Source organism: Aedes aegypti, chromosome 2 (genome assembly GCF_002204515.2).
Source record: "Aedes aegypti strain LVP_AGWG chromosome 2, AaegL5.0 Primary Assembly, whole genome shotgun sequence".
Taxonomy (NCBI): domain Eukaryota; kingdom Metazoa; phylum Arthropoda; class Insecta; order Diptera; family Culicidae; genus Aedes; species Aedes aegypti.
The window spans coordinates 225164227-225294466 of NC_035108.1; the positions used below are offsets into that span (position 1 = coordinate 225164227).

A 130240-nucleotide genomic window follows, 5' to 3' on the forward strand; every position below is an offset into this window, starting at 1 on the left:
GTACACGTGAAGGACTTTGGGTATGGATCCATTTGCATGGAAATATATTTGGAACCATTGTTTGGTGAACTTCGAAGTGCGATACACAACTTTCCCAATAATCCATCTATCAAATCGAAATGTTACGCCAAAAACATGATTCTCGATATTTTATGAATTTGTATAAGTTGTTTATATTGCTCAAAGGAACGTATAGGTATGCGAAACATAATCGCCAAAGAGAGTTCTTTCTATTCGTTAATAACTGGGCGAATAGTAATGGTTAAGACACACAGTAGCATCGTTTATAAGGAACTTTTATCCTACCTTATCACAACAGCAGCTTTAGCATAGGACACCAACGCGCCAGGCATCTAGCACACCATCATCCTAGTTGTGGGTTCGAATCCTGATTCCAATAAAAAAATAAATCATTGAGATGGTAAAGAAAACCATTGAAAGGTAGCCAATGGACTCATTATTTTGTTTACTTTTAACGCATGCCCTAAATATACATAATTTTAAGCTAATATACATCATGGACCCTAAAAATACAACCATAAATGCTTCAGTAGGGTTTGTGCATTAAAACTGCTTTACCAAGTATTGCATTAATTTGGTTGTTGTGGGGCCCTTTCCCACTTTAATTATGCTTTATAAAGCTCTTAAAGATTATGTCACTTTAAAACAAAATCTGATAGCACACTATAGAGCAAATATAAAGTATTCATATACAGCTTCGTGGTTACTTGGGAATAGTTTGTCTATACCCTAATGAAATAAAACAAATAAATTATGCAATCAAATAATCTGTTTGTAAAACAGATTAAGATACAAAATTAATCATTATTAAAAAATTACCATTTGGCTGCTCAAAATACAGCTTTTACGTGTGAAATGCATAGTCTCTTGAACTGTGACAGAGTCGTTGTACGCTCCAACTAACCAAATCAATAGATTGGTTGATCGATGAAACGCTATCGACAAAATAAATTATTAAAATTACATGCAATTACTTGTTCTGATTGTTCTAATGTGCCTTCGAAAGTTATGGATCGCGGATTACAATTATTAGGTTTCAATAGAGACTTTAAAAATTGAATGAATCTCAATGAAAAATAAGTTATTTTTATAAATAAATACAGATATATTGTACATGGCACACTTGCCCCTACTTTTTAATGGGGTGGGGTAAGTGGATCAAGTATTATTATTATTTTTTATTGGCAGACTGCTTACGGGAATTTTAATATCCGCAAATGTTGTTTTCCTTAAACTTTTTTCATTCCTAGCTTAAATTTGTCAAATTGACCATAGAAAATTTGAATCAATCCACCTAAATGTTTTTTAACCTTTCTGGTATAAAAAATATATAAAAGAAATACCAAAAGTTTTATTTTCGATCTAAATATTATTTTTCGTTATTTTAAATCGATCTAAACACGTTTTGGGGAATGATTTATTTTTATTCGATATTATTTTTATTATTAATATTTTATTTATTATATTTTTGAAGTTTGGTTTTTGATTTTTATAATTTTTATTTTTGAGCATCACTATCCTTTTTCATTTTTTCTTGAAGTTTTTTCTGGTTGTTCATTTTTGGCAATAAAAAAAATTTAAATTTTTGCGATACTTTTGAAAATATTAATTTTTTCGGAACATATTTTATTTTTCGTGTTACTAACGGAAAAAAACAGGTTTGAAAAATATAAAAGGTATATTTTTTATATTACACGTTAAGAGTCCCAGACATTTGTAGGTTACAAAAAAAAAAAAAAAATTTAACATTTTTTTAGAAATACAAAAAAGTTTCGAAAGTCATAAAAAACTTTCCTTATAGGTATACGGGTTATGCGCCAAGACTTGAGCCAAAAAAAAAATCATTTTGACTTCCGAGCTACGGAAAAACATACAAAATTCCAAAGCGTACCTCGTCTAAAGGCGGGGTTGGGTATTAGAGGGTTAAAGTGTTTATTATCTGCTTCAATTTTCTACGCTTTGAAATAATACTTCAACGTTATCTTCAACGAACACTACGCTGAGTAGCCGGCTCTGTCCCAGTGGGGACGTTAGTGCCAAGAAGAAGAAGAAGAAGAAGAAGAAGAACAATGATCAAGTGCTTGTTTTAAAGGATTCAATTTAAAACAAGCACTTGATCATTCATGGAGACACCCTTTCGTAAAAAAAACGCCACACAATTATAATAAAATCTCTGGTTATTTATTATGTCTTACAATAAACCGATCTTTATAACATATGACTTTATGACTGCTAATCAAAATGAAAATAGTCATGTTGTCCTAACAAAACAATTTTTATAAACTTTTTAGGTTTTTTTTAATATATATATTCTCATTACGATTTGTTCGGTTAAAATTATTCTCTTCGGTCCCGCAGTTGTGCCTGCGCCATTGTGATGTACTGTCGCACTAGTCTGGAAATTTCGTGTGCTTGCTCTGTCTGCACTCGGATGACCCGTTGTTGCAAAAGGTTGCCTACTTTCATGTCAAGAAATAGCGCTCCGTCCTCTGATCGAACCTAAATGATATAAATAACGCGTTTTAGGAAAAGGATTTGGTATTTCTAAAACTTTGTCGTTTATATTTGTTTGCTTTTTATGTTCATCTCATCTACAAATCGTTTGTTCTGCAATTCAGAACTTTTCACTTCGATGAACAAAAAAGCGTATTTCCAGTGCAATGTTTAGACTTACCTTTCTAGTAGAAATCACTTCGTTGAATGGCCAATGTTGCATTGTTTCGTGAGTATTTGGATCGAGGAATAGCACACCTCGTCTGTTCAACGCAAGTATTAGCTCTCGCCACATCGGACTGACTTCCTCAGCTGGTGATTCTTCTGACCAAACGCGTTTAACAGCAAAGAAACTGCTTCCAAACAATGGCCATGATGACAAAACGTTCAAGAATTGCGCCTTGACTTGTATGGGACTGAGACCGGCTATGGATGGCCACGCTGATTGCACCAAGGCAACCCACTGTGCTGGCCGAAGTTCTCGTAGCGAAAGGGCGGGTTTCGGTAATAAAAATTTGATTTCTTTCATTGCCGGTAAATGATTAAGGTCTGCTGCTCTGTGGAGTATTGCGGCTATTCTTGCCATATCACGAACGTAATCTGGAGTTGGGGCTCCTCCATTTGGTAATTCTAAAAGCAGTCCTTCTAGGTAATCCGGTGCCACCTGATTGAACAGCACTTCGATGTAGAGAGGGGTCGGGGCAGGATCTCGTTTCAGTGGAAAATGCCACACTGAGCGGCAGAATATGAGATAGAATGGTTGTCCGGATTTCAGAAGCTCGGTAGTTACATCTAGAATGTACTCATCTGCGGCAAGTGGCATCGTGAACGCATCTCCTTGTACAATGCAGTACAGTGAGAATTCTTGTTGTTCTGCTGGTATCTCTATACCCAATAGTGAGCACAATTCTGTGATTACATCTCCTACAACTGTGGAGCATCGAGTATTAACGATACGTTCTGCTCCACCTGGTAACCGATATATTTGTCTTCGTGCAGACCTGCGAAAGGAAGAAAAAATAATTAACGTAATAATTAGATCTAAGAAAACGTTTTTATGTCATGAAGGAATTAAATTGATAACAATATCAAGTTTAAGCATTACTTTTGTAATAGTATTATTAACAATTTGTATACATTGACACGTATATTGAGATGTTCGGCAATACAATTCACATGGTTTTTAAATTAATTAACTCGAGCGGCATCATGAAAAAATTCCACGTGCTCAGGTGGGAATCGAACCCACGATTCTTGTATGCTAAACGAGTGCTATACTAACTAAGCTACCGAGCCACTTGGTGACATTTTTTTTTCAGAAGGTTACAAGTTTTAGAATCAAGTCTCAAAAGTTCACGTAAATCGTAGGCTTCGCAGTGCAGTATTTACCGTAGAATTTCAGATTCATTATTATGTGACAAATCAAGCTGTTCGAAACTTGGAGACAGGATGTGCTAGACCAAAATTTTAGTTCAAATTTGGTACAAAATACATACATACGTTCTAATTATGATTGTATTCCATTATGCCTGCGTGATCCAAATTATTTTTTTTATATTCAAATTCATTATTAAAAATGTTCGAATTTAAAACTATTACGCTAACTTTTTGTCGGTTTTCAAAAATCTCAAATACACCATCTTGATTAAACCATGATTTCTCAATTTTTCGACGATATCCGGTATTGGGTTCAGTCTTGTATTGGGGAATCTCCCCATACCCCATAGTCTATATTTGCATACATACCGTCCAGCTGATACCGCTGTGACCTCCTCAACGCTTGGTACATTCTTCCTGCCTCCGCAACGCGCAGTTTTCCTCAAGTTGGTTAGACAGACCGCAGCAGTTCCGTGGCAAGCTCGGCGACGATCTGACGCCGCTGACGTTAGGTGCTCAATCAAGTACGGACGAAGTGCATCAGAACAGCCGAAATATGCCGCCAGGATGCTGAGTAACCGCCAAGCACGTTGAGCAGATTCTGGACACGCTGAACGGTTGGCCGTTGTTTGTTTGATGAGTTGGCAGTAGACCTCATCCCTCAAGGTCAAGTGTTTGTGGCAATGCTGTGGAGTTGAAAAAATGGAAATGTAATCTAATAATCCTGTAACAGTCGAAATATTAGCTATTTGATGTAACACGTGACCCGTCCTTCCACTACCTATAAAAATCCAAATTTATTTATATTGCTTACCATCAACACGGTGTATACACATTTGACTTCTGTGAGCTCCGGATCTGGTACAAGGTCTCCACAGTAGCGAAGGATGCAATCGAAACATTCGATTGCAAGCGGTGCTAAATCAGGCGGTAGACGCAGAAGTGGTAAGCGTAGCGGATGGCCTTGCCATTTCACCATATCTGCCAGAGGATTGCGTGTGCTCGATCGGTTATCGTTTCTTTTGAATTCTTCACCGCTGAAAATTAGATAGTTAAAGATATTTTGTGTGAGACTGTGCTCTATACGTATGTGTTATCGAGATAACTATTTTATTAATAGTAAAACTGTGTTACTTTTCAGAGCTGATTGATTTGAAGTCAGAGTGGATCAAGTACAAAACATGGAGAAATTTGATTATTTTGTAATTAGATCCAAAACTACATCACTTCCATTTCACTTTGATCAGATTTGATGAATGTTGTAAACTGCGAGGGATATGTAACAAATTCACTTTGGATGATCAATAAAAATACATAGAAGTATGCAGATCAAGTACTTATTACCATAATAGCGGAAATGATCAGCGCGCTGAGGAATTCGTGGAAATAAAAGATATTTCAAGTGATTTGCCAGATTTTTTACATCTAATGATTCATCTTCTCATCCAGCAATAGAAATTCATCAATATTACTCGATGCATTTGATTTTGATTTTTGACCGTTTACCATATTTGGATGGGTGATCAGAAATTGCAACAATTTCCGTGCAGACAAGGCGGACCAAGTGTCAAAAAGCAATAAACTGATTGATTATTGCATTTTTAGTCGTTTTCAGAGTCCGATTGAAGTTTTTGGTAGTTCTATGGTGTCTGTATGAAATGTCCAAGAACCCAAGCTCTCGTAATGTCACTGATGTTGGGATTGAAGATATCGATTATTGAAGAATTTACGATACTGATGTCGAAGGATGTTGATAATCTGTTTATCTTAGAGATATGCACCCAGTTTGACCAAGCAAGCATTTAATGAATGTTATTTTCCTAGAAATTGTTCAGCCAGAGTATTTTTTTTTTTTTTGAAATTGGCAGCCTGTTCACGAAAAGAACTTTTTTTTCTCTGGAAATGATTTTTTATCCTCAATGCAAATTTGAAACGGTTCAGAAAACAAAATCTCGGTATTTTCTCGGATCTTTGCAAAATATATAGATTGGCGCAAATTTGTGAATTTTGATTTTTTTTCGCGGATTTATCGCGATTTAAGTTTTAACTATTGAAAATATTTTTCAGTTAGAGCACCGTTTGTGAATAAATTAAGCCATCACCAAAAATCCCTAGACGTTTTCTAACGTCTTCAACGTTTTTTAAACTTGTAACATTTTTAAAAAAATATCCATAGTCATATCCTTACAAACCTTCATATTTTGTGGATCTTTAAATCTCCACCGAAAAAGCTAAAAAAAAATACAGAACACTACTTTTAACGTAAGGATGGTAAAAAAATATGAGAGATTCGATTTTCAAACTTTTTTAAATTTGTATCCGCATTACTCATGAGCTAAATTTTTACAATACAAGCGCACTAGTATAGGGGTATTCACGGTACCCCGATAGACCGTTATTATGCAATAAAATCAGGGGTCGATTCCTGAGGTCATTCTGCACCTCTGGGCCAATTTTTAAAAAATCCCTAGGAGGAATCTCGAGAAATATTGATTTGAAGTTTTTTACTTAAAAATTCAATATTATCCATATTAAAATTTTGCAATAGCATTGACAAAAAACCTACAAAAACGCTCAAAAAGTTGGCCAAACTGTTCTCAACTGGTATATAATTGATACTGTTGTTATAATTTGAAATATTTACAACTGACTGAAATTACCAAAGTGGCTTAAATATGTTTTTACATGGCTTAAACCAGTAAGCTTAGATAAATAAAACTAAATCTAAAAAATAAATTTCTATATAATTGTAAGTGTTTGGTTTGTTGATTGATAGTGTTGAGGAGATTTTGTAGTTTTGTTGGTCCGTAAAAATGTATGACAGGTAATGTCACAAGTGTTCGAAGATTAACAAATTATATAACAATTAAAAAAAATCCCCAATAAGTAGTACTTAACTATCAACATCACTAAGACTTCCGTTCATTATACTTGCAACCATTCACTTCGCTAATAAAAGAATTCATCGTCAGTCTGTCATAGGTCTAGTTCTAGTCAGTAACGAAAATCTAGCTGTGGCATGTAATAGCATAGACTTAAATAGAAGATGGTAATATCTTAACATGAACTGGGATAGATGATTAAGCTGAAACATACAATCAATTGTGAGAATTGTAGACGAGGTGCCTACTTTTTTTTTTGGAAAATTACATGGAATGAAAAGGAGATGAGTTTCCGAATTAACTGTTCAATATTGCGTTTTGTCGCATATACTCCTTGATTTTGCAGACAATGACTTTCTTTGTATTGATCGCAGTGCTATAGGGCAGGGTTTCACAGAGAGGACAACTGAGATAAGCTTGTAATGTCATTTACTCTGCCCAAACGTATATGGTTGCATGTAGAGGAAGAAGCAGTTTCAGTTGTGTTGGTGCTTGATTGCAGTGCTTGATGGGAATGTAGTTGAAGAGCCATAGGACACTTGTGACGTGTGAAAAAGATGTTTCCCGTATAGTAAAAACACGTGTTCTTGCTGCAAATATTTCCTTTTACGGATCACGTAACCAGCTTATGGTACCGTAACTTACAAAGGGAAACGAAATGTCTACACTATTGTTTGATAAAGGCTCATCTGACTTCATAGATTCATTCATTCATTAATAAGTTCGCCAAAACACCTCGCGATCCTTTATCGTACAACATTGAAAAGTTTTTCGAAAAGTAAATCAGTTTTCAATAATAATGCAAAGATAGCAACGATGAATGCAAGTGTGCCCAAATGAAACATCATTGTCAATTTGCCCTGTATAAAACGCTGATGATTGGCTCTCTAACCACATTTTTTAAGACCTATTATGCAAATAAAATACGGCAAACTTCAGTTGGCTGGTCATTTAGTGTGAATGCCGGAATAAAAAGTTGCATCAATCAGATGTATGGAAGATATCCGCGTATGTTCATTATGATACTGACGTGAGCGTACCAGAACAACCAAATCATTCCAGATTTGAAACAAGCGTTTGGTCCATGCTCTAATCTATCTACTATAACCGTTACCACATAGTTCATCTTCTAATCATTATTGTGGTGCATTTATACTAAGTTCCTTTTTCTCGAAATAACAACATTGCGAATCGTTAATTTATTTGTTTGACTTTTCAATCGGTTCAATATAGAGAACAACAATCAGTTAAACTTAAACCAGTAAATTATGGAAAAAAACATACTTAAGCCACTCCGGTAAGTTAAGTCAGTCGTAAAACAATTAATTATAACAACGGTAACAATTGTATACGAAGTTGGCCAACCTTTTTGTGCATTTTTGTTGATTTTTTCAGCGCTTTTACGTAATTTTAATATGAATTATATTGAATTTTTAGGTCAAAAACTTCAAATCAAGATTTCTTGAGATTCCTCCTAGGGATTTTTTAAAAATTGGCCCAGAGGTGCAGAATGACCTCAGGAATCGACCCATGAGCTCAGATTTGATGAACATTTTTTTTGCATAATAACGGTCTGTCGGGGCACCGTGGTATTATCATCACACTATCGTAAAGACTGATAGTTTTTTGTGGATGATATCGATATGATCGAAAGCTGCTGGAAGTCTAGTGGTGCTAAGTGATAAGTTGGAAATAGTTGAAGGCTTTGTGCCGCCGTTGGAGGTGGAATTGAGCCAAAAATGCGTATGTCCTGATTTAATTTTAAACAACTTTCACTATTTCACTTGAAATGTTCTCCTCGATATGTATTTGCAAAGGCTGAACAAACAATTGTCTTTTTTTATTTTTGAATAGGAAGCGTATAGAAATTGGCCCAATATCACCCCTTCAAGCGGGTCACTTTATTCCAAAAAGCTAGAATACGCAATAAGAACAAACTTAGAAATCGTTTTCCGCTAAAGTTTTCTAGAGCTGTCCATAAACATAGAATGTGAGATATCATAATAGTATTTATACACCTAAAAGTTCAATGAAACCTTAAAAAAGACTTATCTACAAGCATCTACCTGCTCCATGAATCTACTGATGATAGCTGTAGATAACTGCAAGGAATACCACATTAAAATTTTATAATAATATTCCCAGTACTTGATGAGATATTTCAGATTATGCCTTGGCCTAATGTCACCCCCAACGACGGTGCTTTAGAACTGTAGGACTTTTAATGAGCCTTGTAACCTGCTAAAGACCTGTACTGCCCATAAAGGTATAACTGTCCCATATGGAAAAAGTAGGCATTGAGAAAATAACGCTCAAAGTTTGAAGTTTACTCTTTCATACAAATGTTCATAATTTTCCAGTAAATTCCCGCATGCCATATACATTTGCACGGTGCTTCATTTACCGTTATTATCGAATATAAATAGGCATCAAAACTTTAAACGCTAGATAATTTATCTACCTATTCTTTACCTCTAAGCAGATTAAAAAAAAAATCCTTAGTCGAAATTGTGAGTCAAAAACATTGATTTTCAAATAATTGACGATATGTTCCAATATCGGAAGCCGGTTTGGAATGTTTTGAATTTTATAAAATCATTTGATTTAACAAGAACTTACTATAAATAACTTATTTTGTGCAGGCTCAAGTGTCAATAAGGCATTACGGAGCCGATTTGATTTTGTAATTACTTACAAGTACCATTAATCAAAAGTTTTGCCTAGGGCTGAAAATCTCCTTAATAAAGCTATAATAATAATAATAAATCAAAATAACATTATCAACAGTGCAGATATCTCATGTTCTGGGTTCAAAATACTGCAGCGTTGAACACGTAGCTCTCCAGCAAGACTATGCTATGGATCGTGGGTTTGAATCCCGCGGATCAAAAATCTTTTAGTAATGGAATTATTTTTCGACTTTACATGGCCTATAGTATATTCATGCTTTATACCGTCAAGCTACCATTCACCGTGCATTTAAGAAAAATTTGCATTTCAAAAAATTATATAACTTTTCCAAATAATTTGAAGCGTATTAGAATACCACTACGTAGCATACAATTATATACTAATACAGGCAAAAATCTAAAACTATTGATGCATAACTAAAAATTACTCAAAAATTATGTTTGAAAATCTCATGTAAAGGTCGCCTCGTACCGTTCTATGTCACCATTTACCGTGTACACTAGTGCACCATTCACCGTGCGTATAGATTTCGTCATGATTTAATTTTGTTTCTTGAAGAAACGTTGTTGATGGAGCAACTATGTTGCTAATAGTGAGCGCACTCATTTTAAAGACTGTTCAAATTTTCATTTGCAATAAAATCCATAAAAAGTTTAAAAATTGGCTAAATAATTATTTTTTCATTTCAATCGTTATAGTAGGTAGTATTGTATTGCATAGTATTGTCAAAATCATTCCATATTCACTCAAAAACTAAATATGAAGTAGTTTAATGACGATATAACAATACATCTAATATTACCGAAAAATTTCATGCCTTTTACACTAATGCACGGTAATAGGAACCATACATACTGAGAGGGATCCATTCACCGTGCATTTGGGTTTCGACTGAAACACAATATAAAATTCTAATTTGCATACAATCTCATTGCTCATACGATAAAATATATCTTACTTATAGTATCCACAATGAAAACTTGTTGCAATTTTGAAAAAAAATCATACTCTATCGTTAAAATGAAAAATGTGAATTTTTGGTTTTTCTACTAAGAGTGTTGAAAAATCTTATTATCAAACAGAATTCACATGATTTTTACTACATAAACTAGGTTTTTCAGAATGCTTTGTGACAAAATCTACTTCATTTCATCAGTTTTATCTTATTTTGTCGACAAAAAAAAATTTATGAAAATTGTATGAATATTCTGTAGGAATTTGTATACGTGCACGGTGAATGGAGGTCGCACGGTGACTGGTGACTTAACGGTATATGACTTATGAAGGCAAAAGTGGCAAACAAAGCTCTCAATAATGTTGGAAGTGCTTATAAACAGCTTCTTCTTCTTCTTCTTGGCATTAACGTCCTGTTCTTATGATATCTTCTTCTTTCTTGGCATTACGTCCCTAGGGACAGAGCTTACTTCTCAGCTTAATGTTCTTCCACAGTTATTAACTGAGAGCTTTGTTTACCAAAGTTGCCATTTTTGCAATCGTATATCGTATGGCAGGTACAATGATACTCTATGCCTAGGGAAGTCAAGGAAATTTCCATAACAAAAAGACCTGGACCGACCGTGAATCGAACCCATACACCTTCAGCATGACTTTGCTTTGTAACCGCGTACTGTAACCACTCGGCTAAGGAAGGCCCCTCATATATAAAATAGCTTATCAATAGCTAATTTTTATAGGCTTGCTATTTTCGTCTGAACGGATTAAAACTTTTAGCCTATAAGTTTACCATAAATTACAGCTTACTGATCAATTTTATTTGTTTATCCATAATAATGGTTTAGATTTGGCTACTTACTCGTTTCGGAAATGTTGCATTGCAAACTGCAGAAGCGAATGTTTGGTGAGTGATGTTTGTGTAGGTGATGATTCTTCGTGTTGCATGATGTTTCCTCCTTGAGGGTAGTTGTTACCCATTGACCCTACCGAAACTTTGTAGTGGCCTTGGTGACCAAAGCTGTTCTGGTTATTCGGAGACGATGGAATGTCCTGCTGAGTTTGTGGCATGCCATTTTCGATGTGCATATTGTCGTAGTCGATGGTTGAAGAGCGGTGAGACTTTTCAGCAGGCGAAAGTTGATTTGGTGAACTGGGACTATTGTTTGATATTTCTAGGCGTTCCAATGGAACATTGAGAGTTGCAGCAGCCGCTCGAACTCCTGAGGAAATTGTGGGTCCTTTTGATTGAGTCTGAAAATATAAATGAAATTTGAAAGTATTAGTATATGAGATTTTATTGATTTCAGCTTTATGCGGCTGTAGATTGAAGATTTGCAGTACTACACAAAGCTAATTTATGTTCACACCAACAACTTCTAAATTCTTTTTATCGCTCTTATTATGAAAATTTCTTTGTCATTGAACCAAACAGTAAGTATAGATAACACTTGAAAGTGGCGCACATGTGCGCAAAATTAAAGCTTTATCCAGTAAGTTAAAAAAAAAACTTGGACCAAGGATATGAAGAACCAAACAAGGAATCCATATAAAAATTGGCCGTAGCGCCAATTCAAGCCATAGTGGACTATTTACAAATAATATTATCATGAAACATTTCGTATTATGTAGAACACATTCAAACGTTAGAGCAACATTTATTTATTCGTCCAAAACGGCACAAAAGATAAAAGAAACAAATGGTTTTACTTATAATTTTACCTTCCATACACCTAATTTTACTAGGGTATTCCTTATTTGGCCACTCTCAGGAGAAATCATTGTGATTGGCCAATTTGGGAAGCAAAGTCAAATATATGGCTGAAATTGGTTCTGGTGGCCCATATTGACCAACGTGATTTTCAATGCGAACAGAAGGTTTCTGCTTAGTTCCGATATTTTTCTACATAATATGGATTGAGAGCTTCCATTTGACGTATTTACAGTACATGTAGCGCTTTTCGTTTATTTTTTATAAATATTTTCTCTTAGGCTGGTCAAAATCGGTGCTAGTACCTTACTATAATAGCTTTATGTTAGACATCCACACGACTGTTTGTGGATCCAGAGGATTCCACTAGAAATCTTGGGGATCCACTAGAAATATTTGAAACCCACAGGATTCCGGTAAGAATTCACAGGAATTAGATGTATCTGAAGATTTCTAGCAGGTTCCCAAGAATCTTGCTCGTTTACCGCTAAGACTACCTTCAGACCTTAAAAAAAAGTTTTAAACAGTTTGGCCAGGGTACTCCTTATTGGGCCACTCTCACAAGAAATCAATGCGATTGGCCAATTTAAAAACCGAAATTAAATCTCTGTTCGTAACTGGTTCTGGTGGCATATATTAGCCAACGAGATTTTCAAAGCGGCTTTGGTTTTGGTTTTGGCTCAGTTCAATATTTTACATACATTAAAAGCTTACATTTGACACATTTGTAGTACACATTCAGCTTCTCATATTATTTTTATTGACATTTTCTCTTAGGCTGGCCAAAGCTGGTGCATTTACACTATTTTTTGTGACTAACAAATTAGGAGGTTAAAAAGAAAGTAACTGTACAATGTGGGCATACATTCTTTAACAATCGTCGAATTCACAAATGTTGTAAGTTAACGATGAAAATACATAAATATTGGGTCAAAATTGTTACCCAATAAGCTCAAGCTGGTAAGCTGCAAAATATACATCAATAATCACTTCTCTAGAAACATTTTAATTAATTAAGTGAAATGCGGAGCGTTTCGAGAAGGAAAAACTGAAAAAAATGGCATGAAGTTGACCACTTGTGTTATAAAAAATGTAATAAGACTACGTTTCCAAGGATCCAAAATATTCTTAAAGTATTTTGAACAGGAATGTTCGTTTATTTTATTTTATTTTCAATACATCTACAGTCGTTCAACAGCCCGAATTATGTCTTTCTTATTCTAGTATTAATACTAATAAAATTAGGACAAAATTTAAGCTAAAAAGAACACAAGTCAATACTACACAAAACATTAAACTACCACCAGCGGCGTTTGCAAAAAAAAACTTGAAAAACGTCGGTGGAATTGGGAAGTGTCAAAGTCAAATTCTGGGGCAATTCGATTGAAAGTGCTTTGCAGACCATTGATAGCTCCGTGCATGCTATAATTGGTTCGTCTCAACAGTGGGCGGAGCATGAGGTTGTTGCACATTATACAACGTTTATGTTAATTTGCTCCAAAATATTAGAGCAACCAATTCGACCTTGAAGAGAGTCAGCGATAAACAAAGCTCTGGCAGTATTGCGCCTAATATGCAAGAATTCAAAATCGATCAATCGGCAACGATTCTAATTTCTGGGGAAACGGAAAGTGTCTCTCCACGGTAGCCTAAGGAGGACGAAGCGTAAAAATCGCCGTTGCACAGACTCAATACGCTTGACTCTATTGGAGTAGTTTGGACTCCAGCAGTATTGTAGGATAGAACATGACAAGCAACAGTACAGTGATTTGAGACAGTAAAGACTGGAACGCGCGAAAATTGGTCGACAGAATATCGTATCCTTCAGTCAAAATTTCTTAATACAAAAACCTCCTTTTTGTCTTTTGGTAGCTCAATTTATATATTCAAAGGAAACATATTCGTTTATTATTTTGGTTTGCCAAATGCAAACTGTCGTGCCTTCAGGGTAACCCCTTACATAAAATTTTGCACTGTGGTCACATCGACCTTTGGTCTTTGGGTACCAAAATCATGTTGGTCGCATCGATTGCCTTTTTCCCATAGTGGCAGCTCGCCAAGTCTGGCCAGACCAGCACAGGTCTACTATGTTGTTTCAGGAATAGACCAATCCAGTTGCCTGCGTAGTAGTGCAATGTTGACAAAATTTTCTTTGTTTGCTGTGAGAACTGTCACAACATTGCTTTTGTTTGCTGTGAGAATCCAAATATAAACAGAATTGCTGCAAAACAACGACTTTCTTGTTGGCCTGCCGTTGACCGAAAGCTCAATGACGTCAAACAAACATCGATACGTTTTCATTCTGAGGAAGTCGACTTGTGTAAGATTGATTGTGCATTGGTGTTCGTGGCAGTTTGCTTGGGGACCTCTATGGTAAAAGCCGCTTTTCGACGTATATCTCTTGAATGACAGTTCCCGTAGTGATGAAAATGTCACTTTTCAGACCATACGTTCATATGGGATGCCGTACGAGGTATTGTTTCAAGAATTTCGATAGTGTGATAGTTTTGAAAAAAATAGCCTTCTGCCATTTCCTGATATAAAACTTCTTTCCCAGATAGAGCTTTCCGATATAAAACTTCTTTCCTGGAAGCTGCTTTTAAATCTACCTTCACATAAGTTTCGTGCGAGAAGAGAACTTCGGATTCTTTTGCTGCGCGAGCAAAGTTTTGACACGCTGTTCCTCGTAGGTACTTGGACGTCGTTTTGAAATCTGGATAGCAAAAGTTGAAAACTGATCATAAAAACCATTGTATACACACTCAACTTTAAAATGCAGCATTTCAGTTTTTTAATGCATTTTCAAGAGAAATATATCAATTCAAAATTGACCAATTAAGACACATGTTGATTGAAAGATAAGATCGTGTAAACGCCCACTAAGATCATACTTTACGTGACCAACACGTTGAATGGTAAAAAGAACGACTGTTTATTTTTTTAACAGAACATTGCAAAATGACTCACCATTGCGGTAGTCCCTATTGTTGAGGAATAGAAATTTAATCCTCATTATTAATCATAATTTTATTTTCCATAAATATTATTGGTGATGATGAAAAGTTATTATATTTCCAAACTGAACCTACTAAATGCCTACAAAATTAAACGATTTTGTTCATTCAAAGAACAATTTTAAATTGTAAATAACCAGTACCAGTACCGCGAATTTCACGAGCTTGAATTTTTAAGTATAGGGTGCCGGTAGCAATGGTTGTAATGTACAAGTAGATTGGACTAAGGAATAAAACGTACGTTTTTCGACGCAAACGACATGCGCTATATTTGGTGGATAGATCGCCTCTAGTTTAGTCGATTTGCCAAATTTCAGCTTTTTATTTTATCAAAAAGTCATATAGGGAAAGTGTACCAGTTATGGCCATAGTGGTTCCCTATTTGGCCATATGTGAAATTTAGTTTTAGTTTTCACATTTTTAATCTTTTTGATTGTTTTAACATCAACATATATCTTACATTTTTCTACTACAACACACAAAACTTTTAAAAATGTGAAGGCATTCCAGAAATCACGTGTGGTGAAATAGGGAACCACTATGTCCATAACTGGTACACCTACCCGAAATAATTAGGTTTTCACAAAAATAATTGCTCCCTTGCACCAGTAGTTGCCGTCGTGTTCCAGTAGTGGATCAACGGATGGAAACAATTTTTAAAATGGATGTATAAAAATGAAGAAAAGTCCCAGAGATGATCTTATTCGAAGATTCTATATTCGAAAGATATTAGTTGCTGTTTCGAGAGAAAAATGTTAAACCTTTGTAAAAATTAACTATTTTGTTCAAAATTCCTTGTATCATTCCCGAACGTCTACTACTGGACAACTAGCGCAACTACTGGAACACGTGCATCAGTAGCGGCTCAAGCGATTTTATGCTTAAAAAAAATTATCATTCTTTTTATATTTTCCCTAGAGGTTGACATCTTTCTGTTGACGCCAAAAGATCTTTGTTAAGGCTTTTCGTTATTATGTTATGATTTGTTATAGCTTAGGTAGTCCACTAATGGCACCGGCACCCAAATCAATTGAATGTAGCAGATATTTCAGATCATGATGGATGAAGTTAAACGATAGACGTTGAATTTCGATATTTTTTCACTATCTGTATATCACATTTAAAAATTTGAAATTTTAACAGTAATTCTAAATGTAATTGTTTGAAATATTAAGATGCTATTTTGTGGCATTATTTAGTGTCATTCATACACTTTTTTATTCCCACAAATGATTTCTGTTTATCTTTACTGTCTATGTAAAAATGTCTATCGAGGTATTTATGCGTTTTGAATTTTTATAGAGCTCAATAGACAACCTCTGGCGATTTTTTGTTTGCAAAAGTAAGTTTTCCCATAGTAAATCCCATACAAACTTTGAACGGCTGGTGCTAAATATAGTTTCACCGATCGAGCTGAAGTTTGGCACAGTTGTTATGGGACCAAAATGCACCCCAAGAAGCAGTGGCCCAGATAGCCGTAGCGGTAAACGCGCAGCTATTCAGCAAGACCAAGCTGAGAGTCGTGGGTTCGAATCCCACCGGTCGAGGATCTTTTCAGGTTGGAAATTTTCTCGACTTCCCAGGGCATAGAGTATCTTCGTATCTGCCACACGATATACGCATGCAAAAATGGTCATTGGCATAGTAAGCTCTCAGTAAATAACTGTGGAAGTGCTCATAAGAACACTAAGCTGAGAAGCAGGCTCTGTCCCAGTGGGGACGTAACGCCAGAAAGAAGAAGAAGAAGCAGTGGCGTAGCTAGAGTTTTTGGGGCCCGGTGCGGTGGTAGATTTGGGGGCCCCTCAAATAGAGGTTCGCAAAATATTTCTTTCATTACCGAACTCACACGAAACTTAAAAATGTTTTCATAAACTTTTACCAATTGGGAGAAAGTTTCGTTATTTAAGGGTAAAAAAATATTCTGCCAAAAAATTCCACCCAAACGAGAGCGTAGCCAGAACTTCGAGTTTTTGATGCAACGTTTTATGGAACCGAAAAATATAAATGGAGCAATTGCTTCAGAAGATTCTAAATGTTTCTGTTTAATGGATCTTTTTGGATCTTCGTATTCTTGAATAATTTTCTGTATTGTAAGAGCCGAACCAGCTGGCAGCTGCGGTAGCTGAAAACCTATATAAAATAGAGACCCACAAAACTTTCTATATGTTGTACAATATCTAGTAGTATAGTTACGATTATTCCTAGTATAACTCTTTAAAGACTCGGGAAAAATGTCATGGAACGATTCATTAGATATTTTGGTGAATTCGCAGGACATATTCTTGAAATTTATATATTGCGCAAATCCATGAAATTTTGTTGTTGTGGTTTTCGATGTGAATCAAGGAGACAATCATGATAAAATGTTTGATTTTAATAAATATTATTTTATGAGGACTTCCCAGCGAAACTCATAAAGGTAACCTTAGAGAAAGGTATATTCTACCTTAGAAGAATTCTTTAAAAAAAAAACTAAGGAGTTTCTGGGGAAATCAATGCTTTTATTACTTGAAGATTTTTTTTGTAATAATGGACGAATCCCTGCACAAAAAAAGAAGGAAATGAATGAATGAATCTGAAGGATTTCCTATTATATGAGGAATTAAAATTTCTAAGATGAATTCCAGAAAAAAAAAAATCATCAGATAAATCTCAAGAGCTATATTTGGGATAAGTTAAATAATTCGTGGAAGAATCTCTGGAGTTATTGGTAAAGGAATACTTGAGAAAACTACGGGATTTCTTGGTCAAGAGTACGCCAAGAAATCCCTTCAGTGGTTTTCAGGGGAAAATGCTCAGAGGTGTCCTCAGTGGAATCCTTAGTTAAAAGCTTGATAAATTCATCGTTCTAGGATTTTTGAAAAATTCTTGAAAGAATGTGAACCCATGCGACAGTTCCTCTAAAAATCCCTTATCTATATAAGAACGTTACATAGTTTTTTAATAAATTACTATAAAATCTTGGTGCATTGCTCTGCATCTTTTGTACTGTTTCTACGTGAAATTGCTGAAAACAGTTCCTTGGTTTTTTTTTGTTAATGTTGGTTCTGAAGAAATCCAGTTAGATTTTCTGCAAAAGTTCCCGAAAGAAATCTAAAACGAGTTCTTGGAAATATAGTCTCGTTTTTTTTCAATGAAATCTTAGCTGGAGCTCTGGATACGTTTAATAAAAAACATGTTGGAGCCGTCCATAAAAGACGTAGCATTTTTGGTAAAATCCACGGCATAATTTCATATGAATTACCAGGAGAATTTTTTAACGAAATATCCTAATGAATTATTTAAAGTCATCCGAAAATAAATTTGGATGTTTTTTGATAGGTACCGTAATCCGGGGTATCATTGATCAGCGGGGTAACATTGATCGGACTCATCTCGTCATAAGTTGGTTTCATCATTTATTGATGAAACATTTCCAAAGCATGAATGTTGCTTCTCTTTCTTATATTTATGAGCTGATAAAAATTATTTTTTGCAAAAATTGCGTTAACTTTATGCGTAAATTTGTCAAGTTTGCGAAACAATGATTTCAATGGTTAAGGATAACACTACCGAAGATTCATGTCTCATATAAGTTCTGCAAGCGATATGAGCAAGCAAAAGGCGGTCGCTAAAAATGGCATCGCCAAAACGATTCTGCTGCCAAAACTTTTATAAGTACCGTAAAACGGGGTAACTTTGATAATGCGGGTAACTTTGATAGTGCGGGACCCCCAACATATTAAACGAAATAACGATGTTTCTGTCAATCAGTTAAGAAAAACGAATGCAAAACTAAAGAATATTAGTATGACATTTCAGGTCAAAGCTATTTTCGTTGGAATCAAGTGCATTTGACGATTTTTATGCAAATATTAAAAAATTACATGATTTTAGCATTTTTGCAACGCTTACAAACAATCTGATCTACGACCACTATTCGATAAAGTCATAATGAGTTCGTCACTTATCCATGACAGCCTAGTTATAGTAGAACATGAATTCGGACTCAAATCTCTTAGCGAACACTATTTTTATAAACTGGGACCATTTTTGTAATCTAAGTCAGGAATTTCCATATAGCGTTAAACGCCTAGAGGTATGCAACGCCCTATAAATATTCCGTAGTTCATTCAATCTTGTTCGATTAATACTCCATTATCAAAGTTACCCCAAAACAGAAAACCGACTTTCGATTATATGAAAAATTATATATCCGTTCAGAACAAATCTTTTGGCAATCTATCAAGTGCAATCGATAGCTAGGATGTCAGTACTTGTTTTAAAAATATAAATTGTAATTCTTTGAAACAGGATGCAGAAATATTCAAGTTTTCTTCGAAAAAACTATCAAAGTTACCCCGTTTTACGGTATGTTCAATTGGGCAAGATTAACGAATTACTGTTAAGATTGTAGAATTCCCGTAGGAAATTGCCTACCTTTAGGCGTATGCCGCTGTTCAAGGTGTTTTTAATTTTAAAATAACTCAAAAAGTAAATGAGACGTAAGCGTTTGAACATCATATTTGGCTTCAGGAGCAATGATTTAAGTAAGTAACGACATTTTCAATTTTACCGAACGTTGTTTACATGGATGATCAATGTTACCCCATATCAGCTAAATGAAAAAATCACATAAAACATTTTTGTAAACATGCTTACATCTTTCAAAAAACATATTACAGTATATAGTCACGAGCTATGGGTGGCAGTACTTGTTTTAAAAATATTAAACTCAGAACATTTGCATTTTTGAATTAAATATTTAAGAAATATCTTAAAAACTGATCAATGTTACCCCGGATTACGGTATAATAAATGATTTGAAAAGTAATACCTGCAGGAATTTCAATTTTAATAAAAACATAAAATTGAAATTCGCAAAATTTACTTATTTTTTTGTACCTTTAATAATTATCTTCGCCTCGAGCCTCCCAAGTGCTCTCGGACATTAAAAAAAACTAATATTTGCATCAGTCTGAAAAGTAGATGAAAAATTAAATTCTTTAGCTTACTCATTCTTCAAAACTCATGATCTCAAACGTTGTAATCTAACAAAAATGTACACCTTTGGTCTTTAACTCACGTAAATACTATTGAGAAGGTCTCTGTATCATTTCTAATGGCAATAAGAATGGTTCAAAAAACTCACCAATGCTTTAGATTTTTGGAGGCCTACAAACTTGGGTTGATTTGAAAAGAAATCAGCCTGAGCCTACTTAAGTATCTACATAAGGGCCGCGTTTAGCTATTAGAAGGCTCAGTTCTCTCATGCGTGCAATCGATTGAACAACAAAAAGGGCAATAACTTACAAATCAAATATTTATGAAGGCCCCTGAAATGTGGGGGCCCAAAGCCACAGTTCACTCGGGGCCCTTGGCTCACTCTCACTCTAAACCTAGGGATAATCAAGGGGCCCCTATACACTAATATAAAGAGATAATCAAGGGGCCCTCGTACATCGCTTATCCAAGTCTCCTCCAAAACTTATGCTTGCCATACTCATTTTCTTTTTGAGATCTTTCAAATTGTCAATTTCCTACAAGCTATGTCGATCTTTTAATGCTATGAGATGCGATTTTGGGGCCCCTAGAAGCTCGGGGCCCGGTGCGGACCGCACCCACCGCACCCCCCTAGCTACGCTACTGCCAAGAAGTGGGCTGGAGCGAGAATTTATATTTTTCATACAACCGTGTCTCAGGATAATGATCATGTATGCATTCTATTAGATTTCATTGAGAAGAATAGCTCCAAGTTGATCAACTATGCCCTATTTTATGGTACTCGTGTGTTTCTGGAGACCAAATCATAGAAACAGGATAGTATATCGTAAATAGGTGGAACCTGATTGAATATTTTTCACTGGTGACATATATAGGGAAAAAGATTCCGGTTTCATTGCATATTTCAACAAAGTGAGTCGACGCACAGTGATGCCAAGGCGAAGAAAAGTTGTAAATTTAACTTTCACTATCAATTTCAAAAGTATTTAAAACCCAGAATTTCATGTTTTTTTATTCAATTTTTTACAGTAGTTTAAAGAACAGGACTAATGCTTGATATTTTTGCTCCCATGTACGCTGTCAATGCATGTACTGTACCATAGCACACTCCACTTAGTTTTTTTATGTGAGCGCACATATCAAACAAATAACTGTGGAAGTGCTCATTGTACATCAAGCTGAGAAACAGGCTCTGTCCCAGTGATGTCGTAATGCCAGGAAGAAGAATATAAAGAAGTTGACCAAAGATGCGTTAATCTTACAGTAGTGTAGAAGTGGCAATCCGAGTGACATTTAGAAGTTCGACGTCGGTAAATTAGAAGTGCTTCGCCGACGCATAAGAATTACGGCCACTCTATTCACAGTCTGGCGAATAGAAAATCCCAAGATCGCTGGCAACTGAACAAAATGTCCAAGCCATCAAGTGACTTTCTTTTTTGAACAATGACAACATAATATTTTTTCTCGATCAACAAATGAGTTTCATTAAATTTCGACGAATATTTTTAAACTGCACTTTAGTTTAATACCAATAAAGCTTCTTAAATTTTTCTAGCAATGTGAATTATGTCTTTTTTTTTTTGATTATATAACGAAGCCACACCTCAAATTGTCAAGAGCACAAGACTTGAGAAACAAACAGCGCTCCGCGTTGAAAATTTATCCCATTGGTCACCACCAGCAAGCAAGTGATTTGATTGATTTTCAACGCAAACGGTTGTCAGATTTTCCAGTTTTGTGCACTTGAAAATTCAAAGTTGGGCTTTGTTTTATAATCACCTTAATATCTCTACGGTCACCATACTGTCCACCGATTCAACTGCCCATACTCGCATAACAGTCCCATTTATATAGGAAATCCCATAGAATATGGGACTGTTATGCGAGTATGGGCAGTCAAGCACTCTCTACATGTCATGTTAAACTGGCTCCGATAGTCCTGTCCGTCAGACTGTAAATAGAATGACTGTACAAAGGATTGCCTTTGTCGGCGTAGCACTAGTTAGAATGCCGACGCCAAACTTTGTCGTATTTTATTTCTCATATGAACTTCGGTCTAAAGTTAATCCAAATGCACAATAAATTGTTCAAAACGGGCCACAATCTAGTTAATCAGGGTAAGGGATCTTCTTTTGAACATGAAAAATCAATTTCAAGACTTCTTTCAACCATTATTGTTGATTTCACTCCAAGTTGGACCGTCACAAAGGATGCACACTCCTTAAAAGTATGATAGTAGCTCAGGGGTACGTCGAATCATGATGGTCTTCGGTGCACTTATTCCTTCAAGGAACAAGTGCACCGAATACGGTGAGATGATTCGATGCAAACGTGCATTTTTATCATACTTTTTCTGCACTCTACATCTTTTGGTGATAGTCCAATTTGGGGTGAAGTGCGCAATAGTATGGAGAGAGATATTACATGGTAGGGTAAAAGCACCAATTCTCGACCCAGTACTCGTTTTCGACCCATTCATACGGTTTTGGACTACCTTGTATGAAAATCCAAAAAATGGCACAGAATTCTTGTAGGTCGAAAAATAGTGCTTCACCCCTAGTGCATCTTATCATCTCTATATTTAAACCCGTGCAAGAAAAAATGGCACAAAAGTCAGAACTGAAAAAGCAGTTTTCTCCTTTAATAACAACAAATTGATGAAAATAAAAACACACAGCCTTTTTATTTGGCAAATAAAAGAGCTGTGTGTTTTTATTTTCTTCAATTTGTCTATTTAGAAAGAGAAAACTGCTTTTTCAGTTTTTACTTTTGTACCCTTTTTACTTGGGCCTTAAACAATCCGAGAGTTGTCCATAACTTTGTGTGCTATTGGTTAGTTCTATACGGGGATATAGTTCATTGTTCAGTCAAGTGTCTCCAAAAGCTGAAATAATTAGGTTTTGTGAAGTATGTTTACATAAATTCAGGTATGATAGCAAAACCGGCGCTGGATATATCATTTAAGTTTTTTAAGTTTTAAACTTTGAAAAATGCGTAATTTGATGAGTAAAGGAACTCGCTATGATTGAAGCAAACACAAAAAAAAAATATCTTTTGATGCCACTCAATAAAACAAAATGAAGATCTATACATATTATTTAAAAAATTGCAGATGTGATTTTGTAGCTCTAATAAAATGCCGTGAGAAACAAAGAATTTTTATCAGAAAAACCTAACAATTTTCGAACTAAGATAAATACCACGCATATTTTTGTAAGAAATTTGCGTTTTATTAAGTTTTAAAAGTCATTCATAGACCACTTTGCCAAAATGTTAATAAGGACTGTTCATTTTATAAAGTGGACACTTTGTGCATGCTGTATCTTTTTAATTTATCAATGAAATTTCAATCAGTTTTCTGCACATCGTTCGACTAGTATTGTACAATGTTGTGATAATAAAAATTCTCCAATATAATTAAATTTCACACGAATATGGAACAACGATTGAAACGGTCGATTTTTGGAGGTCACCAAAATCAATGATTGTTAGAAATTGGCTGGATAATTCGACAATTAATATTTTTTATTTTCAGAAAAGGCTTGTTCTTCGAAAGCATCATCAATCAGAAGCCTGATGGAAAAAAATCAAGTTAGTTTTTAAACAACAATTTTACAGATATAATAAAATCATTTTTCCCCTATACTTTTTAGAGAAAACTATTTTAAATTTGAAGGGAACTGATATGAGTAGAATATTTTGGTTAAATTTTGTCTTGACGCAAGTCCTAATATGGTATTAATATGAAAAATAACTTACGCCTTCATAAAGTTACTTATTTAGTCCCACGTCACATTTAAATTACAATATAAACACAATTGCTTTATTCTTAGAAGACCTTCCAAAGTACATTGACAACACTTAAAATCTGAACTGCTACGGCAAATGAAATGTAATATGTTGTTAACAAAATGTTAATAAAATCTTAAATTTGTTTTACCAAATAAGGATGATAGTGTTGTCTAATAACACAGAACACCTAGATATAAGAAATGAATGTAATGTTTGGAATAATACTAAAAAAAAAAAAGAAAAAAAAAAATAAAAAAATTGGCAACACTGCTGTAATGAAATCGATTGAATTTTTCACCTATTATTTTCATAATATGTTATTCTGAGATTACCAATTGAAATATATGGGGAAAACCATTTAGGGGAAAATGGTCCAATTCGGACCTAGTAACAGTTTTTTGGCCATATCTTTTCAGCACGATAAACGGCATGAAAAGTTTTATGTTTTCGTGAAAGCGCAATTCAGCGCGCACATTTTTCTCTAAGAGAGTTTTGTGATAGCTCCTACCAGGACATGGCTAGACATGTTTGAACCAACTTCTCCAAAAGGTCCGAATTGGACCAACCCTGTTCCAATTCGGACCCCCCATGTTCTAATTCGGACCACCCTATATTTTATCGTTATTTGCAATGTTAGTAACAAAATATAACTCAGATTATTAATTATTATTAGATGGTATTCAAGCTCATTGAACTTTTTCTGCAAGCGCAAGCATAAAAAATAAACTCAATGTATGAGAAATTTCAAACTAATTAGAGTCAGAACAAGCTCAAGTGAAATATGAATTTCATTTAAAAATATATTGGAAACTTGTTCAAAATTGGGTACAGTCAACTCTTTCTGACTCGATTTTGAACAGACTATCGTGTATGGGAGCTATCGAGATAAAGTACACATATTTTCAAATTTTAGAGCTTTTTTTTATTTATTTTGACAAAATACATTCGAAAAAGTAATTTTGAAGTAGAATATTGTAAAATTTTCCACCCATTGAAACTTTGCTATGAAATATCGGGTTGAAAAGGTGAACTTGTATGGGAAACTGAAACAGACAACAAACAGACTCGAAGTCTCGGAAATTCACGTTTGAGAAGTACCTACTTATATTGAAGGGACTGCGTTTTCCTTCGAGCTTGTGAACAAAAACACAGTAAATGGGATAAGGGATAGTTGACTGTATTGTCCTTATATAGTACTCGTAAATGTTTTTTATAGCGTATTGTCAAACTATTTTGGATAAAGCTTGGCTGTGGTATTGATGGAGATGCTTTTCAAGTAGCTGATTTATTGATTCCTTTTGTTTTTGGTAATCTACCTCATTTCTTAGATTTTTTGCGAAGCCATTTTCTTGACCACAACAGAAACAAAGGCACTATTAAACAATATTACAACTTCTGTGATTTGCGATCGAGTCGGGAAGATTTTCACGGGGTGGAGCTCTTAGAATAGACTGAGTATACATTGAAAATCAAGCGGTCCGTATTGAATCATATCAAAAGGTCCGGATTGGACCAACACACATTTTGAGATTTTCAAACTCGTTGAGCACAAATGGTGCATAGACATATCAAAACCATATGGTCAGATGAAAGCTTAGGCTAGGGTGATTCGATTATAAAATAACACAGAGAGATTGGAGAATTATTGTCGTTTATAGAAGCTTGGAAATAATGCCAACCGACAGTACACCTGAGCACTTCAAAACAATAAACTAATATAAAAAGCAAACTTAATAACTGAAAGGCGTCAAATTTATTGTGTTAGACCTAAGCCAAACGGTGAGCAGAAAAACTGTACCCACGATCTTTACAGTAGCGCCAGTATTGAGAAATGCTTGATGGTCCGAATTAGAACAGGGTCCGAATTGGACCAGGTTCCCCTACAATTTGCTGTAGATCGATAAATATGCGTACACGATTTTAAAAGTATGACAGTAAAATTTGTACTTAACACTATGGTTTAACGCGCGATTTAGCTCTCGTTTGTACAAATATAGTTTCTTTAGTAAACTAAACTAGTTTTGAACACGCTTTTCACTTTTCTGTTTTGCTGAGAGTGAAAGGATGGTGTATCAGCAAATTTGGCCATAAATGGGTAAATCACTAAAGGTACCTAATGTCAGAGAATGGTAGAATATAATTGATTTTTTAAAAGCTATACCTATAGTAGAATAGTAAAAAATACAAACATACAATTTGTTCATAAAAATTAGGATTTTTGTTTTGCGAAAAATTATGTTAAACTTTGACGAACAGCTTTTTTTAGGAGTTTTTGGAAAAACTATTTAGCTCTTCAACCAAAATCATTTTCCAAGATCTTATATTTTCATAGCATTGTAGAATAATAGTTGAACGATGCACAGAAAACCGATTTCCATTTTATCAATAAACAAAAAAGATATAGCGTAAACAAAGTGTCCACTTTATAAAATGAACAGTCCTTCTTAGAAAAATTAAAGTTAAACATATTTTTCTTGAACCACCCTACGTTGATTGAGAAAAAATGCTTTAAATTGGTCAAATTTTGAGCTACAGAAAAACTTTTTTAGACAATATTGATTGAATTTCGACACAATAGTATATACCATTTTTTCGCAAATAAAAAAGTTGATTAGAATATTTATGTGAAATTTTGGACCACCCTAGTTTTAGATAACACTGAATAAAAGACTACATTTTTAGAAACAATTGGTGGGCAATGTGGCTTCTGGCTAAAGACCATAGTCCACACAAATTTTATATTTTTTTTATATGGACGAGGGGGGAGAAATCCAAAACAATGAGCACGTGGTTTATGGACAGACTCTGAAGAGTCGTCCATTAATTGCGTAAGGGATTATGGGGGAGCGGGTTTGAGATTCCTTACGCGTCATACAAATTATTTTTAATTTAAATCTTACCATGGGGGGAGGAGGGTTGAAAAATCACCAAAATTGCCTTACGTAATTAATGAACGGCCCCTAAGGGTGCATCACCTCGGGTTTTTGTAAAAAAAAAACACATTAAGGACATATCTCCAAGAGTACCAAAATGGCCTCTAATATGGCACCTTACTTCCCCCTTCACTTTCCACTCCCTCCTCCCACGCTTCTCACAGTGTTTTGGAGAGCGATCACAAAAAATGATTATTTGAAGTTACTAACCTTATTGTAGAGCGGTGGTTTCTTAACTGAAAACATTCCATAATGTGTTTTCCACAAATTACCTGTTTTTGAATGCAAACAAGTAGTTAATGCTGTGATTTGTGTTATTAAATATCACGCACTACCGAATCACTTCTTCTTCACGCACCGTGTTATTGTTTGAAGGCTTTTCGGTGCCCGTTCTAAAATTCACTTCTCATGGTATTTCTACTCACCGTGACAGTTCAAAAATCTGATGCGATACTTTTAACACTTTATGTTTTCTCGCGCCGTACTGCTGGTAGCAATAAAACACGTAAATTCACTGATTTGTGCTCGAAAAATAACACCGGAATACGAATTCACTGGGCCAACATTGTTTATGAATCGGATGCGCAGCTCTCACTGATTGGAAGTGATGTCAGTTTTTATGTTTGAAAATAAACTTGTTTGGATATTCATACACTTGCTACAACCACGTATTTTACAATTTCATAACACTCAGAAGGTGTTCAATGTCACAAGTGCTGCAAAACATTTGTAAGCATGAGAAAAACAATGTACGACGCAATTTAACAGCCAAAATGAATATTAGTATTATACAGTACAGTTGACTGTAGAATTCAAATGCATACTGATGGCAACTTTTCCGTCCGTGAGAAGCGAGAGAAGAGAGGAGAAAACTGCCAAAAAAAGTAAACAACACACGCATGGTGTGAAAAATGCTTATAATTTTGGTCAAAAAACATGTTTCTACTACCAAATGAATTCAATTGTGATTTTGAGCTTTAACGAAGTTGTTGAAGAATTCATATCGACAATAATACATTTGTATGAAACGTATGCAAGTAATACTGCCTATATAATTCTGTGGTTGGAGGTATACATGGAACATGATGATTTATGTTTGGCCGACGCACATAACATTGTGCTCTACCGTGTTGGGTGGCTCGAGAGGGTGGTTTAGCGGGTGGCTCGAGTGGGTGGCAACATTATGTTTACGTGCTCAATGGACCTTCACTTTAAGCTAAGCGAGGCATGCATGTGTAATATATTCGTTCTGATAAGAAAGCGCACTTATTGACTGACGTGATATGTTTGTGATTACTCATCGAGTGAGAAAGTGCATAAACATGGTCCAGCTCAGCTACCCGTGCACATGTATTGTAAAGTTTCACACCTAGCATTTGAAGATGCGAGCGATGATGTTCAATGAGATAAACACAACGTAAATCAAGTAGGTATCTATCCATCAAATCATCATCTCTACAGGCGCGCGCTGGTTGGTTACAAGAAGACGGGAATGGAGCGGACCGTTATCGAATTGGTTTTACTGCTGTGATTGTTTTTATGTAACTTTCGCTGCTTCAACCTAAATCAACGACAGCAAAAACAACTTACATATATTTGATTGATTTGAATAGCACGAAAGAGGCTGCAAAAAGAACAGCGTTGCAGAATGCTTAACTGTCCTTTTTCTTTGCTGTGGCGAGATGGAATAGATCATAGATTTGGGTTAAACCATTCCACACCGGTAGATGTGTTGCGTATGAGTTTATAGTTGGCCTAATGTATGTTCCGCTATTTTCCAGTAGTATGCAGTCCGTGGCCGATGTGCACGTATTTAGGTGAAACGTCTCGGAATTCAAAGACTTGCGCACCTACTCGAGGTTTCAAAGACACTAATTTCAAATTCCTAATCTTCTTATTTTAAGCTTTCTGCTAGTGCACAAAGCCAAAAGTAAAAGTACACTGTTTTTGAATACTTCTTTTGACAGATTAGTGCTTTTAAAGTTTTAGTGCAATCTGAATTTGTGTAATCCATTGGCCGGGGTACCAATGGTACACTGTACCATATATTAGACTCTGATAAGACCGGTAATCCTCTATGGGCATGAGTCGTGGACCATGCTCGAAGAGGACCCGCAAGCGCTAGGAGTTTTGAACGTCGTTTGCTTAGGACGATCTTTGGCGAAGTATGTGAGAACCATTCGCGAAGCTAGGATATTTTCTGGAGGGGGCCTAGAGAGGGCCTATCAAATTCTTATTTTACCGAAGTAATGTCGGTCGCAATAATTATGATTTTTGCAAATTTCTTAGTTTGCACAGATTTGTTTTATTTTGGTGTTTGAGTTTTTTAATACATATCGCAGCACATCAGTGATACTCGTAAATTTTAATTTTCATCACAGAAAATATTCATTCTTTGTCTAATTCAGTAAAAAATTCTTCCAAAGAACTCACGAGAAATATACCTCGTAGATCTTTCACGAACTTTTCAAGTCTTCAATCATGTGGTTTCACGGATTCCTCTGATTCTTCGGGAAAAATCTGTTGAGTAGTAATTACTAATTCTGGGAATTCAGGAAAAGCTCAGTGAAAACTGATAAAGGAGAAAGTAATGAAAAAGTGCGTTAATAATTCATGAAGAAATCACCGTGGGAGTTGATGATTTCTTCATGAATTATTTCCGTACTTTTTCAGTGCTTTCTCCTTTACCAGTTTTTACTGAGTTCATCCTGGAATTTCCACGGAAAATTATTGCCAGCAAAATTAGTTACTACTCAACATATTTTTCCTGAAGATTCTTTAAGCTTTCTGTTTTTTTTTCAGAAGATTTCTCGATCAAATTTGTTTTTATCAAATTGATCTACAAAATCTCCTGAAGAATTCCACCAGAGAATGTTTTAGAAATTCTTTTAAACATTTCTTCAGGAAAGTCCTCTACGTACTTATTACATATAAAACCCACTTGTTAGCTTTAAACATCATCCAGTTGTGCATTATTCATTTGTTTCGAATTTTCTGGAATTATTGAAAATTTCTCCAAGAAATAGTACAAGAAATTCTAGTCTCACCAAAATTGTTTTCAAGATCATCAAGCATGAAGAGTTCTTCAACAGTTTTTCCAACTTTGACTTCGAGGTTCTTCCTAAAATTTCTCCTCAAATTCCTTCAACAAATCTTTAAGAAAATCTCTCGGAAATTCTTCAAGGATTTCTTGAAAAAATCGAAATGAAAATAGCCAGGGCTTGTTGCAGAAGAACATTACATGGTTCTGCCAGGTGTTATTCTAAGGATTCCTTCTAATATTTCACAAGATTTTCTTAAGTAATTTTCCATAAATCATATGATGTAACTCCAGAATTTCTTCATACATCTATCGAACTCTCAAAAATATATTGTTAAAAAAATCCTATCAAGCTTTTAGCGGAAGTTGAACAGTTGAACACTGTTCCTTCCAAAACTCTTCAGTAAAAATGATCAAAAATTTCCCGAGAGATTTGTTCAGTTATTTGGCATGTCGTTCCAGGATTCTCCCGAAAAAATCACCAGAGATTCAGCGAAATATATTCCAGAGATTTGTTTTTAAACAGTGGATTGTTTGAACAAATTTACTTGAGGATTTTTCTATTCAATTTCGAACTTCTCAAATACGTTTTCCAGAAATTCCATCATGAATTGTTTCAGGTTCTAAAAATTATTCCATATTTTTTTCCGAATTTCAATCTCGGGATTCTTCCATTAAGAACATCGAGAAATCTACCAACCCTCCAGTTTTGGTTTAAAAAACTACTCCAGGAACACATCAACAATTGTTTTGTGAAATTCTTCTCAAATTATTTTATAAGTCATCAATCATATCCAATTTATATCAGATTTCAAGAGTTACACATACACACGAGAATTGGAAGAACTTCGCAAGAAATTTGTTGGATAATTTCAGCTTAAATTGAAATTGAAAAAAAAAACATACTGTCGAAAAATTTCAATCCACATCAGTAAGTCAACCAGTACAATAATAGAATGGGTAAATCATAGATTTTTATTTTGAGTACATTTTTGATGTACATAAGGGATCAACCATAAAATACGTAACGCTTTAGGAAGAAAACGTTTGTTCAATAGTATGTCACATCGCACTTAATAAACTTCCAATAATTGACGAAATTATTAATATGTTCTGTTATTATTTATATGCATGGCAGAAAATCACTTAACGGGTGGAACAAATAAAGCTCAATTAAAATAGAAAAGTAATCGTTCTCATGATGCATTTCAAATTTCATCTTCGTTTATGTTCAATTTCGAATTCGTATTTCAAAAATAAAAAAATGAATAAAAAAATACAGAAGAATTACACATTTCTTCTTCTTCTAATGCAATTACATAATTTGAGATTTTTTTTTTTTTGATAAAAATCATTTGTTTGAATGTTTTAATGCTACTCTATAAGAAAATGTTTGAAACGTGTAGGAAAAGTTTTGATTCTGGTGCTTATTGTGATAGGTCCCACTTACCCCGGTTATAAAAATATTTTGGGGTAAGTTAGACCTTCAAAAATTTCATATGAAATGAAAACAAAATACCGGTTTATCGTAAGCAGCTTGTAATAATACTTAAAATTGTAGCTTACTGATAGATATTCGATTTATAACACATTTATATTCTGCTAGTCAATGCAAGATGTGAAACGTGCCACAATTTATCATGCAAGTTGAAAATGGCGCTGAATTGACAACTGTTGCATGAATCACATGGTAATGAAATTAACAATATTTTTTGTACTTTATATATACCTTGTCATTGTATCTTCAACTTTCTAGAATAATAGGGTAAATAATGTATTTTGGACAGGCTAAGGATATGTCTAGAAACGATGATCGATTAAATGCATTAAATACAAATATTTTATTACGCAACTAGCTAACCCGACGTGGCTAGCCACGTTCCAACGAAATTTTAAGCGATAAGCTACATATAATCTTTCAATAATGTTGTAGTATTCTATTCTGAAATAATTAAAGTCTTATATACTGTTGTAGTGTTCCTTCTGTTGTGAAATATATCAAAAGTTCCAGAAGATTCTTGGAATTAGAGAGTAGAATCTTACCAAAAATTCTAGCATATTCTCTCGAATAGCTGCTGCAGTGTAGTATGATTCATTGTCATTTTCCAAAATCACAGTTGTGATGAAAAGATCATCGACTCAGGGAAATACCGAGCCTTGGAACAGGAATGTTTTGGAAAGCTGTTTTAAGGGATAAAATGACCCTTCAGTCGTCGCGTGGTTTATCACCGTCAGAACCACCACGCTATGTACGATAAGCGAGGTTTTTTCACCACTGTTGTACAAAATACAACAGCGCGACGACTGAAGTGATAAGCATAAAATTTTGTTTTAAGTATGCATCCATGAGTCGATATCGAGTCATTGAACATCGACTCTTGGAGTAAATTATTGAAACTCGAATATATGGCGTAGGTACATTCATCTCATTCATGTTTATACTGCTTTTACATGTGTCGAACTCGTTTTTGAACCTGAGTTGGAACTAAAGAAACCCGTTTCACATATACAACTTCAACCTGATTCAATTTCGACCAAATTACAGTTTGCTTGAAGTTGTTTTGTTCACGCTTTAGTCACCAACCAAATGCCTAAACAGACGACAATGATGAAGGGTTCGAGAATATTCCACGAATTGGAATGAACAAAGCTCCAGAGAACTCCAGAATATTCTGTCAAAGAGCTATTGTAGTGCTCTACAATTTGCAATTGTTATGTTCTTATAATAAAATTGACCGTTGTAGTGCTCTTAAATTGATGTTGTAGTGTTCAACGAAACTTTTCGATGAAACATTTCAAAGCGTTACTGACAGACAGACAACTCTGGGATTTTATATATATGATGTTACTTATATGCTTAATGTCCCATTTTACCTTGAGTTTCTGGGGAAAAAAAGCTTACAAGCTGTAGTATTAGCTTCCAAAATAGCGTTTTTTGGCAACCTGTCTGTCATACATTTCGGACACCTAATATACATTATGGACACCCTCATGTCAATATAATTTGGACAGAGGCGTTATCTCAATATCCATACAATGGTTTCTTGAAAAAACGGTCATATCGTAATACTGTAAGAGTTGACATGTGACTTATGCATTTTTTCGATCATTGGATGTGTATATTAGTAGAAATCAATAATTTCATATAATTCAAGCAAATATCATCGGAATCACGAAAAACGCCTGCAAGTATGCATGCTTGCGACATTCCAGTGTGTTTCATCAGATGGCTAAATTATATCAACTGAACAAAAACCATAATCTATTTTGGACAACACCTGATTTATGCCTTCTATACTCATGTTAAGATTTTCGATGAACTTAGCTTAAATTTTAGACATATTTCATCATGTTTCCACCTTCAAACTTTTTATAAATGCTAATTCTGAGCGCTATTGTTGCATTTAATATATGTTCTTGAAATGCACATCCTCTTGCATTCGTAGGTTTCGCAGATGTTCTGTAGATACAATTTGCATTTTTTATATTTATGAAGCCAATTTGTAATTGTTATGAAAATGGTCATCAGTAATAAGTAGCACGGTGTATTAATAATGCAATACATGAATTCCCGTATATGTATTCCTCACCATCTCATTGAAAATAAGCATAGAACGACTAGCCTGTCCAAATTATATGCATGTCCAAATTATATACGTTACCCTACCCCCATGAAAAACTTTTCCTAAGTGAGCTATGACGGAACGTCCCACCACTATGAGCGATCAGGTGGCCAATAATCGAAAAAATGACTTGTTCTGATAGGTTTTTCTTGTACATCATTCCATAGTAAACACTTCTATTAAGATATTCCTGGAATATAAGGGCAAGATCTTTTATAGTTTAATTGATGCAGTATGTCAAAGTTAGAGTTTTTAAGAAAAATCAAAAATTCAATGTAAACACAAGGTACACATTGAATACAATATACTACATAATCGTAATATTTTATACAGATCTTTATACACTGTCCGAAAGCTTATTCAAAAAGCTATCTTAGAAAAATAAGATGAAATAAAAATTCGTACCCTAGGTTGGAAAAAATGCAGGGAATGCACTGAGAAAAATATATTTGATTTTATATCGAAACTTTACACATCCCATACTTTTTGGTTCCATGTTGTCCCAGGCTAAAACTTATTTCAAAGGGTAGGATCGTGTGGAATTTAGCTGCACAAGTTTGCACTTTTTTGATTGAGGGCTTTTTGAATTTTTTCCAATATTTTAACCATTTTCTATTAAAAACAGCTAAAAAATAATTCAGAGGATTACTGAATATTGCTAAATCATTCATATCATCATTTCTTATTATTTCTCTATAGGCCCTATTCAAAAGTTAGTCTTGAAAACTTGTTTCTGAAAATAAAACATCAAAATTGTATCACAAATATTTTTGGCCGCCATTTGTATGGAAACCGCCCATAGTGCCCACTTACCCCGCATTCTAACTTGCCCCGGGGTACCTTATCAATAAATCCCTTCCCTCCCCAGTTATTTCTGGACAAACATTTGAAAAGGGCCAGAGGTCTTGAGCCTTTTTTTCAGAAACGTTGCTGTTGAGCCCTTTTTAGCCTGCCCACGCAAACTTACCCCACTATCAGGAAGATTGGTGTTAGTTCTTCCTGATAGTGGTATTGGTGAGCGTGATTGAGTTGAATTGGGCTCAACAGCGGCTTGTAAAGCCAATGTTTACCAATGTCGGTGTGCCCTTTTGAAATGTTTGTCCAGATTTTACTATGTAAATGCTTCGCCATAGAGTCCTTTACCACAATGCTAATTTCGGAAGCAAAAGCATTCCTGGGGTGCTTCAATTGAATTTTCTATAAAAATTAGAAGGCAAGGGACACATGCAAAAACAGTTTTCGTAGATAATTCTTGGATAATCCGAGGATTTGAAGCAGAATTTCTAGAAAAAAAACATGGTATAATTTCTTACTTAAAGAATTCGATCATTTATAAAGAATTTGAAACGGGATTTTAGATTAAACTTTTTGAAGGAATTTCTAGTAGAACCTTCAGCAAAATATCTCAGGCTAGGGGCAAAGCATTGTGTAATATCGTCATCCGTCTAATGCTATGTTCAGACTAGAGCTGATACGTAATATACGCTACCTTGATATCAAACGTCGTACTTCATATTTTCAATGAAAACTAGATGTAAGGTTTCTGATATCAAGAGAGCGTATATCATGTAATATCAGCTCTAGTCTGAACGTAGCATAATATTTCTAATACTTGGCAAAATCAAGCCTGAGTTTTAACAAGTATGCTATGATAAATGAATGGTATACAATATAAACAACCTGTCACAAACTAGGTTCGTTAAAGTTTTAAATTTATTTTTATATGTCCGTGTATCTTCATTGCCCGGATGCTTCATTTGGTCATACATCAAAATATAAACCGAAATCATGACTTACTCGATGGAATCCACGCTTATACAAGGATTAGTGTCACCTAATATTATGTAATTCCGCTAATATTATCAAAAGTGTCTTGCCTCAGTATATAATCTGACAGAATCAATGATGTTTTGGAAAAATTACAAAGGAAAACTGAACTTTTGAAAGGTTAAGTATTTTTAATTGGATCCGTGAACATATTCCGGATCAATTTGTGAATGAAAAGTAGACATAGAAAGAATGGTTGCCCTCCAGGAGGAACTCACGTAGAAGTGCGAACATTTATGACGTAACGCTAAAATTTTTAAATTTTCAAGGGATTAGGCCCCCCTCCGTAACGCTTTTTGTATGAAATAATTCATTTTTTTTTGTATGGGCCGTAACGCTTGAGCCTAATCCCCCCCTCTCCTTAGAGTGCTACGTAATTTGTGGACGGCGCCTATGATTTATTTTCAAGAGATTTGTAGCAAAATTTCTGAAGCCACCCTTTGATTATCCTTGAAAAATTCTCCAACAGGTTGAAATTCCTAGAACAAAAAAAAATCTGTTATGAATTAAGCATTGTTTTTGCCAAAATTTACCATTGTTTAAGAAATTCCTTTGATATTAATGCCTAATGATTCAATTCAGCAGCGCAACCAGAATTCGGTTCTGGGGGGGGGTTCGCAAATTTTAAAAAGCTTTTTTAAAACATATTTTTCGATAAAAAAAATCGAGTTGAAAAATTTAAGTAGGGTGGGTGTGCCAATTATGGCCATAGTGGTTTCCCATTTTGCCATACAACATAATTTGAATGTTTTCACATTTCTAAAGGTTTTGTATGTCTCAACAGGTAAATATTGGAAACATCTTGATTTGAAAACATTCGAAAAAAAATAAAATGTGAAAGTTATCGAAATTCCACATAATGCCCTCATAGCGAACCTCCATGGCCATAACAATTAATTAAAAAGATCACAATACATTAGCCTGAAGCAATTCAACCGCTTTTGTTCTGTGCTATTTCTTAAATATGTTTTCTAGTTTTTCATTAACGAGAATGACTTCGAGAATAATCTTCAAGTGCAGCAATTTGCAATAGAAATCATTGACACTATTGTTGCAGTCGGCCGAAGGTAGATAATTATTGCAAAACTCAACTGTAGAAAGAAGACTAATTGTCACATCTTATAGAATTGTCAATCCATAAATTCGAGTCTCAAGGTCAAAAATGTGTTCTGCATTTTTCTGCTTCAGTATTTATTTTTATTTTGTGATATTTTTTCGGAATAGGGAAAATCTGATGGGAGTGGATGGCTTTGTAAATTGTTTTTGGATGGCTTTGTAATCCGATTGATTTACTATTGTAGTAGGACTCTAATGCGTTCATTTTTCCTAAATAATAAATCCGAGACACATTTTTTCCAAAATTTTTCAAATAAACACTAGGCAATATGAGTACGAAAAGCCACTAGTAACAAAGTGATAATTAGCATAGAATTTTTGGTAAAATAATATTTAATACTGTGGATATCTTTATAACACTGCACGCTAACATAAAATTCATAACTACAAAGGGATCGTTCAAATATTACTTAACGCAATAGGGGGAGGGAGGGAGTCTTCCGTAGTGTTACGGTCCATACAAAAATTTCAAATTTTTCGTATAAAAGCCGTTATGTGGAAGAGGAAGGGAGTCTAAAATTGGCAAATTTTGCGTTACGCAATATTTGAATCCTCCCAAACAAAACAAACTTCTAGGCTGATTATAAATGCACGCAGAACAATAATTTTTCACTTTTAGAACGTTTAATTTCCGGATTTACGAAACGACGAAAGTAAGATTTTCAACTTTCGCAACCAAACCACTACTTTCGCCGCCCCGTTGTATAGAGAGACAAAGTGACTTAACCACTAATCAAAACAAAACACTACTTGAGCCGATTTTACACTGGTAGAAAAACGTCGAAAGTAACTGTGTGAAACGGCTTATCATTTTGTTATAATTATTTTTGTTGAAAATAATAGAAACTGCCTAGTTTTTGAACGCAATCTGATTGTATGCAAAATTTGAGCGATGTACACGGCGAAAAAATGTTAAGAAGGTGATTCATTTTAAAACAGTTTTAGAAGACAGGTTGTGATTCTTCTCAATTAGTTTTCTCAAAACCGTATGAAAGTTACTTACGTCGATTTGAAAAAGTAATCGAGAATTTGTTATTGGTATTTTTCGTACTCATGCTGCGTGCACTAGAACAGCGTGCTCGATTTTGCGCACGGGGTTATCTACGCCTAATACCTTCAGGGCCGTTGGGGGACCACTTAGCGTCCACGTAAAGACTTCATATTTTTACCTGATTTTTTTCTTACCAAAACGAGCACTTTACAATGATGAACGTATGACATTTCGCATTTTTGAAAAATAAAGGACGGCCCAATGAACAGCCTAATGAAAATAGAATGTATTTCATTATCCATTTCTACAAAATCGCATTTTTTGGAAATTGCATTCGAATATTTTTTGCACGTAATCTTTAAAAATCAAAGCAAAAGCATCGCTTCTTCGGGAATTCGAACTACAAGACAACTGTAAGAATTTTGATACTTCAGGTGCTGCACCAATAAAAAGGTTCCAATATATCTGAAGGTTTGACAAACTTTTGACACAATGCCTTCAGTTTGTTTTTAAGTAAGTTCAGAAAATGTTGTTATTTATTAGCTTATTATTGAAGTAACTTGGGTTGGTTCACTCCCAAAACCCCCCCTTGGTTGCACCACTGATTCAATTTAATACATGGGTTTCTTTATTGAATTCTTATAAGGAAAATCATCATCACTAGACATCTCGAGTAATACATGTTCCAAAAACATGGGAAAGTATAATGGAGGAAATTATGAATATGTTGATCTATGTTAAACTAAAACAGCATTGTTTGCATTTTTCTAAAAATACAAATTTGGAAGCCGAAATTCCAGGAGACTGACGCCTTTTTGTATCACGGATTTTTTTTGCAACGGAGATGTCGAGAATTTGCGCTTATTGCTTTCAACAACAAGCTAGTTTAAGCGGTTACCAGAATCACTATCAGAAGCACTACGCTGGCCCTGATACTATGTATGACAAGCACGGTTTTCCCACTATTGTTGTACAAAAGTGGGAATGTAACTACTGAAGAGTTTTAGTCAATGATAAATCATGTAAAATGATTCGAAAGATTTTTCTTCACGTTAGAATCATGCGAATTGTTTTTTTTAAATATTTGTTATCATCAACATTTTTGGGGGCCTGCCCCCTGGCACCTCTGTTCTTACGCCAATGCACTATGGTCCAGAAATCAGTTTTACGCGGAAAGATGCATTTTGAGGTTTAGAATGAAACATAAGACGAAAATGGTCTTCTACAATGTTGTTTGTATTAGCTAGGCCCTTTGTTTGGTGTCATTGAAAATTAGGGTGGTCCACATTTTCATAGAAATGGTATTACTAACTTTCTTATTTGAAGAAATCATAGTATACATGCTTTAGCGAAGTTGTAGGTAGACCATCCAAATTAAAGCAACTTTGCCAAAAAAGTTTTATTGTAGCTCTCAAATTGACCGATTTAGAACTATTTTCCTATGATGACATAGGGTGGACAAGAAAAACTGGTTTTCTGTCTCCAACGTTTTCAATTCTAATATCTCATCAAAGTAGTCTATGAACCACTTTTATAATTTTAAAAACTGCTTAATATGGTGAGTGAAGGAACTTATTATCTCTTTCCGTTTGGGAGTTATTGTTGTTTTTCTTGCAAAAACAAGCTCACTTTGATTGTGGATATCTCTGATTGGGGCAAACATAAAAAAATATCTTCTGATGGCATTCTATAGGCAAAATGAAATTGTATATCATAACAAAAAACCCCAGATGTGTTATTTTTAAAACTTTAATAAAATGTCTTTAAAAATAGAGGATTTTTATCACAAAAAAGTTCAAAATTTTTGCATGAAAATTTGCGTTTTCTTATGTTCTGAAAGTCGTTCATAGACTACTTCGACTATCCCCGAAGGGCGGAGCACGTTGTGAAAGTGGCGGACAACAATACCGCGGTGTTCACTTAGACTGCGGTCCGCAACGGGCTCCGTGTTTTAAGGGGCCCCGAAATTATGGTGACAATTTCGCATAGCACTATAAATTGAGTTTTTGACAAACTAAAATGTATACCGTCAAGGAAAATCAAGTTTGGAGGGTACCTCAATTGGTAATGTGTGGAGCCCCTAAAGCATCTAGTATATTGGTGAAGGTAGCGTTGATTTTAACGTTATAAAACTGTTAATTTTAACAGGACATCTGTTTTCTTTGGATTCAAAAGTTTTTTTTTCATATTTTTTTCCCAAAATTTCGAGTTTTTTCATAGATTTCTTGAATTATCTTCAAGTAAATTCTCCACAGATTTTTCAATTTAAAAATTCATTAAGGGTTCAAAACAACAAAATAGTGCATACATTATTTCTGTAATTCCTCCAAAACTTCTACTCGATATTTGCCATGGATTTCCTCTAGAAAATCCTGCGGGAAATTTTGCAGGGTTTCGTTTGGTTAATTTACCAATTATTATTTTAAGATATTCGGAGATCTTTGAAAAAACTTTTTCTTGTCTGCTTGGACAAATTTCTACAGACATCCTGTAAGAATTCCTTGAGGACTTCCTGTAAGTAGTTGCGTAAATAGTTGCGACTTACTGTAAGAGTAGCGAAATGCAAAAATGCTTTAGGAATTCATACGAATGCGAAACTGGCAAATTTTGTTGGGATTGTAGTGTCACACCCGTAGGTAGAATATACGGGTATCGTCGGTGATAGTGTTAAGAGGTATGCTATGCTGTGCTTAGTGGTAAATGCATTGTAGATATCTGGATGTAATAAAAGGAACAGCAGTTGCTAGATGAGTGATCAGTCAGTAGCTGTCTGCAGGAATGGACTAGCTTGTTTTTCTTTGTGCTTAGAACAAGCTATCCTGGAATTGAAATTGTCTCTGTGCTTTTCCAACAGGTTATGGGCCCAGGAACGGTTCATCTGCGAGTGTGCCCTACAGGATCAAATTTTAAAAGTGAGAATCTCTGTAAAACATTACAATCTACATGGATTTGAGGAAATTTTGAAGCCTCTTTGCCTAGCAAGTATACTTTTCGGCTTCAAGAAAACTTTAAAATTCGAGGAACTTTAGGGTCTTTTGATCTGTTCATAGGCTGATAAAGGCAATCATTGGAATTGAAATTGTCTCTGTGCTTTTCCAACAGGTTATGGGCCCAGGAACGGTTCATCTGCGAGTGTGCCCTACAGGATCAAATTTTAAAAGTGAGAATCTCTGTAAAACATTAAAATCTACATGGATTTGAGGAAATTTTGAAGCCTCTTTGCCTAGCAAGTATACTTTTCGGCTTCAAGAAAACTTTAAAATTCGAGGAACTTTAGGGTCTTTTGATCTGTTCATAGGCTGATAAAGGCAATCATTGAAGTAAGTCTTCGTTATTTTGTATCCGCACTTTTAACACCGTGATCAAGATGTCTGGGTTCAATGAGCCGTATAGTTTTTTTTTCTGGAATGGCAGTTTCATTTACCGTAAAAGGAAGTAACATTGATCAGCGAGGTAACATTGATCGGAATATTCCTCCTAGTCAGAAGTTTGAATCAACGATTATTGACGAAATATTTTCAATGCATGCATGATGCAGCTCTTTCTCATATTCCTTGTGTGCTATTTTAGAGCTCTCGTCAAAACTTCTGTTTGCTTGGGCAATTAATGACGTGCAAACCAAATAAGTAAATCCGGCGATTCGAAAAAAAAGTGTCACTTTTATTCGAGCCACTCTAGTTTTCCCCTCTTCTTCATATATCACAATCCCAATGTGCACCTATACTCTTCCATGAGCTAATAAAAATTAGGGTTTATGTAAAAACTAAGTTTTGTTCATGCGTAAAGTTTTTGTTTCAAAAAACATTGATTTTCAATTAATTTAGTCGAAATTCAGATAACATCTGAAATGTTCCAATTTGCCATACTATTTTAATAGGATCAAAATGCTTTAAATTGTCAACACGTTACTACTTTTGAGGTGAAAGCATGCAATGAGATAGAAATATATTAACTTCAGAACACCAGACAGCCTTAGCAGTACAATTTCAGCTACTCAGCAGGATAAAGCTGAGGGTCGTGGGTTCGAATCCCGCCAGTTGTGGTTATTTTCATAAAGAAAATTCAATCGATTTCACTAGGGATAGAGTATGTGTGTACGTGCCACACGATACACACATACAAAAATGGCCAATTAGCAAAGAAAGTAGTCAGTTAATAACTGTGGAAGTGTCCATAAGAACACCAAGCTGAAAAGCAGGCGCTGTCCCAGTTGGGACGTAACGTAACAAAGAAGAAGAAGAACACTTCAAAATTGTATCCGGTATTGGAGTGCCACCTTCTGAGATGAAATTTGAATTTATGTTTTCAAATTTATTTTTGTTTGCAACAAAAACAATGATATTCATGAATAGATAACAAAATTGCATATCGCATAAAAATAATAATTTCAGGATTATGAGTTTTGTCGCTTAGGTGTCTGGTATTTTCGCTACCTAATATTATGCTTAAATAGTAGTTTACGGAACAAGTTGCAGAATGATGATTTTTACAGCACGAGTCGTAAATTTATCCTACGAGGCTGGCCGAGTAGGATAATTACGAAGAGTGCTGTAAAAATCGAGTTCTACAACGAGTTACGTAAATTGTTGTGTTATGATTCATTACGCAACTCAAAACAGTTGCGTAATGAGAAAGCGTTGCGTAATGAATCATTACAGCACTGGTTTCAGTTAGGTAAAGGCTATTCCCGCACTGCATACTTCAGTGCAGGAAAGTAGGCCATTTCATGACAGATTAGTGTGATGAAAAACAGCCTATTACGATGAGAAATTCCAAAAAAGACTCAAACTTGTTTGTTTTGCGGTAGTACTATGCTAAGAATAAAGATTCATGTTTTCACTACACTTGGAGCGTGAGCAACATATCTCGTATGATATCGTAATGTTATGCATTTAACCAATTGCTACTTTTGATATGACAAACACAAGGTAATATAAGAAAGAAAAATGCCTGAATTCGACTGTTTGGTGAGTATAAATATACATAGAAATATAAACAAAATCAATTATGAAATAAAAACAAATCTATTTTAAACAAACATATATAAATAAATAAACATAAATAATAAACAAAAATAATTGAAAACAAAAACAATAATACAATAATAAATACTCAATGGATATACCAAATAAATAAACATAAGATTTAAAGTACAATTTGGCTTAATTACTAAAGCAATTCAAAAAATAAAAACAACTAAAAATCGCAATTTTTGTTTATAACAAACAATAAAAAATAACAACAAACAGTCTCATATCTGCGTGAAATCTTAGCCCAATATAAAATTTTCAACTTTATAATTACCTCAGCACTTTCTCTCAGTGTTTCAAACCGAGCAAGGATTTCTTTAACCGATACCTTCGGTTCCATCGGTTCCTCTATGATAGTTTCCATCCTCCCAACTGATCCAGAGCTAGCAATGCTGTTTCGCCTATTTTTAGTTGCAGATTGTACGTTGTTGTTCGATGAAGAGCCTGCACTACTACCAGCTTTGAACAGAACAGATAACTCTGAATCTTCCTGTATCACATCTATTGTGCTTTGTTGACTCGTGTTTTGATCTTTCTTAAACCCACAATTTTTGTATTCACATTGCACGTGCGATTTTTCCAAGTATGCTTTGATGACTGGTTCATCCAATGGTTGCATGTCTTGCATGTCGTCAAGATCGCTTCTTCGATGGATGTCAACTCTCGTTTCACCAGTGATTTCGCAAATTTCGGCCATGGAATCCGAATCTGATAGCCGTTCAAATTTATCATCCATATTAGTGGCTTGCTCCGATGGCAAATTTACCAAGCTATCCAAGGAGGCAGGCCTGTGCAGTGTGTCAATTTCTGATTCATGATTTATGCTACGACGACTGTGTTGGCTACTGTGATCATAATTCCTTACAAAATTGCTCCCCGCTGGCGATATTGGACTTGGTGTTGGTATGCCTTCGTAACACTTGTACGAGCTACTACTAGTGGCTCCGCTACCTTGATCGTATGTTCGTTGCGGTTTTTCAGCGGCTCTAGTATCGTCCGTTGGACCCATGGTTAGTGACGATGACGAAAGCAAGCGAAAACACTCACGCGCGACTTTCTATACCTTTTTCATGCTCTGATTATGCTGCACTTTCAGATTTAACATGCAATGATCAATGCAATATCCAATTCACACGGTTAATGACATCACAAGGGATAAAACATCTTTCAAATCGATTTTCACCGTATTTCTTCGAGTCGTGCCTTCTACGTTTGCAATTTTTCAAACTATAATAACACTTGACCACATTGGCTATTTTCAAAAAAAGTAGAAAAAAAGAAAACACAGAAGCAATATGCAATGATGTGGTGCAATCCCTGCAATGATCACTATAAGCGGCACAAGTAGGCACTAAGTTTAAAAAACGGATATAATCAATTAGCTCTCTTCAATCAACTCGATACCTAAGCAACACGCAATTGAAATAATTATCGAAATCGATGGAAAACCGCTACGTGGAATTGGGACGAACTTTTGATTGACGATTCAATACGTGTAATATCTATATCAAGATTCACAGATTTTCACAAATGATTCACTACGTCTAGGCACTTGTTGATCAATGTCTAGGGTTACACTTTAAAACTGTCCATCCAACACTTGAACAAAAAGGAAGTGGGTCTTGTATTCACAAAAGTTTACACAATAGAGAGCAGATGCGTTATTAATTTCTCAATCAACGCCATTTCTGGCCTCTCTGACTGACCACTTAGAAGCACTTGCCCGTATACACGAAATATGGGATGGAAAGGTAGCTTAGCTGCGCCAGAAAAAAAAGTAAAAAAGAGAAATTACAAATAACCACACCAGCGCTCCATCAAACGGTACCAACAGATTATAATGTGTATTGGTCGAAGTTCGGCCCGGTACTGGTGCCTGAAAAAATTGCAGCATGCGTGAAAGTGCCCGTTGTCCAACATACTTTCGTGCCGATTGATGCTGGATGGAGCCTTCTCTCAGTGCAAGTGAACGTATGAAACCGACCAATGCCACTTCATAGATACATGCACTGCGAGCACTGTTTGTGAGAGAGAGAGTGAGAGTAAATTTAATCATTTTATGATTAGCAAACCTGATTTTTAGTGGCATCAAACCATAGGCAGGATATTTTACTCAAAAGGCTGCGTAGGTAGTGGCTATGGACAGCCGAGGAAAATAAAAACATCGTGCGCTCACGGATTTCCTCATGCGCTTATATCTTATATATATACATCAGGGGAGTAAAAGATGCTTCTAGATTGGATAAATGTATCTATAAAATAAAATTGTTCGTATCTAATTCACATCAAGTAGCTTAGTGCTAATAAATGGTAAACGGTATTCAGTTAATAATAAATATATTATGTAATTGTGCTAATAAAAATTAATTTTATTTTTAAACTGAATTTTTAGGGGCGAATCCCATGAATTCTAATGTTTTTTTTACAAACTAGCTTCTCGATCAGCCTAGATAGATGTGTAGTGTCGGTAGCGGTTGCTTAAATTGGCTAATAATAACACTACAGACAACCTGCTTTTGTGATAAAAGTCCATCCCACAGGTGACCCCCCTAATTCATGGTGTGATGCGACTTCATGCTAACCGTTCCCAGCTATGAATGGCTAGGGGAGCCTAAAACCTAAAAGACAAACGGATCCTATTGAGCATTTTGGCCTCCAGACACCTTGTGGATAAATAAGGGTGGGGTTATGGATATTGTGTTAGTAAACCTTTAAAATCATCTACGGTAAAAGCACCGGTTTTGACCAGTCTAAGATAAAACATTTGGTCGAAAATTTTCAATTTTAGCGTTACGTAATAAATGGACGCTGCCTATGTACTTCTTCGCCTCTGCCGACTCATAATAGATAAGGTCGGATCCTATTCTTGGCACTTTGATCGATTGAGGTTTTTTGAAAGCTACTGAGCTCATATTTGGCCACAATATGCATCGTATTGATGTGCTTCTTGATTTCTTGTTTCAGACAATTTGGCAGAGAAAATCACCCATGCCGAAGAAAATCATGGAAGTGCCCAAGTAGCTCTGCACCCTATCCATCTGTTTTTTTTTTCACTGTTGACACGTTCCAGCGTAAAGCTAGGTATGCAGTTCCGCTCAAGAAAAGTAACAATTTCTGCGCAAGAAATGGTCAAAAAAATTTCTACAGTGAGCTCCATTTGAATTGACATTTCTTTTCAACTGCGTACGGCGATCAAAGAAAAAAGCTTTTCTTGAGCATTTCTTGCAAGAAATTTCCCACGAATCGAGATAGGCGTTTACTTTTCTGTTGAAGTGCATACTTCCCATAACGCGGCACCAAGAGGAACCAACCTTTATCAACAAATGAGGCCCTGATATATGCTTATACACGTTTTATATTTTACAAATTTAATGTACTTGATGCTGTGATAGTCATTTAGAAACTAAACATTGTAAATATGGCAAATAAAAGTTGCATTTCATAGCGCATTTCTATAATCGCGAACAGTTTTATTACCCTAATTTTCTCTCTACAACTATTTTGTTCCTTCATCTCTGCTCGGAGTTGGGTCCTAGGGTAAAGTACCCAAAACGGTAACAACGGTTCAAAAGTAATGATCTTTATAAAAATAAAAATTAAGCAAAATCGCGATTTTTCTGGTCATTCTATTTCGAAAATGGTCACCCTAATAAAAAAATCCAAAAACACGTGTATCCTCATTTCGGATAAGGAACAAAATAACAGATTTTCACAGAATTCGGTGACCCACTAGATCGGTTTTTCATGGAATGGCTGTATAAATAATATATTTTTGTATTAAACTCGATATAATTCGAAAATGCCTACTTCTACAGAAATTATCCAGATAATCATTATGGTATAGAATAATTGTATTTTGTGTACCGTAAAATGGGGTGTTAAGGGATGAACAAAAATTTCGACTCGAATTTCAAACAACTTCTAGTATGTCAATAATTGAACAAAGGACAGCCCTACCATTCTCTCGTCGTGTATATCAAAAGCCAAATACAATTATGAGGATCCTACGACAGATTTCTGAGATAATCATGAAAATGTGTGATTTTTGACGAAAATGCAAAATGGGGTGTTAAGGAATTTGAATTCCGTAAATAAAACCATATTTTGCCAACAACAAAACATAATCTTTTTGGTCAATTATTTTGATGCTTTCATTCAATTTCATAAGTTATGTTCAACCTTAATCAGATAATACATCAATATTATTGAACTTGGAACTCCTGTAACCGCAAACCTTTTTATTTTAACTGCTAAATCTTTCATAGCTATTAATTCTATTCGGAAACTATCAATACATCGTAAATTTGTCTTGAAATGATTTTTATACTTGAATGCTACAGGATCATAACCTATATTTGCAGTTTACGAATTCTATAAACTCCGCATAAATTTCATAAAAAATCTATAATATAAGCATAATTTCAACAAGCTTTTAATTTTAATAGGGGAAATGGTTAACTTGCCCTGTAAATAAAACACTACACCAAACAAAGTATTTGCATGAAACACCCAGTTTAATGGTCGAAAAAATATTGAAGAAGAAAAGTGTTACAGTATGGAGCGTAAATCTAACGCTCACTCTATAACACAATGCGTTTAGTGACCGACGAGGCCGCGAAGTTTCTCAAAATGAGTTAAGAAATGACAGAGTCTATATACAGAGAGTTGCGTGAAGAGGCTTCTTTGAATGCTTGTTCTCCTTTGTCTTCGACAATAGCCCCTATTTGTTTTGCTGATCTGTTCGATAGAAAGACGGTTTGACAGTTCGATAGGTAGATTTGGTTTCATTTAAACACTGTGAGAAATGACAAAATATTATTATTGTTTACCACTTCATAGGATTACCTCGAAAAGGATCAATGGCTTCAAACTCATTCCCAAATGAAAGAAACATTCAAACTTTCTAAACATTTTACGAGTGTGAACGAATAAGTTTTGGAAATAGTGTCAAGAAAAATCCTATATTTACTTCAATACGTTGTTATCAGGATTTTCCTACCAGTTTAACCGATTTTCGAGATATGACATTTTGGTGATATTAAGTAACAAACAAAATATACCCCTTAAATCTTACAATGTAGTTCTACTTCACGGAACAAGCCAAAAGTATATTGGAATACATTTCGGCATAAATCGAATGAGTTTAGTAACTTGGATAAAGTAGAAAAGATAATCCCTTAACACCCCACTTATTATCATAAAGTGACTTTTTCCATAAGAAATATTAAAAGTCGAAATCTAGATAAAATTTACACAAGTGTTTGTCTGCGTTGTGATCTCAAATAAATTTACTTATCTTCTAAGTTACTCACATATTTTTCTTAATATTGTTTCATTGTTTTGTAGATAAATGTATTTAGCCCCTAAAATTCGAACAAAAATGTTTTCAATCGTTTTCAATATCTAGACTCCACAATACTTTATTTTAATAGACATTCCCTATCACATAATGTAGTTTACAATCCTCCGAACAAATCTACCATTTCAGATTACTGATATATCGACTTTCGACGTTTTTGTGATTTGTCAAACTTGATGGAGAAGTTCAATCCCTTAAAACCCCACGATTCCTTAACACCCCATTTTACGGTATTTAATATTTAAGTTTCATTTTTGAATTTTTCATGAAAAAACACTAAATATTTTATTAGTATATATTTTTTCTTGAAGCCCAAACGGTTCACTACAACTCCTTCATAGAACATTTTTCTCTAAAATCAACAGTTTCGAAGTTAGACTTTTTCAAATAAGTTGCATGCAAAAATTTAAAGGACATTCTCAAAAGTTATTCTGGTGTCAAAATGATCGATTTTTGTATGGAAAACACGTATTGTACCATACCAAAAACATGTGCAAAATTTACTGCAAATCTAAGATGGTTGAGTTCTGTGACTGACCGATTTGTCATGGAACTCGTCTAGAGTAACTGTAGACTCAATGTGTATATTTAACTATTGTGGCCACTTTAGGGGCCATAGGGTGTCCTTGAGGAAACCTGTGATTGGGAACAATTGGAATTAAACTGCAATACAAATCATGCAACGGCTCATGTAATGTCATAAATAGGTTAATAGGGGCCCAGATAGCCGTAGCGGTAAACGCGCAGCTATTCAGCATGACCATGCTGAGGGTCGTGGGTTCGAATCTCACTGGTCGAGGATCTTTTCGTAAAGGAAATTTTCTCAATTCCCAGGGCATAGAGTATCTTCGTACCTGCCACACGATATACACATGCAAAAATGGTCAATCGGCAAAGAAAGCTCTCAGTTAATAACTGTGGAAGTGCTCATAAGAACACTAATCTCCCAAGTAACAATTTAGATTCTAACTGGCTTTATTTATTTTTATGATAGTTTTATCGTAGATTTGCATATTCTTCTAGGTTTTATAGTGATTTTCACCCAGTAGAAATGACCTTGAACCGTTTTTGGTTTTAAATACTTCTTCAAGAACACTTCGGATGCATCACATAAAACTTTATTTTCAATAAGAACAAGTGACCTTGGCAACAGTTTTATGAAACTCTCGTACTTATCTGTAAGAACGCGCTCGAGCGAGAGTAAGAACTCTTCGCCGAGAACATCATAAATTTCTCCCCCATCAATCAACGCACTAATATGTACATTATTGATTGTAGTATTATGAATCCTATCGTTTACGGAGTACCTTGCGTGGATTTTTGATCTGTTCTTCACGGAAGTCGTTGTTGAACTCACGGCGCACAACTTACTAATAACGAAAACAACCAGTTCCAGTGGTCTTCCTCCTCTTGGCCATGATATAGGAGCGGAACTGGACCACTGAACACCTCCTTCCACCTTCTGGATGTGGTTAAATGTCCGATTGCGTTTCCTGCTCAACATCTGGGCCTCATTAAGAAGTTATCCACAGCTGGAAATACTTACCTTTAGTCGTTTTGTAGGTTTAAATTTCATGCCGTAACAAAATATAGCATGAACGCTTTTCTCCAAAAACGAAAAGTGTAAATAAACAAACGTCAAAATATGCTTCTCTTGAATAAAACGAACGAATCTTATCACGTTCTTCAAGAAGATCAGTTTGTCTTCATCAAGATTGCCTTAAGCCTAAGAACTCTCAAGTGATATTTGTTATGCTTGTCCGAGTTCAGCAAATTTTATCATGGTTCTATGATGGTGTTGAATAAAACAACCGCCATGATTGTAATTATCGATGCTTTGGCAAGGGAGCCATGATGGAAGAATCCATGTCTGTTGGATTGTTCAACATTTTCGGGCACCAAATTGATAAAATTGTTTTTCTGAAAATGCAATATTGTTGAGGCGCATTGTGCGTTTCGGGTGTTTCATGCATGATAGTCACGATGTAATAAGCGTGACAACCGAAAACACAGGTAGGTATCGAAAAAAGCAGAAAGTTATCATCACAGATGTTTTAATTTGCCTTTTGCTTAATTATTGATGGAGAATTTTATGAAGAAGTATTTATAAATTCGTTAGCCAAACCAACATGAAAAACATATTGTGAGTTTAACTTGTCTTGAGAACTACTTGTGGAAAGTTTATGGAAGTGTTGAGGATTGTCATAAGTGATAATTATAAGTTTTAAGAGATACTTGACAGCTGCTCTCCAACACCGTCTCTAGTATGGGCCACTTTAGTCTTATGAGAGGTTTATCATTGGGTTTGTGTAGGTTTATAGAATTACTGGTTTTATTTCTAGTTTTATAGAATTGGTGTAACAGAATACTTCAAGAATAGCATAAAATTAACTTTGCTACTTGGGCTGAGAAGCAGGCTTTGTCCCAGTTGGGACGCAACGCCAGAAAGAAGAAGAAGAAGGTTAATCAAGGCCGTATTTACGGGGGGTCCAAGGGGGCCATAGCCCCCGGGCCCCCACAAAATGCGAATAAAATAATTATTGAACATTTATAAATGATTAGAAACCGATGAAATGGTGCCAACTTTTTAAATCAAATCGATAGACTTGTAAATTTAGGATTTCCAATTTAAAAATAGGTTATAATCCTTTGGCTTGAAATCTTAATGATTTTAAGGCTATTTTTAGGCTTTTCTGTAGTGTGCCCTTTTGTTTTGGATCTGGAAGTTTCAGTTTTTGTTTGTTTCTAAAAACTTCGTTTGGATCTCTTTTATATGAATCTAAAAAAGAATGAAAATAAAAAAATATAATGTTCGATCACTGCGGTGAACATATTTCTTGAATAATACCGAGATGAACCAGCCTCAGGCTGAAAGTCTCGTTAATAAAGATAATAATAATAATATTTCTTGAATTTTAAAGGACAAATTCGTTGAAAAGGAAAGACAATTTGACATTATTTTGAAATATTTTAAATAAGCTATATTGAATTGTATTAAATTGAGGGGTCCAAAGTAAGTGAATGTTACATTGTGGTAGAACTGTTTTTGTCAAAAAATTGGTTTTGTCACTTACAGCCATTGATCTCAAATTACGCTTATGAGTGGTTTAAGCCAGTTCAAATGCCTATAACTTATGCTAATTAGAACCTTTTCTTAAAAATTGTCCTTAAAAGTGAAAAGAGAAATTCCCATTGAGAGCATACTATAATATTAAAATTGTTTTCTGGGTAAAAGGCCTCCACAATACTCTGGCCCCGGGCCCCCACATTTGTAAATCCGGCCCTGAGGTTAATAATAACTATGAGCCTATAGGCATTAGTGTGGGACAAAATTTAGATTCTCGCTCCAGTCCACTTTTTGGATTACATTTAGGTCCCATAACAAAATTTCATTTTCCCATGTGCAAAATTTCAGCTCGATCAGAGAAACTATATTTTAGCGCCAGCCGTTCAAAGTTTGTATGGGATTTACTATGGAAAAACTTACTTTTGCAAAGAAAAATCGCCAGAGGTCGCCCATCGATCTCTATAAAATTTCTGAACACAGACCTCGATAGGTATTTTAACGATGAAGAATATTGCCGAAGACCGCGAAACAATCCGACACTTGTGAAACTTGTGGGACCTAAATGCAATCCAAAAAGTGGACTGGAGCGAAAATCTAAATTTTTCATATGACCGTGTCCCAGGCTAATAGGCATGCATGATATAAAACGTTTGACTTTTACTGTGGCCCCAGTTTTCAAGTTGCCCGTGAGAGAGAACGAGACAGCACCAACACACGGCGCACAGTAAAAGTCATGGGAACAAAAGAATTTAGGCGGCATCCACAAATTACGTAACGCTCCAGGGAGAGGGCCGTTACGGCTCATACAAAATTTTAAATATTTTCATACAAAAAGCGTTACGGAGGGGGGGGGGGCGAGTTGGTCAAAAATTTCCAATTTTGGCGTTACGTAATAAATGGACGCTGCCTTATGGCTCATAACTATAGACTGAAAATGAATGCCAAACCTCTTTTTACGCTCCCTTTTTTTACCCTACCTCTTTTTTCGCCCCCTCTTTTTACGCTCCAAATTCCAACGTTCGCTTCCTTTTTTACCCTCGAAATTCCAAATAACGCTCCCTCTTTTTTCACTCCAAACATTCCAACTTACGCTTCTGCTTGATAACGACCCACCAGAACAAATTTAGTAGGCGTATGAGGAGATGCGATGCCGGAAATCGATGCCTGACGCCATTTAGGAATCCAAAATGACGACATCCGGTTCGTGAACACTTTAAACCCATGAAATATGGGTATTTCTGGAACAGAACCGATGAGTGGATGACGGAAATCAATGTCTGACGCCATTTAGAAATCCAAGATGGCGACTTCCGGTTTGTAAAAATCATATAATATGAAACTCATTCAATATGGTTTTTTAACGAGACCGATGAGTCGATCGCCATTTTGGATCCAGACTTCGATTTCCGTCATCTACTCATATGTCACTTTTCAAAAATAGCCATATTGCATGGGTTTCAAGTGATTTTTACAAACTTAGAATTCAAAATGGTGTCAGATTATGGTTTACGTCGTCCCTATTGATACCATGGATTAACCCCACCTCTTCAAAAAACTTTTTGAGAACTAATGAAATGGTGCCTCTGTAAGCATATTCAGAACCATTAGATGTATAGTAGCAGTAGGTTTCAGGTTCCCTGGGGAAAGTGGCCAATTAGGAACAAGTCCGAAACCATATATCAGTATGGGTATCAAAGGAGATGCTTCTGGAAGCGAACTACCGGCTGCCATGACCGCTCTCCAATAGATCCCAGGTGTGCGCCGGGGGATGTGACTAATTCAGAACATGTTCAGAACTATATCAATATGGATATCAAACATCATGGGCATCCAGCCTCAAGATTTTTAAATGTGATGCATCTGAAAGCATTTTCAGAATCAACGGCTTCGTGGCCGTGCGGTTAGTGTTACCAAGCATTTAGTCGCATCGGAACAAGGGGTGTGGGTTCGATTCCCGCTTCAGTTCGGAAAACTTTTCGTCAGGAATGTATTTCGACTGTGCCATTGGGCGTTGCATGCTAGTCCGTTGTCTAGTGTGATGCTTCCTTCAAAGAGCAAATCGTCCACTATTAGCATCAATGTGTCGTGTCTTTTAAAAACGGCTGCCATGACCACTCTTTAACAGGTTCAAGGGGACCCTATAGAAGTGCCCAATTCGGAACATGGAGCTATATCAAAATAGGTATCGTACTTCAAGATTTTTGAAGGTGGTGCTTTCGGAAGCGTTGGCCACTTCCCCCCCAGGCCACCTGGAACTTACTATAAAGTACTCAGTGATTCTAATGTTTCTGAACAAGCTCTCGGAGGCAACATTTTGAGGTTTGATGATCACTTTGGTATCGTTTCGGATAATATATAGGGTCGATATTCACTTAGACAGTCCTCTATAGTCGCACTAGTGGCTTTCTACGGCCGTTTTGGTATAAATCGTTGCAATTTTTGAACATGAAGATTAGTAGCTATTTATTTAAGTATCATTGAATAACAGTTCGAGTTTGTTCAAAAAATGATTGAAATCAATACTGCCCATAACTGCATATTTTTAACATTCGACAAAAGTAAGCATTGAGTAAATGGAATACCAAGTTTGAATTTTACTGCAGTATGGGAGGAAACAAAAATTAAAAAAAAAAAAAAACATTAAGAATTCAAAAGAGCTTATTTGAGGCTGAAATGTTGTACAGCTCATATCGCATATTGGGTGAATAGTCAGAAAATAATTCTGATAAAAATTTCGTTGCTACTACATTATGAGGCTCATGCATAATCTCAATGTGACTGTTATGCGGTTACAAATGCCAATGTGACAAAACAACTTGGTATTTTTTTTCGAATTTTCTAGAACAATCTCACAGATTTTAGTAAGTTGATCGAAAGTATTTAACATTTGTTGACTCTCCATGGTATTAACTCCTATTTGTCAAAAATGTCGAATGTGACTGTTATGCAGTTATGGGCAGAATAGTTTCGCTTAAAATTTAAGCTCCCTTGCTCCTTGCACCTATAGTAAACCTTTTGTTCCTATAGTAGCACTACTCAAAGAAAAAAAAATTATTGAACAAAATCATAGAAGATTTAAGAACATTCTTACATCAATCGATAGCAAATCAAAGGAAAAATTTAAAAGTTTTATAGAAAAAAGTGCTACTATAGAAACAGAAACTAGAAATAGTGCTACTATAGGCACACAATAAATTTACCCGATCATGTAACATTCAAGCATCACAAGTTGAAAATTAAACATGCTGCTGTAACAATAGATGAATTTGGTTTATTTTTTCTACATTCTGCTGTTTAAACATTGGAATTTTAATATTTTTATCTGTGCACACATGTGTTCCTTTAGTGGCACAAGCGATAATAACTGCAAAAACATGAGTTTTCGTAGTTCTCATATTTTGTCCACGAAATAAAGAGAAAAAGCTTCTAGATGATGTAACAGTATTGTTGCTGGCTTTATTTTTTGATATTATATGAATATTTATTCTTAGCTATGCGATTATTGGTACACCGATCCAACATGACAAGACTGGACCATATTTTTTTTTTGAAACAGTTTTACGGAAATGACCATATTTTGGAAGATTTCCAACGAATCCTAATGCGTCCACTGGCATTCAATTTTCAATTTGTTCCATTTTCTACGAAAATGGTTAACAGTCAACTTTACGCTGGACGATAATGAACATAACCTCGGAAAATCCCGGACATCTCCGGTGTCCGGTGGTTAATATGTATGGTAAAGCAAGTTACTGGAACTAGATCAAATTTGCCTTGTGGGGCAGCAGGGACGAAAGTCCAGGGGCTTAACGGACCCCCCCCAGGACCTCTGCGAGTTGGGGAGTTGCCCAGGATGTGGTGAAGTTCGCAGTGGGCTCTGATGAACCTTCATAAAAACCACAAAAATCCGAATGCAACTCTGTCACAGCGACCGGTGCCGCTTAAAGTACCCTAGCCCAAACTAACAGGAGTGCCAACCGGCACATCAGGATTGATGCCAGTGAGATCCTGATTATGGCATACTGGTCGCGATACAAACGGACAAGGCATGGAATTACGAGTAGGAGTGCTTCGAGCACATTGGGACCAACGCCAGTACGGCCCCAATTATGTATACTGGCAGCGCACGATAAAGGACAAGTAACGGTATATGTACTGGATAATATGCTTTGAGGCTGACAGCGGCGACATTCTACTCCCTTAGTAGGGTCGGGTGACACTGGCCCGAAACGGCGAGTGGGTTAATGGCGCAGGCTGCCCCCGTCCCGTAAAACCGTGGCAGGCCTTAGAGTACGTTCCAAATCCGTCGCCTGGTTGTTCCAACTGGGCGGGAGTAGGCTCAGATGCCATTACCTGACCTGCGCCGATCTGGCTCTGAACATAGTACCTCATAAAGGACTATGTCAACCCTAGCATGGCCTCCCTGCTTGCATAGATAACCATGGGATCATAAAGGCGACTATTCCAGCGGAGATGGATAGCGGCTCTTAGGGGGACCCATAAGAGATGATCAACCAAAACAAACAACCAGTGGAATGTGAAGGAGAGGCTTCTGGACCTATCAGTAACCGGCTAAGGTTCCCGCCAAGGAAGGAGGCGACCAACTTTATTGAAAACAGTGTGGGCAAAAGCCTAGATACTGTGACGACGGCAGGCACTGGCCGCTCCAGTGCAACATGTGTGGTGACCGATGGCCCGGGACTAATCGAGGCCATGGATCGCAATAGGGAGTACCTCCCTAAAATGCAGGTAGCTGCTGAGCAACTTGATGTCATCATCGAGTATGTTAAGAGCAAAACAAATATCAGCAAAGACTTGAAAACAAGTCTACTGAAATTGCGACAATCAGTCCTAGCTGCAAAGCAGGACTACGAGAAAGCCAAGGAACAACTTGGCAAGGTAGAAGGCCAAAAAGACACTAGGTCGTGTCAGACCGAAGTGTTTTCCTTCACAGGCAACGCGAATATATCTGATGATATTATTCGATATGCGATGCGGAAGAGGGAAGCTTCCGGGGATGAATACGTGGCGAAAAGACGTATGGTTGCTAAGGGAAAAGTGACCTACGCGGCCGTCCTCCAGAGCGGAAAAGCTGGCACGAGCCAAGCACCGCGATCAAGAGGACATGGCAACAAAGGAGAGGCCAACACCAAGCCTAAGGCCAAGAAAGCCAAGAAAAAGGAGCCACGGGTTAACCGGAACCAGGCAGTGCATCCACAGGAACCACGGGCGCAAGGCAACAGCAACCCGTGGATACGAGTTGGAAATAAGAAAAAACAGAGGAAACCGAAAACGGAGCCCAAGGAGAGCGCTAAACCGAAAACAGCGAAACGTAGGAATCTAGGCGAAGCCCTCGTTATCAAAACGGAGGAAGCAAAATACGCCGAGGTTCTGAAGGCGATGCGAAGCACAGAGAAGCTATCGCCATTGGGCGCAGACGTGCGAAGCATAAGGCGAACTAGGATTGGTGAAATGATCCTAGTCTTAAAGAAAGACGCCAAGGAAAAGGGTGCAGTCTATAAGCAACTGGCACAAGAAGTACTTGGTGACGAGGTTGATGTAAGATCCCTTACTGCTGAAGCGACTCTCCAGTGTAAAAATCTGGATGAGGTCACCGATGCAGCGGAGGTCTCGGCTGCCCTCAAAGAGCAGTGTGACATCGACATAGCCAGTAAGGCCATCCACCTTAGAAAGGGCCCGCAGGGCACCCAGGTGGCGGCGATCAGGCTGCCGGTCGCAGAGGCCAACAAAGCGAAGAACTTGGGCATACTCAAGGTAGGCTGGTCGGTTTGCCGGCTGAGCATACAACAGCCTCCTGAAGTTTGCTTCAAGTGTTTCGGGAAGGGCCATAAGTCGTGGAATTGCAATGGTCCCGACAGAAGTAAGATGTGCAGAAAATGCGGCGCTGAAGGCCATAGGGCAAGCGATTGTAAGCAAATTGCTAAGTGCCTAATATGTGTCGACAGAGCAGACAACGGACACTTAACGGGCGGACCCAAATGTCCGGGCACAAGCGGAGTATCAAAGCAGCCAAAACGGAAGTAACACAGTTAAATTTAAACCACTGTGATGCAGCCCAGCAGCTGCTTTGGCAGTCAGTCTCGGAAACCAAGACTGACGTGGTGTTACTATCGGACCCATACCGCATACCAGCCAACAACGGGAACTGGGTGGCGGATAGGTCTCAACAGTTAGCAGCTATAGGGACGACAGGACGATACCCAATCCAAGAAGTAGTCTCTAGCTCAAATGACGGTTTTGCGATAGCAAAAATCAACGGCGTGTTCTATTGCAGTTGTTACGCGCCCCCAAGGTGGTCGATTGAGGAATTTTCCCACATGGTCGACAGGATGATAGCCGAACTAGCTAATCGGCAGCCAGTAGTGATAGCTGGCGACTTTAATGCATGGGCAGTGGAGTGGGGTAGCCGCTGCACCAATCAAAGAGGCCAACTATTGCTGGAATCCCTGGCCGCTTTAAATGTAGAGCTGGCAAATGTGGGTACAGTGAGTACCTTCCGCAGAAATGGTGCAGAATCGATTATCGACGTGACGTTTTGTAGTCCTAACCTTTTAGGTACCATGAACTGGCGCGTTGATGACGGTTATACTCATAGCGATCATCAATCGATTCGCTATAGTATAATACCAGGCGGGCGGAAGGCAGCGCGATGTAACTCGACCCAAGCCCGAGGATGGAAAACAGCGCGCTTCGACGGCGAAGTATTCACTGAAGCCCTGAGGCGCGAACGGAACACTCTGGACCTAAACGGTGAAGAGCTAGTTGCTGTGATATCACGAGCGTGTGATGCTTCCATGCCGAGAAAAGCCCCTCCTAGAGAGAACAGGCCGCCGGTGTATTGGTGGTGCGAATCAATTGCAAATCTTCGAGCAATCTGCCTTCGGGCTAGACGAAGAATGCAACGCGCACGCACAGAAGCACAAAGAGAGGAACGCGGTGCAGCATTCAGAGAGGCAAAGTTGGCTCTCAAAAAGGAAATCAAGAGTCGGAAACGGGCATGCTTTGAAAGCCTATGCGAGAGTGCCAATTCTAGTCCATGGGGTGACGCCTACAGAGTGGTAATGGCTAAAACCAAAGGAGCCATAGCGCCCCAAGAGAAATCGCCCGAGTTGCTGCGATCGATAATCGATGTACTTTTCCCGCACCATCCCATAAGCCCATGGCCCCCAGCGCCGTATGCGGCAGATGAAGAAGAAGAAGTGGCGAGAGTGACGAACGAAGAGCTGGCAGAAGTCGTGAAATCATTCGCGTCAAACAAGGCACCGGGACCCGATGGTATCCCGAATGTTGCCTTAAAAGCGGCAGTGAACACGGATCCGGACATGTTCAGAACCACGATGCAACGCTGCATTGATCAAGGAATCTTCCCGGATGTATGGAAGCGACAGAAATTGGTGCTACTACCAAAGGCGGGGAAACCACCAGGTGACCCGTCGGCGTATAGACCTATCTGTCTACTAGATACGACGGGCAAGTTATTGGAGAGGTTGATTCTCAACAGACTAGTACCGTATACGGAGAGTGCGGACGGCCTGTCCAACAACCAGTTTGGATTCAGAAAAGGTAAATCTACTCTGGACGCCATCCAGTCGGTCGTTCAAACAGCTGAGGTGGCAATCGAGCATAAAAGGAGCGGCATCCGTTACTGCGCGGTTGTCACTCTGGATGTGAAGAATGCGTTCAACAGCGCAAGCTGGGAAGCAATAGCACACGCGCTTCACCGCCTCAAGGTACCGGTGCAGTTGTGTAAGCTTCTAGAAAGCTATTTTGATGGTAGGATTCTACTGTATGACACAGAGGAGGGGCAGAAAAGCATTCGAATTACCGCGGGAGTACCTCAAGGTTCAATCCTGGGCCCGCTGTTATGGAATGCGATGTACGATGACGTACTGAGGCTGCCCCTTCCGACGGGTGTTAAGATTGTTGGCTTCGCCGACGATATCACCCTAGTGGTCTATGGTGAATCGATGGAGGAAGTAGAGTTGACAGCAGCGCACTCTATTTCCCTGGTTGAGGAATGGATGAAGTCTAGGAAACTAGGACTGGCCCGTCACAAGACTGAGGTGGTGGTGGTCAACAACCGCAAGTCCGAGCAACGGGCGCTTATCTCGGTAGGTGATTGCACCATAGAGTCCAAACGATCCCTTAGGCATCTTGGGGTAATGATTGATGACAAGCTGAGCTTCGCTAGCCACGTTGAATATGCCTGTAAAAGGGCATCTACGGCTATAGCGGCGCTTTCGAGGATGATGTCTAACAGCTCTGCTGTAATTGCCAGCAAACGCAAGCTGCTGGCAAGCGTGGCGCTATCCATACTAAGGTATGGAGGACCAATCTGGTCAAAAGCGCTTATAACGAGAAGAAACCTAAAGCGGTTGGAAAGCACGTACAGGATAATGTGCTTAAGAGTAGCAAGTGCATACCGGACGGTATCTAAAGAGGCCGTGTGCATCATAGCCGGGATGACGCCCATCGGGCTCATCATCAAGGAAGATGCTCAATGCTTCAACCAAAGGGGTACCAGAGGAGTCCGCGACACGTGTAAAGAGGAAACGCTCAGAAGCTGGCAGCAGGAATGGGATAACTCCACTAAGGGTAGATGGACCCATCGGCTAATACCAAATGTGTCAGATTGGTATGGTAGAAGCCATGGGGAAGTGAACTTCCACCTGACGCAGTTTCTGTCAGGACATGGTTGCTATAGACAGTACCTGCATAGGTTCGGGCACTCAGAATCTCCTGCGTGCCCCAATTGTGCTGGTGTAGAGGAAACAGCGGAGCATGTCGTGTTCGATTGCCCCCGTTTCATTGTTGTGAGAGGTCGCATGCTCACTACATGCGGAGGGGACACGTCCCCCGACAATATTATAGAGAGAATGTGTGCGGATGCCGAGTGCTGGAATGCAGTAACTACGGCTGTCACTCACATTATGTTAGAATTGCAGCGTCTATGGCGCGCCGACCAAGAGTTGGCTGCAGAGGATTAGCTCTGCCGAGGCTAGTCCCTTGTAACATTGTTTAAGTCGGCTAGGAGAAGCAGTTTGCCTAGGCTACTTCTGCTACACGTGTTGTGCTATATGCACTGGTCCCTTCCCGAAGAAATACCGTAAGGTGGTTCCGGGGAGATGAGGGTCTGAGTCCAAGGGTCATGTCGATGCACTGTTCACCACTTGAGCAATTCTAAATGAATTGCTCATGCACAGTGCATAGGCTGGTTTTAGCGGGTCGTCGTTGGTGCGTCATCCCCGCATTCCCTGAGTTATCTTCTCAGGGGATCTGTTTGCAGATTTCCCCCTTGTAAAAAAAAAAAAAAAAAAAGATCAAATTTGCCTTCGAATGCTTCCAGTTGCATTCGATTTTAGCCATTCTTCATAAGTTATAAGCATTTGAATGGAAGCAAATTTTTGCTTATCTCAATCATTTTGCCTATCTCTTGTACATAAATCTGTTATAAATGTTTGATGTTTGATGTGAAATCGTTAATCAATCATTTTGTCTTCTTTATGAACTGGCATAGATGCAGTGGCTTATCCGGTGTACTGTGAGCCAGTTTTGAAAAATGCAATATCAACCCCCCCCCCCTCATCGCGTGCAACCATAGTTACAATTTCTTTATAGATCTTTGTCCCGCGATGGAGATCACCAACGATTCAAAACGAATCGATATCGATCGCTATCGTAGATAACTGACTGGTTGACCGGGATTGGTTTGCATTCTGACGTGGCAGGCGCCATTGTTGCCTAAAAATAGAAGATCACCAGCGCTTATACCCTGAGAATATCTGTTAACCCTCTAATACCCAAATTTTTATTTTCGATCTAAATATCATTTTTTGTTATCTAAAATCGTTCTAAACACGTGTTGGGCAATGATTTATTTGACTTCGCAAATTTATGGATATTGGTTTTTTATTTTTATATTTTTCATTTTTGAATATCCCTATCATTTTTCATTTTTTCTTCTGATTACTGATTTTTTGGCAATAATAAAACATTAAGGTTTTACGATATATTTGAAAATATATTTTTTTAAATTTTTTTTTCTAAGACATATTTCATTTTCCGCGTAACTAACGGAAAAACAAGTTTGCCAATATTTTAGTACCACCAGGCTCTTCTTCTGTGATAGGATGATTGTAGAAAAAATATAAAAGGTACTATTTTTTGTATTATACGTTATATAAAAATACAATTTTCAAAACATTTTTCAAAAATACAAGAAAGTTTCAAAAGTCATAAAACATTTTCCTTATTTACGTGTTATAAGCCAAGGTTTAAGTCGAAAATAAAATCATTTTGATTTCCGAGCTACGAAAATATACACAAAATTCTAAAGTGTACCCCGTCTAAAGACGGGGTTGGGTATTAGAGGGTTAATCCCAAGCAGTCATCTGGTTGGTTCCTTGTGTAAGTGCAGCTTATCAAGCTCAAGCTCGTGTTAATGGTTTTCTGGTATTCGTTATAGAATCTTTTAATTAATTAGATAATTTATTTATTTAGGTTTACATCAACAGGCTATATAAAGTCTAAATGATATTAAAAATAAAAACAAAAATCCATGGTATATAATAAAACAAACGTGACAAAACATTGAATATAAAAAGGATAAGATCGTAAAACATTTCAAGCTTGAAATATGCCTTCAGTTCCTCCAGCCAGCGAATAACCTAGAAAATTTACAACGAAGCATATATTTTGTCAGGAAATCGAAGATCGATGCCACTCGATTAAAAACACGTTGCAAGTTTGCAAGCGTTCATAGTCATGAACAGCATTGCTCAATCCGTTATTGGTTCGAACTACTAGAATATCTTCAGTGATCTAAAAATGTTTCTTTTGTTCTTCAAAGTTCAAAATTTGAATCCAATTGTTTAAATATTATAATATTTTGCAATAATGCTCAGAAAACCTGTTAATTTAATGCAAATTGCCTCAAATGTACATATCTCCTTAAAATTTGGCAAAAATGCTTGATCGCACAAAAAAAAAAACAAAAATTTCATGTTTTACGGTTTTTGCATTCTTGCACTCGACAAGAGATGCGACGTGATAGCGCGAGGAAAAAGTTCGGGAAAGTCTCCGGAATGATCGGAAAAACGGGTAAAGACAAATGTGTCATTTTGTATGGATCAATGCACGAGTTCATTCGCATACGTTAAAGCGGTGCCGTGATATTTGCGAATTTGACGTTTGAGCGGTGCCGAATTCACTCGTCACGTAAATAACACGGCACCGCTCAAACGTCAAATTAGTAAACTCGTGCATCGGTCCATAGGGGATGGTCCATTTTAAGAGACGTTTTTAAACAGCTGATCGCTTATTTTATGAATGAAATTTTGACAGTAGGCGGTGTCGTGACGTGTTAAAGTAACAGGAATACCATCAGTGTTGCCGTTTTGTAAAATAGACTATTATATGACATTTTAAACAGCCTACTTGATGGCAAGACAAAGTTTGCTGGGACCACTACTGCCCATAACTGCATATTTGTCACATTCGTTATTTTTGACGATTTTATCTCTAATACCGGGAAGAGTCTTCCAATGATAAACGCTTTCGATCAACTTACTGAAATATGGGAGATTGTTCTAGAAAATTCGAAAAATACCAAGTTGTTTTTATACGTTGGTATTTGTAACCGCATAACACTCACATTGAGATTATATATGAACCTCATAGTGTGATAGCAATGAAATTTATATCAGATTTTTTGATTCTATATCATTACCTGGAATACCATTACCCGGAATGCAATTTACCGGAATACCACTTACCAGATGTACCAGTACCCGAAAAAAAAACATTTACCAGGATGTACCATTTACCGGAATGCACCATTACCCGGAAAGTCAAATCTTCCATTTTAGACGACCTTCTTCAGTACATTTGTATAAAATTTTTGACCCTTTTTGGGTCACTGGGAAGCCTCAAATTTGCGATAAAGTGGCATTTGTATCTTAACATCTGTGCCAAGCTTATGGAAACGCATTTTAGTAACTATTATATTTGATCTCTACATTTAGAGAATTGAAACGGTTTAGTATCCAAAATATCTATAGCCGGTTCTTCCGGGTATTAGGTACCAGTAGCCACATCCGGTACATTTTAAATGGTCCAAAATTCTTTATTTATAATGCTGAATATCAGATCTTAATGATTTATGCAAATTTTAATAGATGTCGTTGCAAATAAATAAAAATAACTTTGCATGTCCATAAAAATAGCTGTTTTTTTTACCCGACTTGACCCAGTAACCCACCGGAATAACTCCGGCCACATAAATATTCCCGAGTTACTCTGGCCACTCAAAGAAACTAGATATGTGTGTCATCATACTGACAAAAAAGCTTATTTTTAAAAGAAGGGTGAATCAACTATGAAATGCAAATATTTGAAGATGGTGCATATTGACATGATCAAGTATGAAGATATCTTAGACTCCTATTCAATGCTTATGTAATTTAAAGGAAGAACATCCTCTGTCCATTATCGTTGGTTATCATTTTCAATATTTCAAGTCAAAATACTGACCTGAATGACCGTAAAACGGTTAAAAGGACGTTAATGAAAAAGGCGAGAAAAAGAGAAATAATTTTCCGGTAAATGGTCCTTCCGGGTAATGGTTTTCCGGTAAATGGTTCATTCCGGTAAATGGTTTTCCGGTTAATGGTCCTCCGGTAAATTGCATTCCGGGTAATGTCGGAGAACAGATTTTTTTTCCGGATATTCACTCAATATATAATATTAGCTGTACAAAATTTCAGCCTCAAATAAGCAGTTTTGAATTCTTGATAATTTTTAGAAATTTTAGTTTCTTCCCATACTGCCATAAAATGCACACTTGGTACGCCATTTACTCAATGGCCAATGCCAACTTTTGTCTAATGTTTCAAATATGCAGTTATGGAAAGACTAGTTTCTTATAAAAATTAAGTGTGTATTTTCTTGAAAACATCAGTTTATGTTAGTAGAAGGAATTTGAGTGTGGTTAGTAGAAGGAATTTGACATAGAAGAGTTGTGTTTGATCCTGCGGGAGCAGGCAATGAGGGCAGGATCAAACATGTCGCGCGTCGGTCGATCAGTAGTGAAAAAAGTGCCGTGAAAGTTAGTTGTGTTTGATCCTTCGACCTTGACGCTTGCTCTTGCGGGGGCGGGCGATGGGGGCAGGATTATACAAGTCGCGCGTTGTTCGCGTAGTGAAATGAAAAAGCGCCGCGGATCGTTAGTAGTGTGTATGGATCGCGTCGCTTGCTCTTGCGTGGGCGAGTGACGAACACTTGTTCGGCGTACAATGCGATTATTGAATTATATCGCGAATCCGATTAGGCGTGATTATGTCATGGATCGTATCGCCATCTATTGGTGACTCCCAGATCTTTACCTTATCCCAATATCCCAACCATGACAACTGTGGAGATGCAGAGGTATACTCGATCTCTAGTAACAACGGTTGTCTAACTAACATTCCTTCTCTTCCCCGATGACCGTAAGGACGTGGCCGGCGCCGTTATTGACTTTTAAATTCGAGCTCTCGATTTGTGCATTGAAGAATGGTAAGCTAATCCCAAGCCCCATTCAATAATTCCCTGTGCAACTTCGATTGTTCAGGTCAATCACGTAGTAGCAACTACGAATTGTACGGTCATCTATGCTCATGCTCATGCTCATGCTCAGTAGAAGGAATTTGACATAGAAGTACCTATATTTCAGATTTTAGTCATCGAATTTTTGCACCACCCTAAATTCTGAATCTTGCCTCACCAGTGGGGCAAAAGTTTGTTCGAGACAATCAATTTTCAAACTGATAGAACTAAAAATGGGTAAATATGTTGACACAAGGTTGTCCAGTGTAGCTGTAGCTAATGTGATGGAAGTTTATTGTGTGGTATTTATTTTTTTTCTACTGTTTATGTTTCTCTGAAAATATAGATTATTCCAAAGGTCGAACATTTGCCCTACCTTATTCTAAGGGATGGTACACAAATTATGTCACGCTAAATTTCAACTTTTTCGACCCCCTCCCCCCCCTTTGTCACACTTTTTGTATGAGTCCTGCGAAAATTTTGTAAGGCTTGTCACGCTTGGCTCGACCCCCTCCCCCCCCCCCTTGGAGCGTGACGTAATTTGTGCATGATCCCTAACGGTCGTATGTAGGCCAAAATGTCGAGAAAACTTCCTCTATGAGATAAAAATGCTCACATGGTCATGTATAGTCCAAAAATACATAGAAAATAATTTAATTGTGAAACACTGTTTTTAATTATTTTGGATATCCCAATAAATTTGGCTCACAATGTGTATGTTTTGCTTTTACATTCGATATATGACAAAGCCTAACATACAGGGGAGGGGGTGGGGGGTTGTTTGGTTTGAGAGACCGTTTTTAGTTTTTTTTACTATCACTGTGATGTTTTTTTTATGATTTTCTTTGTTCTAGCTTATTTTTATTTAAAAATCACTTACATATTCTATTACATTATATTATAGTATTCAATTTTTTTTTTTCATTAAGTCAATTTTTTTCATTAGTGACATTATTTTATAAATTCCGGGAAAGGTTACATTCCCAGCTATCTACTGTGATTTCTTTATAAAGATTATTTATTATTAATATTATTTTTGGAAATATGTCATCGATGCCTTTGTTACGTCTCCACTTAGTAGCTCATATAGCTGTATTGGTTTTCAACGAAGGTTGAATGAAGTTTATTTGTAACTTTTCATTTATATATCTGGTGATGTCAATAGCCTATGGGACCCTATCCATGAAGCTGTACCACAACGGCGTGGGATGTGGTTGGCACTTGTCAACAACGAAAGTGAAACGACTGGTTCGATGAAGAGTGCCAGGGAGTGACATACGTGAATAATTTCACCAGAAGCCATATGCTTGTGGCCGGTACTCTACATAACAGAGTGCTGTTCTGGACAGTGAGGGCTGAAGAAATGGTAATCCACCGCATTAAGAAAAGGCACGAAGCAAATGTGGTAGCTGAAGCTCAACATATTGACTTCGCAGCACCAATCTGGGGTTCGCCGGTTGGACTTCCGAAGCGAAGTTTTGAACGAACTAACTGTCATTGCTCTGCCGGCTCGGCTTTTATCTCGACTGTTTTAGAAAACTGTCCAACATCACGTCGACGGAAGAAGTTTCACCACAACGGAGGATTTGTCAGTTCGAGCGCGCCAAAATCCTTCCGATTGAAAATGTGTTGGCGGTGCTTAAGGTGCAACTGTTTGCTATCCATAAATGATGATCGATTTTGTAGTTTTGGGGATGTAATATCGGTTCTACCGGACATAGATGAACTGAAAGTGTATCAACATGCCTGTTGTTAGCAAGCATATGATCCGGATAGATCACCGAATGATCGATATGATATACACCAGAAATATTTTCTTTTCAACGATAGTTTGAACATAGATTGTTCATGGATGCCACGATGAGTCTATCGTGTGTTACCTTAAGTTCGTTGATAAAGAAGAGGAAAATGAGCGAAGTTCTTTTTCTGAATTTTATCGGGATGCACAATACCATCTACTGAAATAATGTGCGGAGATTTTATGCAACGGAATGGCGCGCAGCACAATATCGCGAGCCTAAGAACAGTAAGGCTGCTGGGAAGGACGAGATTCTGGTCGTGCTCCTCAAGCACGGAAGAGAGCAGCTTTACTAATCGATCCACCGAGTACTGAAGGTATGGGATGACGCAAAATGTCTACCGGTTGTTTGGATGACCTCATACGCCCATAGACTGGAGTGCGCCAATTATAGAGAGATCGCACTGCTGAACTCGGCGTAACAGATTGATTCCACTTCGTCAGCGAATACCAGGCTGGTTGTCCTTAAGGCCGATCGACAACGGACAACGGACCTTGCGAATGCTCTTAGATACATTCCGGGAGTATACCTGCAAACCCGCCATCTGTTTATTGATTTCAAGGCAGCGTATGATTCAGTGAAATGGAATGAGCTTTGGAAGATAATGTCTGAACATGGTTTCCTACCAAAACAAATTAAGCTGATACGTGCAACGCTGGATAATTCAAAATCAAGTGTTCGGATTGCAGATGAGGTGTCCACCTCGTCTGTGACGTTAGGCGGATTGAAACAAGGAGATGCACTTTCGAATTTGTTGTTCAACATTGCACTCGAGGACGCTATTGTGAGAGGCACTATAAACACACGGCCGCATATGCTCCTTGGCTTTGCAGACGATATCGACCTTACTGGAATCGATTGCACGTCAGTGGAGGAGGCCTTCTTGCCGCTGAAGAAAGAGACAGCGAGGATAGGCCTCACCATTAATTCTACCAAAACGATGTACATGGTTGCAGATATAGTTAGAGATAGGCATAGTGGTGTTGGTGCTGAGGTTGTGTTTGATGTGGATGTGTTTGAAGTTGTTGAAGAAATTGTTTACCTCGGAACACTTGTGACATGTGACAATGACGTTTCCCGCGAAGTGAATAGACGTGTTGTGGCTGCGAATAGGGCCTTTTACGGACTACGTAATCAGCTTAGGTCCCGCAGCTTGCAAACGGAAACAAAATTCGCCCTCTATAAAACATTGATTCTTCCGGTGGCTCTCTGTGGGCACGAAGTGTGGACGTTGAAATAGGCAGACCGGAAAGCCGTCGGTGTTTTCGAGCGTAAAGTGCTGCAAACAATACTCGGTGGAAAACTAGAAAACGGTGTGTGGTGCAGATGTATGAATCACGAGTTGAATCAAGTATATAAAGATGCGAAAATTATTAAGTGTGTGAAATACGGCAGCCTTCAGTGGGCTGGTCACTTAGTGCAAATGTCTACGAAAATGCGAAAATAATATTCAGCAGGGAACCCGGTAGAGGTCGGAGACTTTTTGGAAGACCACGAATACGCTGGCTGTATGCAGTGGAAGAGGACCTGGCGTTCGGGGTAACTGGAGAAGTATCGCTCAAGACAGACGAACATGGAGCTGTGTAATACGCCCAACAATGGCGTGATGCTACGCTGTAGCCATCAGGTATCAACATAGGGTAGCCATGAAAACCAACTTTAACTATGATTCTCTAACTCGATATCAAAATACGAAATTTTGAGTTAGGGGAAATTGACTGTATATAAAAATAGTCGTCAAACATTTGACCACGCCTAACCTCAGAACAAATGACTGATTGGTACAAGGTTTATTGGTAGTTTTCACGCAAGGAAGGTTTATGAGGTAAAATACAAAGTAAAATTTAACGGGAACTCTGGTAGTTTTTGAAATTTTAGGTTTCCCATATATTCGGTTTTTAATACATTGCTACCTACTTAAAACAAAGATTGTCAGGTGACAGCTAGTTACTTATAAAAAATGCGTTACGCATTTAGAGAATTGATGTAGTTTCGTTATTTTTTGTGTGAGTTCACTGCACTGTCTATGTAGTGAATACATATAACACTACATCGTAAAAGCAATAAAAGCAAAAAAAATCAATGTTGCACTTACTTGTCGGAATTCCATCAGGAACGAATGTATCATGCTTTGTATTGCGGTAGATTTTGGAGCATGAAGCACAATTCGGTTTCCGTTCTTCATAGTTAACTGGAACGTTGAAGGTCGTGGCAAAGTTGTCACACTTTGAATTTCCGAGAAAGGCATTGATTTTTGCACGGAAATATAATCCTGTTCCTTCCTCGCCAAACACACCCCTACATGGGATACAGCAAGCAGGGTTCCGCCGGGAATAGAAGGCGACCCGTTTAGTATGAACATTCGTGAAAAGTACAGAGGCCAGCCTCGTGCCATGTCCAGCAGATGTCGCTTAACTATTGCTCTAACCTGACTCGACATATTCTCAATGGTTACACCATGACTGTTGAGTAAGTTCATAGCTGCACGTTTTTCTTGTGGATTTATACGCAAACAAGGTGTCAATCCCAATACATCGGATGTTATTTGTGAGAACATCAGATCAAGCGCAGCTGGAGCGGACACTGATTCACTAGGACGGAAAACTTCTTTTCGCACACGTAGTTTCCATGTGACCTTATTATAAGTCAAACACGCAGCAGCAGGAGCTTTTAGCGATGGCTGTGCTGGTAAAGGCATCACTGGTGCAGGTGGATCGTGTACCGATAGATCAGATTCATTCATATGATCGTTGTTCAATGAAGATACGGTAGTGGCTGAAGTTTTCCGTTCTCGTTCTTGTACACTTTTTTGGACCATATGTGTCTTGAACGTGGCTACGGACTGCCGGTTGTTGCTACTGTTAGATTTTATTTTATCTTTTGGCTGTGCTGGTTGGTAAACTTTTGTGCTTTCCTTTTCTCGTTGAATTTGAGTCATCTCGTAGTTCCGTTCACGTTTTTCTCGTTCTTTATTCTCACGATCGCTCGTGGTGGATGAAGGCCCTTCCACTTCTGATCGATCCCAAACTGACTCAGAGAAATTTTCGCGATCTCGAGATCGTGATCGAGACCGTGAGCGTTCGCGTTGAATTACAACTTCTTTTTTGAAACCTGTTCGAAAAGAAAGAGTTAAAACTACGTGAATTTAAGAAATGGGACATCAAACGTACTTGCTTCATAGACAAGTTCCAACTTGGCTGCTTCTGCACGACTCCATGAGTCGTTGAACGGATCTTTTGCGCCAAATGTATCGCGCTCCTGTCGTTGCACAAAAGACGGCACTTCTTGCAGGGACATTTGCATCTGTGGTGGTGGTGGAGCTGGAGGAGTGGTATTCGGAGGTCTGATTGGCGGTGGTGGTGCTGGTCCAGCAGGAGCAGGTGGTAAAACCTGGATGAAAAATAGAATATTATTGGTTTTCATGTCGATTTTGGTAGGTACAGTTGTGTTCAGAATAATAGTAGTGGAAGCCGATTTTCATACAAAATGCGCAATTTGCCATGCTGCAATTTTGTTACCCTATGAGCTATGGGTATACAATTTTGACAGTAAACTACAAATATACTCAATTTCATTATCACAAAATATGCAATTTTTCACACTGATGGTTAAAAAGTTAAACACCAGGTGAAATCGCTCAAAATAAGGCAGCATCCATTTATTACGTAACGCTAAATTTAGAAGTTTTCGAAATCGACCTTGAAAAACGGATTGTTAAGAAACTAACAATAGAATCATCAGTTTTTTCTTACTAAGTATACGAAGTCTTTAACACTTACCGTAGGCCATTGCGTTGGCGGAGGTCTTTTGCCAGCTTCCATTCTTTGAACTTGTGTTTTGACGGATGGAATGTCAGATTGAGAATTTGAGGCGTGCTGCAGGGACATAATTCCACCAAGTTGTTGTTCCAAAATCATTCGTCTTGTATCTTCCAGTTTTGCTGGAACCCGTTCTGCCCTATCTGATCGAGTGCTAGTCGAGCGCACAGAATGGCCAGCAGTGACTTGTTCGAGTCGTTGTCTCATTTCATTGCTTAATTTGAGCTTTCCCACACTGTTTGGCGAAGGTCTGTCCGCACCAATATCGAAACTTCGCTTTGCAACACGATTAGCCTGGTTTCCTTTCTGATTTGGATCGCCCATTGGGTGTTGACTACTAGAATTGCTTGCCATTTGTATATCAATCTCGAATTCATCCCATTCAACACCATTTGGGGATCCAATAGGTGACTCTACGTTACTATTGACTTGCGATTGTGGTGTCGTTTTACGATTGGTTTGACGCGTTAGTTTGAAGTGCATAAAGTTCTCTTCACTCTCTCCTGCTGATCCATCCTGTGGCGGAGGCCATCGCCACTTGCCAATTCGTACTGTTTTGGCTCTTCCATAGGGATCAAGAAAAGGTCGTACCTCAAGAGGATCCTTCATTTCTAGTGGAGGTGGCAATGGCGGTGGTGGAGGAGGCGGGATCAAGTTAGATGATGAGGAATCTTTTCGGTTGCGTAAAAGATCAGACATAGACGCAGTTGTGGAATCCGATCTGGTTTTGACACTAGTTTTTCGATTAGCCGATTGAGGCGTTGATGGTGATAGCGAAGCATTTTGCTTCGGAGACATATTGTGAATAGGGGGTGATTTGGGCCCATCTTGTTGAGTAAGCAATGTCTGTAACGCTTGATTTTGTGCCATCAATTGTTGTTGAATTTGAATATTCTGTGCCATAGCTGACTGTAAAAATGCTCTTTGAACTTGTTGTTGGTAAGCTGATCCGTCAACCCCCGGTGGAATATTAAATACTGGCACCACAACCTCGGGGGTCACTGAGCTCATCATCAAAAGTGAGTTTGAATTGATTGGGGTGATTGGCGTGACAGGCGTTGACGAAAAGTTTGACGTATTTGGAGAAAACCCGTTGTTTTTCGTTTGATGTGCAGTACCTCCTCCTTTAATAATATTATCGATTTTCTGTTCGTTCTGAAGATTCATAACTGAAGAACATATATTCACCGAAGATAGAACGGTGTTAATATAATCATGAACATTATTTTCTGGTTCACTGTCTTGCAATTGATTGTTAGCAGTGCCACGGATACTGGCAGCTAATGATCTGGCATCTGATAACTCATCTAAAGATCCATCAAGTACAGGGCTGAACAAATCATCCAAGAATTGATCAACATCGGAAGCTTGGGAAGGAACTCGCACACGTCTAACGTGACTGGCCAGAGAAGGTGCTTCACTCGTATCTGACATGGCAGACGATCGAATGCTCATTTCTGATCTATCGACATATTTGCTGGAGTGTGATCCAGCTGTTCTCTTTCCAGCATATTGTGACTTGACGTATCTTGGTTGGGGTTCCTTCAGTGGTGTTATACCATCGCTTGATCTGTAACGATCACTCTGTCGATGCTCAGTTAGTGCCATCACCATTGGCTCAGGATCGCTGATTGGAATAATCTCATTAGCATCGGCCGCCAAAAGATCATCCAATGATCTAGATCTTGATTTTTCTGATTCAAAGTAATGGTCGTTTAATATTTTGCTACGAGAAATCGCATCATGCGAAGTTTTTCTTGTAGCAGAATCCATATGTCGAGTATATTCTGGTCTTATCTCATCTCCATCTGATTTACTTTCAATGGCGTGAGGCTCATGAGATGCTGGTAATAATTGTATATCGGACATTCGCGTTGCAGATGGGGGTTCCGGGGGAGGCACTTGAGGACGTTTCGGGCTCATTTCAGGCTCAGCAATGGAAGGTTGTGGATTTCTGCTGCCACATCTGAGCAAATCACTTCGAACTGCTGGGAAAGCTGGACAAAGTTCTTTTTCTGACACCAAGTCCAAAACATAGTCCAAGCCACATGAATCTGTTACTAAACCGCTATCGTCGATCACAACAGTCCATCCAAGGTTTGGAATACCAAGTGATGAAATAGCCAGAGCAGCGGCTTCTTCGCATGTTGTCCACGAATCGACAGCTACTGTTTGCATTATACCATCTGGCAATATAAGTCCAAGAGCAGTGTCCGCTAGTCTAGATGAAGCTCTCCATTCAAGCCATGATGGTGGAAACAGACGACATGGATTTGCCTGATTTCCTGTATCATTACGCAAAAGTTTCTTCAATAATTGTTCCTTGGTATTGAAAGGCGCGTTGTCCACAATAAATTTGATTAAATATTTGTTGAAAGCGGATCCTGGTTGAAAAGCAGATAAGCAATGGGACATTAACAGCCATAGTTTCTCAGCTGATGTTTCATCTGCCCTGTACACTTGATTACATATTTGAACCAGTATTTCATCTCTTAGACCTCTGGAGGACAATCCTTTATGAACTATGTAATCGGCCATTATTTTTTCTTTGTTTTGATCGATTGTTGGATCAGAAGTCCATCTTAAAATAAGTTTAAAAATTGCAATCGCATCTTTAAAATCTTGGTCACGAGCAGCAGCCCTTGACAAAAATGGTGTCGATATTACATCACGTCTTGATGAGATTTTCATTCCGTTGCAATATACTGAACTGAACTTTCCAAATGCAAACTGGTCTAGATCCGGAGGCAGATCGGATGCGGTCGGAGGACCTGGTACTGTACCCACAACTTTAACTAAATGGCGATCGTTTTGTTGTCCAGACCAATTTTCTGATTTAGAGAAAATGAATACCAGCTCGGCTGGTATATCTAACAATGCGGAAGTATTTCGCTCGACCTGTTCCTTGGCCAGACTTTGAGCAGCTCGTTCTTTTTGTATCCGCTCAGCGTCTCTTCTACGTTTCATTTCAACTTTCAATTTTGCATAACGTTTCCGTTGCACACGTCCTCGATACAATGCTTGAGCCTTGACAACCCCTCTTTTTAGCATAACGTAGTTCTTTCTCTCTCTGTATCCACGCCAAGCCTTTTGAATGGTAACAGCTCCACGGTTTTGTCGCTGTATACGTTTTCGAGAAAGCATTCCTCGGACATTTTTCTGTATAGTTACAGCTGCAATTCGTAATCTCTCTGATCGACTGGCCTCCAGTGTTCGATGAAGTGCTTCTCTTAAAAATACTCTCGTAGCTCCAAGTTGAAAATCTGGTCCTTCCGTATTTGTTCCTGGTAGAGAATCAAGAACAAACCTACAAAGCTCACGGTATGGGGTGCCTCTCGGTAGAGGAGTTTTCAACATATGTCTATACCGCTCAACAAAATGCTGGAATCGTAGACGTACTGGGTATCCTCGTTGGCGTATTTTTATAGTATCCAGCATACCTAAATAACGCAATTGTTGTAAAACGCATGGCATATCCATTCGAAGAGCTTGTTTGTCATTATTGGGCTTGACGCACCTTACAAACCATGGATTACATTTGGCCATCGACTGCAACAGTTGTTGCAGAGAATCGGAGAATCTTGCTGCAACGGTTGGTGTTCTAGGTTTCATAGTCACGAACCGTCCATTTATTCCTCTTGGTAAGGTTTTTCCAATGTCTCTTTGTGCTCTTAACTGTTTAGTCATTTCACCAACTAATGGTTCTGTACTGGAGCTTAAAAGTTCAACGACATCCATTCTCAAGGCGTCACGATTTTTCTCAAGGAAACCTTCTACACAATACCAAACCTGTCCGGCATAATGCGTAATTCCAAACTCTTGAGCGCCGATCCTTGGTCTAGAATATAGTTCATTCAAAGCGTGATTGTAGTGGCATTTCTCCAGAAAGCTCAAATCATTTGCTCTTGGAAAATTGGACTCATCGTCTAATAAGTGAAAGATTCCGACTGGTTTCTTTGCCAGCAAATGTATTACTGGAAGATTGTCCTCCCATTCCAATGCCGACCATTCCAGCCGTTCTTTAGCATATTCTGCTTGTTCCAACTTAAAAACGTGCTTGTTGAAATACAACTGTAGACTTTCGTTAGCATAGTTGATACACAGTTGCTCGAACGAGTTTTCAGCCAAATCTTCGAATCCAAAAATATCAAGAATGGAAATACGATGCGCATCGTGAGTGCCTCCTTTATGCACAATAGAATTAATCCGAAGGACCAACCTGAAAGTGTGAAATGTTCATGAATGTTTTAAAGTTGTTTAAGAAAATTATAAGTACAATTATGAGGATTAATTAACACTACATATTTCGATCGATAAGAGCGTACTTACCAGTTAAATAAACCCGAGTACAATGCTTTAGCTAAAGCATCTCTTGCGTCCAGCGCTTGATCTATACTCAATGGAGTATACAGCCGCTCCGATCGTGTCTCTGTAATTCTCGACGTTAGGGATCTTAGTATCCCCTCCGATGGTATCTGCAGTAAATGGGCAGCCCACTTAATTTCGGCATCTGATCCAACCTCTACACCTTCTTGTCCATGTCTTAATTGTCTACGATGGAAGTATACATTCCCCAAATGTAATACAGATGCAAGAACGTTCACTATGCCTTCACGTTCGCTTTCTGACACCCCTAGAACCTGCATTGCTCCTTGCAACGATGCCCAATCTACTCGACCTGGTGAACAGTCAGATCCACCTTGATTCAGGTAGAAATATTTATCAGCCTCCAAAAGACCATACTTAGTGCGTTCTGTTTCCGAAAGTCCTCCAAGTAGTTCATAGAACACATGGTAGTTACGTTCTCCGGGTGCTTGGGTTACAATTCTCGATTTTTCTAATAAATACTGAGTGATTTTCGCACCAATGATTGCTCCAGATTTAAAGAAAACTTCCAAATATTTTCCAAAGCGTGAACTGTTGTCATTTCGGGCTGTTCTTGCGTTTCCAAAAGCCTCTAATAGAGGTGCAGCTTCCAATATTTGCTCTGTAATAACGGTAGACGCTGATCCTCCACCTGGAACTACTGCAGCTAAATATTGCATAACAAGCTTAGTAGATTCTGTTTTTCCTGATCCAGATTCGCCGGAGATGACTACAACTTGTGGGGAGGGCAATGCAGCATGCGCGGCAGACCCAATGGCGAATAAATGGGGCGGTAGTGTTCCCAACGGTTTTCCCGAATACATTTTTGCCATTTCAATACCATATGCATCCGGAAACATTTTGTACGGATTAACCGCTATTAATATACTTCCAGCATAGGTGTATATGAGTCCGTTGTCGTACCGCAGTTTCAAATTCCACAGTAATGAAGCTTCATGCAGATCTTCCAACTGGGTCATATCCTCTACTCCTGTTTTTCCAAGGTCTTGCCGGGGGCGAAGATTGCCTTCACCAGGCCCGAGAGTGAATGTTTGAGCCTGTGAAAATAGAGATTAAAATATATATAGTTTCAAACGTAAGGGTTTGGATTTGTGGTTTAAACGTATACAAGGCATTAGGGGTCATGCACAAATTACGTCACGCTTCAAGGGGGGGGGGGGGGGGAGAGGGGGTCAAGTCAAGCGTGACAAGGCTTACAAAATTTTTGGAGGACTTATACAAAAAACGTGACAGAGGGGGGGGGGTCAAAAAGGTTGAAATTTAGCGTGACATAATTTGTGTACCATCCCTTATGACTTTAAATGTGCGCTAACTGTTCGACAAATAGCTTTTGTGTGGATTGTGAGGGTACCACGTGGGTTTAAAAAGTGAATAAAGAAAAATCAATGTCTGTGTTTTTTTCTGATAAAAAAGCTGAGTTGAATTCAAGTATGTTTTATTAGACTGATGCAAATATTCAAGTTTTTGCTCCCGTATGCTTACACGGTGTCAATTATGATGAAAATCATTCTCCCAAAATTTTTAGGTGATTAGAAAAAAAATTGGTTGTGCACACGCCATTTGAAGTTTATCTGGAAATGGACCAATGCACGCGTTCATTCGTTGACGTTTGAGCGGTGCCGTGTTATTTACGTGACTATGGACCGATGCACGAGTTCACTAATTTGACGTTTGAGCGGTGCCGAATTCACGGGTTACCATGACCACATAAATAACACGGCACCGCTAAAACGTCAAATAGTGAACTTGTGCATTGGTCCATGGAAACGAATGAATATGGCACCGCTCAAACGTCACATTCGTGAACTCGTGCATCGGTCCATTACTATGGATCAATGCACGAGTTCACTAATTTGACGTTTGAGCAGAGCCGAATTCACTAGTTGCCATGGTCACATAAATAACACGGCACCGCTAAAACGTCAAATAGTGAACCCGTGCATAGGTCCATGGAAAAGGCAAACCTTTTGTGTTTAGTCCTACAGTCGACTCTCCACATCTCGATGTTCTACATCTCGATATCTCTCTCTATGTCGATGAATTCATAAGTCCCTTCACTCTGCATACATTTTCACTCTCCATATCTCGATATCCTCCTTATCTCGATATCTCTATTTCTCGATTTGTTTCTGTTGATTTTTAGTTCTCAATTTTCTCTCCGTATGTCGATATGACCAATAGCTGTGTTCAATGACTTTGATCGAACTTGCTCGGGGTTGGTTGTACTAGCTCGTATTTTTTGTCAACAAATAACTGTCAAAGCTACTTCGAGCAACTCCAAGCTGCTTTCTCAATGAACGCTCTTTTTACTCTTTTTACTAATTTACCGGAATTCCACGTGAAAAAAAATTCGCGCACTTAACAATCCGTATCGCTTTCGGAATTTTGCTTTTTTTTCTCAATGTTTACGTTTTAAACGTCAAAAACACGAGCTACTGCGAGCTGGTTGAACTAGCTCGGACTCTAGCTTCCAACCTGTTTCGAGCGACTCGGAGTTGGTTGGACTCGGCTCAATGAACACAAACCCGAGCGACTCGAAGTAGGTTGGAGTGGCTCAATGAACACCAAAAGCTGACTCGCAAGTGGTTGCAACCAAGTTCGAGCAGCTCGTTGAACACAGCTAATATCGAAGGTTACTAGATCAAAGTTTTGGGATTCAAAACAAATTAGGAGCGCAAAATGAAGTCTGTTTGTGTATTATTTTGTTGGCAACGGAGTGTTTTTCAATCTAGTGTTCATCCAAAATTTGTTCTTTGTCTCGATCTCTCCCTATCTCGATGGTCCCTTCAATATCGAGATGTGGAGAGGCAACTGTATAACTGATGGTCATAATAAACTATGGAGAAGTGAACACACTCATCTCATGTGAAAACTTCCCAGCTACAACTTTGCCGAAGACCACATTTTGATGGGACGTTTGGATTATTTGTTAAATATTATTGATACCAAAGTCCAAATTATGCTGGAATGATCATTCAATTACTTTCAGAGCTGTTTTTTGCTGTAGAATCTGGATTACTTTGATCTATTCTTGCTGGCAGGAGCTCCACTGTAGTTAGCCTGCCGAACAGTTGGTGAAGCATGCTACATGCAAATACAAACATGCCTCTTCATGTGAATCAACATGCTTACCAATCTGGAAAGTCCACTGTGACTCTTTTACACAAAGTTGTATACGATATCGAGAAAGCATTCGCTCAGAAGCAATCCTGCTTGGGTGTATTCTTGGATATTGAGGGTGCCTTTGACAACGTGTCATTCGATGCCATATTGGAAGCCGCACGAAACCACAATGATTACCAATTGGATTCATCAAATGCTCAAAAACCGTGTTTGAGTGTTTGCGGATACCACCAAGGGGAAGTCTTGTCACCACTTTTGTAGAATCTCGTAGCAGATACGCTATTGAGGCAACTCAATAATAGCGGTTTTCTAACTTATGGATTTGCCGACGACTATCTAGCTTTGATAGTTGGTATGTGCATAAGCACCCTATTCGACCTGATGCAAAGTGCTCTTCAGGTAGTCGAGAGTTGGTGTCGCCAATATGGCCTTTCGATTAACCCGAATAAAACATCTATTGTTCTTTTTACGGAAAGACGAAACCGCGATGGAATTCGACCTTTACGTCTTTTTGGCACTGAAATTAATGTAACTGACCAGGTAAAGTATGTCGGAGTCGTTCTAGACTACAAACTTTCTTGGACACCTCACATTGATTTCAGAGTCAAAATAGCTTGCATGGCCTTCGGTCAATGCCGGCGAACCTTTGGTAAAACTTGGTGCCTCGAACCCAAGTATATCAAATGGATTTACACAACAGTTGTTCGACCAATATTCGCATATGGATGTCTTGTGTGGTGGCAAAAGGGCAAAGTGAGAACAATCCAATCAAAATTGGGCCATCTCCAAAGGATGTGCTTGGTGGCGATGTCTGGTGCGTTATCTACAACTGCCACAGCAGCGCTCGAGGCCCTTTTCGACGTTGCGCCACTACACATATATCTTAAACAAGAAGCACTGGCACAGGTACTGGATCTACTGGACGAAAATCCAGTGAATCGTAGATCTACACACACTTCGTTTTTTCTACTTTTGGTGAATTGGGACAAAATTGTTCCTTGTGAGATCACTAGGAATCTCACAATTGCTTGTCACTCTTGCTGAATTGCTGTGCGTTTACCGCTACGGCTATCTGGGCCCTTACAGGACATTTACCTTCCTTACAGGACATTTACCACACAATTCCCTTCAGGGGAAGACTAGACATCTGGCTATTTGGAAAGAAGTATATCAAACAATATAGTATGTTACACTGATGGCTCCCTTCTTGAAGGTAGAGCTGGTGCAGGTGTATATTCTCGTGAGCTAAGGCTGAGTCAGTTTTACTCACTTGGTAGAAACTGCACCGTTTTTCAAGCGGAAATATTTACTCTTATGTGTGGAGTGCAATCAGCATTTCAACAGCGCGTAATGGGTAAAGTCATAGACTTCTGTTCAGATAGTCAGGCTGCTATAAAAGCTCTTGCTTCGGCCACCTCAAGGTCGAAGCTTGTTATCGCATGTCGAACTCCAAATTGAGGAATTGAATTCAGTTAACTCTGTAAACCTTGTATGGGTACCTGACCAATCTTTCATCGCTGGAAATGAATGGAGCATCGCATGACTTCATTGGCCTTGAGCCGGCTATTCCAATTTTGAAGTGCTGGGTGAAGCTTCAGATAAATTCATGGGCGGCAACTCAGCACAAGTAATATTGGAATAGTTTGGAGTCGTGTCGTCACACAAAATTGTACATTACTGAGCCATCTCCAAGGGTGGCGAAGTATCTGTAACCAGTGTCAGTGTGATGTCTAGTGTTGATGAGATTTGTCGCGTTTAGTTTCGTAAATGTGTTGTAAAGAAAAAGAAAACGTTTGTAGATAGGTTTAAGTAAGATGTCTCGAAAGCTCCCACGAACGCAGCCAACACAGCTCCACCCTATAGAAGGACGAGAGTAGTACCGCTAGTCACCACCAGGGCTGCGCTAAACCACACGAATGGACGGCCATGGGGGTGGCGAAATGGGTGGCCATGATGAGGCGGATCATCGATGACGTAGATGGACGAAGATGGGTCAACGGCCAAAAGTTCGGGGTCAACGATCACCAAAACGAAACATCATAAGCCTGGTGATCGTCGAAGACAGCAGTTGTGCTTGCTAGAATCATATGTGATCGAGAAAGTTTGAAGAAGTTACAGAGTACAAGGATATTGTGAAGAAAGGAGTAAGGAAGTGAACTGGACATCTAGGTAAATTTCCGTCCCCAAATAACCCCGAACCTAGCCTGACCGTACCACGTCTAACTCCCACCATTTTAAATCCATCGTGCCCAGAGGACCTCGCGGTTTTTATTTAAAAATGCCATTGCGGTTTGAGCCATTCCACCGTAACCTACCTGCGTTGACCTTAGGCGGATAATTCAAGAGTGAGTCCGTGGAGCCCTGTACCCCAAAACGACAACCAAGTGCGCTTGGAAACCCAGGCATTCCAGTGAATCCACGGATCACTGAAGCCTCGAGTCCGTCACCATACTCGAGGGGTGCACGGGACAGGCACAAGGTCCACGAGGGGCTGCAGACGAAGGAGGAGAAAGGAGAAGGAAGGAGTCAACCGCCCCCTGGCCCGGATAGCGGAAGTAGTTCTAGTGGTCAGTGAAGGAGCAGCGGAGAAGGTGCTGCAGTGCGCGGGGCCCCGAAGAAGTGAAGGAGTTGTAAGGTAGGAGTAGGATAAGAAAGTGGGAGGCGTCGTCCGGTGTTGAGGACGGACGCAAGAATAGAGAAGGGAAAGCCAGAAGTAGAACAAGAAGTAGGACGTCAAGTAAGTGGAAATAAAAGTGCGCATAGACCACGAAATAGAGGGATTTTTACTAGAGCCGATCTGTAAGTGTTTTCTTTCGCGGAGTGTCACGAGCGTAGCGCCGACCCTGAGGCTTGGAGACGGGGGTCTCATCTAGGCTGGGAGTAACACGGCCTGGAAGTTACATATCTAACAAATCTGTCAAAGCAGAATTGCAGTCTCTTGGTCAGAGCGTTGACAGATCACTGCCGACTCAACTATCACATGGCAAATATTCAGCGTGCTGACTCGTTTGTATGTGATAGTTGTGACTCCGGTTATGGATCTTCGTATTACCTGATATGTAACTGTCCAGTTTTTGCGCAAATGCGATTCCAATTACTTGGTAAACACTTATTAAGTGAAACTGAATTCAGAAGCCTGAATCTTCATGACATTCTGTTATTCTTAACCCGCTGTGGTAATGAGCTATAGGCTCTATTTACGCTTATGCGTTTTGCAGTGCCCTTTTTAAGGCTCTGTTCGAATCCATTGTGGTATGAAGCTACATGCTCTCATTTCGCTTATGCAATCTTCCCTCTTCAAGGGACCCCACTCCTATTGCCTCCCATCTTTCCCTTCCCTTTCCTCTCCCATTGGGTAGATGATGAAATAGACTCAAATATGGCGATGGCACAAATCTCCCAACTGTTGAGGAACGTGCCTTTGGAACAGGCCTTCTGATACCTGATACCTGATAGTTGGAAATTTCGCCGCAGAGGTGGCACTGCGACACTATTTTTTTATTTCGTGTCCTAGAGCTTACGCGTCTTCAGCAACGTTTTAGAATGTGTAAAAATACGAGAAGTTGTCGAAGACACCACAGTTCTAAGCCTTCAAATAACAAAGTTAAGCTGAAAAATATGTAAATCACTTCAATTTTACGTTTTTAATACTCGTTCACGTCAAAATCGTACACCATCCATCCATCGCTTAAATTCGACAACATGCACGTACTCTATGAGAAAAAATCTTGTTTTTATTTAAATTTTCAAATTTTCGAACAAATTATTGTAAAAATATCATAATTTTTAACATAACTTTACTCAAAAAGTTGCAAGTTTTTGCAAAAACTTATCAATGTTCCGAAATACACTAAAATTATCTACCAAATGTCAAAGATTGCCGGATGTACATTTTGATATATAATAAATTTGAGTTATCTGAATTCACAATAACCACCTTTTTCATATATAAATAAAATCGATATAATGTTGTTTTCTTACACAATTTATTATAAGCATGGGCTAGAGCATGATTAACCCTCCACAGATGGTATTCTGTTATTGCAAGCCGCTACTTTGCAATACATTCTGTGAATTGTGATTTATATCAGAGAGCTGTCTCGTCACAGTTATAACATGGTGTAAAACATAAATTATAGTAGACCACAGCGGAGTTATTGGGCTGTTGCTGGGGAAGACAAAAGAGTTACACAACAATATGAAAATTTCTAGATACTTGAACATCAAATCTACTTACATCAAAAAGATGGTTATTTTGAATTCAGATATCTCAAACATATCAAAATATACATCCGGCACACCTTGGCATTTGGTAGATGAGAGGTAGCGTATTTCGGAACATTGATGAGTTTTGCAAGAACTTGTAACTTTTTGAGTAAAGTTATGTTCAAAATTATGATATTCTTGATTGATTCTATTCAAAAATTCCAATATTTAAATAAAAACAAGATTTTTTCTCCTTATAGTACATACATCTTAAAGAACTTAAATGACGCATGGTGTTTAAATTGAAACATTCTACGACTTTGACGTAAAAAAGTAATAAAAAAACGTAAAATTTGAGTGATTTACACATTTTTTAGCATAACTTTGTTATATGAAGTCCTAGAATTTTGGTGTCTTCCACAACTTGTCATATTTTTACACGTTCTAAGACTTTGCCAAAGACGCTCTAAGGACGCGAAATAAAAAAGTTTGTAGCGCCACGTATGCGGCGAGCTTTCCAACTAACTTTTATCATCAAATAATAACAAACAAATCCAAGATAAGTCTCCTTTGACACAAACCCGCTAAAATGCACTCCTTAAGCGCTAGATGTTTTGTCTGGCTAAATTTTGCTCCTGGCCCAGTGTGTATTGTTTCAACATCATCCCACATCGAGGCGTCGATAGGCGCGAGGTAAACACACGAGCTTATTTGATTCCAGGTTGCCACGAAAATTTTTTTTTTTTGGTTTCAAGTTTTGGTTCCATAAGGCAAATCTATGAATTTCAACCCTATTTCTTGTAGCGAATTTTCATAAAGGGTTCCTATGTATTTCATTTGCCTGAGTGTACTTAAGGTACCTAAGATATAAATATTATTCCGAAACTCATGGAGGCGGTTGTGGTCGTGATTATTGATAAACAAGGAACAAAATCAATAATTTATTGATAAACAAGGAACAAAATCAATAATTTACTACCTTTGGTTTAAAATAACAGATTAAAAATCACTTCTATCCATGTTTCCTAAAATCATGTTTTCTGGCCACCCTATCGTTAAGATGGTCACCCTAAGGGCAAAATAAAATATTGAGTCGAAATAAATCAAAAACTTGTAGGCCAACTAAAAATAACGAGATTCTAACCATCTGTAAACTTTATTAATGTGGAAGGAAACTTATGCGAAGCATGCACGTTAAAACAATCAAATGACAAAATAAATGAAAAATGATAAATTTATTTATTTATTTATTTATTTCGTCAATCAAATATAACTTTTAAAGTTGCAATTTTTTGCGGGAAATGTGTGTAAAAGTTTAAAGCTTGATTTTTACCTAAACAGAAGTGTGGGAATATGCGAGCAAAAAAAAATCATGACTAGCAAAGTTAATTTTTTTTTCTAAAATTTTCAATTTATTTCATTTTTAATATTTTTGTATTAGTGATATGACATTATTTTAATAGTCAAGCAGAAAGCTTATGTGAAAACCTTTATGGGAACATATTTAGATAAGAAGCATCAATGAAAAATGTAATTGTTCAATGAACTTGAAGAAAAAGGTTTTTTCGTCGAAAAGTGTTAATTTTGCATCCATTTTTACTTTGATACTGTATATCTCAGAAACTGAAGCAAGTAGCATCTTCAAATTTTGGGTTTTCTCCAATAATGTTGTTAGTAATAAGTAGAAAACAACCAAAAATGATTTAGGGAACAAACATTTTTCGATTCATGTCCGCCTGATCCCCCATAGTATGTCTGCATGCATCGGTAGGAGTTTCGCCATAAATTCTTCCTTATACTAACGCCAGTTATGTTTTTAGAAATTTCATTAAAAATCTTGGAATATTTCGACAGTCATTTTGCAAAATGAGGATAAATTCCTGTCGTTATGCTCAAACGTTACTTGAGAAATTTTAATATTTTTGCCAAAAATTAATTGAAAAAAAAACTGGGGAAGCACATTTTTTTCATAAATAAATGGAAATTGTGTAATTTATGAAGAAGCCATTCCTGACAGAATTTTTAAAAGTATTATAAAAGGGATTAGTGAAGAGATTGCTCGAATGACATTCTTGGAAAAACGAATCCACAAATTACTTAATGTTCTAAAGGGCTCATACAAAAATTTGAAATGTTCCATACAAAAAGCGTGAAGGACGGAGAGGGATCAAAATTTTCCAATTTCAGTATTACGTAATTAATGGGAACAAACAAAGTACTATACATAAAAATCCCCGAAAAAGAAGAGATTCATAACAAAATTATGATTATTATGAGGAATTTTGTATCCCCAAAACCAGAAGACACTAGGCTCCCTTCAGAAAAAAATCCTAGCTACGCCATAAATTCTTCCATATTTTTTATTTATAAAAATAATGAAATAAACATTTTTGGATGAATTAGGTGCGGGATTCGAAGTGTCCGGGCAATTCGAGTGAGCACGGCATAGCATGCAAGCTTTTGTTGAGAAAATTGTACGGTTTTGAAGATGTAATTGAACGAACGAATGGGAACGTTTCGGTGGTTCATTGTGGTGTGTACTTTAAATGAGGTAATATATAATTAAATGATAAATTATCACAATTTCAACGAAAAGGCGAAATCGAATACATTAGCCGATTTATTCATTTTGTCACATTATCATTCTTACTCTTATATGCCAGGCATCACCATATATTTGTTAAACTAATTAAGATCAAGATTGTTTTATAAAGCAGATCCATAATATTTTATATATATTTTTACGTAACTAATCCATTGCCATTTAGTTTCCATAAATAATCTGATCAGGTAGTGGAACCAAAGCCAATATTGAAATTGAAAGTGTTGAACAGTTCTGACGGTTCCTGAGTGCAGTGTTTCTGAAACGCTGACCACCCATTGGAAGCCAATTACTGACTAGTGAAGGTGATTTAGCACGCGATATGCACGTTATGGCACGAAGAACGGCCAAAAACTAATCCAGTTACTTACCTTTCCATTGATTAGTGCCTGTACGATTATAATTTGGGCGGCGCGATGCACTTCGAGTATTTCGCCCGGTAGTGGATGACCAAGCCCAGGGTCAAACCACACCAAGTCGCCTGTAGACCAGTCCATGATTGTTTCAGCTGTTTTTCGCTTTCTACCGTTTGTTGGGTCTCATTTCTAAAGGCAAAAATAGAAAAGAATAAAAAATAATGTAATTTAGCAAAAGGTTACGTGTCATAATGTTTAAAATTAAAGTCTCCTTATAATAACTGACTGCTACTTCTGCAGATATATGAATAATTCAAATACTTTCACAATACTTCGAGAATACCGCGAATCATTTGCATGATGTGTCTGCTGACGTGAGAATCCGCTTTCATCCAACCTTTATGCTAATTACTACAGTAAGCATACCAGGCATCAGTTCGAAAAAATGTCTCTGCTAGCGCTTCGTTATGGGCGCTTCTGCAGATACGTTTGCCACAATGTTGAAGAATTTGATCATTTTTCGGTGAGCAATTTAATTTACTAATAGGCAAACCAGAATATTGAAAAAAAAAAACTCATCTCTATCGAAAAAAAGCAGTAGAAGGTGATGTACCTATCTTGAATGTATATGGTTGTTACATGTGCCGAAAATCAGCAAAAAAAAAAAATGAAATTAGGAAATTCCACCCAAGGTAAAAAATAACAAGTGGCCTGGGAGAAATGTGTGCCTTGACAGCAATCATAAAGGTGGAGACACTATGAATGGACGAAGGGTATATTTTATTTGGGAACAGGTTTCACCGCTTTCATTCATTCGTCCATGTCGTGGCATTCCGATGCCAAATCAAAAGTGATATGTTTTGTCGTGGTAAAGCGCAGGACGGCCGTTAAGGCTAAATATCGATGAAAACGCATTTTTGGAAGACCATTGGTACTACAGAGCCGTAGTGAAAGTGTCACGTTGCGAGTTGATATTCACATAGTGATGCATTGTGATGACCAAATATTTGTGCAGTCAGCTTTAATTAGGATTTGCTCAAACCATTTGGATTACGTGGTGTAATTAGGATCTATTTCAATTGAAAGGGTTTCACTAGATGCAATTATGTTAAGCCGTATAGGACTGAGTGAAAAAAAAACTGAAACTCTCATCGCTCATCGAATACTTAACGGTTTTAAATATTTTTTTGTCAGTATAGGGTGCTGCAGAGCTATGAGGGGTTTTTCTTTTTTGAATTGTCTGAAATTTCGCACTAAGAAGCACTTCAATACGACGCACAAAATATGAACTCAGTAGCATTCAAAAAACCCCACTGTCGAAAAGAATCAAAAGTGCCAAGAATAGGATCCGGCTCCCTACTCGTACACAAATCTAGTTGCAAAAAGCGGCCAGATGAACTCGGGTATGTTCATGTTGCCGGACTTATTCCGGTGGGTCAGGCCGTGTAAAAGAGTGATGTGCTTTTGTGCAACTGATGGTAGGTAAATTTTAAGTTACAGATTGTTTCCAGAATAGGTTATAATGTAGCTACTATATCGAAGAATTTCAAGAAAAACGCATCAGGATGAACCTTTATGGAAATGATTGAGTTGGATAACCATGTTTCCGGAATTTGATTGATAGTACAAACGGTCTTTTTCGAGACTCCGCCTGAAATTTAATATAAAGTGGCCAATTTGTATCTAAACATCTGTGCCAAGCTTATGGAAATGCATTTCCGTAACCTTATGTTTGATCTCTACATTTCGGGAATTGAAACGGTTTAGTATCCAACAAATCTATATCCGGTTCTTCAAAGCATTAAGTCCGAATGGCCACATCCGGTACATTTTGAACGATACAAAACTCTTAATTTTTAATATTGAATGTTTTGTTTTGAATGTTTTGAATTGGAAATCCTTATGATTTATGGTATTGACGTCAATTGAATTTGCGTAAAAATAGAATTCGTCAATTAAGTGAAGTTTTAGTGAATTGGATTTCAAAATTGCGTCGGACATCGATTTTCGTCATCCCCTCTTCATGGCGTCGGGTATCGATTTTCGTCATCCTTTTGTCGTACCCATTCCGAAAATACCCATATCATATCTCCATCTTGGATTCCAAAATGGCGTCGGACGTCGATTTTTGTCACCGTCTCTTCATGCCCGTTCTGAAAATACCCATATTGCATGGGTTTCCAACGATTTTTTACAATCGGAGGTCGCCAAATTGGATTTCAAAATGGCGTCGGACATTGATTTAGGTCATCCCCATGTCATTCCCGTTCTGAAAATACCCATATTGCATGAGTTTTCAACGATTTTCCCCAACTACAGGTCGCCATCTTGGATTCCAAAATGACGTTGGACATCGATGTTCGGCATCCCCTCTTCGTGTGCGTTCCAAAAATACCCATATTGCATAGATTTCCAACGTTTACTCCAACCAGAGGTCGCCATAATGGATTTAAAAATGGCGCTGGACATCAATTTTCGTCATTCCCTTGTCATGCCCGTTCCGAAAATACCCATATTGCATGTGTTTCCAACGGTTTTCCCGATCCAGAGGTCGCCATCTTGGATTTCAAAATGGCGTCGAACATCGATTTTTTCATCCCTTCTTACTGCCTGTTCCGAAAATACCCATATTACCCATATGGGTTTTTAACGGTGTTCCCCAACCGGAGATCATTCCATTACATAACTTCTGACATAATTGTATAAACTCAATTTACGCACTTCGTAAAAAAGTAATGTAAGTTGAATTTACTTCGTAAAATAAGTGAAGTAAATTGAGTTAGCTTGAAAATAGACTCTTTTCGTAATGGAAATTTCCTTGACTTCTCTGAGCATAGAGTATCATCTTATCTGCCACACGATATACGAATGCGAAAATGGCAACTTTGGCAAAGAAAGCTCTCAGTTAATAACTGTGGAAGTGCTCATAAGAACACTAAGCTGAGAAGCAGGCTCTGTCCCTGTGAGGACGTTAATGCCAAAAAGAAGAAGAAGAATGTTGTTTTACGTTCGATAAAGTAATAAATAATCACATTAATAAATATTTTGAAAGAATGAAAAATTGACGCTCAAATGGACCTTATTTCTCACCAAAACCCTTTTTTTTACAATAGGAGACATGAACATCATTATTAAATTGGAAATTTTAATCAGAAACGCATATTAGATTTCTGTAGGAATCCCACCAATCAGTACATAATTTGATCATTTTTTAACAGTTTTGAGCCATGGTTCATTCCATGTAGGCAGATAATGAATACACGAGATGAAATAGACACCCTCTTAATCTCTGAGAATATGCATTAGAGATGGGCAATTTGGTCCGATTTTGCGAGCGAATCGTTGGTGACTCACTCACAAAAGTGAATCGATTCTTTTGATCGATTCAGTGATTCATTAAATTAATCATGAACATAAAAAACATAACATGACCATTTCTGAATGATATCATATTTAATATATGAAGCTACTTCAAATATGTTTACATGTCTAGTGCACTTGATCATGATAAACCAGCTTTAAAAATGTTGCTTATTCCTGGTACTCTCTTCCGGAAATTGCATTTCCTGTGAATCGTGACTCTTTTGAAAAGAATCGTTATTCGTTCACTCATTTTTGAGAGTCGACTCTTTCGATCGATTCGTGAGTGAGTCGCCCATCTCTAATATGCATACTTCATCAAAAGTTCATACACTGTGTGAAATCTGTATTGCTTTTTAAAATTTTGACAGTATAAAAGTTTATATTTTGCTTAAATTTCCTTTAAAATTTGAATTAAGTTTTTTTTATCTCAATTTCAAAATGGCATTAATCTGCTAGAATTTGTATCTTTTATTCTCAACGCAATGGACAATGGCAAGCACGTAGAAGCCCTCTACACTGACTTCAGTAAGGCATTTGACCGAATCGACATACCATTATTAATCTTCAAATTGCAGAAAATAGGAATGGAGCCAGGACTCTTGAGTTGGATCCAGTCATATCTATCACATAGGAAACAAATTGTGCGCTTTCAAAATAAATTATCAGCACCCATTTCTGTAACCTCTGGAGTACCTCAAGGTTCTCATTTAGGCCCACTTCTTTTTATTTTGTATGTAAACGACATTTCCTTTTTACTTAGAAAAATAAAATTTCTTATATATGCAGACGACATGAAGCTCTTCATGGAAGTAAGTAATTCTAGCGAAGCAGAAGAATTCCAGAATGACATTAACTTATTCTTCACTTGGTGCCATAAAAGTTTACTTCAGCTCAATATCAAAAAATGTAATTCAATAGCATTTAGTCGAAAATATGTAACACCACCAATTGAAGTATTTTTAGGAAATCAAGTAGTGCAGAAGTGTAAAATTGTAAGGGATTTGGGCGTAATCCTAGACTCTAAACTCACTTTTGTAGAACATTATAATTCCATAATAAACAAAGCAAACAGCATGCTTGGCTTCATTAAGAGGTTCAGCAACAATTTTCAAGACCCATATACTATTAAACTATTGTATACTACATATGTAAGACCAATTCTGGAATACTGTCACCTAGTATGGAACCCGTATCATGTCGTACACGAAGAACGCATAGAATCAGTACAGAAACAATTCCTTTTATACGCCCTTCGGAAATTGAATTGGACTGTGCTGCCACTTCCGTCGTATGAAGCACGCTGCATGCTCATCAACTTGGAAACACTTAAGCAACGCCGGGAATTCGCAATGATTCTCTTTATAAACAACATTATTTCGAACCGTGTAGACTCCGCTGCACTTCTTTCTCAACTAAACTTCTACACACCCTCTCGGCATTTAAGAACAAGAAAATTATTTTCAGAAAAATCATGCAGAACACATTATGCTCAAAACGGACCAATAAACCGTATGATGCGTCAGTATAATGTACATTGCGAATTCATTGGCATTACTATGTCCAAAGAGCAGCTTAAAACACAACTAAAGAACAATAGAAGTAATCCATAGCATGTAAGAAAGTATTGTAATTATTGTATGTAGTCTACCTATGCTTGACGAAATAAATAAATAAATAAATAAAGCAAGGAAATTTCTTTTTAGCTATTATGATTAAGGAAGAGCCTATTCACACATTGGAACGATTGAGTCACTAAATATTTTGAAATAACTAAATTCCACACAAGTGTTCATTTTACCCCGATACCTTTTGACCAGCTTTATTTTCAACCTATCTTTCAGTCTTACTTTTCTGACATATGTTATGATTTTTATTACCATGGTGAATGAATGTAGAACATCGTAATAATATCAGACTTGAAAACTAACCGGTATTAATTTAAAACATTTCCATTTTATGGACTTAAATAATCTTTTGCTTAATGTGTACATAAGGGGGAAACGGGGCACTATGGACACCCTAAGGAATTTGCCTGTTTTAACTGGCAAGACAAGACTATTATACTATTTTTTGTTTGCAATATGTTTTAAGAGGACCTGAGCATTTGTTAAACATTGTTGCATAATTATAAAAAAAAAACCTAATTTCATTACCAAACAAGGTTTAAAAAAGCCTATATTTGGTATCACCTTGGGGCAGAGTAGACACCCTTATGGGCCAGTATGGACACCTTATCGTTTATAAGAAATTTGTCACACGATCATTCACAGGGCCTCAAAAAATGAAGTACCGTCAAACGGGGTAACTTGCAACAGGGGTGAAACTTGCAACACTTTGACATGTAACCGAATTAACGTTTGGTTTAGCATTAAGTTAAATTATTGTAATTTATTTCGCCGTTTATTGACCTAAGGTATAAAACAGAAGATTTTGGCGAGTGTTTGGGTATTGTTTCTTTTATGGTTGGTTTGCTGGAGGTGAAAATCATATTTCACGTTGGATTGTATGAAAATAATGCTGAAAATCGTTCCTCGTGCCACACAAACGGTAGAAATATGTCATTCGAGGCATTTGCTATCAGTTACAGTGTACCAATTGACAATATAAAAGTTTTGATAATTTGATGCTTAAACACTATAAAAATTCAAAAACGTTTTTGACTACCCTTGTGGGGTAACTTGCAACAGCAATTTTAATCTCAATTGTTCGATATTTCTTGCCGCACGTCATCAAAAACACATGAAATAGCAAAGTTTAACATATATTTGTTCAATAACATTAAAATTTGTGTACCTCAATCAATTCAATACACGTTTGGTACAAAATATTTCAAAGTTTACAATACGGTTCATTATAATTATAATTATTTTTATTCTCTTCATGAAAATTGTGAATAATTTTGAAAATCTGTATTAATCTGTATTATAAGTTAATTTTAATTAGTGGATCTGCCATTAGGAACTTTTTGCATGAAATATGGTGATAATTATGTCAAAACACCAACAGAGACTATTTCAAGGCATACATATCAATATGTGATATGTTGCGTTGATTGAAATATGTATAAAAATATAAGTTATGCGAAGTATAACTTAAAATTCCATTATATTTGTAGAAAAGTTGGCTTTCCAACTTTAGAGACTTATGATGTGCTAGAATTTCCCCGTGTAAACATCCAATAGAGTTTTCAATCGAATTGGTTTAATACTCCTAATTCAAACAATAATAATTAGTTTACTAAGAGTAGATTACTCTGTTTTTGATTATTGTCATGCTTTTACTGCATAAAATTATTATATATTCATAATAACACGATATAGGTTAACTTTTTAATAGTGAACTTTTGGTAGCACTATGTGTTGCATGTTACCCCACATCAGGGGGAGCTTGAAAAATGTATATTTTTCGTCTCTCCTTATCCCAGAAAACCAAATGCTGATAAATTTAATACCGCGTGGTATTCTTTACGTGGCGATTAGGATACCACATGGTTTTTGTTTCATCTGAATCCTTAAATTTTTTTTCTACATAGCTTTGAAGTTGAAAAGTGTTGCAAGTTACCCCGTTTGACGGTACACATTTAAGAAACCACAGTGATAGGTCACTATGCCATGGAAAAATGATTAAAGCTAATTTTTGCAATTTCTCGTCGTAATAGGTTGTTTTTCATCACGCCAACCCGTCATGGTATGGTCTTCTTTCCCGCATTGTCGTGTGAGTCTATTACCTAACTGAAAAGCGTTTGGGAATGACTCATTACGCAACGCATTTGAGTTGCGTAATGGTGCATTACGCAACGCTTTTCAGTAACGTAATGAAGCACATGTGATTTATATAATTATATAGAGGTCTATTAATGTTTGTTCAGGATTTGTGTAGTTATCATTATTAGTACTGGGAGCTTTGGAATATTTTCCGCTCCTACCTCTTCCGCTCAGGTGGAAATTTCATGACTTTTCCTTCCGATATTTGCACTGGACTTAGAACAGACGATCTTGCAGCCGAGGTACATACATGGAGGATGCCTCTTCAGAACAAAAATGTTGACCCCAGAATCTGGCAGTAGAGACGCAGACGATCGGCGAGAACAGTGTTCTGTGTAATCTGCTGGTGACGGTAGTAGCTTCAGAAATCTTATATTAGAGTTCTCCGGTAGGAGACCAGCCAGGGCCACTTCCACTGCCGACTCGGAACATCAGAATCGGAATCGCTCATTGTTTGGAATAATGCTATCCGAACGATGGATTGAAAAATTGTGACAATTGCTCAGAACAACCTACTATGATCAAAATTTTTCAAGCATGGCTACGGACGGCCATGTGCAGATTAATGAAAAATAGTTTAAAAATTATTCCTCCTTTCATGAAATTGCAAAAAAATGTTGCACGCAACTCGGTGCAGAAATCGATTTTTACAGCACTAGTCGTAATTATCCAACTCGGCAAGCCTCTTTGGATAAACGTACGACTTGTGCTGTAAAAATCTTCATTCTGCACCTTGTTGCGTAAACTACTATTACGACATTTTTCAAGATATGCTTTCAATTTTTGCCCTATATTAGTTTTAATCCACAATTGACGAACCGTTTGAACCGTTTTGTGATTCCGAATCATAATTATTACATGAAACACTAAATATTTTTGAATACTTTTGTATTGAAAATTATTTTTCTGTCTCTTTAAAGTGTCAGCTTTACTCTGCCACCTAGTGTTCATTTTGCCCCAGCAGGAAAATAAATTATCATATAAGTTTTTCAATGTTTTAAAACAGCAGAAAAAAATCGACTATATTTTTTTCATACAGCATAAATAACTGAAGATTCAATCAAGAACTCGGTCACCTTGCAGTCATTTGCCTCTGAAACCTTATTTGGAGAAGGGTGAATGTTATAATTTTCGAACTTAATAAAATCATGCTCAATTTGTTGTCAAAATCAACCTACAAAACAATTTTTCTGAAATTTTAGTGGATAACTTACTTGTTCGACAGGCACCTGAAATATTGTTTGCATCTAAAGTGTAAAATTATTCGTATATGCAAAGATACATGGGGTGTCGATTCTGTTCCGGGTGTTCATACTGCCACCGGTACCCCTAGTTATAATCTACTCCCGAACCACCAGTACAAGATGTTGATTGACCGAAGTCATGAATTTTGTGCCGGTCTAGTGTGCACGTATTTCAATATTTGTGCGTATGGTTAAATGCGGATTGCCACACGTTTGCTTACGCGTGCCCTGAAGCATTAAACAAACTAGCAGGAATAATGTTGTCACAATTGTTTAACTGGTTCGACTGGAATCTAAAGTGTTTTCATTCTTGAAGAAGAAAGATAAAAGGCATGATACACAAGTTATGCAATGCGAAATATTTAACCCAATCACATCTCCCCGTATGTATGCATTTTTTCTATATTTATGTATATATTTTAATGTATAATTTATCATGCTTTTTTGGTCTCCTCGCTTTCTTGAAACATTTTGTAATTTGTGAAGGACCCTTTACTGTTTATAACCACTTCCATTTCAGGTTTTTCGTTACGCGTTTTCAATGTGTCTGCTGTCAGTCAATATGTGTTATCAGACTATTAAAATCAAAAGCGAACATAGTGGAGGGAGGCACAAGCATAGTGAAAGTTGATTGTTCAGTAGAACAGGATAGGCAGAACTTATTTATTCAAATTTGCTCTAAGAATCTTTGATGGTCTAGATTTGCGTGTCTACGATTGATTATAAAAGTTTGTTATCAGCCATACCTTCATCGACTGTTCATTGGGAAAATATTGAATCTCTTGAAATCTTTGAACGACTGGTGCTTGAATATGAACTCACTGATCAAGCACTTTTTGTATTTATTACTATTGTCAGTATCTGTATTTTGTCCTATCTAATAAGTACTTCAATGGACAATTTCCATCGCTGTAAAGATCAACATGGCGCTAGTGTCTGAGAGTGATTGTTTTTTTTTGTGCCAAATATTTTATACAAATCGATTAACGTAAAACGGCGTAACTTTGATAGTATTTCAGAAAAAATATGTATTTTTTTTACATTCCGCCTTAAAGTTTTTCACTTTATATTTTAATAACTAGTGCTGGTATGTGAATTCCCCAGCAACACACATGTTATTATTGTGTATTATCAACTAATATATGACCAAAACTAGTCATATATAAGTTGATAATACACAATTATAACATGTGTGTTACTCGGGTTATCAGTGAATTTCGTACACGCAAACTTTGAAGTACCCATTTCAAAGAAAAGTGACTTAACTCATTTAATGAGTATTGGTCATTTACTCAAACTTCAGAACATGGGTATTATTGACCCCTCATCGATTTCACAAAAATGGGAAAAAAGTACCTCCCTCTTGCCGGTACATGCGGGAAGCAAAGGTTCTCAATGAAGTTTTAGAATATTTCAGGCGCCATTACACATACATTTTATTGAAAATCATTTTATTGGATTACTTATAAATAATGTGTCTTGCTCCGTGTCTTCCTATTCCAGATCCCGGATAAAAAATTAATGATAAATAATGTCAACAAATAATACCCTTTTTCTGACAACTCAGTACTAGCAATTAAAATGGGTACAAGAAACCCATTTAATGGGTACCGTAGTCCGGGGTAACATTGATCAGTTTTTAGGATATTTCTTAAATATTTATTTCAAAAATGCAAATGTTCTGAATTTTATATTTTTAAAACAAGTACTGCCACCCGTAGCTCGTGACTATATACTGTATTTTGGTTTCTGAAAGATTTAAGCGTGTTTACAAAAATGTTTTATGTGATTTTTTTCATTTTACTGATATGGGGTAACATTGATCATCCATGTAAACAACGTACGATAATATTGAAAATGTCGATACTTACATAAATCTTGGCCCCTGAAGCCGAATATGATGTCCAAACGCTTACATCTCATTTACTTCTTGAGTTATTTTAAAATTAAAAACACTTCGAACAGCGGAATACGCCTAAAAGTAGGAAATTTCCTAAGGGATTTCTATATTCTTAACAGTAATTCGTTAATGCTGCTTAATTGAACATACTTTTAAAAGTTTTGACAGCGGAATCGTTTTTGGCGATGCCATTTTTAGTGAGAACCGCATTTTCCTTGCTCATATCGCTTGCAGAACTTATGTGACACATGAATCTTCGGTAGTGTCACCCTTAACCATTGAAATCATGGTTTCGCAAACTTGACAAATATACGCATGAAGTTATCGCATTTTTTGCAAAAATCTTAATTTTCAATAGCTTACAAATATAAGAAAGAGAAACAACTTTAATGCTTTGGAAATGTGTTATCAATAAATGATGATACCAACTTATTACGAGATGAGTCATTCCGATCAATGTTACCCCGCTGATCAATGATACCCCGGATTACGGTACTTCAAAGTTAGCGTGTACGTATTTTTTTTAAAATGTTTACTTCAAAAAAATAAACATAAACCATTGAACTGTTTTTGTAGAACTATTTTTTGAATCTAAATCAATGGATGCTTATGTGATTATGTTAAGTTAATGTTTATTCAATCGTATTTGAAACAAAAATAAATATATTTCAACGATACTGTTTGAATTGCAGAAAGTCATAAGGGCGTTGCATACGTGTAGGTGCTAAAATTTTATATTTAAATATTAGCTCTCAATTTGAAAAAATGTGCCCAAATCGAAAAAATTTTTTCCAATAAACCTTCCTGTCCTCGCGCGGTTTGCCATCGTCAAAAGCACCACGCTGATGATGTGTACGACAAGCGAGGGTTTTCAACCAATGTTGAAAACTCCACATAAAGCTATTATGCGAAAATGTCGATTATACCGTGTCACAGTTATAATAAAAATTACCAAATAAAAATTTGCAAATTTAAAACATTCGCGTTTTTAAAGAATGAAAAAATCCAAACCTACCGTCAGACGGGACAACTTTTGATTCCGTGGGCTACTTTGTATACTCACTTTTTGGATTTATTTTCAGTATATATATATATACATATTATTCTTAGCAATTTTATGCTCTACAACCAGGCATGTTTTTTGACCAACATAAAAGTAACAGGACAAACAAGAAAAAAACGTACAGGTATTCCCAACGTACTAAGCATTAATTGAATGTTTCACAAATTGTTAAAAGTTATTAGAAGCATCATTAAACTAACGAATCATCATGTTTCATAAAAATTGGTGATGGTTGAATTGATTGTTTATAAAAAAAAATAATAAATTTAATTGTTATTTTATAAAAATAATTGATCTATCTAACTATTATTTTAGTATGAAGTGTTCATTTATATATTTTAAATTATAACAAACATGAAACAAGGTATTCAGAAAACTTAACAAACATAAAACAAAAGCATACTACACTAAAGTGAAAATATACACAGATAAAAATATTTGAATATCAAATTAACTGATGACTTTAGTGAAAATATACCAAAATCATCTTTTGTTAGAGCATATCGTCCAATTTTCAACAACGTTACACGATCGTGTAAATTTAAAGTGCGCTCGATTAAAAAATAAGAGAAGGATCGTTGAAATTCAATATTATTTTGATGCTCCAAATATATGTATGAAACTGAAGTTCTTGCGTTCAGTATCATAAGGGCGTAACTGCGATGATCGATTTCTCTTCATCAATTTTCTCTTTAGATAAAAACTTGGCGGGTTTTTGACTGCTATTTTTGATTCAAAATAAACTGTTCATCATTTTTCATCATACTGCACCGTGAAATGTTGTAAAAATCGTTTGAATTTCGTTTAACAATCCAAAGAGAAAATCAACGAAGAATCGATCATATGCCTGTATGATACTAAAGGCGATCAATAACAACATTTTTTTAGCTGTCTAGGCTTTAAACGTTAGTGCAGACGAGCAAATTGCATTTGCTTAAGAGGATTGGATCTATCAGAAATTTGCGAATTTTCAAAAAAAGTTTTTTCGTTCAAAAACATGACTGTTTACATGAAAATATATTCACTGTAAAGAGAAACACAGTGAACATATTTTCGTCGAATAAATTTCAGCACAAATAAAGCACAAATTAAAATTTTAAAAGAATGTAAATCATTTTGCCAAAATGAATAATATAAGAAGCCGGCATTGCTATGTGATTCTATAAACAAATATTATTTATAATTTTTACAATCATCTACATCCAGTGGCGTCTCGTCCTAAGGTGCACTTGGTGCACTACACAGTCAAGGATTTGAAACTAATAAAAATTGACAATACATATCATAATTCTCAATGCATGCAACATTCATAATGTGCAGTTTCTTGAAAATGCTCTTTGTCTAATTGGTGCATTGTTAGGCTGACCATAAGCCAACCAGATAAAAACGGGACAATTTTAAAAGACATAGATTATGTGATTGTGCTACTTTTCCCAGAATTCCAGTTCCCCGAATGGCCCTTTTCTCCGAAGCCATTTCCCCGAATGACCCGTTCCCTTGTAAAGCAATGCAGCTCAAAAAAGTGCAATAATAGTCTTTACCCGAGCAGGCGAAAAAAGCTGAGTAATAGCAAATTTTAAAATGGACATACAAAAGTGATATTAACTTGAAAGATATAAGAGATAAAAGATCCGAAAATAATATCTAAAATTTACTTCTGGAATACTATTAGCATATCATATTTAGCTTTTATAAGATCTCACCAATATCAGCGAGCTATTCCTTAGATCATCCAACATCAAATTTAGCTATGACTCTGAAGTTCCTCTGAAATTTTGATATTATCTTTTATCTCTTATGTCAATCAAATCAATATCTCTATTTAATGGTCAGAACTTTGCTTCTGCTCGGGTAGTGAGATAGTGTTTAATTAGAAAGATCGATAAGCTACCAAAGAAGGAGATATTTGATCATTCTCGACTAAATACATATTGCCAAAAATACATATTGTTGGGAGAACGACATTCGGGAAACCGCCATTCGAGGGAAAGTAGCAGAACCAGATTATGCAATCGCAAGCTACAGTATGGCCCATAAAAAAATGCGAAAATTATTTAAACGTGAATATAGCATCCACAAGCGTTATTTTCATTGTTTTTGATAGTTAATGTAATTTCTGATTATTGCAGTATATTCTGACACAACTTCGCTATCCAGGACAATTTTTGACATATTTTTCTTACTGTCCTAAATTATGCAATAAAGCAAATAAGTTCAAAGGTTTTGTCCGCCTAAAGCTAGAAACAGCGTCTGAATGTCGTATACTCTGGTGATAAACTTTCCACCTTCAAAAATCACACTTTATTGTTGAAAATTTTAGTTTGATTGGTATCAGAGGATGCAGGAGTTCTTAGAGAACGTGTTTTTCATGATCACAATAAAATATTTTACCAGGGTCATAGTTTTGAGGGTATTTGCGTCTTATAGGTTTGATATGCTTTTATTTTTTGGTTAAGGTCGAAAAAAAATAAATCTTCTTCTTTCTGGCGTTACGTCCCCACTGGGACAGAGCCTGCTTCTCAGCTTAGTGTTCTTTATGAGCACTTCCACAGTTATTAACTGAGAGCTTACTATGCCAATGACCATTTTTGCATGCGTATATCGTGTGGCAGGTACGATGATACTTTATGCCCTGGGAAGTCGGGAAAATTTCCAACCCGAAAAGATCCTCGACCGGTGGGATTCGAACCCACGACCCTTAGCTTGGTCTTGCTGAATAGCCGCGCGTTTACCGCTACGGCTATCTGGGCCCGGAGGCTATTACAGATTTTTGAGAATGAAATTTGTTCCTTCGGTTAGAGGCAACTTATAACAATACTAGCTCATAGGTTTTGAGCAAAACGGAGCCGCTTATCACACTTATATGAAGGTTCAATCAAAGCTCTCCAAAATGAGCCGTTTATTCGAAAATATGTTTCAGTCTCCAATTACCCAGGTATGAACCAACTTTATCATTTCGTATGGGCGTATGCTGGAGACAAGGCCTGTGAAGAATCTTACGCCATCGTTGATGTTTTAGAAGCTTTCATCACACAGAAATTGAACTCGACGTACGCATGATAAAATTTGAAGGTATGCTTCCAATTCCTCTCTGGTAAGGTGAAAGTAACAGATAAAAATCATGTCCAAACCGAAAAACTGAGTCTAAATAGATTAAACGATACAAGTAATGGATAATAATTATGTTTCATTTACATTTTCTATGTAAAAACTACCATAAAACATGATATGACGACTTTCGCATTTTTTTATGGGCCATACTGTACATGTCTGTATGATTCAATAAAAATCACTTAAGAACCTTGAAGCTCATTCTTTGATTTCCGAGAAGCAACGTTTTTAAGAATTTCCTAAAAAAATCGTTACACTTTTCAATTTTTCAAGTTCAAACGTAAATTTTTCTTATATTTCATTACTTTATTGAAATATCCACTTTTTAAACAGTTAATCTAATTAATTGAGTATCCGAAGTAAACATATTGGTGTTCTTTTTCATTTTAGGTATTATATGAAGATCCGTATTTTTGAAATTCACCAAAATTTGGCATAAATATGAGTGAAGAAGCGCAAAAAGTTAATCAGAAGCATGTACGGATCAAGTTTAACTCTGTTTGAGAAACTAATAATAGCTTGCAAAATAGATGACTAAGACAATAAACTCTGAAATATTTCTAAATACCGTTTTTTATGTTGTTATTTTTATTTTTTTAATGGTGTTGAAAATTATGTGAAAATTCTCCATTTTCTAAAATACGGGACAATTTGAGCATTCGCCATAAAACGACGGGACAGTCCGTCGAGGGGATGAAAACGGTACTGTCCCGTTAAATGAACAAACCCAATCTCCACCGTTTGATTCTTCCTCCCATGGGCTAGCTCAACCAGGAACTTGCAAGTGGCGTATATCTCATGTATGCCCAAATGAGCAAGTGTGCCATGCGATATTTCATATCGCAGCTCAAAGATTATGTGAGACACGAAATGCAGATACGTACAAAATATATCTTAGTGAGCGAGTCTCGTGAGACATCTCGTGTTTACCTAGTACAATAACCACGTGGAAGCATACGGCTTCCCCAACTAACAATTCAGAGCCACAAACAAGCATGCATGTTTAATTATTGTTCAATAATGGTAATGGCAGCTGAATAAAAAATTTGCTCTATAAAGAGCTGATATGGTGCTTTTTTAACACAAACTTAGATCAATGTTCAACGTTATGCATTAGAATGGACAAAAGTTGAATCGCCACTTATTAAACGTTTCCAAAGATTCTCATTCGACTAGTCAAGATTGTTTTACAAATGAGCTGAACAAAACATGTGTCCCCCAATTAAAAAGCCAATATTCCACTGAACAAATGTATATGTATAAAAGGATATTCAGAAGACGAACTAACGTTTTACTTGCGTCACACTTCAGCTATTCCCACATGTTTAACATAATAGAGGCCAAAATGACGATTAACAAACACATTGTTCAGCAATAAATAAGCCTTGTAAAAGCGATCACACTATAGCTAAATTTCATAAAATGGACAGAATATCCGAAACTCGTGTTGAGTTCCGAATGCATTTCAAAGCTCATAAATTATGTTTTCTTAAAACTTTTGAAATAGCTGTTCAGAAAATAAACATGGTCAGTCTCCAGAAATGCAGAATTATTGTGAAAAACAAAAATAAACATTTGAGCTAAGTATTCCGAGTAGGAGCAAAGTACTGACAAACAAAGCGTGATATTGACTTGATCGACATAAGGGGTCATGCACAAATTATGTCACGCTCCTAGGGGGGGAGGGGGTCAAGCCAAGCGTGACAAGCCTTACAATTTTTTTGGAGGACTCATACAATATGTGTGACAAAGGGGGGGAGGGGGTCATAAAAGTCGAAATTTAGCGTGACATAATTTGTGTACCATCCTGGTGTGTTCCTGGAATTTCTAAACCTATGAAAAATTTGATATACGCAGATCTAATGAATAGCTCGCAGCTATTGGTAAAATCTTGCAGAATCTAAATATGACATGCCAATTTTGTTCTAGTAGATTATTTTAGATATCATTCCCAGATATTTTATATCATATATCTATCGAGTTAATATCACTTTTAGCTATCCATATTATATTGTCTATTGCTAAGGTTTTTTCGCCTGCTCGTGATGTTTTTCCGTACAAGAAAAATGGAAGTTTCTTTGACAGAATTGATTAAATAAATTTCTATAGCCAGCTACATTTGAAATGATATTTCTTCACAACTGAATAAATACTGCGCTCTAAGAAAAATGATTTACTTGGCCATTTCCGAAAATAAAAATCGCATCAAGATATTCGAATATTTTTCTATTCAGGTGGGTTCTGAGGACTAACCCTTCAAATGATTCAAATATATTCATACAGAGAACTTTTACTTCAATGCATATGTAATAGGTTTATGAAAAATACAAATAAAAAAATAATCTATTATTTATAAAATTATTTAAGTTAATTAATCATTTTTGAACAAACTAAAACTTATTATGAATTTAGATTAATCATTTCAGGCTGTTTTTACTTTGTGTATATAAACATTATTTTGACCAACATCGACATAAATTTTCTCACTGTGCGCTAAAAATAGCCGACTGAACTCAGCTTAGATCAGCACTAAACAGCAGCTGAATAATATGCTTGTTCAGTTGTAGATTAGCGTACCATGTGTTGATTAGACGTTGTCGAATAGAAGCTCGAACATGGTCAATATTCAGCTATGAGAAGTTTATATTTTGCACTGGACGGTATAATCATCAATTCTAGGATAGCGCAGATGGCAAGGCATACCGCTGACGATTGGAAGGTCTCGAGTTCGAATCCAGTATTCAGGCGATTTTTAAATAAGATTGTTATACTATCATAATAATAGTGCACACTACATTTATAAAGTGCCTAGAAAATATTTTTTTGTTTTTATTAGTCTTTAATTATTTTTAGACCAGCCGTATAAAAGCTGAACTAAATGCTTGTAAAACGTTTTTAAAGCTGAAAAATAAAGTTGGTATTCAACGACATGCTTTAAAGTTTCTCCAAATTTGTGTGAACAATGCTTTTACAAAGGTTGGCCATGGAAATTATTAAAATGTTATAAAACATGATGCTGGATAAAACTGCCATAATGGTGTTTGTTAAATGAGTGAATGTTAGTTGGGTCGGTCTATGCCTATGCTTTTTCGGTAGCCAGCACAAGTTTTTTAATTCAAATCTAGAATCTCAACCGTGTTGAACCGCGTCAGTCCTTTCAAACTGCCTACGGGTAGTTTAATTCATGGTTTAATCCCTTTTCCTGGCTTCTGAAATCTTCGCCTGCGAGTCTCAAATTTATTTATTTATTTATTTCGTCAATCAAATCGGAATCCTTCATCTTCCTGGCATTACGTCCCCACTGGGACAGAGCCTACTTCTCAGCATAGTGTTCTTATGAGCACTTCCACAGTTATTAACTGAGAGCTTACTGTGCCAATGACAATTGGGTCCTAAAATTTGTAATGAAATCTTGTTTTTATTTAATAACACGAAAAAGCATGTTACTGTAATTACTTTAGCAATTTTTCCCGCTCAAATAATGGCTATATCATGTTTAAACTTTAATTTAAAAATTTGGTCCATAAATGAACTTTGACACTTTTGATCATGTTTGACGTTCGCTTAGTCAACAAAAACACCACAGGGGTTTTAGTTCGACCACTGGGGTTGTTCCTATCTGACATTTCGTAAGGGACACCGAAAACAAAATACACCCAAAATTTGAGTTTAAGCCAAAGGATGTTACAAAATCTAATAAAAAATTTTTTGGGCTTAAACCAACGGAAAACATTAGAAAATTGAGTAAACTTGTGTTTTTGGCCTAAACTGAAGCGTTTGACACTAAAATTGGGACAGGGCTTTAGGACCCAATTTTTGCATGCGTATATCGTGTGGCAGGTACGAAGATACTTTATGCCCTGGGAAGTCGAGAAAATTTCCAACCCGAAAAGATCCTCGACCGGTGGGATTCGAACCCACGACCCTCAGCTTAGTCTTGCTGAATAGCTGCGCGTTTACCGCTACGGCTATCTGGGCCCCCGAAATCCGGAACAGGCTCAAAATCCGTGCACTTCATACAAATAGTAGGCATTTTGTATGAAGAGGACGGATTTAGATTCATTTCTTAAGTGTGCGGATTTCGATCCCGCACGGTATATTGCTACATGAGATCTAAAAAAAATGTCTCATCATAGCACGTGCTCATGCGCGCGATTATTTTTGTGCGCTCATGGCAAGCTGATCTCAAGCTCTTGATATGAAGCGCGTATACCTACATGATGCCAGAAAGCAAAAACAGCAAAGCAAACAAGACAAACTGCCATGCGTCTCCATCGCAGTACAGAGAACATCCAGTTCAGCCGTGTTCTCTCTCTTGTGAACGAACATAGCGTGTATGGACACAGAAGGAATGTGCATTTGTATTGGAATTTCTAGACCAACATAGGCGTTCTATAGGTAAAATATGGTGCACTCCACTTTGTGCACCTGAAAGAGAAATTGCCGATGGCGCGGTTTGCGAGTTTTGAGAAAGCGCGCGCAATTGGCGTCACGACGTCTGTTGTTGGAAGAGAAAGCGACAACGCCATACATGCATATAAATATGTTGCATGAAGCTTTCAGGTGTCGCGCGACACTACGCACGATATTGATTGAAATTAAATCTAGATGTTATTAACATATTTGCAAAATTGATTATGTTTTGTCTCATTATATAAACCAAATTTATCTGGGTTTGAATTGATTTACAAACCGTGTGTGAATATAGCTTTTCTTGCTTGACGAACCGACAGCTGATAAATTGCGATGGGCGTAAAGAGGGTTTCAGCGTTCATAATTTCACTTAAAACCTTGATGTATCAACAATAGTGTACAAGGATATGTCCCAGCGCTGGGCTAGTCCAAAAACTAAGATATCGTGATACAATTAACAAACTGTAAATAATAATAATTATCATTTAAAATAACATCGTGAATGAAAGCCGTGAACGACGAAGAAAAATTACAAAACAAAAAAGAAATTTCTCGAAATTTACGCATATAAAAGACATTTAGCCATAAACATACATTTTTAGGCAAAATATGATCAAAACTATGGGACCGTGACAAAGCCGAGAAATTTTGCTTTGCCTTGGTATTTGCGAAATATCGTGAATTTTGTCGCAAATTTTCTCTTGTCCCTAAACATTGTATAAGACATCATCCAAAATGCTAAAAACTAGCAACGAGTTATTAAAACGAAGAAAACGAAAATAAAAATGTACAGTCACCCCACAGTTATGGATAGCACACAGATATGGATCAGAGTTGAATTAAAACGGGAATATCCCATCAAATAGAGTTGCAATTAGGCAGAACACATTTTACCTACGTGAACCATAAATCTGTACAGCATCACAATCAATAACAATATGCTGAATCATATTTTTTACGTTCGTAGGAAATTAAATGTCAACCGTATTCCCAGAAGTGCTGATTTATAACTGTGGGGCATTGAAAACCATACCACAGTTATGAACAGAAATAGACGATTCCGAAACAAACGCCAAAACGTATGCTTTTATTAACACACCATTCGTTTACCTCCCAAATAAATAACTGTTATAGTGTTTTGATCCATAATTTGAGTCGATTTGATCCATAATAAGGATCCTCCTCTCCCACTGATCCACATCTGTGGGGCGGACATCGTTTAAAATTTTTATCAAAATCAACACTGTTTCATAAATTACTGGGAATTCTGAGGTGTATTCTCAAAAACAACTAAATTCTGCAGTGCCAGGGAGGTAATTTTGTTTTGTACAGCGTCACCATGTTTTTAATCATATTTTGTTCTGAAAAATGTCTCTTAGTTGATCCATAACTGTGGGGTGACTGTAGAATGAGCAACAAATCAAATAACTTCGAAACACTTTAAGATGACGTCCAGTATTGGAAATAACATGTTAAGGTGGATCATTTTTTTAAACAATTTTAAAACTCAATTGCAAAATCGTAGTCATAATTAAATTTAACGGTTTGTGCGAATCAGTGCATAAGTAATCAAATTCCACACGGGACGCCTCTGTCTACATCGAAGCTTTAAAACCGAAAAAAGAGTATAAAAATGCTTAGCATTTTACAAAAAAGTTCAAAAATACAACGCATCAAACAACTGCATATCGAGTGTCACTGAAAACATGACTTTCATTAAACAAAAGCATACGACACATTCGTCTTTCAAATTTATGACCCGCTTCTAGCAAAGGGTCAAAAGGTGCGAAAATTCAAATTGACTACAATTAATAATTAATTAAATAACCTGACGGATGGACTTTGAAGTATAAAAATAAATATTCCATTCAATCTATGTTATAACACAATGCCACTCTTATTTTAATGCATACGCTCAAACAAATAACGCATAGCATTGTATACACTTCTTATATAAATGGTCGACGTTAAGTCAAAGTGGACCAAGTGATTTTTTTTTTATTTAAAGAACACTGAGTTGAAAGTTTGACACTCTGCCGTTATTGAACGTTTGAAAGCTTTTGTTCAACAGTTCGACAAATCATTGTGTTACTTTCAAACAATACAATGCACATAGGTTGCAAAGCCATATCTGGGGAGACAAAAATGATTGCGTCTAAACCATCAGCGGTGGCCCACATGGTTTACGAGATCAGCATACAAACATTTTTGCTGACGCATTTGGGCCCATACAATGGATTTGGTGCAACTTTGCCGAAGAACCCGAATTTCTATCTCTTATGGTTCGCGATAAGTCAAGGGCTCCATCAATTCTGATTTTCTGATGATATTTTAATACAGATGATTTATCAAACAGATAAGTGCCATTATTATAGCAAGTAATACAATTGTAATTCCGAATACTTGGGGTACGCTTTCCTCTGAACACCGATCATATAATCTACGGTTTATTATGACCATATCCTAAAGCGTTGATTTTTTATGAATACTTTGTATCAAATACTTTCAGAACTTTCAATTTTATATATCGTTGCTGAAGCCACCAAAGAGCTATCTCGATTTCGTTTTTCGGTTTAAAAACATATTATTTTCAAAATTTTGTTAATATCTTCAAACAAAAAACGTCCTCACAGTTCTTTCACCATAATTAGAAAAAAAGATTATCTTTACAATGGCGACAAAAGATTGAGAATCCGTTTGCGCCTTTCAGAGATATTGACATCTGAAAACAACCATTTTTTTTTTGAAGAAAATCTCCGATAACTCTGCAACCATAAGAGATATACTGTTCTATCTTCTTCTTCTACTTCTTCAGCAAAAGGTTGTGCAATAAAAAGTTCTAAAAGTGGTCGGAACAAATTTTTTTGCGAGAAATTGTCGTATAAAAAATTATCAAGAAAAAAAACTGATTTTTAAGGTCCACCCTAACTTATTTGTTTGAAAAAATCATAACTTGCGAACCATAAGAGATAGAAATTTGGGTTCTTCGGCAAAGTTGCTCCAAATAGATTGTTCTAAAACATTGTAAAACATTATATAGAGCTAAATGCATCAGCAAAAATGTTTGTATTCTGATCTCGTAAACCACATAGGCCACCCTAATTCCACGTCACTGAAAAAATGTCTAAGGAATATGGAGAAACTTTCCAAAGACAACATATATCTAAAACTGACAGCTTACGCACACACATTTTTGTCTTCCTAGATATGGCTTTGGGATCAATGTGCCATGTGAAGAGATAATTAAGGAAAAAAACATTTTTCAAGCCCCCAATAGAACGATTTTTTGATGAACTATGTACACTAGAGTGATGCAAATTTCGAAATTTTTGCTCCGATTTAAATTATAGTAAATTATAGTAAAAAGCATCCTCTCAAAATTTGAAATGATTTGGAAGAAATTTGACTAAGCACACACCATTTGAAGTTTATATGGAAAACGCCAACCTTTTGTGTTCAGCCCTCTATCTCTTCGTCACTAAGTTTTATGGAAAAGTGAACACACTCATCTCATGTAAAATTCTTCCAGCTACAATTTTGCTCAAGTCATAATTCACAATAGACCAAGTGTACATTAGACTGATGCAAATTTTGAAGTTTTTGCTCCCCTATGCTTAAACGGTGTCAATTATGATGAAAATCGTTCTCCCAAAATTTGAAGTGATTTGGAAGAAATTTGATTGTGCACACGCTATTTGAAGTTTATATGGAAATTACTATGAAAAAGCCAAACCTTTCATGTTCAGTCCTCTATCTGCTCGCCATAATAATATATGAAAAAGCGAACACACTTTTCCGATGTAAAATCTTCCCAGCTACAACTTTGCAGTCTAATGTATACTTGGTCTATACTCCACTGCACTGTGACGTCACGCATCAATTTTGACAGGTACTGGTCCTGTTGTTTACAGTTTGGACTTAGTACTTTTTTCGAATCATTCTTAATTTCGTGAAAGTTTGCTGCGAGGAGAGGTCAAATCCACTGCAGATACCCACGGATCGTATTATTCTATCTTCCTACCGTGGAAAATCGTCACCATGCTGGTGATAGAAATACGAAAATGAAAAAAATGATGGAAAAAACGTCCGAAACGTAAACAACAGGACCAGCAGCTGTCAAATAAGTGAGGTTAGGCTCGTCATATGCAGCGCTCTATTGTGAATTATGACTGAACCGAAGATCACCGTTCAGTGGTTTGGTTTATTTCGACTGAACGCTTTCTTGGAAAATAAAAATCGTTTAATGCTTGCATAGTCAAACTGGGTTCAAATCTTTAAAATAATCAGATTAGGGTAACGGTCGTATTTTGGACCCCCTAAGGAAGTGATTTTAGTGTTGTATCCCACAGCGTAATCAAGTCAAAGAACATGTCAAAATGTAGAGATAAACTTCCTCTACGAGATAAAAATACCCAAACGGTTATGTAGGATCCAAAAAACGTTGAAAATAATTGAATTGTGAAGCAATGTTATTCATTATTTTGGACACACCAATACATTTTGGACCCTCAAAGTATATATTTTGGACCTCCGGCATTTTTTTATCGTTTGGCGACAAAGTCCATGACACTGGATGTATAATATGCTTGCCCATAGTCTAATCAATCGATCGACAATGGAAAACCGAAGAAATTCTACGCTTTTTGTCCAGAAAATTGAAAAACGTTTTTGTTTACATTTGAAAAATTTCTGACGGCTTCAATTTTTGTGTGTAACGTTGTGTAACGGATGCATGGATGCACCGATTAAATTAAATTGATTTCAGATAAAATAAACACATTTTCTTTGTACAAACGGTTGATGCAAGTGCGGAATAGTCCTATCTTCCTAAATAGCATGCAAATTGAGTTGGTCTTTCGATTTAAACTGGGAAATTTGCAGGAAAATGGCCAAGGGGGTCCAAAATATATAGGGGTCCAAATTATATTGGTTACCCTACCAGTCTGTTCAGATATCGGTACCCTAATCCGGAGGCAAATTGATCACTGGGGTGAATTTGATCAGGCCGGTACCAAATAGCATTTCCTTCCAAGGATGCTTAATGTTTCGTTGACATCACAGACATTCCATGTTTTCTAGTTTAGAGATGTCTAATGATGATTTTGAACTATTTCATTTATATTAAGGTCAATTTTTCACACCAATATTCACAGTGTTCTACACCTTCGAAGTGAAGTGTTGGAAACAGTGCTGGGTATGGTAATAGTAGTAGGCTTGAATTTCGCGAAAATCACGTGGCTTTCCCAGTACAGTAGTTCAAAAACGTGAATCTTATCAAGTAGCCTATGTTGGGTGCATGAATTTTCTAGATCGTTAGTATCATTAATGGCTCTAAATGCGGGAAATAGAACATTTTTCTACAGTAATTTAGGGTTGCCCTTAACAACGGGTGTTTTGCAGTTTTCAAGGCTCTTTGCCTACAGCAGCGATAGGCGTGAGTTTCACTGGCTTCGCTGACTGCGATTGGCTTTGTTTGGCTACTGTAGAATGAATTTCAGATTTTTTCCCAACCCTGGTTGGAAATGTCGTTACTAAACAATCCACTGATGCTGCCCACATGCTTACTTTGAGTGTTAAAAATAATATGTAAGCTTAAGTGCGAACTACTGAACTCATTTTTGAAATCGTAAAACATCAAAAGCATAGTTGTTCGCTCTTAAAATCGTTTATTATGGAATGCCATGCTTGTTTCAAGGGAAACTGCCTACATCTAGACGTGTTTTGCAGTTATAAAAAGATAAATTTCGAAATATAATGATGAAATACATGAGTTGTAAGATTGACATCATTTTTAGATTCAGGAGACCTAAATTACTAAATTTGATAGGGTATTTTTTATTCAAAAACCTGCTTTATTATATGATAATTAATTCCGCCCAAGCGTGTCATTTTCAATTTTTGATATTAAACATATTTTAATGAAATGTCAATGATATGTCATAGAAAATCGACTACATAAACTGGTAGAGATCAATGAAGTAGTGATTTTGTCGAAATTAATTTGGCAATATTTGAATCCCAAGATTAGTTTTGCATAAAAATATAGTGAAACCTCCATGAGTCGATATCGACTCATGGAACCATTCTAGAAGCAAAATTTCATGGTTACTATGATGATACCCTCAAACAGCTTTCCATAGAATTTCTGTTCCATTACTCGATATTTCCATGAGCCGATGGTCCCTTCAGATATCGACTCATGGAGGTTTGACTGTATCTGCAGTTTTCGAAGATGAGAGCAATACTGTTGGAAAAGTCCTATCTTAAGGCTATAACAGTCCTGTCTTAAGGCTATAACATTGACAAAGTAAAATTTTGCAATCAAATACACGGTTTGTGCGAATTTTGACATCATTTTCAGATTTAGGGAATCTAGATTAGGTAGATACCGTCGATGGGGGTGTCAATGGGTCTAGGGGGTGAGATTGGGTCAAAACTAAAATATATGATTTATGAAATATTTCAGATAATAACCCTGATATTACTAAAATTAATAATTCATATGTTAGAGGACATAATTACACATAATTAATCACAATATACATTTTTAGAAATAGTAGTTTTTGTTAGATATATCAACAAACTTGTATGTTGAAACTAGAGAAAAGTTACAACATTAAATTTCTCCTGTGCAAAGTATCACGCATGTACTTTAACCTCTATTGTTATAAAAGTAGAAGGTTGGAAATCTTTTCAATACACTTCACTCGTGTTATCCAATTAATTTTCATTTTTTTCGGTACGGTATCTAAAACATTAAAAATGGAGGTGTGATTGGGTCATGCAAGAACGATTGTAAATGGAATCACAAGTCTACATTTTTGTCGTTTTACGGTGCCGTATGTACTCTTTCATCATTAAGATGTATTTATTCTTTCTAAATACAGCATCGCTGGAACATCAAACAAGTCTACTTGAGGATTCCGTGCTTTGAATAACAATGCAACGCATTTTGACAATTTCTCAAACCAGCAACTGTTTTTCGTGCGTAGCAATCTCGCGGAAGTACAAATGAATTGGATCGCTGCGCTGCGAGTTGTCGCACCGAAATCTAACTATTTGCGTAGGTTTAAAATAATCACTGTTTCAGTACACCTTTGGAGAAACAGAATAGGCTTTTTGGCAATGAGGACGAGACTTTGAAGACAATTTGAAGGGAAAAAACAAGAAAATTTATGTAAATTTGATGATAAATGCTGAATTTACATATTTTTTTCTCATAGCTCTTCAATTTATTGGTATTATCGTAAAAGTACGATTTAAAGTGGATTTATCATACTTGTGAAACATCTTAGATGACTTTTCGTCTTCTTTGCAACGCATTTCATCAATATATTTCAGCATATTCTCAAAAACAATTTATTTTAATTACAGTGACCCAATGTCCCCCCCTCTATGGGGTGAGATTGGGTAATTTTTCATTCACTTGTAGTGCTGTAGTGAATACATACTGTTCTTTAATTTTTTGAGCAGTTGTTAATGTACCATCAAAGTATATTTGCACCAAATTTAAAGTTTATTAGAGTTGAATTGCGATAGTTATTCAATAGATAAATCGTACATATCCTTTTTTGACCCATTTTCACCCCCAACGACGGTAAGGATTTTTATCTTGCAAACCTGTTTTATTATATGAAGATCATTTTTTCCCTAGTTAGTCATTTTCAATTTTTAATATTCTACCTATTTTTATAAAATGTTAAATGTTATTTCATAACAAAAATAAATAAATAATGTAAACTAACATAGATGAATGCAGTTATAGTTTTGCCTAAATTAAAATGACGATATTTAAAATCCTAAGGAATATCCTTACAAAAATTTGTTAAACAATGATGAACTTTCACCGATTCACATTAGTTTATTCATAATTGTTGAACTCAAACGTCTCTAGGAAGAATAAGTAATTAATTATTATAGATTCCACACTTCAGCAAGTAGTGATGTTTTACATTACTGATAAAATCTACAGAATGTCTAAAGTTGCACGACCGTGCGCCTGATTTTCAAAACAAGGTTCGTCGCTTCTGTTGGAAGTCTTTTGCCATTTGTTATGCCTGTCACAAAAAAAAAAACGCGCAACGCGCTTTTTTATTTCAGGAAATCGAAAACGAACGACAGGAAACGTACACCGGCTCAGCAAATAGAAATCAGAAGTGACCTCATTTCCATGATGATATCGTATACAAGCCTTGAAAAAAAAATGAAAGGTCGATCGGAAAACGGATTCGGTTTTCTTGACGACATATAATTTAACAGGAATGGATTTCTGATATCAGAACTCCCGCACAACAGTGCGTACATATCAAAGTGTAGCATAGATTATGATCAATAGCTTCATATTAAACATATTTTTTATCACGCCTACTACGCCAATACATAAGAAGAGTAAAAATATATGCATAACATACCAGTTGCACAAACCTTAAGATGATAGTTCGGAGAAATTCCTTTCCACTGATATTTCGATTGTCTGTGTCAGAAAGATACAGGTGTGCCGCTTAATATGCTGGATGAATGGTATGCTGCTCGATCGTCACCTCTTTTCTTTATGTTCACATACACAACTGCAGACATGTGTTGTATATTGATCATAGAACAGCTAGATCAACTTGTATACAACAGTGTAAGTGATAGATGCAAAGGAATTTGTCACGTCACTTAGTTTTTCCGTGTCAGATCACTTTTTATGAATTAATGTTTAATTCTTTTTTTGAATATGCAGATATGTTATATTTGTAGTTTTTTCACACAGTATATTTTTCGCTTTCACATTTGACTAAACTATGTTCATTCACTTTGTTGACTTAATAAGTAAATTTTCTCCAGCACAGCAATCAGCAATCAAGATGGCTGGCAAATCCTAAGTTCACACAAATCTTGCACAAAACTTGAAGAAAGTATCATAAGAATTGAATAAAATTGCACTTTTATATCGATTTCGTTGTTATAACTGTACACATAGTTCACAACCGTGAATATTTTTGCCGATCCCGTCGTATTTGTTACAGTGGAAACTGGACACGTAGATAAAAATAATAATGGTTCAAACCAAATACATGGTATGCTTTTTTTCTTGGTATAACATATCTATAATTTAAAACAAGCCCATTTAAACTTTAATTCTAAAATAATAAAATACCACTGGTCTATGGATGACCTTCTTTTAAAATAAGTAATCGGTTTGCGATATCCGTCTTACATGGTGTTGAACTGTTAAGCCCTGCTAAGTAACTGCTGCGAGACGATCACAGCGCAGCAACTGAACTGAACTCGCGATCTCGAAGGTGTTCATCACCACACAGGTAAGCCAAAGAAAACGATGATGCCCGCCTGGTTGGGACTTCAATGTGTGAAAGCAAAACAGGCGGGTTCATCACCTGTAAATATGAGCTTAGGAATGCGCAACACATTCAGCTGACACACCTGTATCCACCAATACATTAATCGCTGGTAACCATACACAACATATAGAGGCAGTGATATCAGATTAAAATGAAGAAATCATTCATTCTTTCATAGCCATAATATTTTAACTTGTCACAAATATACAAATTTGTGTAAGAAATTTGTAGAATTTTTATAATAACTGGAAATGGTTAATTAATTACATTTCGATAACTCGATAAGATGAAAATAAAGGTTTTTATTGTCGAAAGGGGGGTGGGGGTGCATTTAATAATAAAATGTAAATTCAGATACAGTCAGGTCTCCTAAAGACGCTGCCGCCCACTTTCCTCCCACGGCAATTTCACAGCACATTTTAATATGATGTAGCTGATTTTTTGTTCATGACTGACACATACAATATGAGCTTATTACCTGCTGAATTTCACCTGAATCGATTGGACGACAGCTGAGAAATTGCGGTGGGCGTAAAGTGGGTGGTAGTGTCATAGTCATGATTCAAGCGTGTAAGTCGCATGATCGATTTCTCTTCATCGATCCTCTCATCTGTGAATAAAGGTGACAAGATGCAAGTTTGTCAGTATTTTTTTTCACGCGAAGGGCAATCCCATAGGTTTGATTTATGAAGACCGTGCAATTTTGCATACGAATTTTGTGGAATCATCCTTTACAGGGCAGTCGTCCTTAGATCTTTTTGTTAAAGTGGACTAAATAATATTTTTGAGAAACCCCTTTCCGAAGAATGCCAGAGTGGGTTCTCTTTTTCATAATGATTACTTGTACTGTGGAAAATCCAAGTAAATCATTTACTCCAATTTTGATATCTTTAAGTCATCAATTGAGAGACGTTTAAGACAAATTTGAACAAACGTTTTGTCGTTATAAGTAAAAAAATGTGCTTCTTCTCTTCAAGATGTTTGAGTTCTGGCATTTTCCGGCAAAACGTGACATTCATCTTTCTTTGCAATTTGGAAGGAAACCTTGATTCCCCTAATGGTGTTCGGAAGATTTGTCCTAAGTATCGAATTGATTGTTCATTTCGATGCAATTATCAACGACATTAACCATTTCACCCTCGGAAGGAAGCGCGCATTCTGGTGAAAAGTCCTTTCTTCCATTTTGCCACCACTAGATTTCACCTACGGGTCCAACGAAAAATCGAAAAAAATCGCCTTCCTAACAAGGATCGTAAAGGGATCAATACTAGAAAAATAGTACTGAAAAGTACTTTTTTGTAGCACTGAGAAGTACTGTTTTATTGCTTTAGGTAGTTTTTACAAACTTCCAAGAGCAGAGAGAATTTGTGTACGCACAGCACGATAGTTCCATGTGCACTGACATTAACCTTATATTTTTCCACACCATTTTGTGTTAATTTTTATATGCGTAGTAAAGTGTAAAGTGTTGGTACGAAAATCAATACGGGACAGTTATGATTTTATGAGCAGTTTAAATAATAGTGATTTTGCTCTAGTAACTTTGAAATTGACCTATGCATATTAAGAAGTACAGTCAACTTTTGTTCGTTGCACTAAACCTGTAGCCCACTTAGTGAAAGACTTTCACTAATCGGGTTGAGTTTCGAGCTGTCAAATAACATAGAACAAAAGAAAAACAGAGCTACCCACAGTGGCTTAGCTATGGTTTTGGGGGTCCGGTGCGGAAGTACATTTGGGGGCCCCCAAAATAGGAGTTTGCAAAATAAGCCATTCATTAGCGAACTCACACTTACCTTCAATATATTTCGAAAACGTTCAAAATTTGGAAGAAAACTTCGTAAATATTCTGCCTGTAGAAATTCACCCGTACGAAGACGTAGTTTTTGATGCTACGTCATACGGGATCAAAAAATGTGTGTGAAACAATTCCTTCAGAAGTTTAAATATGTTTCTGTTGAAAAGGTTCTTTAAAGCGTTTTTTTTTAATTTCTTTATTAGTATCATACTAAACATTACATTAATTTCTTCTATCTAGTTGTTCTGTGTTAGACAACACTATCATCCTAATTCGGCAAAACAAATTTAAGATTTTATTAACATTTTGTTAATAACATATTACATTTCATTTGCCGTAGCACTTCAGATTTTTTACAGGTGACTTGATTTCACCTGCTTATAAGAGAAAAAAAAACATGTTTTCAATTTACTTAACCTAAACGTATAACGCATTAATCGTGGCAATAGAAGATTGTAACGGTTTTTGCCTGAAAATATTAATTATTTTATTTGACATTTGCTCCAATGTTTCAACATTGGATATTCTATGTAACTCATTGGTACTATACCAGGGAGGAAGCTTCAGAATCAAAAAAAAATATTTTGAATTCTCTGAAGAGCTTTCTTCCTGGTATTACAACAGCTAGTCCACATTGGTACAGCACACAACATGGCTGGCCTGAAAATTTGTTTGAATATCAAAAGCTTGTTCTTAAGACAAAGTTTTGATTTTCTATTAATAAAGGCATAGAGACATTTTACATATTTATTACATTTGGCTTGAATGTCCTCAATGTGATTTTTGAAAGTTGAATTCTTATCTAGCATGAGCCCTAGATATTTAACTTCATCTGACCAATTCATTGGAACCCCTCTCATCGTGACAACATGTCTACTTGAACGTTTTAAATGGTCGGTGTTCAGACACACCGGACTAGCTGTTATTTTAGCGTACTAAAGATACGTTAAGGACTCCATCAATTCTGATTTTTCCGATGTTATTTAAATACCGATGCATCATCAAATAGATTTTTTTTCCTCATACCAAAAAGCTCATGACGAGCCCCCTGGTAATGGACATTCAATTCTCAGCCACAGGCAACTCTAAATTAAGAAAACAAATATTTATAAGATGCTGAGAATAATCAAAAATGACAACAACAGGGAGTTTGAAACAAAATAACTAAGCTGAGTGCTTCTAGTGGATTGTAAATCTTTTTAAAGAAGCACATATGATAAGTTGCATTATAGCAAATAATGCAAATAATAGATATTTCGAATGACTGACGTACGTTTTCCAGAAACCATGAAAAAGCACTTGGTTCAGTCTATCTGAACACCGACCAAATAAACAGCTTTTGGTTTATGTGGGAATATTATTAGTTGAGTTTTGGAAGCATTAGGAAAAATCTTCCATTTTTGCAAGTATGAAGAAAATATATCTAAACTTTTTTTTTGCAATCGACTACAGATGACACGCAGGCTTCGTCGTTTTGCGGAGAAGCATGTGTCATCCGAAAACAAAGATTTTTGACATCCCTGAGGTAACTCAGGTAAGTCAGATGTGAAAATATTGTACAATATTGGTCCCAAAATACTGCCTTGAGGAACACCACCTCTTACAGGAAGTCTTTCAGACCTGGAGTTTTGATAATTACCCTGAAGTGTACGATTTGACAGATAACTTTGAATTATTCTAACAATGTATGTGGGAAAATTAAAGTTTTTTAATTTTACAATCAAGTCTTCATGCCAAACACTGTCGAATGCTTTTTCTATTTCTAGAAGACCAAGACCAGTGGAATAGCCTTCAGATTTGTTGGAACGAATCAAATTTGTTACACGTAAAAGTTGATGAGTGGTCGAATGCCCATGGCGGAATCCGAACTGTTCATTGGCAAAAATTGAATTTTCGTTGATGTGGACCATCATTCTGTTCAAAATGACCTTTTCAAAAAGTTTACTGATGGAGGAAAGCAAACTGATTGGACGATAGCTAGAAGCTTCTGCAGGATTTTTGTCTGGTTTTAAAATTGGAACAACCTTAGCATTTTTCCATTTGTTAGGAAAATATGCCAATTGAAAACATTTGTTAAATACAGTAATGACCCGATTTTGTCAGCTCCTTTTTCAAAACGTTTTTCAGCTCTCCTTCAAAAATAAAACAAGTTATCATAATTCTTTCTTCACTATTTTATGCATATTTATAATAACTTTGACTGAGTTGAATAAGATATGGAGAAAATTTGAAATTCAAACCGTGGGAGCAAAAATCTCTCCGCAAAAAGGGGCTGACAAAATCGGGTCATTACTGTATATCAACTAAGAATGATAAGCTACTTTCTGGAAGTTTCTTGATGAGGATGTAGAAAATTTCATCATCCCCAGGAGCTTTCATATTTTTGAATTTTTTAATAATAGTTCTCACTTCTTCCAAATCAGTCTCCCAGGAATTTTCGAAAACGTTCTCTTGATTGAGAATATTTTCGAAGTCCTGACTAACTTGATTTTCAATTGGACTAGTAAGTCCTAAATTGAAATTGTGCACACTTTCAAACTGCATAGCAAGGTTTTGAGCTTTTTCGCAATTAGATAGTAATAATTTGTTTTCCTCTTTCAATGCTGGTATTGGCTTCTAGGGTTTTTTCAAATTTTTAGATAATTACCAAAAGGGCTTAAAGCCACGGTCCAATTGAGAAATTTTATTTTCAAAATTTTTGTTTCTTAATTGCGAAAAACGTTTTTTAATTTCTTTCTGCAAATCTTGCTATTAATTTTCATAGCAGGATTGCGAGTGCGATGAAATTGCCTTCTCCTAACGTTTTTAAGACGGATCAAGAGTTCAAGATGATCGTCTATAATCACGGATTCAAATTTAACTTCACATTTTGGAATTGCAATGCTCCTGGCTTCAACAATGCAATTTGTCAAAGTTTCAAGAGCATTGTATCAATATCAAGTTGTGTTTGAAAAGAAATATTAACATCAAGATTAGAGTCAATATATGTTTCATATATATTCCAGTCGGCTCGAAAATAATTGAAAGTGGAGCTGATTGGATTGAGAATCGCTCCATAGGATATTTGAAACGTAACAGGTACATAATCAGAATCAAAATCAGCATGAGTAACTAATTGGCTACAAAGATGACTAGAGTCGGTTAAGACCAAATCAATCGTAGGTGGATTTCTAGAAGAGGAAAAACACGTAGGGTATTGAATTGAAAAATATCCTGAAGAGCACTTATCAAATAGAATTCTGCCGTTGGAATTACTTTGAGAATTATTACATGACTGATGTTTGGCATTAAAGTCACCAATGACAAACAAATTTGACTCATTGCGAGTCAATTTTCGCAAGTCATCTTCTTTCTGGCGTTACGTCCCAACTGGGACAAAGCCTGCTTCTCAGCTTAGTGTTCTTATGAGCACTTCCACAGTTATTAACTGAGAGCTTTCTATGCCAATTGACCATTTTTGCATGTGTATATCGTGTGGCAGGTACGAAGATACTCTATGCCCTGGGAAGTCGAGAAAATTTCCAACCCGAAAAGATCCTCGACCGGTGGGATTCGAACCCACGACCCTTAGCTTGGTCTTGCTGAATAGCTGCGCGTTTACCGCTACGGCTATCTGGGCCCCTCATTTTCGCAAGTCAGCAAGGATCAAATTAACTTGCTGTCCAGAACATTGAAAATGCAAATAGGTAGCTCTGAAAGTATATTTACTAAGCTGTAACACCTAAAGTTTCAAAAACTTCAGTTTCAAATGACGAAAACAGTTGATGTTTTATATGCCTATGAATGATGATTGCAACTCCCCCACATGTCCCATCAAGTCGATCATTACGATAAACAAAAAAGTTAGGATCTCTTTTGAGGTTAGATCCAGGTTTCTAATACGTTTCAGTAATAACTGCTATATTCACGTTATTAGCTGTAAGAAAACTAAACAGCTCGTTCTTTTTACCATTCAGTGAACGAGCATTCCAAACAAAAATATTTAAATGATTATTTATTGGATCCATTGGAAAAACGTAATCCAATAACAATTTGATTAGTAAATTTTACACTGACTTGGACTGCTTCAGTCATAGTGGTGGCTTTGAACATTGCATCAATCATTAGATTAAATTTTTCTAAAGCTTTAATATTATTTAGAACTTCTTTGAAAAAAGTAATATAATTGAGAAAGCCCTTTTCGAACAATGCCAGATTGGGTTCTCATTTTCGTAATGATTACTTGGACTGCGGAAAATCCAAGTAAATCATTGTCGTATTCTTTCAAAATAAATAAACTATTTTTTTGCAATGGCAACATCAGCCGTTTTTTTTCTCTCTATTTTCACATCACGTACAAACACAAACCGTCCGCGTCAAAAATCGTTATTGGACTGACGATGATGCGCACCGACGCCGACCACTGAAGCACTCCCGAAAGCGCTCTCTCTTTTCCTTTATTAGTATCATTCCAAACATTACATTCATTTCTTATATCTAGGTGTTCTGTGTTATTAGACAACACTATCATCCTAATTTGGTAAAACAAATTTAAGATTTTATTAACATTTTGTTAACAACATATTACATTTCATTTGCCGTAGCAGTTCAGTTTTTTTACAGGTGAGTTGATTTCACCTGCTTATAAGAGAAAAAAAAGTTTTTAATATACTTAACCTAACTTAACCTAAACATATAACGCATTAATCGTGGCAATAGAAGATTGTAACGATTTTTGCCTGAAATTATTAATGATTGTATTTGACATTTGTTCCAATGTTTCAACATTGGATATTCTATGTAACTCATTGGTATTATACCAGGGAGGAAGCCTCAGAATCATTTTCAAAATTTTATTTTGAATTCTCTGCAGAGCTTTTTTCCTGGTATTACAACAGCTAGTCCATATTGGTACAGCATACAACATGGCTGGCCTAAAAATTTGTTTGAATATCAAAAGCTTGTTCTTAAGACAAAGTTTTGATTTTCTATTAATAAGGGGATAGAGACATTTTACATATTTATTACATTTGGCTTGAATGCACTCAATGTGATTTTTGAAAGTTAAATTCTTATCTAGCATGAGCCCTAGATACTTAACTTCATCTGACCAATTTATTGGAACCCCTCTCATCGTGACAACATGTCTACTTGAAGGTTTCAAATATAGAGCTTTTGGTTTATGTGGGAATATTATTAGTTGAGTTTTGGAAGCATTATGAGAAATCTTCCATTTTTGCAAGTATGAAGAAAAAATATCCAAACTTTTTTGCAATCGACTACAGATGACACGCAGGCTTCGACCTTTGGCGGAGAGGCCTGTGTCATCCGCAAACAAAGATTTTTGACATCCCTGAGGTAGCTCAGGTAAGTCAGATGTGAAAATATTGTATAATATTGGTCCCAAAATGCTGCCTTGAGGAACACCAGCTCTTACAGGAAGTCTTTCAGATCTGGAGTTCTGATAATTAACCTGAAGTGTACGATTTGACAGATAACTTTGAATTATTCTAACAATGTATGTTGGAAAATTAAAGTTTTTTAATTTTACAATCAAACCTTCATGCCAAACACTGTCGAATGCTTTTTCTATGTCTAGAAGAGCAAGACCAGTAGAGTAGCCTTCAGATTTGTTGGAACGGATCAAATTTGTTACACGTAAAAGTTGATGAGTGGTCGAATATCCATGGCGGAATCCAAACTGTTCATTGGCAAAAATTGAATTTTCGTTGATGTGGGCCATCATTCTGTTTAAAATAACCTTTTCAAAAAGTTTACTGATGGAGGAAAGCAAACTGATTGGACGATAGCTAGAAGCTTCTGCAGGATTTTTGTCTGGTTTTAAAATTGGAACAACCTTAGCATTTTTCCATTTGTCAGGAAAATATGCTAATTGAAAACATTTGTTAAATATATCAACTAAAAATGATAAGCTACTTTCTGGAAGTTTCTTGATGAGGATGTAGAAAATTCCATCATCGCCAGGAGCTTTCATGTTTTTGAATTTTTTAATAATAGTTCTCACTTCTTCCAAATCAGTCTCCCAGGCATTTTCGAAAACGTTCTCTTGATTGAGAATATTTTCGAACTCCTGCGTTACTTCATTTTCAATTGGACTAGTAAGTCCTAAATTAAAATTGTGCGCACTTTCAAACTGCATAGCAAGTTTTTGAGCTTTTTCGCAATTAGTTAGTAATAATTTGTTTTCCTCTTTCAATGCCGGTATTGGCTTCTGAGGTTTTTTCAAGATTTTAGATAATTTCCAAAAGGGCTTAGAGCCAGGGTCCAATTGAGAAATTTTATTTTCAAAATTTTTATTTCTTAATTGAGCAAAACGTTTCTTGATTTCTTTCTGCAAATCCTGCCATATAATTTTCATAGCAGGATCGCGAGTGCGTTGAAATTGCCTTCTCCTCACGTTTTTAAGACGGATCAAAAGTTTAAGATCATCGTCTATAATCACGGATTCAAATTTTACTTCACATTTTGGAATCGCAATGCTCCGGGCTTCAACAATGGAATTTGTTAAAGTTTCAAGAGCATTGTCAATATCAAGTTTAGTTTCTAAAGAAATGTTAACATCAAGATTAGAGTCAACATACGTTGTATATATATTCCAGTCAGCTCGTAAATAATTGAAAGTGGAGCTGATAGGATTGAGAACCGCTTCTTGGGATATTTGAAATGTAACAGGGACATGATCAGAATCAAAATCAGCATGAGTAATCAGTTGGCTACAAAGATGACTAGAGTCGGTTAAGACCAAATCAATCGTAGATGGATTTCTAGAAGAGGAAAAACATGTGGGGCTATCAGGGTATTGAATTGAGAAATATCCTGAAGAGCACTCATCAAATAAAATTCTGCCGTTGGAATTACTTTGAGAATTATTCCATGACCGATGTTTGGCATTAAAGTCACCAATGACAAAAAAATTTGACTTATTGCGAGTCAATTAACGCAAGTCAGTTTGGAGCAAATTAACTTGCTGCCCAGAGCATTGAAAAGGCAAATAGGCAGCTATGAAAGTATATTTACCAAACTGTGTTTCAACAGAAACACCTAAAGTTTCAAAAACTTTAGTTTCAAATGATGAAAACAGTTGATGTTTTATACGCCTATGAATGATGATTGCAACACCCCCACATGCCCCATCAAGTCGATCATTACGATAAACAAAAAAGTTAGGATCTCTTTTGAGTTTAGATCCAGGTTTTAAATACGTTTCGGTAATAACTGCTATATGCACGTTATTAACCGTAAGAAAATTAAACAGCTCGTCCTCTTTACCATTCAGAGAACGAGCATTCCAATTTAAAATATTTAAATTATTATTTGGATCCATTAGAAAAACGTAATCCAATAACAATTTGATTTGTAAATTTTACACCTACTTGGACTGCTTCAGTCATAGTGGTGGCTTTGAACATTGCATCAATCATTAGATTCAATTGTTCAGTTAGAAAATTAAAATCTGAGGCAGACATATCATCTGATGATTTCCTATTGGAATTTTCGGTAGACGAAGAAGCGGGGTAGGAGTTACCTGTGGCGGTAGGGTTTTTTCCATTTGATTTGAAACAAGTAGAATGGGTACTCATGGAACGAATAGGGGAAGAGTTCAAATTACCTGCTACGATATCGGCAAAGGATTTACCGTGGGTAGATACATTCGAAATTGAAAGATTCGAACGGCTACCCGACGGATTAAAATTTGTTTGTGAATGAGCATGATTATGATCTTCCTGATGGGTATGATTCATGATCAAGCGATCGTTAACTGAAAAATGAGCATTGTTCGATACTCTACCAGGCAAATTGCGGAAACGACCGTTATCGTAACGGATATTATCTTTCATCTGCCTGGCACGAGCCTCAATGACCCTTTTGCGTGAAGGACAATTCCAAAAATTGGACTTATGGTTAGCCCCGCAATTACAGCATATGAACTTGGTGGTATCTTCCTTCACTGGACAGACGTCTTTGGCGTGAGAAGAACCTCCGCAAATCATGCATTTAGCATCCATGCGACAATTTTTTGTACCATGACCCCACTTTTGGCACCGACGGCACTGAGTGGGGTTCTGGTAATTTCCTCCAGGTTTCTGGAAATGTTCCCATGTCACACGGACATCAAACAAAAGTTTTGCTTTTTCTAAAGCTTTAATATTATTTAGTTCTTTTTTGTTAAAGTGAACTAAATAATATTCTTGAGAAAGCCCTTTCCGAACAATGCCAGATTGCCGAAAACATTTGTTAAATACATCAACTAAAAATGATAAGCTACTTTCTGGAAGTTTCTTGATGAGGATGTAGAAAATTCCATCATCGCCAGGAGCTTTCATGTTTTTGATTTTTTTAATAATAGTTCTCACTTCTTCCAAATCAGTCTCCCAGGCATTTTCGAAAACGTTCTCTTGATTGAGAATATTTTCGAACTCCTGCGTTACTTCATTTTCAATTGGACTAGTAAGTCCTAAATTAAAATTGTGCGCACTTTCAAACTGCATAGCAAGTTTTTGAGCTTTTTCGCAATTAGTTAGTAATAATTTGTTTTCCTCTTTCAATGCCGGTATTGGCTTCTGAGGTTTTTTCAAGATTTTAGATAATTTCCAAAAGGGCTTAGAGCCGGGGTCCAATTGAGAAATTTTATTTTCAAAATTTTTGTTTCTTAATTGAGCAAAACGATTCTTGATTTATTTCTGCAAATCCTGCCATATAATTTTCATAGCAGGATCGCGAGTGCGTTGAAATTGCCTTCTCCTCACGTTTTTAAGACGGATCAAAAGTTTAAGATCATCGTCTATAATCACGGATTCAAATTTTACTTCACATTTTGGAATCGCAATGCTCCGGGCTTCAACAATGGAATTTGTTAAAGTTTCAAGAGCATTGTCAATATCAAGTTTAGTTTCTAAAGAAATGTTAACATCAAGATTAGAGTCAACATACGTTGTATATATATTCCAGTCAGCTCGTAAATAATTGAAAGTGGAGCTGATAGGATTGAGAACCGCTTCTTGGGATATTTGAAATGTAACAGGGACATGATCAGAATCAAAATCAGCATGAGTAATCAGTTGGCTACAAAGATGACTAGAGTCGGTTAAGACCAAATCAATCGTAGATGGATTTCTAGAAGAGGAAAAACATGTGGGGCTATCAGGGTATTGAATTGAGAAATATCCTGAAGAGCACTCATCAAATAAAATTCTGCCGTTGGAATTACTTTGAGAATTATTCCATGACCGATGTTTGGCATTAAAGTCACCAATGACAAAAAAATTTGACTTATTGCGAGTCAATTAACGCAAGTCAGTTTGGAGCAAATTAACTTGCTGCCCAGAGCATTGAAAAGGCAAATAGGCAGCTATGAAAGTATATTTACCAAACTGTGTTTCAACAGAAACACCTAAAGTTTCAAAAACTTTAGTTTCAAATGATGAAAACAGTTGATGTTTTATACGCCTATGAATGATGATTGCAACACCCCCACATGCCCCATCAAGTCGATCATTACGATAAACAAAAAAGTTAGGATATCTTTTGAGTTTAGATCCAGGTTTTAAATACGTTTCGGTAATAACTGCTATATGCACGTTATTAACCGTAAGAAAATTAAACAGCTCGTCCTCTTTACCATTCAGAGAACGAGCATTCCAATTTAAAATATTTAAATTATTATTTGGATCCATTAGAAAAACGTAATCCAATAACAATTTGATTTGTAAATTTTACACCTACTTGGACTGCTTCAGTCATAGTGGTGGCTTTGAACATTGCATCAATCATTAGATTCAATTGTTCAGTTAGAAAATTAAAATCTGAGGCAGACATATCATCTGATGATTTCCTATTGGAATTTTCGGTAGACGAAGAAGCGGGGTAGGAGTTACCTGTGGCGGTAGGGTTTTTTCCATTTGATTTGAAACAAGTAGAATGGGTACTCATGGAACGAATAGGGGAAGAGTTCAAATTACCTGCTACGATATCGGCAAAGGATTTACCGTGGGTAGATACATTCGAAATTGAAAGATTCGAACGGCTACCCGACGGATTAAAATTTGTTTGTGAATGAGCATGATTATGATCTTCCTGATGGGTATGATTCATGATCAAGCGATCGTTAACTGAAAAATGAGCATTGTTCGATACTCTACCAGGCAAATTGCGGAAACGACCGTTATCGTAACGGATATTATCTTTCATCTGCCTGGCACGAGCCTCAATGACCCTTTTGCGTGAAGGACAATTCCAAAAATTGGACTTATGGTTAGCCCCGCAATTACAGCATATGAACTTGGTGGTATCTTCCTTCACTGGACAGACGTCTTTGGCGTGAGAAGAACCTCCGCAAATCATGCATTTACCATCCATGCGACAATTTTTTGTACCATGACCCCACTTTTGGCACCGACGGCACTGAGTGGGGTTCTGGTAATTTCCTCCAGGTTTCTGGAAATGTTCCCATGTCACACGGACATCAAACAAAAGTTTTGCTTTTTCTAAAGCTTTAATATTATTTAGTTCTTTTTTGTTAAAGTGAACTAAATAATATTCTTGAGAAAGCCCTTTCCGAACAATGCCAGATTGGGTTCTCTTTTTCATAATGATTACTTGGACTGGGGAAAATCCAAGTAAATCATTTATTCCATTTTTGATCTCTTCAGGTGATTTATAGTCACTTGAGAGACCTTTCAAGACAACTTTGAACAAACGTTCAGTTTTGTCGTCATAAGTAAAAAATTTGTGCTTCTTCTCTTCAAGATATCTGAGAAGAAGTTCACGATCTTTAAGAGTTTCCGGCAAAACGCGACAGTCTCCTTTCTTTGCGATTTGGAAGGAAACCTTGATTCCCCTAATGGAGTTCAAGATCTCCTGCCTAAATCCCGCAAATTCGGAACAACTGACCACGATAGGCGGCACTCTTTGCTTCCTCACTTGAATCAAAGAGCCTGGGCTAGAGGCTGCTTCGATTTGGTGTTCGGAAAATTTGTCTAGAGCATCGAACTGATTGCTCATTTCGATACAATTATTCATTTCACCCTTGGAAGAAACTTCGCATTCCAGGGAAGCGTCCTTTCTTCCATTCTTGCCACGTGTAGTGACAGTTTTAAAACCCACTTTTTTGGAAGGAAGTAGTGAATTCAGAGATTCACCCTTCCTTTTGTTAGTTGTTGATACCATGTTTAGTTAATAAACGAGAAAGACGTGACCTTCGAGAGGTTTTTTCCCTAGACGGTGTCCAAGAAGGATTACCACCGCTAGCTTTCGCCAACGGGTCCAACGAAAAATCGAAGGCACGGGTCCAAACAAGGATCGTAAAGGGATCAATAGTAGAAAAAATAGTACTGAAAAGTACTGTTTTAGTAGCACTGAAAAGTACTGTTTTTAATTTTAGCACTGAAAAGTACTGTTTTTGTAGCACTGAAAAGTACTGTTTTATTGCTTTAGGTAGTTTTTAAGAAAACTTCCAAGAGCAGAGAGAATTCGTGTACGCACAGCACAAAGGTACGATGCGCACTGCCTTCATCTCGTTTCGTTCCATTCACCATTAGTCGCCTCGATTCAAACGACGCTGAAGAGCGTCCATTCAGCATAACCATTCTGCCTTCGTATCCGTGTGCATTGTCAGCTTGCATTCTCGTGTTCTATTCGGTCATTTGCACTTGAAGCGAACTTCCGTTTGGAAATTACGATTACACTGATGGAAATCTTCTAACGATTACATCATGATAAGTTTTTTTGTTTTATTTATAAACTGAATTATGTTTTGGTGTTCGTATACATATTTTTTTTTAAACTTACTCTATAATACTACATTCGCTCTCTTCTCTACTCATTAAATGATCAATAAATATTTATATCAAACTGTTTTGTTATAGAAGTATTATTTTTTTAGACACCAACAAAACTTTATTTCATAACAGCAGTGTATGTAAACATTATTATTCTACAAACATAATTTGATGACTTTTGTCTTTTATGCTTACACGAAACTCAATTCACGCCAATATAAAAACATGCACCAAATTATTTGATATTGATAATTATAATTACTTAGTATTTAACTTGCATGTTATCTGAGTGTAAAAGATGAAATGTATTCATCATAATGATTGTTAAATTGAATCAATTATTGTTCTTGTAACTTCATTTTATATTGCTGATTTATTTTTATTATGTCTCAAATTATTCTTAAGTAGACTCAGTGAGCAAACTTCATCATAACCGAACAAATTAAACATCCTTATAAACGTATTAATTCACCTTATATGTTTAATAATGCCAGAATGCTATTGACTGCTATACGCTAATACAACTGCTATCATCAATAATTTTCCACGTTTCGTTATTAAAATGTCAAAAAAATTCCAAACTTTTTTTTTGTAATATCAATCTGCGTTTAAAACAGTTGATTTCCTTCTCCAAAAAAATATAACAATTAAGGAAAGGTTTCCAGTTCCTCGCTAATTCCGTATTCAATGGCGATAGTACCATCAGAAGATAAAATCATGATCAAAATCTTTTTTTTTTTTCATCTAACTAAAAAATCAAAATAAGATTCAATGCCACATATATTAATAAATATTATAATTCTTTAAATGGGAATGCTTCTGATTGAATGAATTGAATATATAATTTCTTGTTCCTCAATAATCTTAATAATTAACCTATTGAAAAAAAATCTTCAGAGGTTCTAAATTCTTTTTTTCTATGTTCAGTTTTTTTTTGTAACCGATCATATCGATGTGCATTATCCACTTTTTTAAGTGTTTAAAATCCTTAATGTTGAATATTAAGAAAATAATCATGTTATGAGATACTAGATTTTAACTTGAGCCCTGAGTGAATATTCTTCTTGTATATGCATTCTCACCGTTTTTTTTAAGTCTACAATATATGTAAAATATGATACATGGTTTGTTTCTAATGAAACCCGCTTTTTTCTTTGTCAAATATCCTTGAATTTCCCTAGGGTTGGTGATTTGATATCTTTGTGACTACAAACCTGTTTAAACTGCATGTCAGAATATCCATTGTAAGAAACTATTGCTGATGCAAGATCTTTAAATGCAAGTAGAGAATCAATATCTATTCTTCAACCAATTTGCTTTACCTACAAACTTTACATTTTAAAACCCAAAATAAACAAAAACATCTGATTAGCATATTAATTTGAACTCACCATGCTTTTTAAAAATTCAATCAAATTTCTCAAATTTCGAATTTACGAATTTTTACAAGGGATATTTGTTAATTCTTAACACTTCTATAACAAATGTTATATTTTTCTACCAGTCAATGTACAATATTTATCTAAGTAAATAAAAACCGAATACATTACTACACCATTATTTTTTAAGTAACAAAACCAGAACATTTCCAATTAAATTTCATAACTAACAGATACTACACTTTCTCCATGTCAATATTCGTTGTTTTTCCTCATTTCTTCAGCTGATAAGGCTACTAAAACACAAAATTTCCAAATAAATTTCGTAATCAACAAATGTTGCTTTTACTACCTATCAAAAGCAATTGCAGCTGATTTCCATTACTTTCTTTGATAGAGCTGACTAGGCTACTGAGAAATTCTTCAAGTAACAATATCGGAAATTTTCAAATCGAGTTTCTCAACCAAAAGATACTTAATTTTCTACTTGTAAGACAACAATAATATCTGATTTTCATAACTTTTCTTGGATGGAGCTAAATATCGTTTAAGTAACAAAACCAGAAAATTCCAATCAAATGTCTCAATCAACAGAAACTACATATTTTCTACCTGTCAATAAGCAGTAGTTGCTGATTTCCATTACTTTCCTTGGATGGAGCTGACCAGGCTCCTGAAAAAACCGTCAGGTAACAAAATCAGAAATTTTGCAATCAATTATCTCAATCAACAGATGCTACATTTTCTACCCGTAAATACACGATTATAGCTGATTTTCATTACTCTTCTTGGAAGGAGCTGACCAGGCTCCTGAAAATCCTTTAAGTAATAAAACCAGAAAAATTCCAATCAAATGTCTCAATCACCAGAAGCTACATTTTCTACCTGTCAATAAGCAGTAGTTGCTGATTCCCATTACTTTCTTGGATGGAGGTGACCAGGCTCCTGAAAAAATCCTTTAAGTAACAAAACCAGAAAATTCCAATCAAATGTCTCAATCAACAGATGCTACATTTTCTACCTGTCAATAAGCATTAGTTGCTGATTTCCATTACTTCCTTGGATGGAGCTGACCAGGCTCCTGAAAAAATCCTTTAAGTAACAAAACCAGAAAAAATCAAATCAATTGTCTCAATCAACAGATGCTACATTTTCTACCCGTAAATACACGATTATAGCTGATTTTCATTACTCTTCTTGGAAGGAGCTGACCAGGCTCCTGAAAATCCTTTAAGTAATAAAACCAGAAAAAATCCAATCAAATGTCTCAATCAACAGAAGCTACATTTTCTACCTGTCAATAAGCAGTAGTTGCTGATTTCCATTACTTTCTTGGATGGAGCTGACCAGGCTCCTGAACAAATCCTTTAAGTAACAAAACCAGAAAATTCCAATCAATTGTCTCAATCAACAGAAGCTACATTTTCTACCTGTCAATAAGCAGTAGTTGCTGATTTCCATTACTTCCTTGGAAGGAGCTGATCAGGCTCCTGAAAATCCTTTAAGTAATAAAACCAGAAAAATTCCAATCAAATGTCTCAATCACCAGAAGCTACATTTTATACCTGTCAATAAGCAGTAGTTGCTGATTCCCATTACTTTCTTGGATGGAGGTGACCAGGCTCCTGAAAAAATCCTTTAAGTAACAAAACCAGAAAATTCCAATCAAATGTCTCAATCAACATATGCTACATTTTCTACCTGTCAATAAGCATTAGTTGCTGATTTCCATTACTTCCTTGGATGGAGCTGACCAGGCTCCTGAAAAAATCCTTTAAGTAACAAAACCAGAAAAAAATCCAATCAATTGTCTCAATCAACAGATGCTACATTTTCTACCCGTAAATACACGATTATAGCTGATTTTCATTACTCTTCTTGGAAGGAGCTGACCAGGCTCCTGAAAATCCTTTAAGTAATAAAACCAGAAAAATTCCAATCAAATGTCTCAATCAACAGAAGCTACATTTTCTACCTGTCAATAAGCAGTAGTTGCTGATTTCCATTACTTTCTTGGATGGAGTTGACCAGGCTCCTGAACAAATCCTTTAAGTAACAAAACCAGAAAAATTCCAATCAAATGTCTCAATCAACAGAAGCTACATTTTCTACCTCTCAATAAGCAGTAGTTGCTGATTTCCATTACTTTTCTTGGATGGAGGTGACCAGGCTCCTGAAAATTCCTTTAAGTAACAAAACCAGAAAATTCCAATCAAATGTCTCAATCAACAGAAGCTACAATTTCTACCTGTCAATAAGCAGTAGTTGCTGATTTCCATTACTTTCTT

The 130240-nt window shown here is 36.6% G+C and overlaps 1 protein-coding gene across 3 annotated transcripts; it reads right to left on the reverse strand.

Moving 5' to 3' along the window:
- Nucleotides 1-2180: 2180 nt before the first annotated feature.
- Nucleotides 2181-112929, reverse strand: LOC5574835 (myosin-VIIa). Of its 3 annotated transcripts, XM_021844151.1 has the most exons (12): nucleotides 112857-112929; nucleotides 112079-112544; nucleotides 84812-84985; nucleotides 74453-75546; nucleotides 70085-74342; nucleotides 69476-69695; nucleotides 68401-69416; nucleotides 11278-11669; nucleotides 4706-4928; nucleotides 4261-4577; nucleotides 2696-3515; nucleotides 2314-2520 (listed from the first exon to the last, which is right to left on the reverse strand). In XM_021844151.1, exons 3-12 carry the CDS (start codon nucleotides 84935-84937, stop codon nucleotides 2359-2361), a joined length of 8628 nt encoding a protein of 2875 aa, XP_021699843.1. In that variant the 5' UTR covers nucleotides 84938-84985; nucleotides 112079-112544; nucleotides 112857-112929; the 3' UTR covers nucleotides 2314-2358. The 3 variants fall into 3 exon arrangements, with proteins under 3 accessions (XP_001661658.2, XP_021699843.1, XP_021699842.1); XM_001661608.2 differs by having other exon boundaries at nucleotides 2181-2520; nucleotides 112079-112924; XM_021844150.1 differs by having other exon boundaries at nucleotides 112066-112924.
- Between the last annotated feature and the right edge of the window lie 17311 nt (nucleotides 112930-130240).

What these genes read in the sequence shown, in the direction of transcription:
- LOC5574835 (XM_001661608.2), bottom strand. Translation starts at nt 84,937, where the DNA reads ATGGACTGGTCTACAGGCGACTTGGTGTGGTTTGACCCTGGGCTTGGT. An exon ending in AGGCACTAATCAATGGAAAG is followed by an intron (nt 75,547 to 84,811) that starts GTAAGTAACTGG and finishes CTATTTTCACAG; the next exon opens with GCTCAAACATTCACTCTCGG. An exon ending in GGAACTTGTCTATGAAGCAA is followed by an intron (nt 69,417 to 69,475) that starts GTACGTTTGATG and finishes CTTTTCGAACAG; the next exon opens with GTTTCAAAAAAGAAGTTGTA.